This window comes from Haemorhous mexicanus, chromosome 2, assembly GCF_027477595.1.
Source record: "Haemorhous mexicanus isolate bHaeMex1 chromosome 2, bHaeMex1.pri, whole genome shotgun sequence".
Lineage (NCBI taxonomy): Eukaryota > Metazoa > Chordata > Aves > Passeriformes > Fringillidae > Haemorhous > Haemorhous mexicanus.
In genome coordinates this window covers 27343012-27458405 of record NC_082342.1, presented here as the reverse complement: position 1 = coordinate 27458405, position 115394 = coordinate 27343012, and the positions used below count along the sequence as shown (strand labels likewise).

General features: G+C 44.8%; 1 protein-coding gene across 1 annotated transcript; it reads right to left on the bottom strand.

Moving 5' to 3' along the window:
• Positions 1–17119: 17119 nt before the first annotated feature.
• GAP43 (growth associated protein 43) lies at positions 17120–75287 on the bottom strand. The gene is made up of 3 exons (XM_059838033.1): positions 75159–75287; positions 44691–45318; positions 17120–23084 (listed from the first exon to the last, which is right to left on the bottom strand). Exons 1-3 carry the CDS (start codon positions 75186–75188, stop codon positions 22996–22998), a joined length of 747 nt encoding a protein of 248 aa, XP_059694016.1. The 5' UTR covers positions 75189–75287; the 3' UTR covers positions 17120–22995.
• Between the last annotated feature and the right edge of the window lie 40107 nt (positions 75288–115394).

The window sequence follows — 115394 nt, the reverse complement described above, 5'->3', positions numbered from 1 at the left end:
CTGACCCCTTCGGTGCAGAGCCTGAGGAAGAAGAAAGCAGGCTGGCTGGAAATAGATGTGACATGAGGCTGCCAGGAGGAGATGCCATAGACAAAACTGCAGGGCACACCCCTGAAGTCAGCACTTGCCTTCAGCTTCTTGTTTGGTTTGGGGTTTTTTAACTAGTTAAATTGCATGATTTTATGTGTGTGCACAGATAGAGGTTGGGATCGAGGCTGCAGTCTCAGGAGGGGAAGAACAAGGAAGCTGATGGAAGGAATGAGCTGAGGCTGAGCTGCTTAGGCAAGCACAGGACAGGAGCACCAAAAGACAAAGCATGATGGAGGAAATGGTGGAGAGAGAGAAAGAGGGGGTGGTGGGGAAGGAGGCAGGAAATGCTGGCCAGAAAACAGCAGGATGCAGCACTGGAGAGGCCGGGTTTTATGACAAGGAGGGAGTGGGGAAGCAGGGGAATGGAGGGCACATGGGGCTTGGAATGAGAGCCACCAGGATAAGGGGAAGAGGGACAGGAGTCTCCTGCCATGGTCACAAGCGGGCATGAAAGGAATAGGTAAGAAGGGAGCCAGAGGACGAGGGCAGCAGAGTAGCCTGGGCAAGTTTACAAGCAAACACAGCCAAAGGGGTGAAGAAACCAAGAAGCAGAAAAAAACTGGTCAAAGGAGAAAGCAGCACCTGGGCAATTTAAATGTGAGGGTTGGACAACCCAGGACATCTACAGCCAAATTACTATAACGAGGATGTGTCATGTAAATGCCACCCAACTGTCATAGCCTGGCATCACTGTCCTTTTCCCAGTAGAATAATCTCTATTTCCTGGTAGCCCCCAAGGACACACCTAACTGTGCTACCGCACAGGGCAGCATGTGCCTGCAGCCAACACCAGGGCAGCAGCACAAGGCTACACATGGCCAGGCTCAGCCTGGGCTGCAGGAGAGCCTGGCTGCAGCTCTGAAAGAGCTCAGTCACTAGTGCTAGAGTGTGAAAAACCAGGGCTTCTTATTTCTGAGTCTACTCTGCCCACACCTGGGTGTTGCCTTCACTGCCTCTGCATCTCCACTGTCCTTCACTGCCTTCCACTGTCTCTCCTGTTGCCTATTTACAGTCCATTGGGGCAGAGACTTGAGACCTGCATACAAAGTAGGGATATATTCTGTGAAAAGAATTACAGCTAATTTTGTTTCTGGAAAATAACACATAGAACAATGTAAGCCTTATTTTCAGTAGAGTACAGGCTTTTCTTAAATTGTGTGAAATTAAATAGAACCAGAGCTGTCAGAAGCTCAGCACAAACAGTGGGCTAAACAGAGGTACATCCCTGAGCACGAGGTGCAAGCAGGATGGTGAACGTGAATGTGAGTAGCATTTACCACACCTTTGCTATTTGAGACTGAAGAGAAGCAATGGGTTATGAACCCTCCACCATCACCATCACTCCCTTCCATGGTGCTGGGAGAGCCAGGAAGAGCAGCATGGAGGATCACAGCCAAGCTGGTGGGGAGAATGCCAGGGCAGGGGGTACCACCGTGCTCTATGGACATTAAGGTCAGTACTGAGCTTTATTGGCTGGTCACTGAGGTGGAAACAGGCCAGGTTTGTGGTGCTGTACATGAATGACAACAGCAGTACCAGGTCTTCACCTCCATGTGTGTGCCCTGAACACACCTGGACAAGCTTTCTTTGCCTTTTGACCTCCAGCACCTTAAAGCTGAGGCTAAAAAGACAAGATAAACCCTGGCAAGAACAATTCCTCTTTTCATTAACATTTTAAATGGTTATTTTTAATGGTACATTTAACTAACACTAAGTTATCCATGGGAAGAGAATTTGGCTGTTAACACTGGCATCTGCTTAACAAACAAGTTTTGCATTTGGTGAGGCGTGAGCATAACACCAATAGTACTCCTTGCTAACAGCAGACTCATTAACATTAGTTCCTGCTTTTACCACCATGAAGAGCTTTTTGTATCTGTAAGAGCAATTATTAGATGTACCCTCTTCTCCCTGCAAAATGTACACAGGAAATTATCAGCAGTGATGCAGACCTACCAGTAAATGAGGATCCCAAATCTTAGCACTTACCATTACTCAAAATTTCCAGAAGAGTAGGAAAAGTGATAAGATGTTCTGGGGACTGTAGTCTTCATCTTTCCTTATGGAGGAACTTGAACTATGTTCAAGCACTGCTAAATTGCACTTGGAAATTAGTTAAGGGTTATGGTACTCAAAGGCTATGGGAAAATGTGTGTCCATAAAAGTATCTTGCAATTCAGCCAAGACTGGCATTGACAGAATGGGCAAAGAGCTGGATTTATAAAGATAAGCTGCAATGGGTAAAACACCAGTACTTAAGGTGCAGCCTCACCAGTGCCAAGTACAGAGGGACAATCCCTGCCCTGGTCCTGCTGGCCAGACTATTGCTGACAGAGGCCAGGATGCCATTGGCCTTCATGGCCATAGGGGAACAAGCTGGCTCATGTTCAGCCACTGACAACCAGCACACCCAGGTCCTTCTCTGCAGGACAGCTTTCCAGCCACTCTTCCCCCAGGCCAGTTTCACTGCATGGGGTTGCTCTGACTCAAGGGCAGGACTCAGAACTTTGCCTCACAGAATCTCATGCTGTTGGTTTCAGCCCATCAATCCAGCCTGACCAGAATCCCTCTGCAGAGCTTCCTCCTCTCCAGCAGACCCACTTTGTGTCATCTGCAAACTGACTGAGAGCAAGCTGAGCTCTCACCCAAGAGCTGGAAATTGCATTGATTTCCAGAGAAATATCTGTACCTAACACCTTTTTATTGGTCTGTTTTCTGTCTAATGAACTCTGTCCACACATGGCAGGTGTGGTATCTGTAAAAACTTGAGAACACATTGGAGACTATGAGCTCTACACAATGTTTTCTGATGTTTAATACTTTCAGAGTATATGCTTTGTAGAACAGTTACTGCTTCCTCTTCAAAAGTGCCACCTTTCCAGTTCACTTTAAAAATGGTGCATTGACCAGGAAACTAGAGGAATGAATGTTTGAACCATTATCACAAAAAGGAAAGTTAATTGAAATGCTTAATAGAGTTGTCACGCATTCCAATAACCTTGATGATAAATCTGATTTTAGGTCTTTTATAATATTACAAATTATTACAAATGCTGACCAGGAATAATGTTACTCTGCTAGTAGAAAGCTACTCCAAAATTTTTTACAGGGCTGGAGGGCAGCAAGGCTTGGATTAGAAATCCCACTTCAGCACTGATCTGCTGCTGACCCATTTTGGATTCTGATGTTTTTATCCAGGTCTGTGCCCAGGATTCTAGTGTTGCAGTCTCCTGATATCTGAGTTGACAGGATGCAGTACTAGCAGTGGGAGTCACTGGTAGAAGTGGATGATCTCACTTTCTTCTGCCAGCTCAGCACATGAATTTGAGTTTTCCATCTCTTGGAGCCCAACCTCCTAGGCTGTTTCCTTAGCTTGCAACCCAGTCTTCCCAGATGGAGAAATCACTCCCGGATTTGAGCCTCTCAAGGATACCACATAGACAGAGGGTCAGTGAGTATGCACAAGGCACTTGACACAAGTGCAGGAATCCAGCAAAGCTTCAGTGCCTCATGGTGCACCTGGCTCCCAGTCCTGGCCCTGTATTCTTGTAGGGAATATATTCTCTGGATGTGGCACAAGTTGTGGGAAACAGGCACTGAGCAGTCAGGCACAGAGCACATGTGAGCCTCTGGCAAGCTTGAGCTAAGACTATGCATCCTCTTTGAAATGTGGTTTTGGAAGCCTGCTCAAATGAAGGCTGCCTTGCTTGCCTGTGGGTCCATCACCCATTGTATTGCCTGAGAACTTCCAGCCATGTAAAACCTCTCCCAGATGTCTCACTGGCCGCTGACTTTAGCAGTTTGCATAACAGAGCCTAGACAAGCCCCTTCCCAGCAGCACCTGTGCTTGTGTGTTGGTCATCAGTCTAGTGAAGGGAGGGATGGGCTCTCCACATCTTTCCATGGACGATATTTTACTCAGCCTGAAATTCCTCCCACCACAGAGCCTCGCACACCTTCCGCACAGCCTCCTGCCTCTGCTCAAAGCTCTTCCCCGTGGCACAGCAGGGAAGATGTGCAGAAGTTCATTGCTGGAGGCAGCTGCTGGTGACAGCCCCTGTTGCACGCTGGTCCCTCTCACTGTGTGGCGGAGCAGGAGCGCTGCCGCATTCCCACCCACAGGGTGCAGCGGGAATGAGCACAGGGCCCCGCTCTTGAACAATCTGCTCTCGCTGCTGGTGGTGCGGGGCTCTTCTGCAAGGCTTTTCTGGGGCAGCTGTTGGCACATCAGAGCTGCTGACGATGCATTAGGGCGAGCTCCCACGCTGCAGGATGGGGCTGCAGCTGCCACAGCCCTGGTACCCAGCACAAGGCGCAGAGTGAGCTCTCTTAGGGGGGCAGATCGTGCACCAGAGCCCAGCCAGGCCTTTCACTGCCAAGTGATCTGGCAGTGAGCAGGCTCTGCAAGCATGGTCTGGGGCTGCTGTCTGCTTGAGAATGATATAGTGGGGCACCTCCCTAGGGAGATGCACATCTTGGAGTGCTTGAGGACCAGAGGGCTGTGCAAAAGACATGAGGATTTGTGCTGCTGGCTGCAGAGACGGATCCCCAGAGTGGGCTGAGGTGAGCACTCTCTGTGAGCCTGCAGCTGGAAGCCAGCTCCTGACTCCAAGCAAACCTCAATCAGCTTAAGGGCAAAGACCTCAAGGAGCTCAGAGGACATTTTCAATGCTGTCCAAACTCTTCTTCTTCTACTTGTCACCCCCATTACTAATTGAAATGGAAATATAGGAAGATATCAAACATCTCTTGCAAGGGGCTGTAACACTTGCAGATAAGAATTTGAAAGTGCTCCAAAGCACCTCCCTAGCCCCTGCCCCAGACAACTACCCCAGGAGCAATGCGTCCTTGGGAACAGGAGGGATGGGGCATCCAGAGGCAACTAGACCAGACTAACAGCATCTGATTGCCACTGAGTGATAGCTGAGTTAACAAACCAGGAGCTATTAAGGAGAATGACTGAAGAAAGGGGGGAAAAAGGCACTGGAGGCACTTTGTGCCTCTAATGATGGCTTTGATGTGGCAAATGAGGGAAAATTAGCACCAGACAGACAAATGGAAACTCATTTCAAGAGGCATAGAATGAGACAAAATTGCAAAGAGAAGCTCAGAAGATTGATTCCATAGCAATGAAACTTTATCTCCCAAGGAGTCCCGTGTTCTCACTCACTCCCTTGCTCACTGTCTGTACTCTGGAAGCTCTCCCTTCATGCCCTTTTAGTGATCCCCCTTGCTCTTGTATAAATACCAGAGCTGCAAAAACAGTTATTCAGAACAGGAGTGTGAATTTGCTTTGATGCTATCCTCCCTCCCACATTTTAAATTTGTGTTTGCAGCAGTTTTTACTGCATTGAAGGTGAACAGGAGCAGGGACTCATCACTACTCTGGTAGCCAAAATCAAAAAGTGTTCAGCTTTGCACAGCAGCTTGAGAGACTGGGATGGTCTGATCACAGCTAAGGTCGGGGAGGTTTGGCTTGGGACACCAGGAGAATGGCTGTGTGAGGTGGTTTTTGCTTGTATACCAGAGGGAAGAGGCCCCTTCCTCAGTCGGTTGAGCAATTTAAATAAATGAATTGCTGAGCTCTGTTCATCTCCAAAGCACTGGCAATGCCATTGCATTCTTTTGCTTTGTGTCTGTGACCTGTGGTTTTTGGTAGTCTTGTATCCTCCTTCCCGAAGAGACAAAAGCTTGTCAAGGATGGGAAGATGTGCATGTCATGAGGAGGGAGACCATGCACTGCTCCGTGCCTCCTTCTGCATCTGGTACCGACTCCAGGGTCACCTGTGAACAAGGAACAAGGCTTGACAGCCAGGCCAGGGTCTTGTCTTCAGTCAAAGCAACACAGTAATTTAGGGAGTGGGAAGTCTACAGCCTGGGACTCTCACTGTGGCAGCAGTTTCTGTCCAGTGCCTACAAACAGTAGAGATTCATACCAGAGGTAGTCTCAAACCTGCCTAAAGTCCTTATTGACACCTTCTGAGCTTACTGTGCCAGACTTGATTCATTGCCCTGGATTAAGCCTCACTTTGAAAGTTTGGCAGCAGCTTGGAGTGAGAGGTTACTCAATGATGAATCAGGCACAAATGTTTGGGGGGTTTTTTGCCTTATATGCATGTTACCAATGTCTGTGGATCACTCCAAGAGGAAGAGCACAGGGACATTATTTGTGCTCACCATCATCCCTGTCATGTGAAAAGGTCTCTGTCATTACTGTGCAATTTTGATTCTCAGCACAGACACCTTCTTTAAGGACCAGGCACCCATGTGGTGAAAGTCAGCACTGGCACACCAATGCCAGTGAGTCTGCTGGGCTGGCTGGTGAGCTCCTCTCCTGTGGCAGAGTTCTTAGACATAGAGCCCATCAAACAGAAGGGATTCACCCGTGTTACATAATGATGGGCCTCTGCGTTTGATACGTGCCACACAGGCAAAGGACAGGAGTGACACTGCGCTGGAAACTTGAAGTCCCTCTGTTCTAAAATGGCAATCTTACCTCAGAAACTTAATTTGCAGGACAGCCCTAAATAGCTGAGCTGCCCATTGTTGGGCAGCCCTTGAGAAAGGCTGTCTGGGCTGCCACTGCTCTGTGCACACCCTGTGTTTGCAGTGGCACGCTGGTGCTGGGCTCGCTGGTCCCTCTGATGCTGGTTGCACATCTACATCCCTCCAATGCCACCAAATGACCATGGGCAAACCCATCAGAGGCTTGGGCCGTGGCTGAGTCTCAGCCAGTGACTGGACAGTACCAGACTGCTCAAGTAATTTCCTTTTAATGAGTAAATTACCTAAATCAAAACCAGCCTCCAGATACTTTGCAAATAAAGACTAAAGAAGTGTTTGTCAGGTGCTCAGTCCCCTTCTTCCCTGCTCTTGTCCTCTGGCTTCTCTGTTTTCTAAATCTCCTTTCCACCTTTATCGGCATGAGGTGTGGTTATTTTCCTTGCTGGGTTAGTGTTTGTCTCTTCTCTTTCTGTTTCTCATGCATGAGTTTGTCGAGCAAGCACAAGCCATTTGACCCACATTGATTACTTATGAAAGTGGGAACCTTTTATCTCGGCTGCTTAGTAACTTAACGCTGGTGTAGAGAGAGGCTGCCTGCAAGCAGCTGCATGTCTTGCAGGAGCTGGGAGACAGGGAAGGAAGCTGAGGTGTTTCAGTATCTGATAGGAAGGGCATGGATAAGGGAGACAAATAGGGCTGAACCCACTCTGAAGGGTGATTTATCTATAATGCCACCAGAAAGTAGGGGTAAAATGACACCTTTGGGATTTGATAGTGCTTTGCATTCACCTTGCAGAGTTCCTAAGAAAATATCAGTAAAAAATGAGGCCAATTATTCTAATCTCCAAAAAGAAGGGATGAAATTTTCAGGAATGAGTGCAAAGAGAACATGGCACCTCTGCTTTTTGTATCCGAAGATGCCTCGCTGTTGCCTGGGTGCCAGCTGTACAGTCTGACTTCTGTGAGTGAGGGCAGAGCCAAAAAGAACAACAGATTTCCAGTTCAAGCCAGGCTTTAGTGGGAGAGGTGTTGCAACCCTCTGGTGAGGCTGCATACTGTGATTTCTGCAAAACCAGTCAAGTCACGCACTTGTAATGGGTCACTGGGATGTGGTCAGGTGGAAACAGAAAATGTGCTTGCCTCCTCAGCCCCTGCCCTTTCCTAGAGCAGCTTTTTGTGCTCTCTCTCTTTTTGTTACCTATCTGCTCACAGTGCACTCCACTAGTCTGGAAGGTGGGGAAGATATACATCTAGCCAAATGTTCACAAAGACATTTGCAGAGGGTCCCCCATATGAAATGCGCTGTTGGAAAGATCCATTCTCAGGATCCAGCATACAAATACAAGGCTGGCAGCCTGGAAAGGTGTTGTCCCGTTTCTGTATGCATAAGTGTTCAGGAAGGCAAATTCATTGTGTGTTGGAAACTGCTCTGGAGCCAAACAAATAGATCAACACCAAAGGACAGGAGCTGAACTGTTTTATGAATGGAGATGCTATTAGAGTGCACTGCAAACAGGATAATGGAATATCAGCTGAAATTTCATTTTACTCTTACTACTAAGTCAAAATCCTGCACAGAGTTTAATATAGTTCTCCTAAAAATTTCCTGTCACTTCTGCTCTTCCCTTCATCCAGCAACAGCTGAACATGTCAGATTCCAATCTGTCCCATGGCTTATGAAAAAAATGTTGTATGGAAAAAATATTTTATGGGAACATAAATTTAAATGCTGCTCCAGCATCAGTGCCTTTCAGAGAGAGCCTGTTACAGGAGCTGCCTTTGAGGTGACCAGCCAGAACAGAGTATGGGTAACGTGAGGAAAGGAGGAGGACACCCCGCCCCCTTCTTTATCTGCCTGTTGTCAGGATGTGCCAGGATATTCTCTGGTGGGATGAAAATGGGACAAGGGCAGGGCATATCTGGGAGGCATCCTCAGTCAGCCAAGTGAGTACACACATGCACCACGGGTCCTGAGCTTCATTTAGCAAAGCACAGGTCCCAAGGATCCCTGCCATCCCTCATGGCTCTCCCCAAGCAGAGCAGCAGGCATAGCTGTTGAGGGAGGCTGATGTCTCTGTGGCAGGGACACAGTGAGCTCTCAGAGCCTGCTGTGAGAGAAGGAGGCTCAGCTCTTGGGGTCCCTCTCAACAGAGCCAATACCCGAGTGCAGGCACCATGAGCGGGTTCTGCTTTTCATCCAGCCGCAGAGCGAGGCTTTCCGTGAGGCTGGCTGAACAAAAGGCAAATCGAATTTTCCCCTCCAGCAGTCTCAGTGGCAGCAGGAAGCAGGGCTGAGCTGATCTGAGCAGTGCAGGGATGCTTTGCTGAGGCTGTCGTGCAGCCTGCAGGGCTCTCTGGCTGCCCCATCTCCAAAACCTGCTGCTGCCCCGACTCCCCTATCCCCCCGCAGGGAGCAAGGCGTGCACTCCATGTCGCTGATTCAGCAGTGCTTTGCCTTCCCTCTGTCAAGGCCGCCTAAAATCCTCATTTTCCTTTCCTATTAGACCAGCTAGTGTGTCCCCAGGTGGCAAAGGCCACCCTGTGCAGGTGTCCGTGTCACTGTACTGCCGGTTGAATGGCAGCGGCATTTAAACCTGGAAATTAACAGGAGGGTAAGGGGTGACTGGCTGTGCCTGTGTGCCTTGCCAAGGCTCTGGGCACAGCTCAGCTGACACAGAGCAGCTACTGACGAGAAGCTGAGTGAGATCAAAAGGTGTTTCTAGTTTAAAATTTGATCTTACGAGCTGGCTGGGGATGAACGTAAAGAAAGTCCTACCCTACATGTGCAGAATTTTCTGTGACAAGTGTATTCCGAGCCGCAAGGACAGGATGCGCTATTTAGGGAAAGGCAGAGGCAGGCAGCACATCATGCGGGAACGTGCTATCCCCAGGCATTCCACTTAGCGAGCGCTCACCTACAGACACGCCCCCTAGAGAAACCTCTTCCCTGGTGGGTGTTTTGCTTACACAGGCATTCCCCAGAGATCGTCCCTGGAGACAGTTTTAGCCTGAGAGGAGAGCTGTCTTCATGGCATGTATTTTTAACAAGGCTTAAAGGTATGTGTTATTCCCATCCCCTTCCCTGCAGAATAAATGCTTTGGGGAAGAGCAGTCAGTGATCTGATCTGCCCAAAATCCTGAGAGATTAGCTCAGTTGTGTGTTCTGTCACAGCCTCTTCCCACGCCCCCGGACAAGTGGCAGAGCCCTGCTGCCCAACCAGGAGGAAGGTGCCAGGAAATGTCTGGAGGGTCTAAGCCTTCACAGCCCTCTGTTGTCATAATTATCCTTCCTACAGTGCTCCAGGGGTCGTGCAGATAACACTGATAAGAGTACTGACAGCTCCCGGGTGCAGGGTGATAGGAATGCTGTGATGCCGAGGCTGGCCGACTTCTGAAGTCTGGGGACATCACCAGCGACGTGAGACAGTCCTTAGGTCTTGGCAATACTAACACCAAACTTGAACAGCTAGAGCTGGCCAGTGGGCTCCCAAATGCTGCTGGAGCATCTTATTTACTTGTGATGGCAACCAACAGCCAAGTGCCTGTGTCAGCAAAGGCCTAACATACACAGGGTCTTGAATAGATAATGAATTGGGATGGGGAAGAGTGGGCAAAACTGTTAAAATTTCCCTTTATGAACAGAGAAGAAAAGCCACATCTCCTTGTGTAAACATGTCTCGGTGGAGAATTGAACCTGTGTTTGTGAACTCCCCCCTTGCTTCAGATCAAAATGCTGGTTTGATGATGCCTCTCTGACACCAGGATTTGTATTTTAAATGGAAATTTCTTGCCATGTGATGACAAGCACAGTAGAGACAGAAAAAGGTTCCCTGGTAGTGGGGTCTGTGGTCCCCAAGCTCCACAAAAAGGCAGTAAATTATTAAGGTCACATTGAAGTGTGACCTTAATAGCCCTAAATGCTTCCAGTGTGTATAACAAAGTGATAGGATCATCATGTGGGTTTTGCTAGTGCAGTGCCCCAGGGAAGGAAATGAAGTCAGCTACAGTTGTCTGAAGAGTCCAAACCTTGTCAGACTCACAGATGGTAGCGACAGAGTGATGAGGGGAAGCCTGAATCTTTCTTCTGCCTGTGCTTAGCACCTCTGTGAAATCACCTGAGAGGTTACATGAGGGATTGTTTGCTGATAGAAAGTTCTCTGACTAAAAGCAAAGACGTGACCATGATCTTTTTAGTTGCCCATAGCCTCAGTCCAGGAGATTCTTCAGAAAAGTTTTGAAGAGCCATGAATGGTGCTCTTTCTTACAGGAAGTGCACTTTGCTGACTCAGAAAGTGCTTTCTTTTCTTACCTCAGAAGTGTGTTTTCTGACTGCCTCACCTAAGCCCAGAAGTCCTTCATTTCTTTAGAAAGTGCCTATCTGCTGAGTACCCAGATGTGCCAGGCTGCAACCCAGGGATGGCAAAACATCATAGTTCCACAGTTTTTGGTACTTGATTCTTGATTTTTGTCTTTTCTACAGAGAGAGTTAATAGACTAGGGACCTGGCATGTTTAAATCTCTGATCTGGCCTGGTTACAGCTGGGATCATTCACATCTCCATCCTGCCTGGAGAGACTGCTGGAAAAAATCAGAGGTAGCCAAGTCACCCTGAGACACTCTCAGTGTCTGCTTATGGCCTGCTGCTGCTTTACAAATGTCTCTCTTCTGTCTTGGAAACAAATAAGTAACCAGACAACCCAGCAGCTCAGTGAGGGCCTGAGCTCTTGATCAGGAGCCGTGTGCAGCAGTGGAGGAGAAGCATGCAGCCTCATTCATGGAGATGCTGCGTGGAGCTGCCCTGGAAGAGCCTGTGGGCGTTCGCTGAATGCTTCGTAATTAAGCTGATTCTGGGCATGCTGATTATAATTTCAGGGAGATGTGGAACATCCTGCAAATTCTTGCATAAACATCTGATTCCCAGGATACACGCAAGCAGGCGTCTGTATGGGTGCATGGGAGGGAAGGGGAAGCAGCCTGCCTAATAAGTGTTTTGAGAGCAAGAATAAATAGGTGCTGTTGCATCTGTGACATTGTTTTGGTTTTTAATCCAGCAGGGAGGAACCACAGGAAATAGTACATTTATAATGTTGCCTTCTGTCTCTGTCAGCCAGAGTGAACAACTCATTAGGATGCAGATTTTGCTCTTTTTGTTCATCAAAGCAATAATGCAGAGAGAAGCCAAGTGAACTTGGAAGCCCATTGCTGAGCACCTCTTGTACCTTTTGAAGGGATAGCCCAGGTAGAGGACCATTCTCTTTTCCTAGAGCACTATCCAGGTTCTACTGTTGTTCATGGAGTCCTTGATAATTTTCTTAGGACTTTAAACTGCATGGTTTAGGACTGCGACTGCTGCAAAAAAAGTTTGACTTTGGAGCAAAGTTGTGAGAGTTGCACCTGTCCCCACCCCCAAAATCATAGAATTATAGAATGTTTTGGGATGGAAGGCACCTTAAAGATCATCTAGTTCCAACCCCTCCTGCCATGAGCAGGGACACCTTTCTCTAGAATCCTAGAGTTACTAGGTTGTAGATTTCGGTGGGAGTATATCTGTTAGACTATTAGAGCCCTGGTTTAGTACCTAACAGGTCTGGAAAATGCTCTGAGATCCCACCTGCCCTGATCTTTTGGGACATTTCATACACCATAAAGAGTGCATTTGCACTATTTATTACACCCTTTTTCCAAACTTCCCAGCAGGATCCTTGCTGTGCCAAGTACTACAGACTGCATGGGGCATTCATAATCCAGCTTCTGTGCTTCTGTGCTGTCTCATGGAAGCTCTGGACTTTCCCTGTATCCTAGCACAGCATTAGTGCTGAGGTGAGGAGGGAACTAATTTCCTCCAGGCATTTTTGTCAGCCTGTGCCATTCTTACAGAGCTCTTGGCCTTGCACATTATGAAGACGGGCAGGGAGACAGACGTGGGTGTATCTGTGTGACAGGGGTGGGGGCAGCAGCTCCAGACAGCGCTCTGCTTAATTGGTTTCCTTCCTTTCCTACTGTATTAATCACCTCCCTGTGCATGCTGCCCAGGGCTCATTTCCAGTCATTTTGCAGGCCTAGTGAGAGGGCCATGGAGCGGCCCAGGAGTTTATTGCTTCTCAGCAGTCCCTGGGCAGAGGCACAGGTCCCTTTTTCCGTCTCCCTGGCTCCAGAGCAGCCTACTTTCCACCCAGTCCCTCTTCGATGCTCGTTAATGGAGGAGGAGGTGAGCATGAAATGGACTGCTAAAACCTATGAATATTTCAGAGGAAAAAGTCAAGGGACTCCATTAAATCCAGTTCAGTTTCTGCAAATGGAGCTGGGGGGTGGGTGTGCTGCTTAATGAGAAACTCCAGTGCCGTGTGACCGCATGATGCTTCCCAAAGCCTCCCTTTTGCAGCGTCCCCACAGAGTCACCCAACACTGCTGCCATCCTCTCCTTTCCCAGACAAGTCAAACATCTCTGCTGTCAGCTGTGTCTCCTGCTGCCTCAGCCTGCCCCTACATACCCCCCCAATATTTACCATAAAGTTGTCCTCAGATGTACCTCTTCCCCCATCACACTCATAGCATGAAGCACCCCCCTGAGCTGCCCAGCATCCCAATGTCCTACAGCAGCCCACCAGCTATCAGCACACTGCTTACCTTCCCAGCATTTCCAGCATCCTTCCCAGCTCACCTGCTATCTTCCCCCAGCCCTTTCCCAAGTCCCCATCCTCATCACAGCCTCCTCCAGACAGCTGCTGCCCCCACAGCAGCAAACAGCGAGAGCGGCGGCAGCTTTCAGAGCAACAGACAGAGCCTGACAGCCCCATATGTTTCAACAGAGACAGTTCCTCCCTCTAATGGGCCCAGAGGAGCGCGGCTTTCAAAGGATTCAGCGTGGAAGTGACAGGCTGGAAAGTCTTATTAATGGCCTGTGCGCCAGCAAGGGGCTGCAAGCAGCGCGTGCCAGCAGCCCAGAGGCCACGGCCAGGCAGAGCCAGCCCTCCCCAGCCACCAGCACCCTGCCACAGCCTGTGCTCTGGGGCGAGCAGAACCCTTCCCTGGGCTGGTGATGGGCCTTTGGCTATTTTCTAGAGATCAGTCGGCATGTGAGGTCTTCCCAGACCATGCGCCCTGCATTGCACCCTGTTCTCCCAGCCCTGTGCCAAACCTGCCCTGTGGACTGTCTGGCCCCAGGCTTGGCTGAACTGCATGGAGAAGAGCCTGGGGGAGACAACCCATAGCTGTAGGTCTTCTTTCTCTTTGCTACTGAGAAGCAGTGGGGTCAAGGAAGCCAAAGTGACAGCATGCAGGAACTGCTCGCCCTTTTGCTGGACGCTGGCATTCAAACAGGAATTGTCTTTGGTCTTTAGGTGACTTCTAAAGAAGGTGACCTGCAATCACTCACAGAGCTGCCCCTCAGAGATATCTTCTCCAGGAACACTGGTCTTCCACATCCAAAAGCTCAAGGTGTCTCTGCTGTTAGACATCAGCACTCCCTTAGGCCACCAGGACATGTGGCAGTTTCTTAGCTTTCACTCTGTTTCTCCTAAATCACTCAGGTCTGCCTCAGAAGGAAAGAGACCTGAGAAGGAAACATTCAGGACCTGGGCAAACACAAGGAAGGAGCCTCTGCATCACAGCACACACAGTGAAATCATCTCCTCACTTGAACAATGAGCTGCTGCACAGACAGGTGTTGAATGAGGCTTCATTGAAATTTAAGCCACTGACTGTAGAAAGATAAATGACCAAGGGTGGAGACACCAAGTCTAGAGGGGGGAAATGGAATCTTCTCCATTAGACCTCACCTCTAGTGAGAGAACCTGTTTTTCCCTCTCCGGCTCAGAGTCCTAAGGATGGCCAAAAACCCTTCAGAAGATGACTGTCTCAAGGCAAGAAAAGCATAATTATGGGCTCAGCAGAGAGAGGCCTCACCAGCGGTTTTCAGTTCACCCCAATCAACTCCTCCTTGTTATGCAGCCACCGATGACCTGTACCACCCTTCCTCTCTCTCGCCACAGATAATGAAGCTTCTCTCTCCCTTGGTTTAGCATCCACCCATTGCTCCTAAAATGCTAATTACATTTTACTCATAAATTGCTTAATCAACTTCCATAATTAAATTAAGCAGTGCCTTTCTTGCTATATGCAGCTTGTAGTTTGTGCTGTGGGCTGATGCATTTGCAGAGACTCAAGTACCCCAGTCTGTCTTGTACAAGCTACTGTCTCTCTGCAAACCCTGCCTGTCAGCCACAGTGGTGCTCCTCTGAGACAAATGGGCTTTCACTTCCTTGCTTCTCCTATTATTAATGTTCACAGTTTCATGCCAAGCTAGAGGAAAAGTATTTCCTCTTTAATATATATAGAAGTGGGTTTAGATGGAGAAAAGTAATTTCATTTTTAATAAACAGAAGTGATCTTAGGTACAGAAGTGCATCATTTCCTTTTGCTTTTCCTGCTCATCTTCAACAAGGGAGTAGCCCTGTTCAGACTTGATGCTAGCTCTGTATACTGGTTAAAAAGGACAAAGTGTTGCAGATTGGGAGACTGTAAATGTCCATTACAGAGGGCCTCATATACCCTGCTGGGTAAAGGAAAGCAGGCTTAGAAATCTGAGTGATTCTATGAGAAACAATGGTCTTTTGCCTGGGACCTCATTGGAGCAATAAAGGTGGCAAGTGTGCTGTGAAGCTGTTGGCATTGTCAAAAACCAGGAAAACCTGAAGTTCCTGTGGCAGTTTCCCCGAGGAAAGGAGGTCTTCCCCAGCCCAGAGTGGGCTAAGCCAGGGGAACACCAAAGGAATGGGAAACACTTTGCTCACTCAGAAACTGGGGGAAGTTTGCTGCTGTGGTCCATGGATGTGGCAAGATATCCAAAGGGAGTTCACCTGGGCAACTGGAGGAGGTTGAACACCCAAGGTGAGTCATGGGTCCCTTTTCTAGAATTCAGGCAGAAAGTTTATTTCTTCTTGCTGTGGCATGACTGTGACTCTGGAAATCATGCAGGGCAAACTTTGTATGCCTTGTCAGAAAGTCTCAGGTGGAAATTTATATGGGGCTGAGCTTCAGCTGACACACAGGCCCTGGGCCAACTGTTCAGCTCCTGCGCTCTCCCTCTGCTGTGCCACAGATAAAAAAGTGCAAGGCAGCCTTGCTACGTCAAGACAACCCTCTACTTGGAGAGAGGTCGTTGAGTGTCCTTTTAGAGGTGTTTTGTCCCACAGAAACAAAGCCAATCTGCCAGGGCTGATCCCTGCAATCTAGTGATGCGGCTAATTGAAACCACTTGATTTGCAATGCTTAATATTTGTTTGTACACAAGATGTAGTCCACGCCTTTTTTGGAGAAGCTGTGAGGCAACTGATGATTACATACAAGAATACAGACATCTAATTGTGTCATTTGTTAATTGGCACTTTGTCCAGAATCCATGTGAGGTGCTGAGGTCTGCTCTGTTTCCCAGGCAGCTCCTTGGAGCCACATCAGGAATTTTCTGGGCCCTTGCTAAGCCAGCTGCTGTATTTCATAGATGAGTTGCAAGTGATTTCTAAACAGTGGTTGTAAAGCTTCCTGGGATGAATAGATGTGACAAAAATGCTTGATTTCAGCTCTGCTCTTGAGCTGCTGTCAGATACAGCTCAGGATTAAGTCAGAAACCTAGCACAGCCCAGGCGGCAATTCCTACTCTGTTCTTATATCATTGCATTTGGCCCAAACTTGATACTGAAAGAAATAATTGGTGGGCTTCTTGGCTGCTGAAATATATATTTCTGTCTCAAAAACTTCTGGTGTTTCCCAGTGAGCTACTGAAGATTTAAATCCAATGAGGAATTTGATATCTTTAGATACACTTGCACAAAGTTGCCTAACTTCTTTCCATTGAGGGTGGCAGAGCACTGGAACAGCTGCCCAGGGAGGCTGTGGCTTTCCCTCTCTGAGGATGTTCTGGCTTCTGTGCCACCTGCTCTAGGTGACCCTGGCTTGGTAAAGGGGTTGGACTGGATGATCCCCCAGAGGTCCAACCATTACTGGTTGGTAACCCTCATTCCCATTTCTACATCCAAGCGGATTCCCTGACTCAGAAGATCCCAGGCCCAGATATTGCCATGGATATTTTACAGCTTTGTGGTGCCCAAGCACAGCGTTTCTCAGTTCAGCCTTTTCCAGGCAGTTTCCAGGCAATGCCCAGACAGCCACAAACCTTTCTTGGGTCAGAGTGTCCATGGGGATGTCTGTGTCAAATTATATAAAAACCCAGGACTTTTGCACAGGCGACCACATCATCCATCAGGCCACTTAGATATTCTACCTCAAGGGATATTAAGCACAATAAAAGCATCCTGGCCTGTATGGCCTTTTACTTCACCATTTCAATGTAACATAGCTTTTTACCCAGACAGAATAAGTAGAAAGCATTTTTTTCCACAGTAGTAGGACTTGACTGAGAGGGTCAAGGGAGAATGAAATGAGATTTTTCTTTTGTAAAAAAATCAAAGTCCTACACAAGGGAGAAATTTCTGTTCCAGGAGCAAATAATTGCACACAACTACACAAATCTATAAGTGAGAGACTTTATTTGAACCAATTTTTCAAATACAGACATCTGTATTATTCTCACTTCTCGGGAATGTTTTCTGCTCATTTTTGAAGCTTGCAACCTTAGGACAATATTCAGGACATATGTGTACATTAGATCTCTGCAGATGGACACATTCATAATGCACAAGTACAATGAGTGAGAGACTCTTTCCAGATCCTCACACAAGAGCATCGGAAATGGGCCGCTCTAATTGTCAAGTTCTGCTCTTTTTAGCTTCCAGACATGTCACAGTTCTTGATATTCTCTAGGCTGTAGCCACCTTCTTCAGGCCCTGATTTATTACTGTGTTACTTCAGCTGTATGCCAGTGGAGCTCCTCAAAATAGGGCTTAGGTGATGCACAGGGATTTGTTTTATTCATTGGGAACAGGCATGAGCAGAAAAACCAAGCTATTAGGTGAACAGTTCACCTGGGATTTTCTTTTGTAAGATTAGTCTAGGTCTCAGGCTAGAATTTCTGTTTTTTTAAAAGTGACCAGTGGTTCTGGGTGTGTAATACATGAATCTTGATGTTCAGAGCATACAGGGGACCTGTGGCTTGGACCCCAGTGAGGTGTCTCTCAAGTTGGGCACTCCAGATGTGAGCCACTGGGGTCACTAGCCTGTTCTGCAAATCTCAACCTTCACCTCTTCTTCCAAGTATTGCTCAACAGAAGAATGTAGTAATAAAGCATTGTAGGTAAGAATGCAGGCTCGCACGTGACCTGAGATCAACACCCTGAAAAATGGATAGAGGGTAGCGCTTTCAGGACCACCTAAATGACTCATGATCTTCAGTTCCATTTTGGGAAATGACTGGAGAATTTCAGGCCTGAGACCCCAAAATGTGCTGCAGAGAGGAGTTTGGACATCATTCAGCATCTGGGCCTTAGGAACTTGCAGTCTCTTTGAAAGCCAGTGAAATGTGTGCTCTCAAGTGCCCATGTCACTTAGGTTATTCTGAAAACTGTACCCTATATACATATAGGTAGATAAGGGGCAGACTTTCACAGGCACAAGTGGCAGTTAAACATGTAACTCCCATTGATTTTTTTCCCCCTCGGGGACCTGGAAAATCCCCCCCCCGAGGAGTTGAATCCTCCTCTCGCATTATTTTCACACCAGATTAACACCACTGGTTCCAGTGGAGCGACTCCTGAGTTACCCCAGTGTGAGCGAGAGGAGAACCAGTCCTGAGGTGCTCTAAATATCCAGTGAAAGTGCTAATGTGGCAATGCAGAAAAGCAGGGAATCTGAGCACAGGCCTGGAAGAGGATCCCCAACGTCACCTGTGGTGCCGCTGAGCTGCAGGTGACCGCCAAGCAGACTTCTTAGTCAAGAGGAACCACAGAAACATTCATTCAAACCCTTCCCTCGACCTCTGCAAACCACAGCCACTCCATTTCCTTCCTAAGACACCTATGACAAACAGCAGACCTTCAGTATTAAAACTCACAAGTGCTAGTTTGCTGTATGGAGACCACAGGGAAAAAAAAAAAAACTCCCGTGGGGAGTTTGGTAAGAATTCCCTCTTCCTTTTTTTCTTCTTTTCTTTTTTTCCAAACTCCTCTCCATCAGTCATGGCTCTTTCTTTAATCTAGAGTAACATGTTTCCCAAGCAATGCTGTTTATGTGGTCACCACGGGTGAGTTCCTTCTGGCTAAAGCCTCTCATGGGGCTTCAGTTGGGTTTAGGATTGAAAAACACTGGGTCTGAAGGGATCTCAGCAGGATGCCCTTCCCCTCCCTTTGGAATGTGGCTCATGGAAAAGCTCCTAGGCTGATGCAACTATTGCAAGGGTTGTGGGATTTCACCTGCCATCAGTGCAGACAGTCAGAATGGCACAAGCATTGCAAAGCGGACCAAATTCATGCTCACAATCTGCTGCATTGGTGGGGAGTTTATGTTGGAATTTTTTTCACTTTTTCAAAGCTTAGTCTAATGAAGTGTACTACTGAAATGTAAAGAGCTGGCCTACAGCTGGTAGGAGCATTCAGGATGGCTGTGGGTCACTAGCGTATCTTACGACAGGGACAGGGAAAAAGCCCCTGTAGGACTCTGAATTTCCACAGCACTGCATGGTGAGGTCAGGCACCACATTCCCAGTGTGAGTCACTCTGACATGCCCTGCCCTTTTCTTACGCAAAATAACAACAGGCACCTCTAGGCAAACCTATATCCTCCTCAGGGAGAGAGAATTAGATACATACTCCCTGGGGAATTCCTGTAGGTTGTTACAGCAGGAGTAGTAGAAAAGCTTCAACTACTCCGCTGATGACTCTTTGCCCCACTCTTTACTTCTGCGACCTCCTGCCTCTTCTGCTTTCAGCTCACTTGATGTCTTGCTAGAAAAATCATTCCTCAAATACCCTTGTTCTTTTTCCGGTTTCCGTCCCATGCTGCATCCTTTATAGTGTTTCCTTTTAGCCTTTGAAAATCTAGCTGAAGAGGCAACTCAAGGAAATCCAAATGCTTTTCTCTGCTCTCTTCCTGTACCCTGAAGACAGCCCAGCTTCCTATACAAATCTTGTGCATTACACATTAAACCACTGCCTGCTCAAGGCAGGGTTTGTCTCTGTGCTCTCTCTCACGCTCTCTTTGCCCTGACTCTGGCAGGATCAGGACACGGTACTACAATAAAGATAGGGAGTGCTTGGTTACAGACGGTAATTTTAAACTGGAACCAAGAGAGAGGAATTAGTATTTAAATTATTTAGGTTTGCAGTTGGTAACCACATATCCCGTTCTCTTTGTGGTGGGGGGAAAAAAACCAAAACACAAAACCCAACCCTTTGTTCTCTAAGCAACATGGCAAAGTGTGTTCTTACAAATGGTGACAAACCACGCGCGATGCCCCAACCATCAACCAAAGGGGAGGCAACATGCGAAATACAAAGGCAAAACGTCCCTGGGGAGAGAAAGTTGTTTCATTTTTTGAGGAGGGAGGAAGGCCTGTGCCCAGGAAGACATGAGAAGTGGTTTTCTTTTCCTTGTAAAATTAAAAATAGTAATAGCAAAGTGGAGGCAAGGTGAAAACTTTGGGGTCTGAAATCAGAAGAGCGGGGAAGCCATATGGTCTTTACAGAAACAGGCAAGACAGAAAACCTTTTAAAATGGTCATGACAGGAGATAAGGCCAAACAAAAAACATGGCCCTTCCTTCCTGCCTCCTCCCAAACACCTCTCCCACAAATCCTGAGAGCTGAACCTTAGTTCTCTCAACTTGGTGCTAGAGACACGGGGTGCCTGCAGTGTCTGTGCTGGGCTGGGCCCCTTGTGTGCTACGAACAGCAAACATACTGTACACCTCTCCTCCCTACACCTCAGCCCCGTGTCCTCAGAGCTCTCCCTCCCAAACACCACCCACACCCCGCTGCTGCCGTGGCAGGCACGGGCGGGGTGGTGAGACCTGACATACGGTCCAAGCAATGCCTGATGTCTGCGCTACATTTGCTGAATTGAGGTCAGGCTGGAAGGTGTCTCAGGGTTTACCACCCATCATGACATGGGAATATTAGCATATATATCATTTATGAAGTATGACACAATATCTATCTGTCAGTCAGCCCATCTTTCTACCTATTTAGTCTGTCTAATCTACTTTAGCTATCTACGTTTCACTATCTCTATCAGTCTTCTATTGCTCCATATTATCTAATTTCTTCCTGTCTCTCTCTCATCTTTTGCACTCTAATCTTTCTTTCTCTAGCTATACTCCCCTCTCTCTCCCTATCATCCATCTATCCACTCAAAAATCTTTTCCCCCCTCATCTCTCTAATCCCTGCTTTTAAAAATCTTTGTCCAATCTATCTCCCACTCTCTCTTTCCCTCTCTTTAGAAAATCCCTCCCTGTCTCTCTCTCTCTCTCTTATTTCTACAGAACGCCAGGAAGCACATGGAAATGAATCCTGACATGTTTTGATGGCACTTCCAGTGATCAGTCTATGTTCAAAGTGATTATTTCTGAGGAGACACTGTTCATCTTTTCTCCCTATTTCCAACAAAGAGATGGAGGAGAACAAAGGAGTAGGACAAGGAGTGCCAGCCAGCCCTCCGAAGGCCATGGGGCTGCCACTCCAAGAAACATCAGCCACCAAAGGACGTTTGAGCTGTCAGAAATCCCATCTTTTGGTCTTCCTGCTGTGAGGACAATTTAATCCTGGTCCTGCAGCATCACAGACTTATGCTGCAGGGTGCTCTGGCTGTCATTGCCAATGAGGCCAGGAAACCATGCAGGAGCTGCTGGGAAAGCACATTAAAAAAATCAGGGCAGTGAAAGAGCAGTAATTAGCTTTTATGAAAGCCCAGATATTACTAAATGTATTTTAACTGTTTGCTCTCACAGCTCATAAAGACAGCAGCAGACCCAGATGGCTGCACAAGCTCGGGTTTTGTTGTCTGTCAGTCTTCCCCTGACAGGCTGGGTGGCACCAGGGAACAGTCCCACAACCTGTGGGAAGCAGTGGAGGAGATTTAGGAGGTGGGGCTCTGCCCACAGCCATAAATGACAGCTGAAAGCCTTGGCCCTCATTAGAGCTGAGTGAAACACCCTGGGTTCAGCAGGAGCAGGAATGAGGTATTTCTCAAAGTGCCCTAGACCACCAGGCCTTGTCCTGCCCGTGTGCCTATTTATTCAGTAAATATTGAATAATAATTGGCCCAATTTACTTTGCCAAACAGAACACATTTTGGGGGGGGGGGGTCACGCTATGCTACTCAGGGACTTCAACCCCAGCCCAGTGGGATGAGCATCATCCTACTGTGGTGAGAAGTTCACATCCTAGGGTCCTATTCCCTCACAGCCCTTGGCACAGCCCTTGGCAGGGGTTAGACCTTGGGCATAGATCAAAGCTGGTCCCTCTACAGGCTCATACCTCAAAGGTCACCACAGTTCTCCAAATCAGGGCCTAGAGGTCTCCTAGAGGGTTGCTTTCAATGATCTATTCTAAAACTGATCTTGCTAATTTCATTATTTATGTTAGTCAGTGCTAACATCTCGCTCAAAATCCAAGCCTGCTCCCCTTAAAATCCCCTCAGTCGTGCCAAGGAGAGCAGTCAGTCACTGACTTGTGGCCAAGGAGCACAGCTGGACCACGCAAGAAGTGGCCCACCAAAGACCAGAGGCCAGCAGGATGTACGGCAGCATAGAAATGCGACACGGTGGTATTAATGATAATTATTCTCATTTATTATAATTATTGTTCAGTTTGAAAAAGGAGCCTGGAGCCAAGCATTATGCTAATTGGCACATTTTCTAGTTGTTATTTTAGTTCTGAAAACAAATTGGGGTTTAGCATTCTTTTTTGTTCATTTGTTTGTTGTGTTTGGTCTTTTGTTTGTTTTTTCTTTCGTTCATTCCATCACATTGAAAAAGGAAGAAAAGAACCTTTTTTTCCCCCCTCTTTTGTTTTAACTCACTCAGTAAGTCTGGACTCCTCAGATGAACGTAACATTGCACACACACACACTTGGAGAAGAGACAGAGGAGAGAGAGAGAGAGAGAGCGCTCGCAGTGGGCAGACAGACACACGCACGCGCCAGGTCAAAGAACTCTGATACAGTGCAAGAATTTTCCCAAAATGATTGGATCATCATTACCAAAAACTTGCCATAACAACACCAAGAAACAAAGAAATGTTTAAGCCACACTGTTTGACTGGGATTTTTCCTGCTTTTTTTTTTCTTTAAATGTTTGCCACACAGAGAGAAAAAGGGTTTAAGTGGTAATGGGAGAGGGACAGACACAGGCTCACAGATGTGAGCAGGAAGGGGGAAAATCGAGATTGGGGTGGGAAGGAAGGATAGAGGATAGGGGGAGGGAGGGAGGGGCAATGGGGAGTCATTTCTTAATGTTCAGGCATTTTCTTGGTCCGCCTTGCTCTCTTCTTCTTTCACCTCTTCCTGCTGGGCACTTTCAGTAGGTTTGGTTTCTTCTACAGCATCTAGTGGGAAAAGAGATGGTCCAGCGTTAGTCAGCCATGATCTAGAGCATCCTGCATGTGCACACAGCCTGATGGACTGCATGGCTTCAGGCTTCTCTCTCTTCAAAGTCACCCAGGTCTCAAAGTCCCTGGAATTTCTGCAGCATGAAAAGAACATGCCAAGGTTCAGCCCAGCAGGCAGATATGTAGCTCTCACAAAACACCTTCAGCCAGAAAGCATGTGCCACTGGAAGGAGCTGCCTTGCTCACTGCTGATGCGCCAGACAACTACTGTTCATTTCATTGGGGGCACTAATTAGACTCCTGGCTTATCAGCTAGATCACACACCCTTTTTCAGAACCCACTGACTGTACCAACTACTGTTGAATCACTGTCCCACAATTACAATATGGATACTCCCAGATGAGACTTAAAGAGAGTCACAAAGAACAAACTATATACACACTTGAAGCTTGCAAGACCCAGAGGGAAAAATTTTATACCCTGTAACTCAGACTTCTCTCACACTGAACAGAGATCTAGAGAAATGTCTGTAGCCTTCAAGAATGGGAGCCTTCATCCAGAGGTTGCCACATCTCTCCATTTTTTTAGTCTCTCCTTTCAAAAGCAACACTGCCCTGGGGGGAAGCACTGAGTGTAACTGGGAGCTGGCTCTGCCTGTCAGTCACACCCCTTGTTCTGGCACACCATTGACAGGAGAGGTTAAAACTGCTGCTAGGAGCTGTCCCCCAATGAACTAGACAGATGATCAGAACCCAGAAGAAGGCAGAGGCAGCCAGTAGGAACAAGGCAAATGAAAGGAATGCCCCTCAAGCCAGAGCAATCCCACTCCTGGGTGCATCTAGCCCATGCCTCCTTTATTGCAGCAGGACAGATTTAATTTTCTCAGTGTTTCTACTGCCCAGCTCTCACCAGGGTACACTAATATGTTCCCAGCCTCTTTCAGAAACAGTGCATGTACTGTGTGGATTGCTTTTTATAGGACAAGGTGGTGGTGGACCCAGGGCTGCAGAGCTGTAAGATAGAATAATGCACAGGGGTCTTAGTGCACTGTAGTGACTGGTCTGCTCCATTGCCATCTCTCCCTTTTCCTCACTGGCTCCCAGTCCCACACATACACAGCCCATGGAGAGGTCAAGCAAGCAGGATTCTAGACTTGGAATAAAGAACAGGGAAAAGAAACACTTGGGATACAAAGAACAGGGGAAGAAACAAGCACTGAAGGAGGACGGGGTGATGTGGGACATACCACATGTCATTGGTATGACACATACTGTACCCATCTCATTCAGAGAGCACTGTGGGTTCCCTGCACAGTTCCTGGCATTTCTGATGGGCTGTCAAACTACATTGTACCAGTAAATAAAATGAGCCAGGCACTGCTCCCCAGCCCCAAGGCCGACTGGCACCACACAGCTTATGTCCATGTGGCTAAACTCTCTTCTTCTCCAGAACAAGGTAGCTGTGTCTGGGACCTGTCCGATGCAAAGCTACTTGGGGTACACAAAAATCACACCAGGGCCTGTGCTGTCAGCCTAACAATAAGCATGCTTAGTTGCCAGTGTTTAATTTGTGAGGATTAGCATCCTCATACCCATGCTTCAGGAGAATGCTAACTGGGATGTGAAACTTTCCTTACTGACACCACTCACACATTTTGGCCTGGTCCATTTGATGCCATCAGATGGCAGGCTTGTATTTGCTTCCAATACTGGCAGTAGGTGCTACATTCCTACTTCCCTCTTCCCCTCAGCTCTTTTAGCCTAGGTTTTAAACATGTTCCTAAGCAGCACTTCCTTATGAATCACCTTTAAGTTGTGTGCAACTTTCCATTCTGAATCATCTTCATTAAAGGCTCTGCTTCTGGACCTTCAAATACTTTTTATCTTAGTAAATTCTGACTGCTGATTTTCCAGGAGGAAACATTTCTGTGGGAACATCCCCATGGCCTAAGCCTCTGCATCTGCAAACCCCATGTCAGCAAAAATGTCTGTGGACTTTTCTTCCCTTGATACAGAACAGCTAAGCACGATGCTATTCAAGGACTCCTTCTATATCTGGTTCAGCTACCACCACAGACCAGAGACAAAACAGAGTACTGATTAAAATAGGATCATAACAAGTATCATTGGGAGGAAAGCTTGGCCTACTTTTTTAATTTTCCTGAATTACTTGATCACTGGGAGGGAGGAGAGTCCCTTTAATGCTGCTCTTCAAGGCATTCATAGCAGGAAACATTGAATTACAAAGCTGAGAGTAGGAGCCCTGTGTGCAACCATCTACCCCTAAATTTGAGTGAAAGACTATTGTCACTCAGCAGCAAAGTCTGATTTCTTACATGGCTCTGACAGATTCTAGTAAGGCAGAATTTCTGGGGCTTTCTCACATAATGTAAGATGAGTGAAAGACCAACAAAGAGACATAACATGGCTTCAGGAGCCCAAGTCTGACACTGCTTTTCATTGTGTTTAAAACTTTTTGTGTCTTCCTACCAAAAAACATGCACAGGTTTTGGCCAGCAGTCTCACAGCCCCCTCAGGACAGCACAACAGACAGGCACATAACACAGCAAGCACAGGGATGGACAAGTGGGAGTTCTGCACATCTGCTGTGCTACCAAGTCACACAGATGCCCTATTAATCAGCAGCTGAAAGCGGGGTCCAGCTTCTACAGTGGTGGGCTCTTGACAGCACTCCAAGAAATATGGACAGGAAATCTGCTCACACTCAAGTTGGAGGAGCTGGCAGTGATGTTGGTTATCTCCCAGTGTTCCTATGCTGTCCTTGCTCTTAGGATAAGCAGGCAAGTCAAAACACAATTTTCTGCCATGTTCTCTTCCGTGTTAGCTCACCACAGTGGCAAATCTAATTTCCAGGGAGTACCCATGGCGCCTAGAGATCCCTGGCTGGCAGAGGAACTGCACAGAGGTGCCTCACTGTCCCCATTAATGTTCTCTGGGGAGCAGATAGTGGCAGGCTGATGACTCTCTGCTGAAGAAGGCCAGAGACTGTGCTGATTTCTGCCATGGATGAAATAGACTGGACTAACAAAGATCATGGAGCAGCAGGAACAATTTAAGGTCACTTCATCACGTATTCAAGTCAACAGAGAGGGATCATACAACTCAAATGCTGGACTGTGCATATTCCAAGTAAAAACAAGAACTCAAGCTTTTTGAATAAGAATTATCACACAAAATTCAGTGAATCATGCTCCGTCTTTTCTCTTGCATGATATTGAAGCTTTAAGGGGAAAGACTCTGTGTCCTGCTAAGCTATGTCTTATTTCCTAGCAGCTTTACCAGCTCTTCATCGATCTTTGGGATGAGGGAAAAGAAGCAACTTGGTGTTATTATGTAGTAATGAACTTTAGCAAGAAGCAATATCATGAAAGAAAAAAGAATTCAGCACAAAAAGACCCCCAAAAAAGTCGAGCAGTGGCGCTGCTAAGCCGCAGCAGTAAAAAGAAGAGTATTCTCCCTGCTCAATGGGGGCAATGCACCACAACCCCAGTGACATCAGGGCCAGTCAGCAGCAGCTTCTGATTCACGAGGAAAGGTGAGGCATTTTATCTGACTCACCAGTTTGTTTGATGCAGGCTATTTCTGCAGTATGTTTTCTGGGCTTTCTCCAGCCTTGTTTTCAGTGTCCCAGCAAAGAAGGGCAGGGTATCTCCAGGGAGATTAGCAGATAACTGTCCTGGGGATTCCATACATCAGAGAGGATATCTCTTACACTGCTTTTTACCAATACAAGTCTTGATTTTCCATTTTTTGAACTCTGGGATATTGTACCTTTGGGTTTGCAGAGGACAAACACCATTATACGGTCAGAACTGCACAGTTTGGGCATTTTTCATTCACTTTGTACTTTGTTGCAAAGGTGACAAAAAATTGGTTGAGAATTCAGGCCATCCCCTGCTTGAGGAACAAAAGCATTTCATACTGGGTAGCCAAACTTCCACGTGTCTAAAGCTGCCTCCCTTCTGAACATGCCAGCACTGTGAGATCTCCTCCTGCCTGCACAATCAGAACCCTCTGTGTCCACTTGCAAGGGACAGAACAAGCACGAAGCAATGAGTTCTTTCTTCAGGTGGGCCTGGACTGGGGCAGCATCAATGTGCATGTGGTGACATCAGGAAATGAGAAAGCTGAAGTCAGAGTGGATGGACATCTCACCTAATTCCAGATATCTACAGAGAGATATCTGCAGCTGGTCTTCTCATCCTCTCCTTCCTTCATAATTAGTGGAAATAAATTGGACATTTCTAAGACTCTTTAACCTGTCTTATTTGGATGCCTACTTCCGGACAAGTTGCAGCCTGGGAATATCGACACCTGCAGCAAGCCAAGGTGGAGACATTCACATTTGTTCCAGAGCACTCCAGCTACAAAGCAAAAAGAGGCATCCAAACTCACAAAATGAGAGAGTGGAAGAGGAGGGGAGAGGAAGCTGTAATATAAAGCAAAAAAAAACCCAGACTTGAGGGGGTGCCAAAACCAAATTCAGTCCTGAAGGGAAAAGCAAGAATGGCTATGTCAGAAAGCTAAGAAAATTTACCTCAAACTAAGAACAAAACCAACCTAGTTTGTGCTTGCAATGACCATCCTTACAATTCTTTTAATGCACACTGTGGGAGCTCAGCACATCACTCCTGATGTCCAGAGCTACCGAGAGAACCCTTGGGGGGCTCGGGAGCCCTGGAATGTTGCCAAAAGCACTTGGTGGCTTGATTTTGATCCATCTAGAGATGTGCCACCGATGTATGAGGAAATGGAACCTGCAAGAACCACTCGGGTGTAAATGGTGAAGGGAAGATATCATTATAGGGTGAATCACAAATTTTGGGGTTTTGGTACAGGGGGGTTGTAGAGACAAGATGGAGGAATCAGGGTGTGCCACCAGGCTTTTCCTTCTTCTTCCTGTCTTCCATCTTCTGGGGTGGTGTTGGCACTTGTGGATTGGTCTGGGATGAAGGTGTACTTAGTGACAAAGATGATAGGTATTGGGGACAAAAGGTAAATATGATATACGTAGTTTTTGTTATAAAAGATGCGGCCGCCTTAGGGGTGGGCAGAGTGCCTTTGGCTGCCGTGCTGGTCAGATCCTTCAGGCAGAGAAAGGACTTTTTAGATAAGAGATAATAAACAAAACTGAAGACCGAAAAACCTAGCGTCCAGTCTCATCCTTTGAAGTCCAGCGTGCAAGAACCATCCTAAGCGTGTCTGGGGGCAGAGACAGACAGCCTACCCCAGAGCACACCAGTCCTCACTTACATTCTTTGTGGTTACTCCAGCCCTGTGGTCCCACCCTTCTAGCTCTAAGATTTTGGTCTGCTTTTTTATTTCAATCTTTGCTGCAGTCCAGATCATTTTATAGCATAGGATAATTCTGCCAAAGAGATAGGCATCTGTGAGCTGAGCTGCCACTGTTCTCACTTCTATTTAGCACTCTGGACAGTGCAGTCAAGTTGAGAAACCTTTTGGGCAGCCTTGGACAAACCTTAAGCCATTACTGCAGAATTGTTTAAAGGTAGAGCTGCATGGTGGGAGAGGCTGATGTGTGTTTCCCAGCTAAAGGGCCTGTGTTAAAGAGAGGCTTTATACTTACAGCTCCAACTGGCGCCAGCTGGGAAACATCATGGAGGAGTAACAACACGGCAGTGAGATATAAAGCCTCGCTGCAACAGGGTCTTAAAGAGCTCCTGCTCCTCAGCACTCCATTTATTTCCTGGAAAGGGTGAGAGTCGTGTCTGCGAGCCCTGCTGGGGGAGCAAACGCCTGGAACATGTGCAGCTCTGGCTGCTGTGGGGCTGAGGCAGGCACGCAAGCAGCAGTCCTGCTGGATGGTGGTGCTTCCAGCTGCCTTTGCCGACGTGTGCTCTAATGGCTGAGCATGCAGGCTTGCCTCCAAGTCTCTCCACTGCCCTACATTAGTGAAATTAGGTTGAGTGGATTTCCGGGTAAAACGCTGTCTCTTGGGACCTGCCCAGCTCCCATCTGACTTGCCAAGATTAATTAAATCAGAGCAGACATCAGCTTATGACCACAGCAGCAGCAACCTCTCTGATGATCATTTCTTTTATGACTGGTGGCTTGGGTTTTGTTTTCCTTTCTGTTTCTATTCCACTGCAGATCTTTAAATTACCACAGCCAATGCCAAGAGACGAGAAATTGCACAACACTCGGAGATTCTGATACAGATGCAGAGATTTTGCTTTTGCTGCTTTCTCAGTGCTTGCATAATTATTGCTGATATTGATTGTGCAGCTAGAACTCTCCTGTGCATTTACACTGAAGAACTGCCCAAATCTTCTCAGAGGCTGCTCTCTCTAGCATTTGTCATGCTTCCTCCTTTCTCTGTCCTTTGCCAGTACAGCTTGGGCAGAGATGGAACTGAAAACCTTTTCCTCATCCAGTCGTCACTCTGCTCCCAAATATTAGTCTGGGCTTTCCTGTCCTGTTATAAGCAGATCTCACATGAACCACAGATGACTCTACTTAATTTTTTTTTTTTTTTTTTTTTTTTAATGATAAGGAGCACTGGAAAGCCTCATTTAAAATCCCTGCCCTGAGCATCTCCTAGTTTTAATGACATTTGGATCCAGATTTGGATCCAGGCTTCACAGCTTGATTCATCTGTCCCAATCCATCTGTCCTTCTAGACAGCCAGAAGTCTATTCCAGGCAGACGATGGTAGATCTGAGACTGCTGAAACAAGGTTCAGAGCTGTTGCTTACACAGTTATCTTTCTGATCCATGTTAGCCCATTGCAGTCAGCCCTATTATGCATCATATGCAGAGCTAAAATCCTTCACCCTCCTGACTTGCTGCTTCTGAAAAATGGTAGACTTGTGCTGCCCCAGCTAAACACTGAGAAATGAAGGAATTGGGTATTTCACAGAAGTGGCTGTGTCTGGTGCAGGGCACTGACTTCTATGATTTCTCCCAAATCCCTGGTGAATCCCTCACTCAGTAGAGACAGACCCATGGTATGGATTCCTGCAAGTCCTGGGGGTCCTGGTGAGCACATGGCACCTGGAAGATCTGCAAACCCTTGGCACACCCTACAACAAGGTGGTGGGGAGGAATGTCCCCAGTGCAAGTAGCAGGCAAGAGATCCAGGGAAGTCACCCAATAATCACTGGAAAGCAGCAAGCAAGTCGGCCTGTTAAGGTTGAAACAAAAATGCTAATATGGCCCCAATACATGGTAGCTTGGGCTACCTACTCCTGTACCACCTCATCTTTTTCCAGAACCATATAAGAATTGTTCAGTTGCCCAAGCAGTGAGGAAAAAAACCAAAAAACTACAACTTCTGCAAGTCCCATAGCTGGTAACTTTGGTCCAAGCCTGGACATCTGCCTCTTTTTCTGATCCTGCTAAATCCTCAGAGGACAGCCAGACACAGTTCTGTTGCCCCAGCTGCCTTTGCACTTTGACAGGGTGAAGAGCCAGTGGCTTAGGGATTTCCACTCCTTCTCATCCCACCCCATGCCTTTCTTCCTCCAGCACCACCATGGAAATCCAAGCCTGCACTGACTTCCATGTGTGCAGTTGATGGAAAGGGAGGGAATGGTGGGAGAGCTGCTCAGGGTGTGCAGCAGTGGGGAGGGGGTGTCGAGGGGAGTCAGGCTCACAGCTCCATTGCAAAGCATCTTTCACAGTGTCTAGACACCAGCTGCCAGGTTGCCGAGGAAACTCCCCAACTTCGGCTGAGGGAAGGGAGCATTGAGGTCTCCAGAGAAATGGGAGTGATGGAGGAAGAGGGTGGGGAGAGAAAAGGGAGGATGTTCCTTGTGAATGTGAAGTGTTAACCCTGTTAGAGCTACATTTGCAAAAACTCTTCCATCCTGGAGAATGGGAAAGAAGCAGCTCTCTTTCTTTCTTCCTTCCACTGCTGTTTCTTCTCCACATCCATGCATGCAGCCAGACATGGAAGCTGAGAAAAACAACATGCCTACTGATGACTGTTCATTTATTGCTACCTATCATCAGCACTTTTGTCCCAAACTCCCTTCCTACTGTACCCAAAACTGGGTGATTTCAATTCAGCTACAACTGGAAGAAGCCCTACCAGAGTGCTTAGGTTTTCAGACAGCAAGATCTCCTTTAGCAAGGCCAGTCCCTTGGCCACTGTCACACTACAAGCAAAGGCAGTTGCAGAGGGGACAGAGTGCTCCCACCTGGCAGCAGTGTCATCTGTCAGAGTGCTTCTGTGGGGATGCTCTGTCACTCCAGAAAGTGGTGGGCAGGTGGGAAACTGCATAGTACAGTGGCCAGAGGCAAGGTAAAAGAGCTCTTCCAAGATGAGAGTGCCTTAGAGGCAGATATTTTATACTGGCATTGAGTGGCCTCCTACCAAACAGCATCAAAGGTGCTGTGACCTCAGAGGTGTTGTAACCTCAACAGACCAAAGTTCCACGGTTTTCACAGCCAGTGAGCTTGAAGGGGAGAAATGGGAAGTGACTTGTGCAGGGTGTCCCCAGCCATCAGCTGGGATCAGAGTTGATCTGGTGAACAATCAGGTGCACAGCTGTCCTGATGAACCAGAAGGGCAGGTTCACCAGGAACCTGCCCTCCAAGAGAGGTTCCAAGCTACCAGCCCCTCTATCTCCTGCATTCATTACTTTACCTGAGGAAAACCTTAGAAAAAATTACCCAGAAGTTATTCTTTACTCTTCTTCTCCCCTGCCCCTGTTGATTTCACATAGAGCCTGCAGACCAGAAAGGGTACTCTTTAATTATTTAAATACCTTATGATTCAAAGAGCTTGAATATAGGAGTTTTAAGTTCCTTCCAGCTGTGGAATGTCACAGTTGACAGCTGTTCTAGGCACATGTATTGGAAAACAGTATGTCCTCATCTAATGCAACAGCATTTTTTTGTGTCACCAATCTTTTCTCCCTTGCTGGTTTAAGTTCTGGAGGATGGTTTAGAAAGAGAGGCCATGTGAGGGGACAGAGGAACAAGGCCTTTCTAAGACACATCCATTTATTCTTTAGCTTCTTTAGAGCAACTGTCCTATGAGATTATAGGGGAGAAATCAGAAGAAAGATAAGAAGAAATGAAAATACCCTGAATAGATATAGGCCAACTGAACTTTATTAAAATGACTGATAGATTGTTCTACAGCCAGGACATTCCTAGCTAAGTAATTAATTCAGGGAATGAAGCTTACAGCCCTTTGGGGATGGAGGCTTGAATTTGGAGAGGCCAAGAGGGTGCACAGAGAATAGCACAGCAAGTGACAGAAGTCTGACAGACAGATCAGGTCCTCAGAGGTCTGCCCATCTCACAGCTCTGCTGAGAAGCCTGGCAATGGTGGTTGGATCAGTAAGGGGATAAAAACGAACCTGAAACTGTGGCAGACTGCTGGCATTCATGCACTGCTGATCCTGAAATAAAGAGGGTTAAGAAGAGGAAGGAAACGTGCGGAGCGTTGGAGCCTTTGGGTTCTCCATCTACAGCTCGCCCCTCCTCACACAGGACTGACTGTGAAGCTCTTCTCCCCCCCTTCCCCAGCATAACTGGCTAGGGAAAAGAAACTAAAGGAGGAAATCTTCTGTAATTGCAGCAAAATGGTCTAGAAATTCCTTCAGTGCATCTAGAATTAATGTGCCTCTCCTCCCCTCATACTCCTCCCCCTTCAGCTGTCGGTGGCAGGAAAACAAATTGCTGCAGCCCTTACTACAAACCATGCTCCTGCCTCCCTTCCCCCAGCCCAAAAGACATGTGCCATTCATAAGCTGCCTGACTGCTAGTCTCCATTATTAAAGCCTAGAAGACTGATAAATTGGGGATTCATGGAGCCTGCAAGCCTCCAACAACCACATTGCCATGGAAACCAGAGGCAGCCCCCATCTCCAGCAGAAATGATATTGATCTAGCTGAAGGCAGGGAATTACACTCAACGGGAGGATATAAAATGTGTTTTTTTCCCTTTGCCATCCTCTCATTTTGAGTTTAAATGAAGGAGAAATTTCATTTAGGGATCATTAGTTTGTTTCCGTCCATCATCCCATACCAAGGCTCTGCAAATTGGATTCTAAAATTATTAAATGCCTGTTGTCAGGCTTTCTACAGACATCTTCTTGATAACTGTCCTCAGCAGCTGCAACATCAACACCACCAGCTCTATGCATCAAAGAAATTATTAGTATTTCTCAAAAACACGGCTGGTGCACACCCATAGAATCCCAATGTGCTTTGTGCAGGATAATACACAAGCACTGCTCTCCAGAAGGCAGTTTAGGCTTCACGCTGTACCCAGGGAAACTCCTGGGAGCCTTTGCTTTTCATTTCATCAGGAGGAGGCTTGAGAGCCCAGACACAGGCATTTTGAACTACAAACACGTGTGGGAAAACCCCATTTTGAGACGTCACAGTGGCATTTGTGGTGCAAAGCGATTCTCCCCTCTTCTTGAAATCCCTTGTCTAGGACTGCTTAACAACTGCTTTCCTGAGGATGGAAAGATCAGGAGTCACAGAGACTCTCCTGCAAAACTGGGTAGGCAGCTGGCACTTTCCCCAGATTATATAAAGGCCAGATCCTCCTGGTTTGACTTAAGGTGAGGGGTTGGGCTGTGCAGTCATCCCTTCTGCCCCAAGAAATCTCTGTGACCACAGGTGTGTAATGGTTGCCCAGTAAGTGGTCAGCTCCACAGAAAAGGAGGTGGAGGGCAGCCCTGAGCCTGGCACTGGCCATTTTCAAAGAGCCAAGCTGTATAGCAGGAAGGAAGGAAGGAGCTGTCTGGAAAACCTCTCATGAGTGCTCTTATTGCCTGCACCAATCTTCTCTGTGAAGGTGGCAGCAGTTTGCACCAGTAATTCTGATCTTAATTCAAATTTGGCAAGCTCTGTTTTATTTTATTTTTTGACCAGTTCTGAGAGCCCTTTTTCCCTGTTGGAGAGGGACTATTGAGTCTCTGAACTCTCTGAGTGCTGCGCCAAGTGAACCAATGCAGCTGTCCCACAGTAGCCATCTCAGTTTAATTGGCTTTTCACAATAACGATTCCATCAGGCAGATAATGAATTTGGCTGTGACATGAGCGCACTCGGTGGGACAGCTGCAAATGCTGGGGAGACCACCTAGGGGCACAGCCAGGCAGCCCCATACCCTGTGCACAGCCAGCTGTGCCATAGCCAAGATGCACCACCTCTCTGGAGCAGCAGGAATGTCTGGATTCTCAACAGCTCATCAGTACTGTCCACTACGGTGGAAAAAAGAACCCTTACAGGGAGCTAAGACAGCCCTTTGCTGAGCTAGTCTGCAATGTCAAGGCTTCTTTTCCTCATCAAAGGACATTTTCCTTGGTCCTGACTCAGCTGCGGGACCAAGCAGTAGCTGCTCCTTCACCATCTCGTGTGCAGCCGAAGCCCAGCTCTGCACAGGTCTATGGAAGCTGCCAGTTACCACAGCTTCCACATGCAGAGTGCACGTTTTTGGCCATGGTGGAACAGCCCATAATTTTGGCTTGAGGACCGTAATTTTGACAACAGTGGTCACAAGGAGAGGGCCGGATATGAGGCACGAACTCATCAGGCCTGAGCTGCTCTGACATTGCTCTGAAACTGCACAGAGGCAGAGGAAGTGGCACCCCACCATTTTGTGCTCTTGTTGTCTCCTCCTGCTGATTTTATTTGCTATAAAGGTCCTTGGCTCGGGTCTTGCCTGCTGGTCACAGAGCAATGTTGTGAGGTATTCATGTGAATGAACACGTCTCTCTTGCTCTCCCTCTCCTGCTGGAGCTGTTCCACTTCCATAAACCATTAAATATTTATTGAGCCAGAGGAAAACATTGACTCTGTAGACCAGTGGTGAGGGCACTCATCTGGAATAGGGGAGACCAAATGCCACTTCCTGGCTCCAGCAAATAATAAATAATTTATACAAAGTGGAATAGCTCCAGCAGTGGAATCAGGGCAAAATGTGTCAGCAGCCCAAAGGCTCGCTTGCAAAGCTCACTGGATTTCAGCTTCCTAGCATAAGGCTTCTGTCTCATTCAGGGAGGACTTGACCCTCACGTGCTAGTTACTCTAAGAGCAGTCAAAGATTTTCTTACTACTTCATTCTAAAAGTCCCATCATTCCTGGTAATGGTATATAATATGTTTGGGTTTGAATAATTAAAGGATCCTTTAATGAGAAAAGGATTATCACAGAAAAACTACAATCTATAAGGACTCAGAAGCCCTGCACAGTTGAGGTTTGAACTGTGATCAGGCTTATCTCTTCTGTTTGGCAGAATCATATCTATGTGTTTTACTAGAAATAAGGCCAAGAAGTAGTTGCATGCTACATCAGTTAGAAACATCTGGAATTTTCTTATTCTTCCCTGCTGTAAAAATCAGTGAGTCCATCCATCTTTCTCATAGTCATTTGGCTTCAGCAATGTAAAAGGTTTCTATCTTGAGGCACAAAAAACCATTTTCTTCCTCAATTTCTGTCTCTTTATTGAGTGCAGCGAACAGTGCTAGGTTAGTGTCTCTGGAGACCAGTCTGCTGCTTAGCAGCAGTGCTGTGCATTTCGTCCCTGTGCCTTCCTTGTGGGCCTCAGCTGTGTTTGGGAGAGGATGTGTCATGGACAAGAGGTCAAGCTTAGTCCAAACAGGCACCATGCTTGACCACACTGCTACGTCTCCCAAAGGCTTGGCAACAGTGCTGGGATGGCTTTGTGGAAACATATCTTCAGCCCCAAAGATAACCTCAAAGGCCGGTGCCAAACCTGTTTGCAGTGTTTGAACAGATTTGCAAGATCAAGGTGACACTCATGTCTCCTCAGTGTTTGGCAATAAAGAAGTTACCTCCTTTCACCACCTGCATCCATGGTGTACCAGTTGAATAATGGACTGTGAATGCAGACAAAGGGCCAGACAGAATTGCTGCTCCTATGAACTGTAGCAGCCCTCCCGAAGACGAACTCACAGCAGCCCTCTGATCAGATCCCATGAATGTGAGGGATTTCCATCTCTTCTGACAACTAGGGAAAGCAGAGGACCGATGTTGCAGGATTGCACTGAGTGCCTTCCAGAGAGACAAACATAGAGACCATTTGTGAGCAGATCTAAGATTAAGACAGACTCCTTCAACTCACAAATATTTCTGAAAGGGGGCAAACCCAATACCAGGGTTTGGTCTCCTGTTGACATATTCCAGCACCAATGACCGGAGGCTGAAATCACAGGTGAAATCCTAGCCTTGCATAAGCAGAATAGGTAACACAGGATATCTAAACTGGAATACATACTTTTTTTTTTTTTTTGCCCTAATCCCAGTGAGAGAACGGAGTCCCATATTAATTTGAAAACTAGACCGTGATGGACGTAGTCCAGACAAACTTGCATTCACACTCCCTGAAAGAGGCTTGTGTCATTTCCAAATCAACATGTGCCCCAAGCTTTTAAGAACATCAAAGACGTTTTTTCAAGTACTTGCCATCACCCCAACTTTAAATTACTTTTACTTTACTCCATCTTCCATCTCTTCAAGTGGTTTTCAAGTCTTTGAAACATTTTTCACAGCTGCAAAGACAGTTTTGTTGAAGTTAGTACCATGAGAAATGCTCCTGTATAATGGTCACAGCTCTCGTAACTGCTCACCTATCCCTTTCCCTGTACCTGCAATGCATTATCCGATATGGGTCTGTACCAGTGCACCCACTTCAGCATTGTGATTTGGATGCTCTTCCAAATGTCAGAGAGATTTTCTTCTTCATTAAGCCCTGAGGTTACAGGTAATGTCCAGTTATCATTACTAGCATTTCCAATTACTGTGTTTTGCTGAAGGAAGATGGAGAGGCTGAATAGTGTCTTTCACCTTCTGCTTTCTTTCATAATGAAAGGAGGACTCATTTGCTATTGCCTCAAGGTACAGCTGGGAAGTCTGTCATTCTTTGAACACTGGCTAATTGGGACCTTATGACCTTTATCTAAGACTTATTTGCATGAAGCTCTGAGTCTCACTTTTCTGGTCATTAGGGGAACAGCATTTTCCTTTACATCCCTGGACCCTGTCCAGCTTTCCATAGCTATTTTCCTGACTACACTACAGCCTAGCGAAGGGCAGGTGTCCAAAGTGGATTCCTGACTGCCAGGACTTCAGCTGAGATTTGCCACTCTGTTCCAATGTCCCATGCTGACACTGATGTACTTAAGGACACAGCAAGAAAAAAGAAACATTTCACCAATTCACATTTGGTGATTACATAACCAAGGCTCTTAAATGGTACAGGCCATTAGAGCTAAAGGATATGTAAAGGGAGCCTTTGGCAAGGAATACAGAAGTAGGAAATAAGTCACAGTTCTAATAACCTGCAAAACCAGACTGGACTCTTCTTCAAAGAACAGCAATACACACGATAGCGGTACTCTCTAGCATTTCTAAGTCCCACATACAGTATTTTTAATATCTTGCCTATTTTCTGCCTGAAAGATATCCAGAGAGGAAAGCTAGGAAATGAGGAAGCCATTCTTTACATCAAGCTTGCAGCATGAATGTAGTCTTGAGAAATATTGTGTCTAGAAACCTGTTCAAACTGAGCTTGTGTAAGATGGTCTTTCACAGGTCTATTGGAGGTCCAGAACTGGAGGTGGAAACTATCCCACAGAGCTGATGCCAGTGGCTTGACTTGTAAGCCTTCTGTCACTGCTTACATTTTCCTTGGTTCTCTTGGCCACTGCCCAGTCTCACAGATCATAATATGGCTAAATAAAATATTTCAGTAGTATCTTTACAAAAAGAGTCATTGCAGTCATCTGTGCTCATACAGTAGCTCTCTGCAAAAAGGAAAGAGACTGGTGTGTGCAAGGACTGGGATGAGGAACAAAACAAAAGAAATAATGCCCTTCTGGAAACGTGTAAAAAGTTACAGCTTTTTTTGGACTAATGTGAAGACTATCTGTCATTCCATCTCATAAAATAGATTTGCAGATTTGAAGGGAGTGCAGAGAAAAGCAACAGAGTTCCTAAAAAGCATGGGAATAATCTCATATAAAAAGCAGTTGAAAGCACTGCTTGTGTTTTCTTCAGGAAGGAGATGAACAGCAAGGGCTATGAGACTATGCCCTCTGTGCATAAATGCATATGGTATGATGCTATATACCATAATCAAAGGCATGAAGTAGGGCTATCACAAGCTCTTGCTGTTTCTGTGACATAGCACAAGTACAGAAAGATATTTAAGGCAATGGCAAATTTTTCACTGAACTTTATGGCCATTGTACAGCTGGTTGGAGTTGGGAAAGCTGTTGATACTTAATGAAATATTTTGTGTGCATACACACACAAATATATGCCACAGTTGTATTAGTATCAAAAGAGAGAATACATCATGCTCTACCTGTTAAACCAGATCTTAGACAGTAGAAGACAGGGATGAGTCCCAGCAGCAGAGAAGCAGTTTACCCTGGATCTGCCCATAGCAGTGCTTTGTGCTAGCCACAGAGAGCAGTACAATAAATGGATGTTAGCTCTGACCTAGATTGGCAATTTCTGTGTTCCTCTACAGGTTAAATGTATGGATCTTTGTGAGTGCAACTTCACCTTGCCAGAGTCCATGAAATTTCCACAGAGATTGGAAGTGATCACTGCACTGACATTGATAATCCAGTATTAATGCACCTATTAAATAGCTCTTGAGGAATGTCTAACTAATCTGACTGTGCTGACCTGGTGAACTTTACAAATCCTTTTCCTCTGCATGTGGCAGTCATCTGTACCACAGAGTCAGTCTTTCTAATTTTGAGTTTCAGCTCCCTGGAGCTGTAAATCCCAGCTGATATTCTGCAAATTCACATGTATCTGAAAAGCCCAGCCTTCTTGATCCTAGTGTAAAGAGATGACATTGGCAGTGGTGCAGAACATTTCTGGCATCTACAACAGCCATCAGTTAAATTTCATTGTCTATCTGTCCCGACTGTCCACAGGTCTGCTATTTGAGCCCTTCTCACCAGAAATTCTGTTTATAATTTATGACAGAAAGCCTTCTTCCCATGGAGTATTTTCTGAAGATGATCTGAATAAAGTGGGCCACTGTGGAAAACATTGTAATGAGAGTGATTTAGAGCAAAATCTAGGTGTAGTTTGACCACTGCTCTTGGCTGTAAAGAGCCGTGTGTTAGCATGAGTGACTACTGTACAACATGGCACACACTGTGACTCTGGCAGGCACTGCCCTAAACAATGTCACCTGTACATGTGGTTTGGAAAAGCAATAGCTGTAGTTGCCAACCAGAAGGGGTGAAAGATTGCTGTCACCTTTTCTATAATTTGCAGCCTTCACAAAATAAGCCAGTGACTCCACCAACCAGCCTTGAGTGTTCATGCAGCCCTTACCAAGATTTCAGAAGAAGTGGTACCTCTTAGGTACGAAGGAGTGGTTACCTGCTGTCCTCTAGGGGTCTTTTCCAGAGCTGGCTCACACCTTTTCATCAGTAAATATGATTAATGTCACCTATGATTTCATTAAAAAAGGTCAAGCACTGCTTTACCACTGGCCCACTAGTGCAGTTCCCACCTCTACAGGGCAAACTGCACCTCATTAGGAAACAGCAGACCTGAGGCATACATGGGACAAGAGACAGTATTGCACTGCAATAGAGGAGGAAATTCTGCACCTGTGTCAGGCTGTGTGTAAGAAAATTGTGACATTCCAACCTGCCCCTCACATGGATGTTTGCACCAATGCAAACCCAGCTATGAAATAGGCAATGTTTATACCCATGCAGAGAAAATGCAAAGAATAAAATTTCAGAGCAACTGGGGACTAGACACAGACTTCAGCATGTGTCAGGCAACCTAAACGTCATTCATATAGTCTTTACTTTGTTGCTGGAGTAGCACTACACACAAAAAAATGCTGCCATGGTTGCTTAGAGTTGTTTCCTCTGGGGCAGTCAAGGGAAGACTATTGTATTTGCATTGCTTTCCTTGGCTACCAGGTGTAGCAGCAGAGATAAGCTCCCTTGAAACAGGAATGGCTGTGAGGTTGTTGTGCCTCATGCCAGCTACTCGTGAGCCAAGGCTGAAATTCCAAGCCACACAGCTGCAATCCTCACACATAGTGCAGGTTGCACACTCTGGCTGGTACAAGACAATAGACAGTCACCCTTTCCAAATCTTTTTACAGCCAGGGCTCCCAAACTGCAGCAAGTATTGTCCTTCCATCAATATGGGGATTGAACTGAAAACAAAGAACTGATTCAACTGTGAACCATGAAAAAGGATCCACAGGGACTTGCTCCTTCTGAGGAAGTGAAGGGAAGATGGTGCCTCCCAGTGCTCCTTGCTTGCAGGATACAGGGCCCGGGGGAACTGCTAGCCTGCTTACATGCAAAGCACTTGTCACCTGGCTGATTTTTCATTTCAGCTGTGAAGCTGCTCCATTGTAAAGCTATTTCATGAAGGAGGAAAAGCATTCTTCATTTCCCAACAAAAGAAGATCCGTTTGTTTCCTTAGGCTCAATTTACTCTTTCCCATTTCTGGGCTTTGTATTCTTACCTGACAATCTGAGAGTGCTTTGATGTGAGAGCCAACCCAATTTGGAGGTGAGACTTGAAAACTTGTGAAAAGTACAAATCAAATCTAACACTGTGTGACATTCACCTCCTCTCCTCCCCGGGAGGACATCATAGCTCCTCTTTTTCCATAGTCTGCTATGCTGGATGCTGATCTCATTTCACAGCTGCACTACCAGACTCTTTCCAGTAACCTTCATGGAGATTCTCTGGATTTAAGCCAATGCAACCACCACTAGAACAAGTCTCACTTCCTCATCCATATGTAATGTATAAATTCCCCCCATCACTTTTGGATTTTGTCCTGTTGAGTAGGTTGGCATCTAAGGGAGCTTATCTAAGCATAATACCAACACCAAAGAGCTAAAAGCTCGATCATAAGAAGAAAACCTATAAATCTAAGTCTTGACAAGGATGCTCAGATGGCAAGACAACTTGTTGGCATTCCTGCAATCCACCAAAAGACAAGAAGAGGTTTGAGAGATCATCCTTCTTACATCAATCCTTCATTGCCACTGAACAAAGCCCACTGACTCATTTCACGCCTTACCCATGTTGGAATCCATCTCTTTTTCACTTTTACGTACACTAAGGATAGCTTAGGAACTGCCCTACTGTACAACTGGGAATGCCTGGAGTCCCCGACCAACCACCATTGGATATAGGACAGTTGTTTGAGCCGTTTTCTACGCCATTACCAAAAGACAGATAGAGCATGTAGAACTGAGTAACAAGGAGAGAGGTGAGGACTGTCAGGGGAACTACTGACTGGTACAAAAAAAACACTCCCCACTCCAGAAATATTAAGCATTAAAAACTGTGCACTTCTCCTTATCAGGTTAAGTTATTGCTTTTCCCACAACCTTTTTTTTTCTGCCCTGCCCTTAGATAAAGGCAAAAATCCCTCCTGGGTATGAATTAAATGCCCTCGCCTTTTGCTTGTGGTTGCACCAGGGAAGGTATCAACAGATAGCATGATACAGCCATTGTAATAAAATGATGAGAATCACCACCCCAAAGCAGCACGGTCGGCACGCCTCAGGGTAGTAGCAGCCAAGCATGCCATGGCAAGCAGCCAGCTGATGACACTGGCCAGGAGCCAATTCGATTTCTTTTTGGCAGCCTGACACTGCACACTTGTGTGCCAGTCTTCGATCGCAGAAACGATAAGAGGTGACCTTTGAAGGCCAAGGGGACAGATGAAGCTGAAAGAGGATCTGTCCCTGGGCTGGAGGAGCACTGAAGTGGCAGATGTCCCCTCTTTCATGAATGACCATCACAGTCACACTAGCAACCACCAATGCTGTGTTTGCTGAGGAAAGACTGGGAGAAAGGTTGAGACCTGGCAAAGGTGTTTAAGTCTATGGAAAGAGTAAGTAACAAGAGAGGCAGAGAGCTTTAAAGATATGAGAAACTAATAGGAGGAAGACAGTAAAAAGAAAACACAGGCTTTCTGTCAGGAAATATTTCCTGTCTGTGGGTACTTTTGTCCTGTGATGATACTCTTCAGAGGAATATTCTATATTGCAGAGCACAGCCTGGAATACTCAGAGGGATGTACAAAGAGAATTATTTAATTTTTTTTTGCATTTCTTTCTTGGATGACTCTGGGGTCACTTAGCCAGCTGTTCAGGTTTGTGACTGGAAGACTGGTATCATACTGGAATAGGAATTCAAGAAAAATCTATATTCATTAACATTTTAAAGAGGCTATCAGCTTGACTCTGGCCACACACCTACCATGTTTGCTTTCTGCAAACATTGCTAAGCTTTAGTGTTACTGCATGCATACTGAATAAGTATAAATGGATGCACATACTGGTCTTGAACATTCTATCACTGAAAACTCATTTTTAAATATATATTTGATTGTAGATTTTCCAGATTCCTCTGTTGGCTAGATGTTTACATAAGTGATAGTATCATGAGCAAATGCATATTAAATTGTGCATTTTAAATGGCCACTTCAAATGATGTGTCTATGAATGGCTGGCCACTTTAAATTATGTTAAAACCAACAAGAGCATGGGGAAGATATCTAAAAATTATTCAGAATATTGCATAGAAATAAACCATTTTTCCATGAGTGACAACTCAAAACGGGTAAAATAAATGAAAATTAAAATCAAATAGTTTGCTACTGTAAATGTCCTACCTCTATCCATTAGAGCAGATAATCTAAATAAAAATGTAATGTCAATTCAAAGCAGAATCATTATTGCTTAGGAATAGGGCATCCCAGGTATCAAATAACAGGGAATTAGCATTCATTATCCTCTGTACAGGGGACCCCAAAACATTAATTCACACTGCCCTGTTCTTGCCATTGATGTTTATACCTTTGCCCGAGTATAAAACCAACACAAGTACAGCATGCAACATAGCAACTTACATTTCACTAATCAGTAATCACAGTTATGTTGCCTCCTAACTCATCATAAAAAGTAAGAACAAATGGCTGGAGACTTGGACAACAAAAAGCAAACCTAGACAATTCAATTTCAAGAAACTTCTAAATAAACTTCTTACTTCTAGAAACTTCTAAATAAGCAGAAGTAAAACCAGCAACCTTTTGTAATTATGTACAATCAGTTCAGACTCACACTCTTGAAGGCTGTTCTCCTTGCCCATCCCTTAAATCACAAATGCCCTGCATTAGGTCCTTTCCCAGTATTTAATTTGTCCTTTTGGATATCCCTATCTGTCCACTTTTGTTGAGCAGGAATAGAGTTGCCTGAAGCTCCAGGTTAGCTATGAAGCTTGGAAGCCTAATTGGAGAGTGGGAGGTGCAATTTGTGGAAAAGCAGTGGGCCAAATGAAATTATGGAGAAACATCTGTAAGTACAAGACTGGGTGCTGAGGCTCTCTAGAATTTACATCAGGCTGTTTATGACCATCAAGGTGATATGCAACATCTTTCCCCAACAAACTAATGAATGCAGGCTGCCCTGTAAAACAGAGTAGTTCATGAATGTGGAGGCCAGTTTTGCTTGGCACTACTTCTTAAGTGAGTTTCACGCAGAGCCTACCTCCAAAGTTACCTTTTCTTTTTTTGTTTATGTTCTATTTCCTTGATAAAATAAGAAAGGTCAAGAAAAAGAGAGAAAAATATCCTCAGACCTTTGATGCATTTTCTACTCAGCTCAGTATCACAATTTATACTGAATTGTTCTTTATGGCTTGTAAGTGTTATAGGTTTGTCAAAAAATATCTGCTTTTGCCTCTCAAAACTCTTCACCCCTTCCCAGGAGAACTGGTTAAGCAGACTTGTACTTGGTCAACAGTGAGAAATTGAAAACACCTCCTAGAGTGACTTCTCCTCTCTAGAGGACTTCTTCACCTCCTAGAAGACTTCTTCCTCTCTTCTGCCCTCCCTTACTGAGCTGTCAGGGCTCTTAATCTTTCCTTTTCCTATCTGATTCTCTTGCTACCCCTGTCTGAATTAGCTGACATGTCTAAAAGCTTCATGCAAGCTTGCCTGGCATGGGGTATCCAAGTAGAAACCCTACAAGTATGGGTGTGGATGAAACTATAAGCACTGCTGATAATAAAATGTTCCTGACTAGGATGTGGTTATACTGAGAATCTCATCCATACACAAGCAAATTGACTCCATGACCATTCCACTGGCAAGGACTCCAGCAGTATGAGAGAGCTTTTGTCTTGTGAGATTTTCAGCTAAAGTTGGAAGCCTCCAATGACCTGGCCAAGTTGCCCCACTGGAGCTGTCTGTGCTAGTGTGACTGAAAAGGTTCATCACTATCTTTATCATACGCAGAGCTTGGGGAGCTCTCCCTCCATGCCCCCCAGCTGGCAGACACTCTCCTGCCACTGTGGAAAAAAGGGCTGATAGAACCTCCATCTTGAGAAACAGGAACCTCATCAGGAGCTGCAGTATTTCCAAAAGCTGATTGGAAGCAAGAAAGAGGGTGTTAAGTAAGAAATTAATCTCCCCCACCCCAAAACACTAGCAAGGGGATTCCCTTGTTAACTCTTAATCTAGTCCCCATACCAGCTCATGCTCCCAGGAGACAGAAGGATGCATCCATTTCTGGAGAGGCCCGTTCCCTAGTGAGGCTCCCACTCACCTGTCTTCTCTTCGGTTTGGCTGCTCTCCACTGTCTCCATTTGGGGTTGCGCTGTTGCCTTGGCAGTAGCATCCTCTGCGGCAGGGGTGGTGGTGGCAGTGGTGTCAGCAGCAGGCACGTCGGCTTGTTTAGGCTCCTCTTTGTCTTGGGCTTCGTCAGCCTTCAAGGACGGCGAGTTATCAGTGGAAGCTTTAGTGGCACTTTCCCTTTCGTGGGCAGTGGCAGCAGCGGTCTTTTCCTCTGAGGAGGCAGCGGGAGTGGCAGCCTGTGGGGCTGGCTGCTCTGAGCCCGTCTCGGCGGCTCCATCTCCTTTTTTCTCCTCCGAAGGCGCGCTGCTGTCTTGGCTGCCCTCCTCCTGCTGGGCACTGTCAGCAGCGGCTGCTTCTGTGGCAGCAGGAGCCTCGCTTTCTTTGTTCTCGGCCGCTCCGCCAGCAGGGCCTTCCTCCTTCTTGTCGGCGGCATCAGTCTCAGATGCTGGGGCATCTCCCTTCTTCTCCCCCTTGAGCTTTTTCCTTGTTATGTGTCCGCGGAAGCTGGCCTGGATTTTGGTGGCTGCCTTATGAGCTTTATCTTCTGGTTTGATGCCATCTTGCTCGATCTTTTGGTCTCCGTCCTCATTTTTTTCAACCTTTGAAGAAGAACAAGGGAGGAGGGCAGAGGAGAAAAGAGGGAGATAAGTTATGATTTCTTCAGGTGTAGCAGATACTCTAATTTTATTGAGAATATCACACTTTCTTCTCCAGCTAACCAGTGAAAGTTTCAAAACAGCCTTTCCATTTGGTATGGGTTTGAAGCCAGGTGGCCCTAATTTCATCCTAAGGCTGGACAGACATAGGTCTCCAGCCAAACCTCCAGCCAGAGGTTTGTAATAGAAATTTAAAGCACCTCATCATTTCTGTCAGCAATGCTGAGACCATCTTGGCTGTGTGGAAAGGCTTTCACCAGCTGGCTTGTCTCTATTCCCGTGATTTATTTTCCCATTCATTTTGAAATGTACAAATTTTTTTCCCCTACTCATTTTCAAAACACTCTCCTGAGGGAGATTTTCACAGTCCTTCCAAATCCACCTCTGCTTTCAAGTCGGTGTTTCTTTTTAATGACACCTTGTTTCGCAGGTGTGTGACTCTAATGACACCAAGCGCTTTGTCGTTTATAGCTTTTTGGCTCGGGATTTCCAGCAGAGAATAGGATTGCTGTGCACCCCACTGCAGTTCTGTGCTGTCAGACACACACAGATATTCACAGGATGTACTCCTCACAAACGCCCTGCCTGCAAGCGCTCCAAGCACTTTGCCTTTCCTCTCCACTCATGGTTTCACTGAAGGATTAATAGGCAGATTATTATCACTCTTTCCAATTTCTGCTGACTATTATTATTTCTCTATCGGGGGGGAAATTCAGCCTTATAACAAAGAACAGGCATTCCCTGTGTTTTTTAGACTTAAATTGTGCATTAAAGTCTTAAATGGGACCAAAACAGAGCCTGTGCCTCACGCTGGTCTGCTGCAGAGAGATAATGCTCGGCTTATAAACCTTCACTGAATCTACAGGACAGACCACTCTTCCCCCCAATAATTTAGCTGGCCTTGGGCAAGGAACAGCTCAGCAGCATATTGATGAAAGGACACTGTTCTATTAATAGTCCCATCGGGAAGCATTCAAAAGACCTACTTGGAAGCAGAGCCGCTGGCCTCTTTGCTGTCTGCACCTGGTTTCCATCACTGGCTCAGGTCACAAAACAAAGAAAACAAGCTGACTGGGAAAGACAGAGGCCTTTACTCCTGCATGGGAACTGGGAATTACTCCTTTGGCCATTGCAACTGGGATGTGCCATCTGGAGAAAGGCTCCAGACCAGAAGAAGGAGGGCACAACCTACAAACATGTTCAGTAAAAGAGTGGCAGGAAGAAGGGAGAAGAAGCCACTGCAATGTGCAAATGTGCCACTGGAAACATCATGACTGTGGAGAGGGGGAAAGAAGAGTGGCCACAGCAGCAGCAATTCCTGGGAAACAGACTGGAAGTGATAATTTCCACAGCACACGACAGGGCCAAGCACACGTGGGAGTGATGCTCAGCCAGGGAACCAATCTGGTGTCCACTGCCATGCCAGAGGTGGTACCAACTATGTCCCTCTGGGTCCCCAGTGAGCACAGATCACTCACCCTAGCATTGGTGCCCATCATTCCTTAAGTGGGTATGGTGGCCAAGGAATAAGCACCCCCAAATCATCAAGGAATAGAGCCACCCCACGCAGCTGTGCAGGGATGTGGATGGGTCTGTACACAGCAGGAAGTGAGATGGGAGGGGCACAGGATGCTTATGTAGGGGGTGAAAAAGGCTGTGAATGAATATGTAAATGAGAATAATACACAGAATTCTGTTCAAGGTGTTTTTCTGCTCCTGACCATGTCCAGGGACAAAATGGTTGTTGCACCAATCACAAGGGAGGGCATTATGTCTACACTTCCTCAAGTGCATTAAATGACACAGTGTGGAAATTGGGCTTTTCGTGTTGGTCTCAGCTTGTCATGGTTACATGCAAAGACAATACAGGCACCAGCAGGCTGAAACCTGCAACCAGCAGGTGATGGTTACATGCAAAGACAATACAGGCACCAGCAGGCTGCAACCATTCATGTGTCTTGCATAGATAGCTCAACACTGTTATTCAGCGTCTGGGTAAGCTTTTCAGCCTACTTCAGCACAAGGAGGTGGAACCAAATTGGTAGTATGTTTGAACTAGCCAGATAGTGCAGAGCTCCACACAGGCTCATCCATCCTGTTCCTAAGACAAGTTTTGCAGCTTGCAGTAAGTCCTGTGTTGCTGTGGCAACCTAACTGCTAATACCTGAACTAGCTGGTTTAAGGAGATCTTGGATATGCCAGCATTACACCGTAGCCACAGCAACGAGAAAACAGACTGGTACTCCTTCAGAGAACCGTAGGACATTTAAATTCTGTAGCTTTGACTCCTTCTCCCCAAAGACTGAGGCTAGTCTCAAACAGCAGCAAGACCAGGAGACTGGAAAGATGATTCAGACATAACTACGAGGCCTTAAGGATCCAGTCCCCACACCTGATTCCTGTGAAACTGTCAGTGAACATGACAGAATTGTTAATCCCTGGACAAACACAAAAACATTGACTGAAGGGAGATCTCTCTTGCCACTGGCCTTGTTGCTCTCCCATCCCACATACTCCCCACACCAACCAGGACAGCTATTACAGGTTGTGGACTGCTGCATGCCTGACTTTATGGCTCCGGAGGAGCTGCCCTGTTACCTAGGCTATGCAGCCCTGTAAAGGTTTATCTCCTTCCCCTGCTAGTCAGAGCCCAGGGCTCAGTGAGGCACAGGGGTGGCCCTGTATCCCTGTCAGCCCCTGGCCTGGCAGGGGATGGGAGAGCACTTCTCTCCAGGAAGGTCAGACCAAAACCTCCCACCTGCACCTACAGCATAGCAGAGCTAAAAGGCTCCTTTGCTATTCCAGTGACATCACTGTCCTCTTCTCCCAGTTGGGATGACATCCAATTGAGTCCTTGCCAGATCCCAAGTTGTGCAACTGCAAAATGTATTTCCAGTAGGGTGCTTTCAGCATAATTTCAGATACAAAAGGTAAGAAACATGAGACTGGGGAAGAGGAGGAATTCAAGATCCTGGATGAAAGAAATGTACTAATAGTTTGTCTTTGCCAACTGTGGCCCTCAGGAATCCTGTTTCTATTCAGTCCTTCCCCAGTAAAGCATCCTAGGCATTTGAAATCACTTTTTTTTCAGGCTACTGGCCTGCAGCTACTTCTGGGGTAGGACACGTAAAGTATGTGTGTCATGTTGTGTAACAATGGGTTGGGTGAGAAACAGATTGTTCAGGGGAAAACTTCTGTTCACACAAAAAAAAAAAAAAAAGCCCCAAGGGCTTTTCATCTGTGGATTATATGCACAGCAGATAAACCTTAATTAAGGAAGCGCACAAAAATAACCTATATACAGCAGAAGCTCCTGGAAAGCAATTTGTCTTCCTTGGAAAGCTAAAAGGGTGAGTCAGCCCTACCAGGATGCATTCAAAACCATCTCAGTGGAAAACAAGAAATCTGTCTGTCTTATCTATCTCCCAAGCATTCATGACATCTTGGCTGTAGTATTGTGGCTAGAATAAAGTGACTCCTATTACTAGTGTTTGCATGGAATCTAGAGCTCTGAGCCAGGAATCAGATCTGGTAGGGACAGGTTTCAGATATTACTATTCCATCACCTCCCTCCCCTTCATTTACACATCTATTTGTAAAGTAAACTCATACTAATACTTAATACTGACATATTCATGATATTGTTAGGGTACATGCAATGTACTGCCATTTTACACAGAGCAATTGTCCTCTGTTTAATTTAGTTTTAAATAAATCATAAAACCTGTAATGGCAAAATGGTATCACTAAGGCAGGTGGATGAAGAGCTAAACGGATCTATAAAAGGACATAGTTAAACATGTCCGTTTTTTTCATTTAGACCATCCTCACATACCTAATAAAGCCAGTGTGCAAAGCTCTGCCTTTATGAAACGCACATTTTTGTCTCTATCTACACAGCCCACAGCATCTTTCCAGTCCTAGAGGGATGATCCTCTCACCATCCCCATCTGCTTGTCTGCCACACCTCCAGGTTTCTAGAACATCCCTTCCCTTGCAGACTGTTCCTGCAAGTGAGAATTTCCTTGCTGTCACGTATGCGAGAGAATAGAGATAAGAAATCAATGTTAAATCACAGATAGGGCAGAGGTTAGTTCTCAGGTACCAGGAATGTAGAAATTTCCTGGAGTCATGACAAGAAGATTTCTAATCTCTAGCCACTTTTACACCTTCCATCTCCAAACTCACAGCTTATTGGGGTGGGGGGGGGGGGGGGGGGGGGGTGTCAAATTATGGTAAAGAATTAAGGAAGTATTACTGTAACCTCCAGACCCTTTTAAATTTCTCCTGTGCTGGCATTTCAGGAAAGGAGAAATGGAGAACCTAGGTGTTTTCTAGATGTTCCATATATGTTTGCAGCCACATATAGGCAAAGAAATGAGAGAACTGAGTGCTTTGGTCCTTGCTTGCTGTTAGTCCACTTGTCTTTCATGGTGTACCTCATTGCCTTTCCTTGGAAAAAATAATCACATTGTTTTGTGTTCTGAATGCTGGGGTGAAGAGGCCAAGAAAGAACTTACTGTTTCACTGAAAGGTGTATGAGTATTACACAGCTTCCTCTGCTTCCCTCTCTAGCTCTCCTTTTCCTGCTGTTTCCCTGCCCTCCAATATACAGCATGTATCAACCCCCTTAATGTGCATGCTATCATCAGGCTGCTATATGCTACAGCTATGCTATATGCTCAGCCATCACCCTGGTATCCTGCTCCTTTCTGTCCTTAGTTAGGAGCTCCTCTTCAACATGACTCCAAATCCAGAGCCCTTTGATACATGTGGCCATCTCCCAGTATTTTGAAAACGATGTGCTGGGAGTCCAGATTTAGGACTCACACACCTTTCACCAGAAAAGGCATCAACACTGGCCGAATTCTGGACATCCATAGGACCATTGACACTTATCAATAACACACTTCACCCATTTCACCCAAAGGAAATATGATACCTGATTATTATTGGGGAAAAAAAAAAAAAAAACAAGACAAACAACTGTGTTCTCCATGCAAAGGAGTAAGGGCCCAAAGTCATTATTTTCTCATGATCCTTGTGCTAAAGTACATGTGGAAACCTTTCTTTCAGTTATTTAGGTGAACTAGTGCTGAATCACCCAAGTTCCTGAGCTATTTGTAGGGTTAAGATGCATCTCAGCCCATGGTCTGTTCTTGACTAGAACACAAGGTATGTTCTTACTGATATTACTCAAAGCCACTTGGGCCTAGACTCACAAAGAAATTTAAGCATCCAACTCCCAGTGATTTTCCGGGATTGAATCACCTCAGTGTTTTTCATGAGCCTGGCTCCCCATGACCTGATTTGTTTCAGAGACGGCATTTAAGGAGCAGAATATATTAAAAAGAAAAGACCAGCTGTCTCCCCAGAAGGAGCGAAGCGTGGACACGTGAAAGAGAGAAAAGGCTTTCATGCTTTGGGAAGTGAAGAAGCAATTTAGCACACAGAACAGCTTTGTTAAACCCAGTTCAATGGTGTGAAGACACCTGGCTAGAGGATGGCACCTGTCAGCACAACCTTTCTTCAAGGCGAGGAAACAAACAGAGTTCCTTTATTCTCCCAGGATGACTATGGTGATGGTGGGTAAAACACCCTTGAGAAAGAAAAGGTTAATTCATCCCTCTGAAGGCCTGTGCAGGGTGATTCCCCAGGGTATACCTAGCTCTCCAGTTTCAAATTATCCAACAATGGGGTTTCCACCCTTTACTCTACAAGATCCTCCCATATGTAGGAAAATTCCCCTCTATTTTAAGGCACCTAGATTAAAACAAGATGACAAGCAGGCAGATGGATAGATGTTATTCACTTGTGTACAGTGGCTGAAAAGAGAGGTAGAAGACAACCTAAGCTAGACCTATTTAGATATTTCTAGTGAGCCTTAATAAATCCATACTCTCCTCACCTGTTTTGTGACTCTCCCTTCTTTTTGTCACCCTGTTTCTCTTAAGCTGGTGGTCAACCACAGTGTCCTCTACCACCCTGAAGCTCCAACAGCTCCAGCAGTTAAATGGAAAAAGGCACTCACTACTGCTTATGTTGACTTTGCAGGCCAGGTGAAAGAAAGTAGAGCCTTGCCCCTGAAGGGGACACAAAGTTGATGATGTTCAGGATGATGTTCATGTTTCTGGAGCAGAGAAGCTCACAGGGGAAAACACTTGCCTTGGGTCTGGTCTAGCCTCTATGGAGCACTTTGGTGGTTGTGGGACACAGGCTGCACTCACTCATCTTTCAATTTAAAGCACCCAGAGTCTCAGAGACAGGACTGGGTTGGAATTTGAGAAGGTGGTGCTTTTACAGTTCATGCCAAGGGTGTGTGTATACCCTGGGGTGTGGCCTAAGTGTATGAGGGCACTCCAGGGAACAAGGTCTGTGGGGACTGTGTCAAAGGTCTCGCGTGTTTGGCACAATCAACAACTGCGCTCTTGTTTGAGGTTGGATCCTGGTGCACACTGTAGTCAGTTGTGTCTGGTCTCCTTTTTGGAGGGAAACACTTGTGTCACTCCAGAAGGAACCAGTCAGCAGGCATTCAAATCAAGGGATCAAAGCCTAAAAAGGAAGCAGGAAGGTATCCAAGCTGACAGTGTAAATCTGCTACCAAAATAGTAGATTGAAAAAATTCAGCAGAAGGACCAAGTGGTAAATTTCCCTTGAACTGCAATTTGATTAGAAAAGTCTATTCAAAGAAGAGATTATTTTTGATGCAGATGTGCTTAGATAGAAATTCAAGTTTGCATATCACTGGACTAAAGAGAAATTTTACCTCTTTAAGCTCAAACTATGTGGTTTGCTTGCTTGGGTTTGGGGCAGTTTGGGCAAGGACTATTTTGAACTAGCACCTTCGGACTCTGAATCCATAGTCTGTGACCATGAGAAAGTAATGAAACCCAGAACTATCAATGTCTCTCCCTCCCTACCTTTTGTCTCCCAGTTTTTTTTTTTTTCCCTTTTTTTAGTTTTGGACTCCACAAATTTTTTTAGGGAATTGTTATATAGCCTCTGGTGGCTCAGAGTGCCTGCCCCTATGAGAGCTGGACACATTGGCTTCTGATCTAGCTGCATCCAGGGCACAGAGGCTAATTTCCTGCTCAGACTTGCTCCCCTGCTCCTTGGGCAGACAGCTTCTGAGATTCCCCAGAGTCCAGGCTTATGCAAGGTCTCCAGAATGACTTCCACAGGAAGAAGAAACGTATGTCCTGCTCCTACCCCATTTCCTCCAGGGCAACACAGGGCATCCCATCCTTCAGGCCTGTCGACAGCACTCAGCTTGGTGTTGTCCGCAAATATGCTGATGGTGCCCTTGATCCCACTGTCTCTGTCACTGAGGAAGACATTAAATAGCACTGGTCCCCAAACAGACCCCTAAAGGTCACCACTTGTCATCAGTGTCTACAGGGGCTTCAAGGTGTTGACCGCTACCCTCTGTAGGTAACAGTCCAACCAATTCCTCACCCACCAAAAGAGTCCTCCCATCAAATCAGTCTCTCCAGTTTAGAGGGAAGGATGTTGTTGGGGACCATGTTAAAGGGCTTGCAGAAGTCCAAATGGTGACATCCGTAGCCCTTCCCCTGCTCACTGGAGTAGTCACTCCATCACAGAAAACCACTAGGTTAGTCAGGTGGGACTTGCCTTTTGTGACACCACCACTGCTTTATACTCAGCACCTGCACAAAGAAGAAAAGGTGCTTCTTCTCCTGAAAAGCAGCTATAGCTGGAATAAAACCCTGTGGCTGCCACCTGTGCCTTCAGTCACACACAGCAATTAAGCTTCAGGAGGGACAAAGGTGTGTATCCCAGCTGAAATTACAGGGTGAGCTGAATAAAGCAGAAACAGGATTTTTGATTGGGATCTAGCAAGGCCAGTAAAGTAAGTACTGCTTTTCTTACTGTTCCATTAACCTATTGGTCAGACCTTTGCCTTTTGTTTTTCCAGTCTTGAAAGAGAGCCTAGCCCCAAGCATCATCTTTAGCCAACAGCTTCCCCATTCCCTGAGGAGCACATACAGTCTTTCAAATCATCAGAGTTGCTCTTAGCAAAACCCAAAAAAACAGAGTTGTAGGTCTATACAATTTGATAAACTGGCTTTAAAACAGCTCTGCCTGAGATATCCTCTCCCATAGCCTATTCAGCTTTAGTTCCAAATAGACCAATCCCACAACCACGCTGCAGAGCTGAACTCTGTGTGTATCATGATACTGTATCCCCAAAGCGCAGCAATCCATTGCAAAGGCTTTTACCTATGGGTATAGACTGTCTTCTCACTGGGGCAGCTGGCTTTTTGCCAGCTTCTGATGGATTCAACAGACCTCACCAGCACAGCCTCTCCTTAACTAGCCAGGAGTAGCCCTACTGGCTCTGCTTCTTCCTCCATGGGATTTCCCGACCCTGTTAACACCAGCCTAAGTTTCACTAGGACAGGATATCAGCCTAACTGCTGGAAAGCAGAGAATAAGGGTGTTGAGTCTGGATCTGATCTTCATGGAAGCTCAGTTTATTGATTTGTGTTGTGGATCTTCATGCCCATTGGGATATGACTGACACAGAGATTGCCCTTATGTATCCCCTGGCTTGCCCTGGCCTTTGTCTTCACCCACCTTTACTTCAGTGACACTGGTGTTGATATTTGCCCGACGGACCTTCCACAAGGTTTCTGATAGGACTGTCATAACAGCCTGTGTGTGAATTCACCACAAGCAGTGGGTAAGACATGGACCTGTCTTATGAATCTGAATTCTTCACAGCAACCCTAGGTCTTGGATGCCAGGGACCTTGCAGAAAACCTTATGTGAAATTATCGCTGGCCTACATTTACTGTTCATTTCTCATACGTGTTTAAAGTAGAAGCAGAGAAGGAGAGATATCCATATCTCCTCCCTGCTTAGGCACTACTACAGGTAAGAAAAGTAAGAGTTAGAACTACTTTTAAGATGCCAAATATAGGAGACAGGTCACTGGTCCCACTATGAGCTCTTATATATTGCTGACTCACAGAAAAGTGTGAGAAGACCCAGACCATATTTTTCTATTCTTCTATTCCAACTTATTAACTGATTAATGGTTGTACATTAATCTTATTTGAAGTCCAGTGCCAAAAGCAATGTCAGATGATGAAAGTGGAGTTTCATGTCATTGATTCCAGAGACATTTTGCCCGGGATAATTTTTACAAGATCCCTGTGGTCCGCTGCTCGAAACAACTTACAAATTGAGACATTGTTAAGTTCCAGAAGGACTCTGAACATAATTAAATTAGTATTTTTAGTGCTGCAAGAACCTCAAATGCATGGTGTGTAGCTCAGTAAAGCATTGTGCAATATTTAAGCCATGCTCTTATCTACTTCCTCCTGTCAGTGCAGGATGAGAACATGATGAAAGGGGGGCTTTTCAGGTCTGCCAGAACCTGAAAAGGTCTCCAGAGGGGATGTGTCACATACACAGCTTCTGTCACACAAGAAGAAGAATCTGGGCTTGACTGTCTGAGACCATTCCCACTTTGTGTAACTCCAGTGCTTCCCAAGGGCTGTAAAACTGAACAATCAGTCATGTGATTGCAGCTGTCACTCCTGAGTGGCACAGTCCCAAGGGCATAATGTTGTGCTACATTCCTCTCCTCTCTCCTCTCTTCAGGTGAGTTGTCTCCAGAGTACAGGCATCGTTTTGACTGGGAAGATCCTGAACACAAGACTCAGCAACCCCAGGGCTTAGTCACTTCTTCTAGACCCTGGCACTGAGCTATGGGAAATGCTCATGTGGCTTTGAGCCATTTTGTTTCCTCCTTTCCTCCTTTACTGTATTCAACCCTATTGAAAAGGAGGGAGGGGGAGGCAAGCCTGCAGTGCCTGCTGCAAAAACCCCTTTGTGGACCCTGCTATTTTAGTGCTGTAAGGACCCCTGGCCAAAGGGAACATGTTGAATAGATGTTCCAGGGAAAAAGCCCTTGGAAAAAGTCTTTGGATCCACCACTTATAAGGGCTAGTATATCACAGACACATTTAAATAGTCATCCAGATCTTCTAGTCTTCCTGCTGCAAGACAACTGGTATTTATTTCAATTTTTTCACTGCCTGGGCTTCCCATTTTAAAGTTGTTTTTAAAAAAGGGCTTCAATGAGTATTTAGTATCTGGTCAAAAGATCTCCTAGGTTTTTTTCATCCTTTAGTCAGGAAGCATGCCAGTAGCCTCAAAGAACTGCATATCATAATGTCTTTTCCCCAGGCACACAGTTCAGATGACTGCAACTGGTGCATCTGTAGCAGAACTGTACTCTACATCCAGAAACCCCTGGAGCCCAACCTGTGAGGGGCTCTACTCAGAGGCCCCCTGGCAGAGAAGCTGAGGAAAGGGGACCGTGATCAGGACTCCTAGGATGGCTGGGCAGGCAGAGTGCACAGAGATACTTCTATGTCTTTCTACTCTGATGCATGGGATATGGAAACAGAGTTTTCATCCTAAGAAGGACGTAAGGGTTTTTGGAATAGGAACCTTCTTCCTCCAAGAACCCATGCAAAGCCAGACAGACAGCACTGGGAAGCTTGCACTGTTGATTTAACACCAGAAAATGGACAGTGTTTCCTCTTATCTTAGTAAGGGCCAGTTCACACTGAGTGGCTTTGTCACACACTAAAGAGGACCGTGAAAATCATCATGGTCCTCTAGACCCTCCCTGTACAGTGCAGCATGGCTGATTTAGTTCATCCACCCTGCAGGAGTGGTTTTTACCAGTCTTTGGATATTTGCCCCAAAAAATGACTCCCTGGGTTCCTGTGGCAGTTTATTCCTCCAATGAACTAAAGAATTCCTCCCAGCATTTCAGCCGGCCCCTGCATCTTGTCCATGCCAACATTAGTTTTTTTCTGCTTTCTTAGTAACACTCCTTCATATATCAAGAGCTCTCAGTTGTCATACCAGCTTCTTTGTCAGATCACTCCTCCTAGCCCTCTTAAACCCTAGCCTTCATAAACCCTAACTAGAGATCTTACTTGATTACTGAATTTACATTTGTACTACTTAGAAATTACTAAAATGTCTCCCCAGCTTTAATGAATAATGAAACACTATACTTACAAAAATAGTAATTAGCAATATAGCTCAAAATAAATCAATGTGTGGATCAGACTCCCAAAGGCAGAAGGAAAAGCTGCAGCCATTAAAATAGGTGGAGCTGAAAATAGCTAAGCACTTGGGGATAAAGAAATGGAAAAAAAGCTTAAAGGAACTTACGAATGGCCGTGTCCTTTAGATAATTAGCAATCCACAAAGGCTGGATTGCCAACACTGTCCTGAGTCTGACATCTCCATTTCCTGTCAGTTCCCCTCAATTACTTTCCAGCACATTTAGGAGCTTTCTAAGGATGTGAAGAAGCCAGAGCAGCCAGGAAAAGTAAGAGGAAATAGAAGAATGTCAAACCCTCATCAGTGGTTGTCCAAGAGTTTCCATCAGGGTTCCTATCATTCTTCCTTGCAGATGAAGGAAGAGGTGCCCACTCCAAGAAAAAACAAATGCATAAGGATTTATACACTGACAACCATTATTATTTCCTCATCCTTGGGATGGATATCCCTTGTCAGAAAGGAAGCAATGAAACAAGCATGGGAAACAAGACAATGGGAGTGTGTTGAAAGGGCATACGGAGCACACTGGTTTACAGAGGAAAAACAATTCAGATACTATAGCAACCAGCTTATTTTCCCCAGCACCACCTAAATATAGTGTTATTTTTTGGTAGAAAGTCATGATTCTGCTTCTTAGGAAGTCACAGAATAAGGCTGGTTCTTGCCAGATCAATTTATTGACCCTTTAACAATAAAAATACCAAATTGTTCATAAGACACATCTTTGGAGTCAAGCAACTCGTAGGTCTGCTCAAACAACCCAGATTATGGCATGCAAATTTCTACATTACATGGCCAGGTCATGTCACTTCTTGTACTATACTTTTCATATTAACTAGTTCCTCTGTCAGGAAAATAGAAACAATGCAAAAATCATGCATATTCTTTCATAGTGAATGATTATCTATCTAAAATTTTAGCCCAAGAGTGTAGTGGTTTCTTTTCTTTTTTTTTTTTTTTCATTTCTTATTTTTCTTTTTTGGTAACTCTTTCTTTTCCCTCCTTCCCAGTCAGGGGGAGGAAATTACATGGTACAACTATCACCAACTGCATGTCACAAACATACACACATATATTAACACAGTGGAGTAAGTGAGCAAATTGCAACAAATACACTGCCTGAAGTCAGTCTGCATAATGAATTCATTAAATCCTACTGAAATTAAATCAGAAATTAATCCTAAATAGAGAATACTTTCAAACAGATTAAATTCAACAAGACTCATTTGATCCTTTCCAGAAAGAATGTATTATGAATGTACAAACACTTGCTGCACTCTCTCAAACCAGCCATTAAGTTTTCGGAATCTGCTTGATCCTTAGAATATCTGAGGATACTCATGTAGGATTGCACCTGCTGGGGCTTTCAGGTGACTAACATTTTGATTTCAGTTCAAAGCAGATAAAAAAAGTTTCTACATGTAATTTCTTTTGGTGGAAGAAGCAATTATTTTGAAGCCTGAAGAAAACAGAACGCATTCCCCCAAGATGCCTGCTTTACAGATTGTACTCTCACAGAACTTTACCACAAATTATTAACATTTTAGTATACGTTCCTATGCTTTAGCTCTAGCGGTTCCCTAAATATTTGATTAAAAGAAGAATTAAAGGGCCAGGTTTTAAGGAATGAATGGTGGAATCTTAACAAATGCCTCATTGCCTTAATCCTTTTGAAACCAGTGCAAATTAGGCACCAAGGCTCTCTGAAAATCCTGCTAGGCTCCTGCCTATATAAATCTTATTTGTTAGAGCAGTTCTGTAAATTACCTAATACCACCCTGCCACTGTTTGGAAAAAGGCTTGTAAATATCTGCTGTGAGACTGAAAAGTAAAACAAAGTAGCTTAAAGAAGACTTAAAGCGTTAGTAGGAAATCTGGATATTTGGAGTTTAGGAAACTCGGGGGTATAAAGGGATTACACTAAAATCTTGGTCCTAGTTTTTGCAGTTGGAAGTTGAAAGTTAAAATGCAGGAGGGAGAAGTTTGGCAGAGGAAAAGAGAGGATCTCAGGGTTAGGGCAGCTAACAGATGGCTGTCCTACACCTCTGCCCCACCTTTGCTCCTGATTCCTCTGTTATCCTGGCCCGTGCTTTTCATGGGGTCATTCCAAGTGACAAGTTCTGCATCTCTGAGTAGCTGACTTCAGACACCTTGAGTCTGATTTGGAGCAGTGCTGAGCACTCAGAGCTGCAGCTGACAGTAATGGGAGATGTTTTCAGATATGTGCAACTGAAAACAAAAACTATGAATAAAGGTCAGGCCCTCTCTTTCTGAAAATTTGGACATAAAACTAGGGCATCTTGCTGACCAAACTATTCCTGCCTCAGCTGTCGACCTGCAAAAATGGAGTAAAAATACTCAGTTCTCTCACATGGGTGTTGTAAAGATTTACTAAGTGATATCAGGGGTGTGCTCAGAATCACAAGACAGCTAAGGAGAAAATTAGTATTTCTGATTTCAGAGCAAGGTTTGAATACTATTAAGAAAGGTTTTGGGCGTCACACACTGACTTATTTGAGAATTTAAAATATTGAATAACTGCTCATTAAGAGAGCACTGTCCATTCTGTGACCTGAATGTGGTTAGAATCCCTGAAAAGAAAAATGTGTTCCTGTCATTAGAAATGTACTGAAATGCATTCACAAGAGAAGACCATACTGAGGTTGCACAGACAACTACATTCCCAGTGTTGGCTTGAGTTTTTTTATTTTTGCCTTAGCATCTTTAACTTCTAACATAGTTTCTCCATGGTCTTTATCACACATATATTAGCTCATAGTGCAGCTGAAGTCAAAATCTACTTCCACTCCCATTAATGTGGTATGACTTTTACCCAGATTTCACTTTCTAAAATGTAATTATCTAAGTAATGGGAGCTCAAACCTCTTGGCTTCATCAGCATCTTACAATGAACCCCAAAAAACCCAAAACAACTTCAAATGTCCAAGAGGTGTCAAGCACCTAACCAGAACCCTTAGGCAAGGTGTGGGATTTTTCAACAAGCAGCACCCAGGCAGAAACAAGAAATGGCCCCCCAGGGTGCCAGCATCCAGTGTGGGATGGGATGAGGCCGGGTGCCCAGCTGAGTCCCAGAGCTTGTAGGAAGCTGGTGGCCTCAGAAGCCCCTAGGGGCTTCATCCTCCATGGAGATGTGGATAAAAAAGCACTTGTAACATCAGCAGTGTGCTGGCAGTAATACAACATAACTCTGTAACCCCAAGCTGCACCAGGGGAGGTTCAGATTTGACAGGAGGAGGAATTTCTTTACAGAAAGGGATGCCATACATTGGAATGGGCTGTCCAGAGAGGTGGTGAAGTCACTTTCCCTGGAGGCAATCGAGAAGTGACTGGATGTGGCAGTCAGTGCCATGGTTTAGTTGACAACATACTGATCAGAAAAAGGTTGAACTCCACATCCTAAAGGTATTTTCCAACGTAAATGATTCTGTGATTCCATTGTGGGAGTTATACATCAATCACTCAGTATCTGCCTCTGGGTCCAAAGCCACAAGTTGTCCATCCTTGAATTAGGTGAAGCAGGATTATCAGTGGAAAGTGAAGGCTTTTTTTTAGCAAAAAATGAATTAATAGAAAGTACATCTTATCTGGAAATTTAATGAATGCACAATTACTGCATCAGGGGAAACCCCCTAAAGATTTAATCATTTAATATGTAAAAAAAGCTACTGAACAGAGAATTACTTTGTTCAAAGGATCAGCTATACCCTTGCCTAGGTTTTGTCAGCTCTGTAGCTACCTTGGAACATCAGAGCTGGAATAGCAGGGCTGCTGCAGGGCAGAAGCACAGGGCATTGATAGAAATGGAGCAAAGGAAAGGCAGAAATCCTGTTTAGCACTTTCCATGCTCTGTATAACTGAGCACTATTTCACTGACACTGACAGTAAAATGACCTCCTGTTTACACCACAGTACTTGAAGCTTGTGGTTTTTAATAAAACTGTGCCTATCTCCAATTCTGATTAACTTCTCCAGGCATTTCTGTGCTGCTCAGCTTTCACAAATGGATTTCCAAACAGCAGAACTGCTTTGTATGGTACCCCTCAGAGGTACTCAGCATCCACTGCTGTCTGCTGTACCTGACAGCAAGAGTTTGGAGGCAAGTATCTAAGAGTTGAAAAATTACAGGTTGGGGATATCAGCATTGATGATACCACTGCATGAAGCTAAGAGAAAATGAATCATATGTGAAAGATGGAACTGGGTGGATATAATGAGGCAGAGCAACAAGAAGCACTTTTTGCCCTCTTCAGGGACAGTTCAGAACCATGGAAGAGAAGCAAGCAAGCCCTGCCAGTGGGGCCACTTACTGCCCTTTGTGAGATGGGAAGGCTGACCTTAGCTTGGTAAGGCCCCTTCAGTTCCAGGGCAGGTGCTTACAAGTTACAGTATTATCTGCTGTGGTCAGTGCTTCTCCTTCTAGAAGGATAAGCCAGCAAAGTCCCATGATCACAGATACTCCGATAAATCTATCTCCTGATGTAGTCCAATGCCTTTTCTGCCACTTCCTCCATTTGTGTGCTGTAGCAGTGCACATTTCCACAAGCATTACAGCAAGGTTAGCCTAAAATCCCATCTGCATTGGGAATAGCAGGGACTATAAAATCCCCACCATCTCACAAAAGTTAACACAAGGTCTACATTTCCACTGCCTTCTCTGGGCCAAACCCTGCATCAGGTTTGGCCCAGAGAGATAGCCACATTTTCACCTGGCAGCATGGTCTATTTCTTCTCTGCACTGACAGCCTCTCTGCTTCCATTCTTAAGTGGCAGTGGGACAGTGTCCTTCCTCCAGACCTGTGAACAAGACCTTCTCTTTTGGCCACCCACACTGCCTCCATGAAATATCTCTTCTCACTCTGTCTTGACTGTCAGCTCTGCACCAGTGCTTTGGGCACCCCTTGGAGAAGTAACGTTCTTCAGGAGATAATTCATGGACACTGAGGCTTAGGAGGCAACACTACAGCTCAGTAGCAGCTAGCATATGTAGGCATGGTAGGAAAAAATCCCTGCCAATGCTGACCAGAAAATTGTGTCTCATCTTACAAACCAGAGATCTGAGAAAGGCAATACAAATATTCATGGTCTTCACAACAGCAACACCATATTCAGATTTGGAGAAGGCTCTCATCAATAAAAGTGTATGACAGTGTACCACCAACATTCTTGCCTCTTCTCAGGCTCCCTGTTAAGCACAGTTTGAAGGCTCTGATCCCTTTCTTAGGCACATCCTGGTGTGGAGCTTATGATCCAGACCCTGTTGTGAGCACAACCTCCCCACCTGGAGATCCTCCAGGGCAACAACCCAGAACTTAAAGCAAATAAATTATTTTTATTACTCAGTTTATTCCAGGTGAGAAGAAGGGAGTGGAAGAAGAGAGGAACAAACCTATCCTTTTTCTTGCTTTCTAGATTAATTCATTCAGAAGGGATGTGAATGCTAGTTTATAAGCTATTGGTTATATAAAGAGAAAATAGGTAGAATTACTGCAGCAGATTATTCCACTTTCTTCTGTGCCTTGGTTTCCTCACATGAAAATGCAGTAATAACAAGAGTGTTCCAGGACTGATTTTTTAAGGATTTTACCTCAAATATCAATGAAAAGCATAGCACTAGTTTCGCTGATAGCAGCTTTGGCCCATTTTTTTCCCAATTATTTTGCAACCTATCATTCACAGGCACAAGTCAAAAGTAATGGGTGAAAAGCCTGTCTTAAAACCATCTTTCTGGGCACATGTTAAAGGTGGAAGCAGAAAACGTAAATGGAGACTACCTCTGAAACCTCACTTTGACTTCCTCCTGCAGATGCTTTTTAATAGTCTTTATTGTATCTTTTTTTCCTTGAAAGTGTCCTTCACCTCAGCTACTACAAAGGAAAGAGCTCACAGAGTGGGTAACAATTCAGTATTTTCCTGTTATCCTAATTTCAAGCGCAGCAAAGTGCATTATTTGCCACACACCATTCAAACCCATCACTGAATTCAGAATACTGATTTCTTCATGGTCTTTTTCTGCGTTGCTATTTTGCCATAATATCTCACTGCTTCACGAGGCTTAATGGGTATTCTGCCAGGGAGATAGGTGGGGTTGTTATCTCTATTTTACAGACACTAAAATCAAACAAAAAGAGGCTAAGGTCAAAATAGCCAGAGCAATTTGAGTCCCCAATTCGTGATGCCTCAGATTAGTATTTCCCCAGCTCTGTGTGTGTTGACAGCAAACCTCTGTACAATACCAGCTCTGCACTTCTGCAAGTCAGACCCCAGGTGTCTCAAACTGAGAATCCAGAAAAGGAGAACACACCAATTAGTGGCCACCCATGGAAAACCTCATTTACGTGGCCTTTTCATATCACATAGGAACTTGTGACAAGAGGCAGGAAAAAGCCTAATTCTTCAGGGCAGCATTCAATTGCCAAAATACGAGACCATTCTTCTGTTTTTGAACAGCCCCCTGCCCAATTAAATATATAACCTTCATCACTGGCAGTAAATGAAGCAAGAGTCCTACAGAAATCAGCTTTGTTTATGGCAAAACTCAATCAGTCCCTAAGTGTATTCCATTCTTTGCACTGAATGAGACAGAGATCCTATTGAAAAAAAAGTACCACTGTTTGATCTTATAATTAAGAGCCACATTTTTATGTCTATTCATGAGAGAAGACAAATTAAAGATGGATAGGCAACCCTTTTAATTAATTTTCTGTATACTAAGTGTTTGACTTTGAAAACTAAATATATGCTTAATAAAGGTGTTTAATCTTTTCTTTTAAATGTAAACTAAAAAGGGAGAAAATAGGAAATTTCATCAGTGGAAATCATAACATTCTCCTCCTTTGTATTATAAAGGTGCAACTGTTACCTATTAAATGTTGCAAAATACTTTGCACTTTCAAAGCTTTATTCCTCGAATCTCATCAGACAAATAAATTTAAAAGCCACAGTGTCTATTTGAAGAAGAACCCTACCAAGAAAATTCTTGTCCAAACAGGAAAAGCCCAGCAAAGTTTGATGTAGATGAAAAGATTGTCTTTGACTATTGCAATTTATCTCATCTCCCAAAAGCTGGGTAATCCTGACTATAGGCAGGGTGTCTTGTTCCCCTTCTTGTGTTGTGAAAAGACTCAGGAATAAACAAAGGATATCTTCCTAAGGGTTATACAGATTTACCAGGAGATACTGGAAGATACCACAGATCAGCTTTATTTCCATGCAACAATAGCTCTATTGGCAGCAGAGGGGATTAAGCACTGAAGGTGACTTCTAGGAGGAGCAGAGCACTCTGGTTGGGAATTTCTGAGTGACTGTCATACAAATGCTTTGAGACAATTCATGTCAGGCAGGTAGAAGAAGCCATCAATTGATAAATCCCTTGTAGTAATTCTCCTGTGAAGATGATGAACAGGGCACCTTGGTGTGGAGTTCCAGCAGACATATGTGTTCGGGAGATGGATGTAGGAGCTAAGTCTAGGAAGAAGTTGAGATGTCTTGCTGAAACCACAGTCCACTAGAAAATATGGGTAGAATTGGGCACCTCAGTACCATAATGCACCAAGTGAATGCCTTTAGAACCTGGCTATAACAAATGCTGAAGACAGAGTGACATCTAAACAGTCTGGGTTTAGGCATCTTGCTCTACTTATTGGGGAGGTATCTTCTGGTTTGGATCCCAGCCCTGAACCCCTGTACTGAAAAGAAGAACTCTAGTTCCTCTCTGACAGCATGTAGTAAATAACTGTTTATTCAGTATCTCAGTGGACACACCAGCTTCCCTAAATTATGGAAGATGTTGATCCAATCTCTACTGTACCTGAAAAGGTCTCAAGTCTTACCTCTGTCCCACAAAAGACTGCTTTGAGCAAGCTGCTCCTAGCTTTTCCTGTGTAAGCTTCTTGGCTTTTTCCATGGAAGAATTAAATAATCATCAGGCCACAGACAGAGAGCATACAAAAGTAAAAATCACTTTATATCCTACTGGTTAAACACAGTCCTGCAAGAGGACAGACTGGGTCCAGGTGCTGCTTCAGTGAATATTTGATAATAATCATATTATGAAATAGTGTTGAAGGAGCACAAGAGACCATTTAGCCCAATCTCTAGTCCAGAGGTACTTCCTGCAGCTCTTTAGTGATTGAAGCTGCCATAGTTTACTCAGTATATCACAGTGCATCACAATCTTTTTGGACACCCCATTAAAGACCATTACTCCTATTTTTATACATCATGGGCAGTGGGAACAGATTACTCCTGTTTTCTTTCACTTGCCAGACTAGCATCTGGACCACTCTTGGCCTTATGTCTTTTAGATTAAACAACCCTAATTGTTTCAGTCTTTTCTCCTTGTACCTCACGCAATTTTCACTATCTCAGTCTACATCCTCCCACTGGACCACACTTCCTCAGAGCACAGTACAAAACTAAGGCAGGACATTTCAGCTGAGTCCTACGTGTGCACATCAGAGCTGAAGGCTTATGAGATGTGTCTGATGGCCTGTGCTCCCGCTTGCACAGCCTGGTAAGATGATGTTCCCCTTCTTGGCAATAGGACAATGTTCTAGCCTAACAGTGAACTTGTGGTCCTCTAGAGACCCTTCCTGAAGGACACCCTGCGGTCTCTCATGTAGAACGGGCTGCAATTTATTAATCATTCCCATGGAGAGCGCTTCATATTCACTCTGATGCCATTCAAACCAGGTCCCTGGTCCCACAAGCTTTTCTTGAATTAGCGGTTTCCCCCAGCTCACCACAGCTGGTTTATGCCATCTGCAGATTTTATAAAACACTTCCTCTAGACAGTTACCCAGGTTAAAATTATAATATAAAGTACAATGTTCGTTAATGAAAATATGAAGCACTAACAGGCCACAGCACAAGCTTGTGGCAACCTGCTCAATAGTTTTCCGTTTCAACAGGAAATCAGTGAGAACTGCTCATTGAATAAAATTATCTACACCAGTTCTGCAACCCTGCTTTAATGTTTTCCTTTGGAACATGTTTCTTTGGTTCATTTATGATAAAAGACTGTGAGATAATGTCAAAATCCTTACAAATGACAAGGTATGACAACTACTTCCTCTGTATCCACAAGGCTTGTTACAGAAGAAAGCTAAATTAGTTTGACATGATCTGTTCTTGACAGATTTGTTCTGGCTCCTAATAATCTCCTTTATTTGATTATTTCCACCATTTTTTTTCCTCCAGGAATGAAGTTAAACTGGGTAGTCTGCAATTTCTTGTCTTCTGCTTGTTTTCAGCCTTCTGACACCTCATCCAGGCCTCATGAGTCTTCAAAGCATTCAAAGATTATGGTTCAGAGACTGCTTCCCTCATCTTTGTATATAAGCTAGGATGACATGAAAGAACCATCTTACATTAGTACATCCTGATTTGTTCTGCCCTTTTCCTAGATCCTGATCTTCTTCCTTTGTGGCTCCTGTTACCTCAACTTGCAGCTGATCACATTACTGAAGATATGCAAAATGAGCATAAAATGCTTTGGCCTTATTGACAATGCTGGATGTAAACCTTCAATCACAGCTCTCCCCTCCTCTCCATGAGCACCATAAACAGAGAGAGTCAGGATGATATTATTTCACTCACTTGCTCTGGCTCAATTATTATTTTGTCTGTGTATTGAGTTGATCACGGGTTATAAAAGGATCATCCAGGCATTCCAATAAACAGTCTATGAATGTTATGGGGACTTTACAGTTGTAAGTATAATTGTGTGAGGGCTTTAGACACCTCCACACTTAGAAAGGAAGGAAGCTTCAAAGTTCTCAGCCTGTGATCTCTAAGAACATACTTCAGTTTAGAACAATCCTTTATTTCTCAATTCAGAACAATGGTAAAATACTGTGAGGCATTTCAGACTGCTCTTGACAGTCACACCCTGATGAAAAAGTAATTAAATTCTACAAGATAAGGCATTGTCTCATGGTATCTCTTCCTGATTTGTGAAATCATACCACTCAAAGCAAGAAGACAATGAATATAAATAAGAATTAACTGTAAGAGTTCCTAAGAGCCATATGGGTAATTTTTCACTAATTTGTCATCTTTTTTTTCTTCATCTTCTACAAAATCTTGTACACTAGCATCATAATGGAGGGTTCTTTTTGATGCTTATCCAGTTTTACCATATAATAGTGAGCTTCAAGCATTGTTTCACATGTTAACTTTGCTAACTTTTCTCTGGAACTTATCCAGCTTCTGTTAACTTCATGGAGATTTCAGCTGGCTTTAGTTCTTCTGTTATTTTGGAGGGTGATCTTTTCTTTTCTTGCTCCATTAGTCCTTTCCTTAGGGTTTCATCTCTTCTAGCTGGTATTCCGAGTGGAATTTAGGATACAAGGGAAAGGCCATTTGCCAGTGCTGTGCTTTAGGCAGGACTGGTTGCAATTTTAACAGTCAACATTAAGCATCAATTTTCTGTTGCAGTTGTCAGTCCTCAGAACTCTATGCAGGACTTGAAATTCTCTTGGGTTTTCCACAGGAAATGTAAATAGGAAGGGTTAAAACCACAGTGTTTCATCTTTTATCAGGCAAAGTCTCCATTCTGACAGAATCATCTCAGCCAGTGCAATCCAGGTTTTTGCAAACTGCCAGTCTGACTTATCCAACATAACAAGCTACGAATTAAAATGTTAACACTAGTTAACATGAGAAGTTACAGTTCTAAGGAACACAGTGAAGAGTCCCTGCAGGGGGCAAACTTTTTGTCCAGCTTCTAAAAGCCCCTCTGCCTCAGTTCCCCGTCATTCCAGTACTGCCTCCCAGGTTCACCACTCCTCTCAGGCACAGCCGAGCGGGTGATGCCCTCCTTGCATTTGCTCAGCAGTATCCATCAGTGGATTTCACTCTAAGATGAAACCAAAGGGCTGCAATTTTACTGTCAGCAAATCAGTAACTTACACCTGTTTCTTTATGTCTACCCTTCCAAAGCTAGATGACTTTTTGTTAAATTATTTATAAATCCACCACTGAATGCCTTACTCCTAAAGCTGTGGGCAGACAGAAGGTGAAATGACGAGGCGAACAATGGTCAGCTTAAAACCATTGTGGTTTACATCCTGCTGGTTTCAATCTAAATTAATATAAATGACTGGCCTCTTCTGCAAAAGAGCATAGCATAGTACCATTGTGCCCAACCTGCACACCTTGGAGTACTTAACATTGCAGATTTATAAGGTCATTGGATGCTGTTAATAAAATAAATGCATTAGACTCCAGTCAATAGACCGATGAACTGAATGCTAGTTGATAAGTCTTAACAGTTATAAGAAAATCAGAACTGTAAATTGTTCTGTACATAACCAATTATTAGCAATCATCCCAAATCATAAAAAACCTGAAGTTTCTGAAAGCACAGTAGCACTTCTAGGCAATTATGGGAAGAGTGGAATAAAACTAGCTTCAGAGTGGGGATCAGATCAAAACACACTCTCCTGCACCCCTGAATTTTAGGGGCATTCAAACCAAGTAAGTGAGATTCTTTTGGAGCCCTTTAGCTTTACTAATTACTAGCTCTTATAGAAAGGTGTATCCTCCAGAGAAAATGCCTAAATATTGTGAGATGTCACAGCTTCTATAAATAGAGACATACTGTGATTATGGCTGGAATTAATTTGAGAAACTTTGGTTGTAAGATGAGTAATGAACGGGACTGACATTTATTGGTCATATTTTAAGAGACTGTAAGTACATCCTGGCTTCCCTTTTGAGACATAAATGCCAACTGTCCCTGGTTGGCAGGTTCAGAACATCCTGTCTTGGGCCAACAAGACAGCTGTAGCACAGCCTGCCACCCAACAGTGGCATTAGAAGCCAAGGGACAAGCCTGGAACGAGCATGAACCATCAGGAAAGCAGGAATGCTGACACTAGTTTGTACTGCATGCATTGCTCCTGTTGCAGCCATACCCTTCCCAGCTGCTGCTGTGGCTGGGCAACCTTTTACCTTAACCAACAGGAAGGTGAGAAGTAAAGATGCATCACTTGCTGTCTCTGTCTAGGGATGCTCATTTGTGTCAGCTGCAACTCTGCCCAAGTGGAGAACTGGAGCAGACACAAAAGCAAGTGGAGGACAAAGAAGGAACCCAGTTCTCCTTCAAATACCAGTGCCAGGAAAGGTGAAGGGAGCCAGACCCTGGTGGTAGTGGCTAATGCTGCCAGCAGGAGTACTGCATGGTCAAGGGAGCAGGGGGAAGGAAAGGAGCAGAACAGATGGGAAGAGGAGACGGAATGAGTAACAGGCAGAGACAGCAGGAGCAGCGTAACTCCAAACACACAAATTCCTTTTGCTGTATTAAAAACAAATCACTATTTTCATTACACTATTCCTTCACCCCACACACATATTGTAGGCTGGATCACTGTGGTGGCTGGGGAGGAGCTACCACTCTGGTGAATAGAAAACTAAGTTGCAGCCCTGCTCTAAGGCTCTGGTCCATGGTAATAAAGCCTTGGTCTGAGAAGAAAATCAATGGTTTGTATTAAAGGAACTCAAGAGGCTAATAAACATCCCAGCACTGCAGGAGTGACTAAGGATGGATAAAGCAGAGATTTGCCTGTCTAAAGCATCTCTCACTTCAGGGCTTCTGAATCCCCTTATCCCCTTTTTTATTTTCTTTTTTTTTTTTTTTTCCCACTCTAATTGTTTAGTTGCCAAATTAAAGAAGCATCTTGCAGAGATGGCCATAACAGGCAGAGAATGCATGCTTAGATCAGTCAGAAAGCAGGTTAATAGCACAGTCAGAAAGAGAAACCAGCTCTCCCTAAACCAATTCCTCTATACTGCCCTGTGGTGCTCACAACCATGAAAAGCCATTGAGTTTTACACATGCACTCAGCAGGTGATAGAAAGAGCCCAAAGGAAATATAAACACCTTCTCCACTTGAGGCCATCAGAGCTCTGAGGTTACACGTCACCTCCTGGTGTGCTCAGGAGGATCTCAGAATTATAGATTAAATGAGTGTGGATGGATTCCTGACTTTGATTTTGGACTTCAGATGTTGAAAGGTGTTTCATCAGGGTACCTGCTCTGGTCCTCCCACAGCAAGATATTCCACCAGCAAACATTTGTACCCTCCACCATGCCTTTCTGGATGACCAGCCTCCTCTTATCAGCCCAACATTCCTCTATGTAGAGCTACTGGGCTACAGTTGTTTCTTTACAACACTGAAAACTGGGATTTCAAGACTTAGATGCAGACAGGTAAGGACTGCTGCCAAATGTACCCCTGAGACCTGTCAGACTCACAGCAAACAGGGGAATCACACAGTGACTTCCAAAGGGCATCAAAGCAGAGAACTGCCATTAAAAGGTTTCTCATCCTCAGGTGTCTTTAGAGCACTTTAGAGCATCAGAGCTTTTGTTCATTCTCAAATCCAAAAAGAGCCCTCCCAGTGTAAGGAGGAAGCCCAAAGCAACAAAGGAATCACAAGTAGTTTACGTTTAGGAAGAGGACAACGGGAGGGCTATACAGAAGGAAGGAAGCATGGGTCAGCAGTGCATGCACTGAGCAAATGGCAGTCAGCAATGCACCACCAGCCTTCCACAACCTTGCAGAGGCTTCAGCTTATAGAGCATGGTGCTAATAACACCACGTCTGTGGGTTTCATACCACATGGACCCTTCACTTAAAAGCTGGACTTAGTGATCTTTGTGGGTCCCTTCCAACTCAGAATATTCTGTGATTCTGGTGCTTTTGCTTCAAATTATCTCAGCCAAAAGCAGAAGCAACTGTCAGGCTATAGCTGCTGTTTTACCTGGTAATACACAAACCCCTCAGCAGATATCTGTCTGCTTGGTAGAGATTAGGCAGAACCCATTTCTGCCCCATGTCCTCTGCCATGGACAGCACAGGGAGCCCACAAGTCACTATGAGGAGCACATGCCTCACTGTACAAGCACAGCAAATCCAAGCAGGAATATACATCCTTCATTTGCATCATGCAAGACTATCAGCCTGCCTTCATCCTTCAAGAGCCAATGGGCCTCGTTTTCCTTCCCACTAGCACAAAAGGCATTGCAACTTGGCAGCTCCCAGCAGTGAGAAATTCCTGCTCTCTGGGAAATGGGAGAGGGAGATATAATGTCTGTGTGGGACGATCCTGGGATGGCATCATAGAATCCAAATCAGATAATATTCTGAGTTCAAAGGGATCCATAAGGATCATCAAGTCCAGCACTTAAGTGAATGTCCCACTCAGGTATTGATCCCACAGCCTTGGTGTTAATAGCACCATGCTCTAACCAATTGAGCTAATCTCAGGGTCCAGTACAGCTGGTGTGCAAGGAGAGTCGATTTGAGGTGAAAACTCTTTGCACTTTCTCTCCTAGTCTGCCAAAGCCACATGACTGAAGGAGAGGTCCCTCTCATCTCCATCCCCAAGCAATGCCCATCCTTTCAGCATAGCATGGACAGAGCCTGGAGCTACAGTTCATTTCCTTATCCAATGCAGGAGCAGCTCTGAGATCATTCAGACAGCCTCAGCGTTAGGCCAGGACAAGTCCTCAGATAATACATGTTGGTTCCTTGGGCTGCATGTGTGTCCCCAGCCTGGCATGGTCACACAGAAAAGATTCAGGGCAGCTCTCTAGGCAAGGATGCCTCTGCATACCAGTACTGCCTGACTGGTTTTTGCTGGGCCTTTGATTCAGGAGCAAGTGGCCAAAGACAATTTGGATCCACAGACTGATTTCTTTCCCAATAAGCACTAACGCTGTCCTTCTCCCACTGGAATCTCTGCCCGCAATTAGTTCCCTAGGAGGGGGCTTGGCTGTGCCATTAAGAACAGTTACATTATATGATCTAGGAGAAATCAATGTCTCTAACAGTCAGCAAAGGCAGTGGAGGAGAGGGTGATGGGAGGGCTGTTTCTCTGGAGACACCCTTCTCAGTAGAAATCCCAGGGGTATTGCCCCAGGAAAAGAAATAGTGAGGACAGCAATTAAACTTCCATGGAACAATTGTTTACTGGAAGAAGCACAGAAGCTGCTCAGTGTCTCTCAGAAAGGCAGAGGCAGTGGCTAGACTCTCCCTAGGTGCAGATGAAGTGCCACGGCCCCAAAGTCAGCAGTCTGTGGTGATTTACACCACAAATGGCACGAGGAGGGGAGTGGATAGACACCTTTCCTTTAAAATACCCTTTTTCACTGTCCACAGTGATGTTTAAAGGTAAGACCACGCCTTGCAAGTATTGAAGCACCTGGATCATGCAGTATACTTAAGTTACCTTAAATGAAGCCTGAGACATTTTAATACCCTGAAGCAAGAAAACCTTCACTCTGCAGGCATCTTCCTCTCTCTCTTTTTCTCCATTTCCTCCTTCTTGTACACCTCTGCAGTTCCTGGAATGACAAGCCACCCCACCGGCTGGCTGTAATTGCTGGAACTGTTCCCTAATGCTTTTCCCTTCTCCAATTGCATTAAACTGCATCTTTAGAGGTACAGCCCTGTTTATTTATGCTGCTCGTGTGGAAGGGGGAAAAAATGCAGACTGCCTCTTCTCCCCTCTCCCTCCTTTGATCTGATGGGTGTGGCAGGTTTAAACCTTTGCAGCCGCTGGCTCTCCGGCGCTGGGGTGAGGAGGAGAGGATGGAACAGGAGGGAAGCCATCATCTACGGCTGGTGATGAATGGGACTCATCTCACCCACAAGTGGGAAACCTGCTTGCGGGTTATTGTTTAATCACTCATGCAATCCAATAGTGAGCACATACCCCCATAATGTCCATCTGTTCTAGTATGCAGCGCATGCAACACTTGCATTTCTAGCCACCTATCTCACTGCCCAGCCCTGTGTGTTACTGACTGCATCTCTTGCTGGCAGGAAAGGTTGAGTTCAGGTTTTCAGACATAGCTCAACCTAGCTTTTCAGTTATGCTACCTCTCAGCTGATAATTTTGTGGGCTCAGATTCAGAGGTGCAGTCAACTGTAGGCAGAAATGACAACACTTAGATATCTACATCTCTCATGGGCAGGCACAGTCAGTCAGTCAGTCAGTCAAACACTTCACTCTTCACACTGGCATCACACCCACAAGAAAGAATAATCTGCAAGGTATGCATGTGAATATATTTGTCTCTGAGGGGTGGGAGGACAGACACACACAGGCACACCTAGACACAAATGTGAAGAGATTTCTTCCACGCCCAAGCCTGTAATTTCAACATTTTGGTCCTTAGCTGCCAAAAAGGCGGGACACCAGGGACTTCCCCTGAAAAATAATTTGAGGAGAGCTGCCTTTATTTTGGGAAGGAAACTCCTGCCAGTGCTGAAGAACCCATTCCATCCTTTTCTCTCAGTGAAAGGTCTGGGTGGGGACAGAGGAAGAGCACGCGCTGAAAACCGAGGTCTTTTTCTTCTCCCAATCAGAGCTTTCTCTTGTGTGTCATCAGCTTTCCCGAGCGAGCCGCTGTATTGCCAGTTTGGCAATTGTGGCGTGCATTCAGGTAAAGGAGCAGCAGCTGGGCTCCGAGCCCACCACTATCCCCGAATGCGCTCAGGCAGGCGCGGCGGGGCGGCGTGGCTGCGGGAGGCTCGGGGCAGCGTGCGGAGGGAGCGCACGGCGTGCCCGCGCGTGTCCCCGTAGTAGCGGGGAGCGCTCGCCGAGCGGGGCCGAGCGCCGCCCGGGCACGCGCAGAGACAGGGGTGTGTACCGCGCGGTGCGGCCGTGCGGGAGCGGGCACGGAGGGCGGTGTGCGAGCGAGGCACCTGCATGCCGCGCATTCCTGAGTGCCACGGAACACAAAAAGACACGAGTGAGCCCAGAGAGTTGTAAAGAACAGATACATCAGAAAATCATTCGGGAGCTTTAATGCGCGACCTGCGATGGTACGGGCAGAATGATCCCTATTCCCCCGTAGCTCTCATCTGACTCCAAAAGAACCCCAGAGCTCCTACTTTATTTTAAAATTTGCCGTGCTCCTCCGCCCACCGTTCTGTCACTTTGCCTCCCTGTCTGCCTTCCTTCTTCTCCTCTGTTCTTTTCATCCCGTATTTGCCATCAGAACGTGCCCTGCTGGCTGACTGCAACGTGTTCCCCCCTCCCCAGCCTTCACCCCCTCCTCCCAGATTTTAGTGAGCACATAATTAATTTCAGAGCATTTGAAAAACCTGCATGAGGAAAAAACACAGGATTACGCAGGGTCTCTTTCTATCCCAATCACCTGCCCCTCCCCATTATTCTACAAATTTCTTCTTCGTTTGCTAACACACATCTCCATTCAGAAACATACTTTAACCTTTTTTCAACACTGTACTGTTCACAGGAACTGTAGTTACTCACATCAGCGTGTGAACAGAATACTGCAGTGCTATGCTGTAAAAGATGCTGAAATTTACGCCTATAGAAAGAAAGTAAGCAGTATGGTGCTGTGCCTGAGTTGAGTTTTGTGCTCAGAACAAGGACCAAAGCTCCTTGTCGTTACCTTCAAATCCATAATTCTTGGAAGTTTCTAAAATGCCTTGCAAAGATATCTAGGGTCAGTTCCTGCCTCAAAGTTCCTACTGCATAAATCCAGCATCCTCCCAAGGAAGTCCAAGAGGTTCAGCCAAAAAGGCTTTCTTAATCAGAAGCAGGTTTGGGCTTACACACAAAATAAAAGAGGGAAGGGTGAGGGGGAAATGATCTAAGTAGCTTTTTTTTCTTAATTTCATTATCATTTTGGACACAACAATTTTAACACTGAAACGAGCCCCCACCCAAACCTTCTCATCATCTCAATTCCATTATAGCAAAAGCCAGGCGGTACCAGGATAGAAAATGAGTGGGTTTCCAACAGGTTCACACCGTGAGCTTCTCTTATCCCACCCGAGTTCAGAGCTAACAGAGGCGTGGTCCTCTGTCTCTTTCCCAGCTGGTGCACAGTTGTCTAACTGGTTGTACTATGAAGGGTATTGCAAAGAGGGTGACTCTCTCTCTCCTTAGGCTAATGCTTTTGTTATTATTTAATTGGATTTTTCACTGTAGCATAGGTTAAAAAAAAATTCCTTCAGGTTAATTCTTGCTCAGATTGTTGCAACACAAAAAATTAATACACCTGTCCTCCGCGCCGCCTCTCAGCACAGGCACATAAAGCATCTCCCATTCATCAGAAACAGGAGCAATTGAGAGCATTCTGACCAGGGATCAAGGCTCACTGGGCATCCGTTCCTTTTTGGCATAAGATGAAGAATTGCTTCCTTTATCTCCAAGGTAGAGCCAGATCTCATCACGTTTCCTGCCAGCCGCAACACTCCCCTCCACTTCCCCCCCACCCCGCCCCATCCACACCCTCAGAACCACAGACAGAAAACCCTAGGCAATATAACTGCCCCTATTAAAGAAAAAAAAAAAAAAAAAGAATAGAGGGGGGATTCTGGTAGCTCCCCCAAATGTGAATGCAGGCCACCCCCCTTCCCCACATCACCAGCCCCGGAAAGGCAAAACAGTCACGTTGCAGGGTGTGAAAAGAACCTTCAGTTGCAAGATGCTAAAGAATTGCAAAATAGACGTCTGCCGAAAGCAGCTGAAATTTCCTCCCCCCTTACCCCAACCCCTACCCCAGCCCCTCACACACTCAGGCAGACACACACCCCACGGACATCCAGCAGCCTGGGAGGCTTCTCAACAAAAAGAAATATAAAAATCTTAAGCTCTACCTGTTTTGTTCTTCTCATACAGCACAGCATGATCGTATTGTCCCCTTCCTTCCTTCTTCTTCCTTCCTTCTCCTCTCTCCTTTTCCTCTTCTCTCTCTTATCTCTCCCCCCCACCCTCTCCACTCCCTCCCTCCCTCCCTCCCTCTCTCTCTCCCTCTCTCTCTCGCTCACACACACATACACACACGAGCACACGCGCGCACACACACACCAGGGCAGTTAGCAGCAACTGGAAGGTCCACAGCTACTGCTCATCACACACGCTGCCTCTCCCTGCCTCCCTCCCTACCCTTCCCAGAATTGTTCGCCAGCTCTCCCTGACTCGTCACCTCCCCACCCCACCCCCACCCCGGCAGCCACCCCCACCCCCCCAAGTCCCTCGCCAGCCTCATGAATAATTAAAATCTTCAATCTGGACCCAATTACCCAACGACTTTCCCACTGTACAGAGGCGACAGGGGAGAGGGGACACTGCGGGCTGCGCAGGGGTGGGGTGGGCTGGGGTGTGTCTGGGAGGCACCGGGCGAGCAGAGCCGGGAGGCTGGGGAGCCCCGAGCCCTACTCCCACCGCAGCAGCAGAAGCCCCCTGGCCACGGCCAGGAGTGGGATTTATGAGTGAAGAAAGCACAAATCTTTGCTTTGGTGGGGTGGGGTGTGGTGGGGTGGGCACGGAGGGGAGAAGAGGGAATGCTGGTACTGCGACGGCAGGCAGTATATGCCGTGCACAGGTGATGTACCGTAGGTGGGAGCTGCGAGCTAAACGGGAACTGGTAAATATGTTAAAATGGCTGTTAAAAATCCCTCTCCCCAACACACTCGCAAACATATATGCACATGCTGCCTTCTCCCTGTGTGCAGGCATAAACCCTGAATAGTGATGTCCTGCACCACTGAATGGGACAACTTTCTCCCTTGCTCCCTTGTTCCCTCACTCCATCCCACAGACCTTCCACAGGCTCAGAAAACGATACTCCTGCAATATATTTTTTTTCCCCCAAACAGAATAGCTTCCAAACCCACAGAAATCATCCCATTTCCTTCTGTATAGATCTCAATTAATTTCTATGCCAAAGTAATTTCTACACCTATTGATCTCTGCCTGCAAATTGTTGCGAACTATTGCAAGGCAGATGTGCGTGTTCACACACGGAGGCACCCTCCATGCACGTGTGGCAGGAGTGCATGGGTCTGCATGCACAGGAGATCATGGCAATGCAGGAGCCCCAGCAAACATTAATGCGCACATGCACTCGCTCCCAAGCACATCTGGAAAGTTATAGCGCCGTGTTTTCTCAGAATATACATGAGCTGGATAGCTCTAGCTGTCACTGGGAAAAAAATATCCCATATAACAGTTAAAGGGTGACAATAACATGTTAACATAATTAACATGTTAGGCATGTTAAATTTTTTTTTTTAATTTCTGGATTAATTAGTATTTCATCAACCAAAATTCAAATTTTGCTTATTTCACTTACTTAGTCTGGGAGGCACAGTCAGATGCTGTTCTCTATTTAGCACTAATGTCACTACATCAGCTCCTCTGCCACACCATGGAGTTACTTCTAATTTATTTTTAATATAAAACTGCCTGCAAAAGAGAAGAAAATTGTCTTAGGTTATTACTAAGGTCTTTGCTCTTTAATTACATCTAAATACATTATTAATACAAATATTCATGCATGTGTGCATGCTTATACAAATAAATGCAAACGTATATAGATATAGTTTCTGGAATACCCCTCAGTACAGACTCCTACATAATCATATCCTGTTGCTATGATATCATTGCAGTTCCCAGTACACCATTTATTTTAAGAAAAGCAAATAGCATTTCAAAGAAAATCTAGCTAGCTATCTACATCTGTATGCAATTTAGGAAAGTGTATTTTGGGGTCAAGAAGGTATCAGCATTAGTCCTGGGTTACAGACTAGAAAAGGAAAATAATGATATGATAATGACATTCAGAGAAGATACTAAACTGGGAAGAGTTGCAAGTACCAGCTGACATAGAAGTAGACCGAAAGATTAAGTAACAAAAATCAGATTCAGCTTCAGAAAATGCATGCAGAGAAAAAGAAGGCAAACTGTGCAATCATAAAAGAAGAGAGGTAAGAAGTGGAGTAGTAGAAAGCAGTGGACATCCCATTTGAGGAAGAGATTTCCGTGACGTATGTCACTGTTGACTATGCCAAGGCACTGAGGAGCAGTGCAATGGCATTTTGAATTACACCTGTGGGACTTAGGAGCCTCTGCCTTGGCCTCTGGAATTGCTGGGGGCTCATCTCGATGAAGAGAGGGTGTCATGAGCTTGTGAGCACTTGCCAACCCACATGGCTGTTCCCCGTGCCCTTGGGAGATGGGAATCCCCTGGTCAAACGTGTCTGAGAGCTTCAGCTGGGTCTTCCTTTGGTGACAATGAAGCAAAATGGGAACTTTGAGGGTGTGACTCAGACCTTCCTAAAGCAGGAGCCTAAACTAGGTCAGACAAATCACGCTTCAGAAGTGTTTTAGAAGCTTCATCTTCTTCCCACTGACAAGGCCTTTTTAGGGAACCTCCCTGTGCTAGGGAGCCCTGACGAGGAAAGCCTTCCCAGCCCCCACCTTTCTCAGACATCCACCTCGAGGGGGAGCAGGCTGGCAGCAGAACTGTGCTAGAGCAGTCAGGGAGGGTCAGGCCATTTTCCTATGCTCACCCAGGGCAGTTGCTCACCCCCATCAGTCACAGCCAAAGGTAGAGCCAGCTCTCTTCATGCCCAGCCCCACGAGCACCGTACGCTCCAGTTTATCACAAGTAACTTTTGGCATACAGACAAAACCTCCTTAATGTGTTCACCAAACACACAGATTTAGTGGTAAGTAGCCAGTCCTCTGTAGGCTCACACTCACATCCATGTTTCCTCTGAAGTAATCTCATTACAGAGAAGAGCCATACATTGAAACCCGAATTTTCAGGGCATGCCAGTTCCTAACACCACTGTCTTTCAAATCAGGACCCCTTAAGCAGATTTAAAAGTTGGACCTGAAATTCTTCACCAAATTATATGGTTCTGATGGTGATGTCCCAGCATCCCTTGCCCTGCCATTTTGGCTGTTTTCGCTTCAAACTGTAAAGTAAATTATCTCATAATATAGCAGAAAGAAAGGACAAGTCCACAGCAATGAAAAGACCAAAAAGAATGAGAGGGAAATAAAGGCACAAATTTCAGCCAGGGAGTTAATGAAAATCAGAAGCAAAAATTAAGGGAAGAAGCACAGGTGAATCTCCATCTCTTAAGTGCCCAATTGAAGATGGGATGCTTTCATCCAAATGACACCTTTGTCTCTTCAGGGCACTGCCAGCTCTGGCTCATTCAGCACTCCTTCGGAGTCGCAGGATAACACTGCATCACGCAGTGTAGATGTGCCCTGAAAGGCCCCTTTGACCTTGGCTTTTGAATCTACACAACGAAAAGGAAGAGGAGTTCCAAAGAATAACATGAATGGGGGACCAGGGAAGTCAGCTAGAAGAAGGGCGTGAACAACGACCAGAGATTTTAAAAGCTTCATCTGTGAGACTTCACTGAATGACAGCTGAGGAAATGGAGAAGTGTGATATTTTCAGAAGCTACAAGCCTCTAGCAGGGAATCATTTGGAGTGATATATAGTCCTCTGTTTGGTGTACGCTGCATATTGCTTCACCATGACGGGGGAGTGTGGTTCATATAAAGTAATTATTATGTTGACTCCTTTATTTCAAAGTCATATCTTTAATTTAAAAGGGTAAAGATCATTTCAAAGTAACAAGACATATTAGTGGGTATTACAAAATAAGGTGGGTGGAGTAAGAGACACAAAACTGTGCTTTTCAAGCCTGTTCAGTTCTGCTGCAAGGTTACCCCAGCAGCTTGAGGTCCCTATAGATTGAAAGAAAAAGTACGTTCAGTCCAGCCGCTAATTTCAGTTCAATAGCAAGACATCAGATTCAGTTTCATTTTGAAGAAGCACACAGTTCTGACCTGATCCTGGGACTGTAATCAGGTTAATTTCCTGGACAAACAAAACTAAATGAAACCAAGAAGAAAACAGTTTGCCTATAAGAGCTGTCCCAGTGGTAACCATACTAAACTGAAGAGGCGTCTCTTTGAAGAAGTACTGTGAAAGTCCCGTTACTAGGGATATTTAAAGCTTTAGTAAAAACAGCTCTGAAGTGAGCGACTTGCTTTCATTGGGAGATAGACTGGGTTTTCTCTCTATTCATATGTTCCACAAATAGTGGTAGCCTTGCCTTTTGTTAGCCAACTTTCATGCTGGCAGGAAAAAAGCCAATTTTAAAAAGATTTTTTGGTATCCTCATTTAAATAGGCATTCCTGAAAATCCCACTGTGGGACCACTTGTAATTTCAGTCTCCTCAGTAGCTTTGCAGCTCTGGTATCATTTGGCCTCACTTTCAGTCATCTATGTCTTAGTAACAAAAAAACAGTGCAGGGCAACACTACAACCAAACTCCTTTTCTAAATGATTTAGACATAGTCATGAATCTCCTTGGAGGAGTATCTATTTTTCAGTGTAAGGATCACTTATGTCAATTTACCCTGGATTTCACTTAATCCTGAATTATTAATACTAGAAAAGGAGAGCCTAGTTTATTTTGACCTAAGACTGAAATAAGAGGCTTTAAAGCCATGATTTTCAAAGCCACAACACCACTTACTCTTCAGAGAAGGCTTCAGAAAATGCCAGTCCAGGAATGCTCTGATTCATTCAGTGTCTTTAATGAATGCTGGGTTACTTATCCTGGACGATACTGAGGTCATGTGACATTAGCACCTGTTGCCATCAAGCTAGTCACAGGGATGTGCACAATTTTTCCTTTATTCCCTGTGATTTCCATTTTTCTTCCTATGCCTGCACAGCTGGGCTCACAGCACTGAAGACACCTAACTTTACAATATCACACATAATAAGAAATTGCCTCAATAATTTCCCTGTTTTCAGCATTTTAGAAAAAAAAATGTTTTCTGTAAGTTGTGTGGTATATACAAACTCGAATACCTGGGTAAAAGCAAGGGGAGAATAATTTTAACTTGCACAAAGAATGATCTGAACAACCCCTGGGTCAATGTTAATTATTATTGAGCTTCAGAATCATCAAAAATTCAAACATTAAAGTTAAATCCCAGCACAGCTTAGTGCTGAAACTGTAACTCTTCAATAAAATGAAATCGCATCTGCTCGTCTGTCAAAAAGAAAAATGTCATCACAGAAAGCAGTTAAGCTATCAGCTATTTTTCTCAGTATAGTTGTAGTTTGCCATGGGGGAATGTGATACTTTACAAGCCAAACCAAATGTGAGACAGGATGACCCAGGAAGTCCCTTTCTTCTTCTCCAGGGACCCTTCAATATGTGCTGTTGTACACAGTCCCTCCTGCTGTAGCACAAGCTTAGAAAAGCAAGCCTTGAACGAGAATCAGTGTCAACCAGGAGCTCAGCATGGGCCAACTTACCCTGCTTCTCAGGCTGGCCCCACCCTTCACTCCAAGTCCTGCTGTGCCATGACAAGTTGCTCACACCTCACAGTGCCAGGGGGGATGGCTGTGCTGTTCCGTGCTGCGGAGTGTGGTGGAGCTGAGGTGGGGACAAACGCTGAGGTCTGAGTCCCACACACTGACTGCACACGTGATCGGAGAAGGAAAGTCCACCCTCAGGTCTGTTTTACTCCCCTCCTGGCTTCCTCTGGTGATATTTTGCCATTCCCCTGGCACTGCAGTGCTGAAGAGGAGAGCTGCCCAGTGATAGCAGTATGATGACATGACGGTACTGTGGCATGAGGCACAATTTTCTGAGCCTTCTTTGCACCACCTGGTCCTGCTCTGCTCGTGCTCACAATGTCCCTCCTTGATGCCAGACTGGGGACCATGACCTGGATGCTTCAGCACTGGGAGGAAGAAAGGGGCGGAGACACGTTCATCCTGCTTCTGTGCTGTCCCCTCAGCTGACCAGACTCCTTTGTCTCTCCAGCCTAAGAGCTGACTTGAGCTGAAGCAGCCTGCATGAGGGAAGGTACATGGGGTACCCTGGACACAGACAGGAAATGAATAAGAGGGAAAACAACTTAAGACCTTCCTATGGCCTTAACTGGCACTTCAATGTCAGTTGTGGAGTGAAGTTTCCAGAGATGAAGGACACCCAACAGGCCAAATCTGCCTTTCAGGAAAGGGATTAAAAATATCTAACCACAGTCATGCTTCACTCACAGGCACATGGTGACCAGGCCACACATTGATCAGGATCGATGACAGAAGATAGAAGCAAACCTCAAAACACTGACTGTTAATGGATGTAGGAAGTATTTGTATTGGAGAAGTTGAAGTGAGCTGACAGGACCCTTTCACTTACCCACAGCTGTACATGGGGGAGTTGGAACAGCAAAGATCTACCAAAAAATAAAAGAGCAGGAAATCTGTAAACATTCACTTGCCTTTAAGGACCTAAAAAGGCTGTCTCTTTGCCTTGACTTCATTTGCTTTAGCCACAAGATACCCACTGAGAGGAAAGAGGAAAGTCCAGATCCCCCAGTCTGCCACGTAGACATGGTAGGCAGAGGATTGTTCCCTTGCAGTAGGATCCTCAACACAAAACTCACTGCATCTGATTGAAGTGGAAGAGCTCCCCAGTCCAAAATGCAGAGCACAGGGCTTGGACAGAGAATGGGTCATAGTTCAGTCTCACTACAGCTGAAATTTTGTTGCAATTAAAAGAGTTCTACATTATCAGATCCACACCATACCAACCTTAAGAGTGCCCTGGTACAGCAATTATTATTTCTTTTCCAAGACCTCACTGTTAGCCAAAGGAATTCACCCCAGAGGGCAGGAAACACAGATGGAATTTTATTAAGAGTCCAGGTCTTTGCAGGCGGGAGTCCAATTCTGCTGCCCCACGCATGGAAACTGCATTACAGCAAGGGCCCTATTTTAGCTCAGCTCTGCGGGATACCAGGGTATGTATCTGGACTGGGATTTTCTGGAGGTTTAGGAGTTGCTCCAAGCATAATGGTGAATTTTCTGTGTAAATCTGAGGGATTAGCTCCCTCCCAAAGCAATTCTGGTGGCAAGGAGAAAACAAAACTTTCTGGAGAGGGGCACCCTAATTTCTCAAAGCAGTCCTACTCAGTACCTGACATAACTGTTCTATACAACAAAGTGCCATATCCTCTGCATGCCTGGCACTGTGACATGCTAGAGAGGCATGGGACATGCTGCCAGTCTTCGTTCCCACCTGCTGCACTCCTTTCTTTGCACTACAATCTGCATTCACAATTCACTCAGCTTGTCCCTGGTGTAGCTGCCACCCAGAGCTGTCAGCCCCCTCTGTCCAGTAGCTGAGGCACAACCTGACACAAGTAGAGGCCAGAGAGGGTTTCTGAGCCTGCAGAAGGCAGCAGGAAGCAGCAAAGGAGGTGATGAGAACCCACAGTCAAGCACAGAGAGACCTTTATGCGTGCTCTGGTAATGACATAGCAGATGCAGGGCTCAGTGGAGGGGAAAAGGTCTCCTTCAGCTCGAGGGAGAAAGGAGGAAAAAGGCATTAGTTTACCACCTACATCAGAGAGGACAAGCATGCTGACCTAGATGGTCTTCTCATTTGTGTTCATCTCAGTGGGGTCAAGTTTAAACTTATTTTAATAACATATGCTATAAAATTTGAAGGGTAATACTTCCATGTTGCCCTAATTTATTCAGCTAGAGAGGAGGAAAAAGAAGTTCATTCTCTGTTTGTTATGAAAGCTAAGCTCAAATATGAACAATGTTCCATAGTAAATGATGGAGAGTTTGACAATCTTATCTGTATCATATCATCATATATTGAAAGGTTCTATTGTTAAGAATACCTACAAGAGAATACAATTTTATCTGCTTCGGGAAGTGTAATTCTGAGCTTTCTCATTTTAGAGCTCTTTTCAAGTCAGGGATCTGTGTTAGGTCTTATAAAGTTAGAAAAGCGAATTATATATGTCCAACTTTCTTAAAATTAGTCACAATTCAAAAATAACCAACTGCCATTGCCTGGGCTTCATCAAAAGCAGCATGGCCAGGAGGGCAAGGAAGGGGATTCTGCCCCTCTACTCAGCTCTGTGAGATGCTGCCTGCAGTACTGCACCTAGCTCTGAGGTCCTCAGCACAGGAGGGACAGTGACCTGTTGGAATGAGCCCAGAGAGGGTCACCAAGATGGTTGGAGGGATGGAACACCTCTCTTATAAGGCAGGCTGACAGAGTTGGGATTGTTCAGCCAGGAGAAGAGAAGGCTTCATGGTGACATAATTGTGGCCTTCCAGTACCAGAAGGGAGCCTGCAAGAAAGACGAAGGGACTTTTAACAAGGGCATGCAATGACAGGACAAGTGGGAATGGCTTCAAACTGAGAGTAGGTTTATTTTGGGTACTAGGAAGAAATTCTTTAATGTGTGGGTGATAAGGCACTGGAAGACATTGGCCTAAGAACTGGTGGATGCCCCATCTCTGGAAGCACCAGGTTGGATGGGGCTTGGAGCAACCTGGTCTAGTAGGTGTCTCTGCCCATGTCAAGGATTTGGAACTAAATGATCTTTAAGATCCCTTCCAATCCAAACCATTCTATGATTCTGTTCAAGAACAGCACTGAGTTCTGCCTAAAACTTTTTATGTCGTTAATTTCCTTCTTAAGGCCAAAAGCTTAAAAGCAAAATAAACCAGAGAAAACAAACCACTCAGTCCTCAGGCAACATGAAACACAAAAATGTAACAACCTGACAGTGTCAGATAATCTCCATGTTGCACATGACACAGGCCCAGCCCTTCCCTGCTTACCTGTCAGCCATTAACAAGGAATGTTAAAATGTTAAAATGGCAGCATGTCCATTTTCATTCTTGTATTAAGCTCAGTAGCTACCAAGCCATGGCTTGAGGCATGGTGATACCCTCAAGATCTTCCAGCATTTCCTATAACAGCCCAACAGGGAGAGGAAAGCTGCTGAAACACAGAGCTCATTTAGTATTGTTGCTTGGAAGCCAGTGAAGGTTATTAATTCTTAGATCTTTGGCAAAACCTGCCTCCTTTGTATGTTTAGTCATCCAAGAAGTCAAAATGGCCTCCCAAAGGATGCTGAGCTACTCTGTCTGACTTAATTTTGATCATACTGTGCCCACTGAAAATGGGACTTTGCTGGATCTCCCTTTTTATCATTTTGTCAAACTCCTGCAGGCCCTTATTAGATCTTCTTCACATGCAGTACAACCTCACTGGCCCAAAATTTCTCGTTATTTCCCAGGACATCAACAGATCTGTCTGCATAAGTACACAGGTGTCACACCCCAGGAAAACTAAAGGATGATTTTGTACTTCAAAAAATTATGTCATGCTCAGCATTAAAGCCCTACTCCTCTACACACAACAAATTTAGGAAGCATTTGTTTTATCTTCATTGACTTAAAACTGATCTTAAATCCTATTTTACTGTCACTTCCTTCAACATTCTACTGTACAATACTTTCTGAATTTCTTGTAGCAGTGAGATAAGCTACATATCAAAGTTGTTTGTGCTGGACATGTAATTTTACCGAATATTGAGAATTTCACCACAGTTTCTACAATGACATTATTATAAGGCCTAAGAGATGGTAAATCTGTTTACCCTCTCCTGAAATGCTATTAAGTGGACAGAAATTCTACTTGGTAGTCACACTCTGCTTTTCAACCCTCAAAAATAAAGTTCATTAATGATACTAAAGATTTTAAATTCTTTCATTATATCCAATGAAATAATGCATTTCTGTAAAATCTATCCAAGCATTCCAATCATAAACCCATGGGGGTTTTGTTTGCTTTGTTTTATTGTGGGTTTTTTTGCTTGCTTTGGTTTGAGTCTTTTTGTTTGTTTGTTTTGATTCATTGGAAATTTTTGGATCTGCTGTTGATTCTGTCTTTCTAAGATCCTTCTTTTTTCTTCTGAGGAGGTAAATCTATAGAAGTATCAAAGTTAGAAGTCCTCAGACTGTCCAAAATATGCCTTGATAAATATTAGTTTATAAGTGGATTTAAAACTTGGATGCAGAGCCAGTTACTTTCAGTTTTTCAAATTTCTTTGCAACATCTGAATGAACCCAATTCAGTTACGCTGTCGCTGACTTCGGTCACACTTTGTTCTCTCCTCAGTCACCCCAGTCAAGGACCTAATAGACTCTGCTGCTTTCTACTGGTCCTGGTGTTCAATTGCTCTTAAGCAAAGCTTAAAGTAAATCAACATTATCGTCTGAAAAAATAGGCATTTTCACAGACTTGATGAAACAATTCTTTAACAGGAACATGCATAAAGCAGAGCAACAACAACCTTTTCTCAATCAATTCACATTTATGCCCTGGCAACAGCACTATCTATTTTTCTAAGGCTTAGCCCAGAGTTCATATTATTTGAAAGCCATATACTTTCATTGTAGTGTTTATAAAGCACTCACGCCTTTCTTTTACAATTTCAAATAGTTCCATATCTGTTTTTCACAGCAGCAATGTATTTACTGCTCCTAACATGCTTTGGGACCTTGATAAATTTACTTCAGTTTCTCAATTACCACATTCCTAAAGGAGAAAACAAAATCCTCACTGATCTTTAAGTCCCTTTGAAATACATCATAGTTCATCTTTGTTATTAGTCTGCCAAACGTATCCACAGTTAAGGTAATTAACATTACTGCATGTGATGAAGACATTTTTGAAATATCTCAAATCTGATTCTTTTGAAGTCATATGTGGAAAAATTCTCTAACCCCATGGTACACAGTACCACCAGTCTAGCCCATGTTCTTAATATTTCCACTCCAATGTACTTTTCATAAACTCTCCCTGACACAGCCATCTCCTTGAACCTGTATGGGTCCCTCATTTGACTCCTATGACCCTGAATAACTTCTTTTGGGCTATCCATAAGGGAAGAAACAGAACTTGCAATGGCTCTTTCAGACATTCTCTACCTCAGAAACTATCAGAGCTGAGAACTCTTACAGGCTGGAAGAGTGTCTGGGAGAAGCATCTTTGCTGTTTCTTTTATTGCTTCTCTCTGTCCCTAGTTTTGGCTTCTGAATAAAGTGAACTAGACAGACCTCTGGACTACTCAAAGATGGTAATTCTCAAGATGCTAAAGAGAGTGAGTAATATTTGATTTTCCCTGCCTCTCCTTCACTAATTTCAATCTTTCTCTGCCATCTACCCAGAGATGATATTTATGAAACTCTTGGAGTGTGAGCTATCTTTGTGACTGCTGCCTTGTTGTCAGACATGGGTGGGATGAGATAGTGAGCTGAAGTTTCCTCATGACAGGGACAGACTGACATTCTGAGTCAGCAGAATCACCAGTATGTTGGGTAGGTTTCTTTGCTAATGTAGGGCACTTTTAATATAAGTTACTCCACAGATGGGTTTACAAATCAATGAACAGCATTTCAGACCCACCAGAGGCTACTCCCACAGCAGCCGTCTGCAAACATATTCCTTCTGCAATTTCTGGACTTCCCAGCTGTTACTGGGCAGCAATATTTAACCCAAAGCAAGAACTGCTCTGAGCTGCAGCACTGTTATGGCTCAAAACACCCATCTAGGCTTTCCTGCTCAGCAGGAAGCAGTCACACAGCCATGCAAGTAAATTACAGGCTTATCATTCCTCATTCAAGCATCAGCACAGTCATTCAGCAGAATCCCCATGTCCCTACAGCAAGACCATAGAAATATAGTGGTTAAAACTGCACAGTGCATTTGTGCTTCACCTTTTTTATTGCCCCTGTTCTGTCACTTTGCTTCATGGTTATTCAACAGGTGCCCTCTGAATAAGGAGCTTGTGGCACAGAGATGACTGGCAGACAAGGCAGTAGAAAAGAGCAGTCTAGGAAGCAGTTGTGCTTATTATAAAGGGCAGCTAACTGAATCATCAGTGCCCTCTCCAGCAAACGACACCATATAAATGTTATTTTGAAAATAGCCTTGTGCTATAAGGAGGATTAGTTGGCATGCTTGGAGTGTGAATACCTAATGTCCTCTCTCCCTAAAGGAAAAAAAGATTGTGGGTATTTTTGCCCTCCAACTTCATGGTGCATGGCTTCAACTCAATTTATGATGTGTGCCCCAAAGCCATTTTTTCAGTCAATTCTAGTTTAAAAGAATTAGCAGGATTTTCATTCTCCAGCGTTAGACTGGTAGTCTGACTCTCACGCAAAGCTGGAGGAAGAAGGTAAAAAAATAGGATGGCAATCCAGCATAAGATACTGCAATAGGAAGAGATAGGAACCAGGGTTGCTTCCTTCTGAAGGTCTTGCAAGGAAAAACAGCAGATCTGCCAGGTTACAGATTGCTGTGTGAGCATGCAGTGAGGTTAGAAGAGCATATGGCAGGAGCGGCTGCCTGGCTGAAGTGCACCTATTGCCAGCCCTGTCATTCAGGGCCGTGGAGACAAGATAAAGCTTTATTTTAGTGCCCTGACAGCTGACAGGAACTTGTCACATTGCAGAAGCTGCTGAATCTCAAGTCAGGGGAAGAAGGGGAAGAGAAATCAAAAGCAACCTCATTCTTGGCGCATACTTGTCTAATCTCTGAGGGACAAGAGATAGGGTGATGTCTCTCCTGTATTCTGTGCACACAGTCTCTAGCACTGAGGGGTGGTAACAAGTGCAAGAAGGACACAGCAGAAAAAGAAGAAGAATCTGGACTTTATTTCACGTTATACCCTCCTTTCAAAAGACATGGGGAATCTCTTGCTGTTTGGTACTGCTCTGAGATTTCCCTGAAACTACTCAAAATGGAGAAGAATCTGAGCTGGCAGGATCTTCCTTGCAGTGTTCCTGGTAAGTGTAGAGTTCATTTCCACAGATCCAGAGAAGGGAGATGGGGAGGAAGAACAGGGTTTTTACTTTAGGGAAAAACCTGATTCTTCCTGCAAAAATCAGTAACAGTTATTGGGCTGGAAACCTAAACACTGCAGTATTTTATTTAAAATTTTCTGCAGACATTTTCTGCTAGTGCATTTAGGAAAAAAAGAGACCAAATAAAAAAGGAAGTCTCATAGGACAGTTCCACTGAGGTTTTTGAGCTCATCTTTCTCTCTATTCAGTTTTAGCCACATGATTTAGACACAGTCTAATACTGAGTATTCCAACAACAGCTTCCACTACCTTTACTGTTTATTCAAGGTAATTCATCACATAATAGGTTTTAGGCTGTGGGCACTGCTGTAACATTTCCATTCCTAGCAAACATGCAGCCAAACATGCAGCCTTTTTCCCCACCAAACTTAGTGGAAATGTCTCCATTACGGTGTTCTGCATCTTATCAGATAACACCTGAGGGCTGCTGGTTCCTGGAGGCAGGAGACCTCCTTTAGACAACACTAGATACAATGCTGGTGTGAGGCAGATGTGTCAGCTTCTCTCATCTGTTAACACAACTGCAAATAAAAAGACAAATCTGACCTGGATTTCAGTGGCTGTCGGGACTAAATGCTAGATACATATCCAATGATCAAGGCATTTTAGTCAGATTTATGTACCTCTCTTGGAACATAATGTCCTTAAAAACAGAATCTGGATTCGCTTCTAATTGACATGCTGTGTCAATGACACATCTTCTTAATGTGCTGTTGGTGCCTGGTTGTTCCTCATGTTTTCTCTGGCTCCACACAATAAAACACCTTTAGAACAAGAACACGTCTTGGAAGCTGAATAAACTAAGTCTGTGCTTGAAACATTTCAGAAGTGTAGGAAAGAAGGCAAAGGAACTCTCAGCATGGCTGGAAAAGAAGATTATCTTGCCTTGGCTGGATTCACTTTGGTTTTCCTCTCCAGCTTCTTTCCATCATTTGCTGCACCAATGTATCCCTGAGGATGCTGACCCCAGAACAATATGCTGCAAAGATGATTACAGTCTAAAAAGGAAAAGAAAACCCTGTCACTATGGTTGTTATGGGTTTTAGCTTTTCACACTTAATCCTTTAATTGGTCTTTCTGGCAAGAAGAATTCAATACTTGGCTTTATTGCTGCATGGATGAGCCCTGTTGCAAATCCCATTGGGATAAAGTTACAGTCATTTGGCAGTAAGAAGATCCATAGCAACCTCTGAAATGCCTACCCAGAGGGTTCCTTGTTGACATCACAGTCTCTGTGTGATGTCATAAAGGCTCCTAGAAAATGGAACAAGACGAAAAAAGAAGAAGGACCTCTGGATATTTGATGAAATTGAGGCTAGCCCTTATTCCACTACTGTTCGTAACAAGAGTTGTGTCAAAGGAGAATTTGGGTCTTGGCTTTCAGCCAGAACATTGATGAAGACAAAATGCAGAATAAGAAGGTTGAAGAAGCTGTAAGCACAGTAAAAAACATTTGTAAAGGTGTTGAGTGTGCTGGACAAGAGAGGGAAAGAACATTATAGTGAGCCATTTGGGCAGACCCAGATAAAAGCTAAGCCATCTGAACAACAGACTCTTTGGATGAGACAGTTTTGTCTTATGGAAGTATACAAGTAAGTTACCTTGGAACCTTCCTACTAAACATCTCAGTGAAATTTAATCTCCTGTGTCCCAGGCCAAGAGCGACAGCAGCTTCCATGCATTCCAAATGAGCAGCCCTTGGGGTATGAAAGAGTGAAACAACATCACTTAGAAAAAAATAAAATGTGGGAGCTCTGATTCACAGTCCTATTCATTAATGACTGGTAACTTTCTTTCCCAAGAGAATGACAAGGATTAAAATCATTGCAATGGGTACAATCCATGACAGGAGTGTAACATCTTCTGAGTTAAGTTCCTGAATAGAAACCTAAAGACTTGCCCCTAACAGCCCTCTTCAAGTCAGTCAATTTGTGCTGATGTAACTAATGAGACGTCTGGACCCATCGTCATGAAAAGAGAGCAGATTAACACCTATGAAGCTAAAAATAAAAGCGTCACCTCTGAGGTTGGGCCCATGGTGCTTATTACAAGGGGTGGGGAAGGATTGGCAGAGCTGTGCGTCCATCGTGGATGTCACCATGGCACACCCACGCCAACATCTCCACGGAGACATAGCACATTTCTAGCTCCTGCATCACCAACTTGTTGCCAAGGAAACAAGAGGATGCAAAAAAAAAAAAAAAAAAAAAAAAAAAAAGAAGAAAAAAAATCTCAATGACATTCAATTTTGAGACAGTCAAGAAACCCCTGAAAGGGATTCTAAAGTGCCTGAGAAAGAAATGGAAATTGGGCTTCTAATTACAGATTCTCAACCAACTCCTTTTTATTCCCTGGTTATTCTGTCTACTCACGTCACTGTCTTCTTGCCATTCTCTGTCTACAGAGGTACTAATGCCAGACACCAGTGAAAAGAGAATCAGAAAGAGCTTTCCTGGAGTGAAGGAGAGGAGGGAGGGAGAGCAGGGGAGAAGGTTACTCAGTACAAGCAATAGTGGAGATTCCATAACTCAGAGGAAGGTGATGGACAGAAGCTGCAGAAAGGGAAATGTGTGGAAGAAAGGCAGAATAGGAGAGAAGGTTTCTGTGAGAACGGAATATGTGCAGTTGGCAGGTGTGGGTGTACACATGTATATCTACACCAAATGCATGTGTATTTTTATACATACAGCTGAGAAGGTACATGTGCATACAAAGGTGCACTGAAATCCACATTGTTTAAATAAAAACCTTAGCTGTGCACCCCCCAAAAATCAAGTTGACATAGAAATCAAGCAACTAAAAAAGAAAGAGTGTCTTTTCATTTTGTTTCTTTTAATCCATTGTAGCACTACATTTACAAGCTTTTTCCACAACGAAAAAAGCTACAAATCTATACCTCTTTTTAAATGACAGCCAGAACTTTCATGCAACCACCTGACTCTAGGAGTTGTGGCTTTGCAAAAAAGGAGAAAATGTAAGAAGAATCACAAGAAGGTGCTGACAGGTGGCAAGCCTGGCAGTGCACATAAACACATGAGCACACAAGAGAACCAGCAGTGTATGACAATATGAAGGGGAGGATGTGTTGGGATGTGCAGAGACACACGGCTACCAAGATAAGACATGCAGGTATTGTTGAGGATAGCAGAGCCACACTCCTCGACCATTGAAACCTGCATGGTCTTGAGTTAGACAGCCTAGATCTCTTGGGGAATGAGCACAGAGAGGGTTAACTGTTTGAGTAGATGTCATCTGCATATCATCTTACTTGAGCATGAGAGATTGGAAAAGTTTCATCATGGGATAGCACAACGTGGTGCAGATGTTTAATGGCTGCAGGAAGGCTTCAATTTGGGTTGGTGCTGAAACAGATGAAAGAGCTCTGTCTTCACGTACTTCTCTTCAGTATTCAGTCTCACCCTTCTTCATTTCTTGAGCCTGTCATCAAATTTGCTGCCAGAAGTGAGATTGCTATAGACCAAGAAGGAAATTGGAGACAGAAGTTAACCACTGCTGAATTCCAACAAGGGTCCAACAGAATGACACGGAGGAATCTCATTTAATAACACGGAGTTTCTGGATTTATGGCTGTTGATAGAAAAAGGCTGCTAGCAGTAAGGTTTGGACTCCATCCAAGGGAGACAAGAACCATTGCCGACCAAAAACACAAATATCCCTTTGTCCCCCCTACCACCTTCTTCCTCCCTCTTGTACAGATCTTTGTGGACTGAAAGGTGTCTACACACTTCAAGGCAGATCTTCTTCCCCTTGTTAGAAGAAGAAGAAGCAAAGGATGACAAGTGCTTCTCTAAAAACCTGTGTGGTGACAGTCCTGGCAGTCCAACAGCTTTTTTTAAGGTTGCCATGAATGGAAGTGATGGGCACATGAATCACAACTGTGGAGAACACCAGCCTATGTGCAGATGCTGCATTCAGATTAGCAGAAACAAGTCCTGACCACTCAGCTCTCCCCTTCTTACTGTGTGAGGTACTTTGGAGTATCCAGTCCCCTTGTGAATTGTGAGCAGGAGAGGACGCAGAGACCTCCTCTTACATGTAGGCACTCAGTATAAAACCACGGCAACACAAGAGCCTGAATCACCTAAATGGCGAAACCAAGGTCAGATTAAAACATTTTAAGCATTTATCCACTTGCACTTCATTCCTGAGTAAGGTGAAAACAGCTAAAGTGCCTAACTGCAGGACACAGAAAGTGGGCTCAGCTTTGTGTATTCCAATTCAACAGTGCCTCACAGACTCAGCCCATGTCCATGGAAGCGGAACACTGTGTGGCCACATCCAAAGGGTCCATATGCCCCCAGCAGAGCTGTACAGACAGAGGGTGTCTGGTGCTGAGAACTGGCCATAACGCAGATATAGGGAAGCAGAGGCATTGCTGTCAAGATGCAGGCTAAGTCCAAGTGAAGGGGAAGACAGTAGAAGTCCATTTCCTCTTTTCAGCAGATCTTAATTTCTCCATCATATGTCTCAGCCATACTTTACTTCTGGCATATCCAAAATGTTACCTCTTCTCAACTAAGATAAATACGCCATTCACATGACTACCTTTTGTATTAAAAAGAAAAGAAAAAAAAAAAAGAAAGAATACTTTTATCAGGGAGTTTAGAGTCACAAATTACTTGTGAAAAAGTATATAATGCATTCTATATAAAAATGTAGGTATATATCACAACTCCCAGTTCCTGAATCACCACTACATGTTCATGTTTCCTGGAAGGAAAGATTTTTTTTTGAGTACTTACTGTTTTGGATGAATTTATCATGAAATACCCAACAAGTGACATTAAACTTTGCTTTGGGCAAAATGCAAGTTCTGATAATTTTGGCTTTTTCTGTTTACTCCAAGTGCTGTTCATTAATGAAATGAACATTTATTCCAACTGACTTTTTTCAGGCATAATTTTATAATTCATATTTCCCTAGATACAGTTTTGCCTCTTCAACAAATACTTTACTAGGAACTACTAAGTTTGCTTTGAGTGAAAAAGTACAAGATGCCCTAGGAAATTCATAATTTTGGAAAAATATTTCTAAAACTCTGACAGTAGTATCCTTAGTAAACAAAATTGCAACAGAGTTATGCAGTATGACTTTCCTAAATGTTTAATGCGCAATACAGGCTCTCTTACTCGCATACATTCTCTAACATACTGCATGCCTACAATGCAAATGCACCATCATCTCTCCCTCTAAACACACACAGACCTTCTCTTTAGCATAAGGACAGCTACACACACACCTGCACAATGAAATCTTTCTGACACAGAGGCCCTGAAACACAATTTTATCTCTCTCTTATACACACTGTCATTCCTTTTTTCTAACACAATGTAATCTCCCTCTTGCTCTTTCTTTCATACTCATAGACACAAAACCAGACACATACGGTGTAATCTTATCTCTTTGAGATTCAACTACAGTATCTACACTATTTTCAAAATTGCATAAACACTTTTTGCCTGACATTTCCATTTGTAGACTGCATCATTCACAACTACACAACTGATTGTAGAGATGGGAGGATGTGGAAGGAAGTCCTTGATCATGTAAATGCCTGTCTCTTAGGTAAAGAGGCCTTTTCTGGCAAGATATTATTTTACAAGCCAGGAGACATTATAAGCAATGCTTTCAGTTTGGATGCAGCATTAGTTACACAGTGCTTCTTGTTATATTACACCACCAACAAATAGTAGGAGACTTAAACAGTTTGATAAAAAAATCTGCTAGATCTGCTAGAAAAAAGATTTTTCCTGTACTGCTATCATTGTCAAACACTTCATTGATACGTTCCACAATACGTGCTGCAAGCAAATTACAATATGCAGTTACACCGATATTTCCTGTAACATATAATATGCTGTAGGCCCTGAGATTTCAAAAGAAAAAAAGAAGTATGTATAGAGGAGGTTCCACCTCCACTTAAGCTATTATTTCTACAACAAAAGTCTGTTCTTAAATCATTTGTATTAGCAGGATTGTTCTAATGGGAATATTAAAATTAATGTCTGCCTCTGTGAGCTTGTCTACACAATGGAGATTGCCAACAGTGAGAATTAGAGGATGTAACACAGAGCATTTCTCTTGCATGCCATTGATTCAGACCCAGAGTAATTGGCTGGCAATTTTGGGGGGACCTCTGCAAAATTAAATTTCATACCCTCATTTGATTTCTCCAGATTACCTCATACAGAACTAAATATTAAAATGAAAATGGTAATGAAGGATGTGGGGTTGATCAGTGATATTATAGAGCAGGTAAACAGGAATTTTTTCACAGGATTTTGTTGGACTGAAAGGGTTTTTATTGCCTCCACTGAGGAGGCTTTAAAGAAAAACTGCAGAGGAAAGAGTTATTTTAAAAAAATACCAGAAAACCAGCCTCAGAGTATTGTCTTACCTCTAAATAAGAACCTTAAATAAACACAACTAGGCTCCCTAACAGAGAGTAACTTGCTATAATTCCTGGAAAAATGTTATTCCTTCATAATGAAAAGAATTTTGCCTAAGAATTTAGACCAAAGCATCAATATGACTTTAAGAAAATTTCCTTGGAGAAAGGAGAAAGGAAATACTTTTGTGGAGACAAACTCAGAAAAAACCTGATCCACTGAAAGACTGGAAAAGCAAAAGCAGGTGTCCTACTACCAGAGGGAACCAAAAGAAAGGTTTTCCTTTAATGGCCAACAATACTGTTTTGATTAACCATACACTGTTTTGAGAACATTGTCTTACTGCCGGTATCAGCACAAGGTCACACAGCTCCAAACAAAAAGACTGCTGAGCCAAGACCAGCTGGGATCACAGGCAACTGGAGTGGTGGGATGTAGGCAAAGAATAGGATAGACACAGGATCCCATTTTAGGAGTGTCTCAGAGGGTTTGAGAATGGGAAGTGTGGTACCCCTGGCTATGACAGCTATAGATAGAACAGGTGTATTGCATGCAGCACTGAAGAAGTCATGGGAAACTCCCATGCCCTGCAGTGTTTTGTCCCTTTTTTAAGTTTTAATCCCATTAGAAGTGTGAAGCAGTGGTTTTCTGACACTGCCAACCAGCATTCAGCTACCACAAAATACTAAGCCAAAGCACATGACCACTTCTGACAATACAGAAATTGACCACCCTAATCTACTGCTGGAAGCTCATATCACCACAGACCTTGCAAAATCCATGCAGTGAAAGTCAATGTCCCATTCTTCCTCTCCACAGAACTGAGAGAGGAGGATTAGATCCACTACAAACTTCTCCCACACACCAGATACCCCCATGTGCCTTTTCCCCTCTTGCTCCTGGAACAGATGCCAAATGTTCACAACTCCATCTGTAACCCCATTCACAGCACTGGTACGCTGTGTTGCACTAGAGGATGGAAGAGCATTTCGCAAGCAGGACCCAATGTCACTCTTCGCCTGAGGATGCATCACTCAGCCCCTTTCTACAGTGAGAAACCCAGCACAGTTGCATGTAGGAACTGCAGACTGAATACAGCACATAAGTTTCCTGACTCCTTTCCTGATAGCTGTGACAGCCACCTGGTAATCTTCTGCATGGACAATATTCCCTAGAACACAGATTGGGTTACTAGTTCAGCTGCCCCCAGGAACTCCAGACTTCTTCCTCCTTCCTGACAATTTCTTTTTGATATCAAATACCGCGACATTAAGGATCCTGATGATTTTGAATGCTATTTAGATGTCTAACCTTGAGAAAATTTTGTAGGCCTCATGCTACCCCATGAGGGCTGCTGACTTTAAAACCTTCCTTGCTGGTTGTGTGCAGGATCTGTGGCTGCTGTAGAGGGGATGAGATGACCCTCTCAGGTTTCTCCCGCTAGAGGGAATCCTGGGCAGGTGGTCCAACTCCCAGGGGAGCTGTATCCTCGATTCACCTCACGCGCACACAATCCCAGGTAGCTCAAAAAGGTCCAACCAGATGAAGAAGGAGGACTCCGCACACTCTGCGAAGGGTCCAACCGGGTTTATTCAAGGAGCAGTAGAGGATCTTAGGCAGGGTGGGTAGGAGAGAAGCAGGGATACAACCGGGCTGAAGGAGAGCAGGAGGCAAGAAGCACAGAGCTGGGCAGGAACAGGGTTTATAACATTGTAGCAAGCAGGAGGGGCTAGGGTACAAAGAACCAATGGGACAGGGGACCAGGGGAGGAGCAGGAGTGGGGTGATTGGGGGTGTACAAACGAAGTGAGGGGAACAGGGTGGCACCAACATACCAATGGCCAATGGGGAAGGGGGAACCGCAGAACTTTCTAGCTCTTTAGGAGGGAGCCATAGTTGACCGACATCTACAGGGGAGTGCCCTCCCAAGGCATCTCCACCCCACTATCCCTAGGGTCTCCTCCCACAGTTGTGAAACAGATTCGCTTCTTAGAATCACCTTTGATGCACTCTCTGAGAACCTGTAGGAAAATGTCACCTGTGGGTTAGTCAGCTCATTTGGAAAACTGTCTGCTCAGCATCTACACCATCTGTCATGGTGTCTTTCCATTGATTTGTTGTAAGAAACAAACCTGGGTTTTGGTGTCTTCCTGAACAAATATGTTTCCACGGGTCACTTGGTCAGTGGTGGTTACTCTGTCACAGGCATCTCCACCTCAGTCACCTCTGCACCTTGTTGTTGCTCCTCCAAGCTTGAGCAGTGGCCCGGCTGTCAAACTTTCTAGGTAAAGCTCAGTGTGGACTCCTGCAGCTCTTCCGTTTCTACTTCTAATGAGATTGACCCATGGAGGCTGCTCCATTGAGGATTCAGGAGAAAACCACTATTCAAGCTGACTGAGACACAACACAAAGCTTCTTTCTCTCTATCTCTGTCTTCCATAGTTTCCTCTTCCTTTCTTACTGTGTAATCAACCTAGTTATCTACCTTTCTGTCACAATAGTAGCTGAGTAGTTCTTCAATATTTCACAAATAGAAAAAAAAAAACAGCATAATCTTTTCTTCTTTTCCTTCCCAGGCTGTAGGAGGAATTGTTCAATTTGTTTTTTGGGTAGCATGATTTGTTTGCTTGTTTATAGGCATGCATGCAAGTGGGTGTTTTTTAGATGTGTGTGCAGAGCTCACTGGGGGAGGGTGAGGCTGAAGAGCCAAGGTGTGTATTTATTACTGAGAGTGGCAAGATGCACAACCTTCCACAGCTGATGCGTTATGGACCTCCACAACACAGCACAGCCCCTATCAGCACTCTGTCTCCTGCTTTTAGCTCAGACACACCAGCAAATCTGGAAAATGGTCTGGAAGGGAGATATTTAGTGAGGAAAGAAAGAGGAAATAGCAGCATTATTATTATTTCAGTCTCAGCTACTTCAATATTGCCTCTGTCCTAGATAAACAAGAGATCTCCTGCTATTGATTGAACATCTAAACATGAGGCAAATGCTGTGGAGAGGATCTTTTCTTAGGCCAGCTATTATGGACAGGTAGGAAATGATACACAAGTTTCTCTTTGGGATTGACATGGCAGTGGAGTGAAACACTGTGCAGATCTTTGAAGAAACTTTGACATTTCTAGTGCTACAAGACATGACAGCAGAAATTTCCTGGACAGTGTACTTCTCAAAAATTATTTTTACCAAACTTCTCTAAAAAATATTTGTGCCATAAAGTACAAATACCCAAAAATATTTTGCTTTCATCGATGACAGATATTGCACTGGCTCCTAACAACCACATTTACTGGAACAGCTTTCATCCTTTTAACAGCTCTTCCTTTCCCCATGTACCATATGTTTTGTGCATATCCTACAAACAGAGTCAGAGGCAATACCAAGGGTCTCCTGCCATTTTTAAAGCTAAGTATTACTCAAGGGATAAAATAGCATTGAACATCATGTCAAGAGTTTCACAGGGAAAGGAAATAGCAGAAGAATGTATTTAAGTGGGACAATATATTTCCAGCATTGGATTCCTCGGAACAATGTTACCTCTATCCAGATTGCATGGCCATTTGGGGACTTCACGTAATGCTGGGATAACTGTTTGCAGATTTTAAAGTAAACAGTATGAAAGAAAAAAAAAGTATCTTTGTTGACTCCAGGGCAGTCTCTGTCTAAGTTTGTCCAACTGAATACCAGTCTTTCAGAGATTTGCAACAAATTTATCTGTCGCGTTGGTAGCAGTAGAGTAGTAGAGTGTGTGTAAAGCCCTCCCTCACACATATGCGTACAGGGAGCTGGGACAGAGGGGAAATGTGTGAGTGAAATGCTGGGTACTGGAAGAATGTTTTGTTCCTCCAGTGCTTATTTTGCAAAAGTCTAGAAAAAAGAAGAAAGACACTAGAATTGCTGACCCAGCTGGATTTGCAATGTAGGTGACTGTGATACAAAAACACTTTCTTTGAAAAACAACAGCTGATGAGGAATTGGTTGGATAAACCCATCCAGAGGGTAGTGGTAAACTACTAACACAAGCACAATGTCCAGATGGAGACCAGTGACAAGTGGTGTCTCTCAAGGGTCTGCACAGAGACCAGTACTGTATAATGTCTTCAATACATTTAGGGGATCAAGGACACCCTAGGCAAGTTTGCAGATGATAGCAAGCTCAGTGGTGTGGTTGACATTCCTGAAAGATGGAATGCCATCCAGAGGACCTGGACTAGCTTGAGAAGTGGGCCCATGTGAACCTCAGGAGGTTCAACAAAGGTACATACACCATCCGCACGTGTGTCACGGCAATACAGATTATCAATACAGATTGGGGAATTAAGGGATTGAGAGCATCTCTGCCGAGAAGGTGGTAGTGGTGAATCAGAGGCTGGACCTGAGAGAGCACTGTGTGCTTTTAGCCCAGAGAGCCAAGAACATCCTGGGCTGCTTCAAAAGCAGCATGACCAGCAAATCAAGGGAGGGGATTCTACTCCCCTGGTCTGCTCTCATGAGACCCCACCTGGACCACTGTATCCAGGCATGGTGTCCACAGCATAGGAAAAACATGGACCTGATGGAGCAGATCCAGAGGATGGTAACAAAAACAATCCAAGGACTGACACACTTCTCCTATGAGGAAAGACTGAGAGAGTTGGGGCTGGTCAGTCTAGAGAAGAGATGGCTGAAAGAAGACCTTAATGAGGCTTCTCAATGCCACAAGAGGACTTAGAAGAAAATGGGGACAGACTTTTTAGTAGGGCTTGTTGTGACAGGACAAGGGGTAGTGGGTTTAAAATACAAGATGGTAGACTAGATACAACTGTGAGGGTGGTGAAATAGTGGAACAGGTTGCCCAGAAAGGTGGTAGATACCTTGTCCCTGGAAATATTCAAGGTTCAGGGTGAGTTCAAGGTGAACTCATATTCAAGTTCAGGGTGAACTGGGTTCTGAATAGATTGATCTAGTTGAAGACGTCCCTACTCATTGCACAAGATGACCTTTAAAGGTCCCTTCCAACATAAACTATTCTATAATTATATGATATTATAATTGAGGGAGTCCTGAATTCAGAAAGCAGAAGGGAAGAAAACAGGCACTTTATCTAAAGTACAGTTACAACGAACTATCCTGAACAGTCATTATAGCAGCTCAGCATTGGGATGTCAATAGAAGCCATTGCACCTCCTTGTCAGACTGGTTTAAAACACATACCATTCAAAACAAACAAACAAACAAACAAAACCTAATGAAACAAACCAACCAAAAAAAAACCCCACATATGGAAGAATCCATATATATTCTTTTTATTTTCTCTCTGGGTTTTGAATCCTCAGATTTCTTCTGGTCCACTTTTTCAGTATTGCCTGCAACTGTGAAGATGAAAAGCACACATTTACAAAAATAAGATCTTTTATTATCATGTATTTACATGAATCCAGTGTCTGGGGATTTTAAGAAACACCTGAATATAGAGTGGTGACCCTGCTGTTTCCAGCACAGGTCTGTTACAGGCTTTGTGTTAACATGTCAGTACACTTCCCTTTCCATATGCCATGACCTTTCCATAAAGTTACGGATTTGTGAAACTGCTGAGCTACTGCTCTGCAATGTGTATGCAACACTTGATCTGAAACCATGAAAAGTTTTCTTCTACAAAGTAGACCAGAAGTGGCAGACAGTATTTATTTCAAATGCAGACATTTATGCCAGCACGGAAGGGAATATAACCCAAATTTCATATGCCAGGGGGTCTCCACTAGCCTTTTCCAAGGAAAGTAACACTCCCTTGGGAGAAGCCTCCCTCCCTCACTTTCTCTTTCTTCCTTTGTTCTGCTTCACCGAGAGAAAAGGCTGCACCTTTCACCAGACAGACTCAAGCCTGCAAATCCCTTGGCAGACAGCAGACAAATTTCTGTTAGCTGATTCTTATGTGACCAATTCACATAGTACAAACAAATGATGATGCAAATGCTAAAGATGGCAAGACATTACAGTGTAAACAAAAGCTCTTACAGGATCCTGACAGCTCCACCACTTAGATTACCGCACACTGAAAGGAGGAGTGAGATCAGAGTGACTCTGTCCCATCACACTTGGACTCACAGTTAAGGTGGTTCATGCATACGTGAGAGCATCTCCTCTGAGTACCCAGTGCTTGCACAGAGACCAAAATGCTCGGAAAACTTAAGGCTCTGCAGTCCTGACAGCATTACCAATAGTCACATGGACATTCGAGCATCCTGCAGCAGAAGCAAACATTACACCATGAGGCAGTGGGTGTCTGTCCAGCTCCCTGCACATTCTCCAGGGCAGGCAGGAAATCAGAAGCCAGACTATCACTAGCTCAGTGGAGTAGTGCACACACCCCCCACTCCCCTTCTCCTCCCCAGGCAGCAAGCAAAGAAGGGTGAGTGCTAGGAAAAAGGCAGGCTGGCTCCCCGATGTGAGAATCCTGCTCATAAAACTCAATTAAGTGGATTACAGATGAGCTCATTCCCAGCGGTGGGTCACATTCCATTAGAGGCAGGCTCGATGCCAGGCGGACTCAGCGCTGCTCGGATGGCAGCAAGATCCACCCCACCACTTACCGTCTCTGCCTCTGACCTCACCATACCTTGCAGGATTTCTTGCCCTGTGCCCCACACTCCATGGCAGGCTCATTGCTCATCCCTGCTCATCCTCTTAGTGAGGTAATCAGGACCAGTGTTAGGTCATGGAGAAATATGGGGATGACCAAGCTCTCTGAAACACCGTGGTCTAGGGCACCATGTGGAAAAGGAAAAGCATAGGGAGAAAGAGGCAAAGTGGAGCAAGAGGAAGACAAGCAGAAAGAGAGATCCCCTGGAAAACAATGGCAGAGTTCAGGAAAGGATGGAAACAGTCAGCCCCATAAACTGGATTAGTGGTATTTTACATGAAAGTGAGAAGAATCAGAGCTCTCAGCTCGCTAATCCCAAAGGCTTTTCCACAGCATAGGTATAAGATTACAGCATCGTCTGCTACACACCACCTACAGCCATTGCACTCAGCACTCAAAAATATGTGTGTGCTTGTATGTGGGCAACAAAGAGTGTGTCTAGGGTATATTTGTGTGGGGGAATGACTGTGTTTGGAAGAGAAAATGGGAGGGAGAAGGAAAGGTGAATGAATTTGTGAAGGGTGAGTGTGTGTGGGCATGAAGGCAGGAAAAAGCTGGATGAATGACTGTGTGGGTGGGTAATACATGGGCCAGAGTAAGTCAAATGTTATAAGCACCTGCAGGCATTTTGCCAGATTTGAGACCTATTTTGACTTGCTTTATACATCCCACTTTGCTTTTCACTGTTTGCAAACGTTCCTGGCAGCTCAGCTTAATTTGTACAAATAGCAACCGACCAAGAGTGAGCCAAATCTGTTGTGAAATAGGTTGAAGAAGACACAGGTTTTTGTGCAGATCCAAGCAGCAGGGGCTTTGTACCATCTGGAACCTGTGTACCACGTCCCAGGAAAAGGCCTACAAGGGAGATCAATCTAGTTACCTCCCCACCATTTGCCATTCCACGTGAGGAAGGAATACTTCAGACTAGTTGCAAAGTGAGACATGCTGTCTGGACAATGATCCTCACAGGGCATGGGACCCATACAGCGCGGGCATCTGCCATCCTGGCATAGGACACCTCAGTATCCACAGCCTCAGAGAGATCTTTCTCCTTTAGCTCAGAAGGACTGAAAGGAAGACAGCAGCCTTATGTTTCATTCCCCTGTGTGAGGCAAGTGAACTCAGTTTGGCAGTGTGAGGCAGCAGGTTTAAAATTTGTTTTACCACCAGTTTACCAGACAGTGTTGGACAACTTCACTTGCCTTCTCTGTGTATCTGTTTCCTAAGACAAAAAACTATCAGTAATGAAACAGATATGAGATCTCTTGTTGGAAAGTACTATGTAAGACTCACATGATATTATTCTCCTACACTAGCTGAGGGTGATTGTCAAATTTCCTTTGCATTCATTGACAGCAGTACTCAAACCATAAGCCCTGAAGAAGTCCAAGCCTGCACTGCAGGAGATCTAACTCTAGTCTCTTCAGTTCTGCTGCTCCTTTCAGCAAATCATGACCCAGGTTCTGGCTGTCTGTCTCAGGACCTCCAGCATAAAGTACATAGAGCCCATCCTGAGGGGCAAGGGATCTCACAGTCCCTTTGGCACAACCCAGATTGTTCTTGCTGCTCTGTCCTTGGCAATTCCACTACCTGGCTTGTATATTGAGTGTGTTAAGAGTCCAGAATAGCTAGGATGCAAAAGGACTGTGGCCACACCATTTCCTTCCCCATAATGGTGCTAAAAGAATTTAGGGTCATATACCACAACCAAGCAATCTGATCCCCTGTCTTTTATTATGCTTTCCCCTTCTCTTCTGTCTGGCTTTTCTTTATCAGCATTTCTCTTTCTTCTACCCTGCCCCAGAGGTTTGCTCTGGCAAGTACTGCATGCACTGTGCCAAGCTGCTTTACTCTGACTTACTGATGGTCCCTGGAATGGCTGACAGTACACTGCTATATCCTTCTGTCTGTGTGCATGAATTAGCAAGCCCTTTGCTTTTCACCTTCAGCGGAAACAGAGTGACCTATCATTATGCAATTAGCCCCCACTCTCTTTAACTAGAGAGAAGGCAATATATTGCCTCTCCAGGGAACCCAAGAGAGAATGAGAGAAAAAAACAGAGATGCTATCAAGGTGCCAGAGCATTAGGTAGAAAAAACCTTTTTCACCCTAACAGTATATCAGGTGCTGCCTCAAAAACTGTTATTGAACTACAGCCAGAAATAGTGTGATCCTAGCCTGTGCATTTTTTCCCCTTCTGGTACTCTTTGCTTCTTGAGCATATTTCATTCAATGAAATGATTTAAGGCCCTGCCTTCAAGGAGGATCCTTTGTGAAATACCACGGCTCTGCCTTCTAAACCTTCCAGCTGAATGGGAATAACTGCTGTGGTTGCCACGTCACAGGCTACACAAAAATGATGCTTGAGTTTAATTATACTGAGTGGTTGAGGCCACTGTCTCACTGCTATGGGATACATTCCTTTGAAAAGCAGCCAGGTAATTTTGCTGTGGCTGCCTTTCCCTCAGTGTCCTGGGAAGGGGAAGGGAGGAAAGGTGACAGGGAGCAGGGCTTTCTGCCAGGTTTAGCTACAGCAAACATACCTGAGCTGGGTGATCTCAAAGGATGTGGTTACACCAAGCAGAGATCCCCCAAGGCAGTGCCAGAGGTGGCTGGTGTATTCTGAGGAGTGTAGGCAAAATTCAGTTTTGATGTGGAGATTTCCACTGCACTATTCCTGTGCAGGATGAGGAAAAAGAAAGGCAAGGGATTGGGAAAAAAGGCAGAAGGGAACTGGAATTGTATCTCTCAAGATTCTAGAAGTAAGGAAATAAAAGCAAAAAGGATGTTTCTGAGAGACCATTAGCCTCAGCCATAAATGTTGTTGTACCCAACTCAGCCCTTTTATAAGGGGTGTTGCCAAGCCAGCTTTGGCAGAGCTGACAGCAGGGTTGGTGGTGCTTCAGTATCACACACAGCTACTGCCTACTTTTCCTGGAGCTGGTCATGGGCAGTTGTGCCCCAAATAACTACAGAGCTGGAAACAATATAACCACATGTGCTTGGAGACCCAGGAAACTCTGCTTAGAAATGGGGGAGATTAACCTCAATCTCACCCTATGCTAATATGGCTAATTTTCTTCTGAGGATCATGCCTCTGCCTGGATACGCACATATACCTCAGCTCATCTGGGGCATGCTCAAGTGCCCACAGCACAGCACTGCCTTAGCCAGCTGGACACACTGTGAGGATCTCATACAGGAGTGGTGTTTTTCACCTCTCTAATGGGCATTTTCTTCTGAAGTGCAAGCAGTCACAGACTCAAAAGTCCCTCTCATCTGCAACAAAATTCTCCCCAAACGATTCAGGAATTTGTTACTACTTCCATCAGCCAAACTTCATTCTCCATGATCCTAAGGATACCCAGCTATGGATGAATCCACTCCCTCCCTCCCTCCCTCCCTCCCTTCCTCCCTTCCTCCCTTCCTTCCTTCCTTCCTTCCTTCCTTCCTTCCTTCCTTCCTTCCTTCCGCCACTTCCGCCACTTCCGCCACTTCCGCCACTTCCTTCCGCCACTTCCTTCCGCCACTTCCTTCCTTCCGCCACTTCCTTCCTTCCTTCCGCCACTTCCTTCCGCCACTTCCTTCCGCCACTTCCTTCCGCCACTTCCTTCCGCCACTTCCTTCCGCCACTTCCTTCTGCCACTTCCGCCACTTCCTTCCGCCACTTCCTTCCGCCACTTCCTTCTGCCACTTCCGCCACTTCCTTCCGCCACTTCCTTCCGCCACTTCCTTCCTTCTTTCCGCCACTTTCTTCCTTCCTTCTGCCACTTCCTTCCTTCCGCCACTTCCTTCCTTCCTTCCACCACTTCCTTCCGCCACTTCCTTCTGCCACTTCCTTCCTCCTTTTTTTTTTTTCTTTTCTGGAGTTTTTTTGGTTTTTTTATTTCCCTCCTTCTGGTTGAAAGCCTTTGCAATCCCACATATCAGAACTAGCAAATAACAAGAAAAGTCTCTTAGATCGTGTTTAGGAGCTATCCTCTTCTTAGAGAGAGATGCAGTAATAGAGAATTTTACCAGAGGGTCAGGGGAGTTTGCTGATAACCTTCTTGAGAGCCACCAATGATGAGGGCTTTTAAAGACTTTTCTTTTTGGAATGGATATTTAGGACTTCCTAAATATAAAAGGGCCAAAGGACCAAAGGACCAAATATAAAGGACCAAAGTTGGCATGGAGCAGTAAAAACTTTTTAACAAATTATGGTATGCTGGTGGGAAAACTTAAAAAAAACACAAAAAAAACCCACAAAGAAATAAAAAAACCCCACCCCAAATCCCCAACCAACCAACCAACCAACCAACCAATCAACCAGTAAAAACCCCACCAAAAAAAACCAAAACAACAAAACCCTTACAAACAAAATCCTAACAACCAAAACAAACAAACAAAAAACCAAACAAAAACCCAAACAAACAAACAAAAAAACCCCCAAATTCCAAAACACCAGGAAAGATCTTGGTATGCCTGAAGATGGACAGCAAGGAGTGCTATTTGAATGCATCACAAACAAATGAAAAAAACACTAACCTCCAACCAATAAAGTTTCAACAGATACTTTTGGCTTAAAATTCAACAGATTTATGTTAAACTGATATGTAAATATACACTGGATGCATTTATAACTACCTAAAACATAAATTTTAATATTTTGTGGTCCTGAAGACCCTTAGCTAAAGCTTGGTCAGTCCCAGTCCCAATGACACCAACACATCTTAATCTTCAGATAAAACTGAGTTTACTATTCAAAGTACCAGACAGACTATAGCTTTGCCACCTCCATCCTCGTGCCCTGGTGCACTCTGGGCTGTTGGGAACATTTTTGTGCAGTTCTTTTAGGAAGACACAGCCTGCAGTGGACACCAGCACACATTCCTGGCATCCTTCTTGTATACATATAGTCACTGGCTTGGCATCAGGTTGATTCCAACCAATTTGCATCATAGGCATATATACAGATTGAACACAGATTGTGATCCCTGGCTTCAAAAGGTGAAGCCATCTGCACTTAACCACTGGTCTGGTACAGCAAAACTCTGGGACTGTTGCTTTCCTCTCCCAGGAAGATGCGGTATTGCTTGGTCACCATGGTGACAAGCACTTTTCAGTAGGTAACCACCACCCTGAACTATGCAACTCTCTCCGTGCGCAGCCCAGGCCCGTGTACTCACACACGGGCAGTTTCCTTTGCCTCTGCAGCCCTGCTCGGGCTTTGCCTGCCACTCCAAGCTCCGCCACCACCTTCCCGCACCCTGTATTCCAACACTGGAGCGTGACCACGGGCACCATCGGCGCTCCCACCAGAGGATGCGGCTGGGTCAAACTACTAAATATTTAACGCGAACAATGGCTGGTGCCTTCCCTAAGCCTGCTGCGGGAGATCTCCGTGGAGGATGGTTATGTTGAGCAGTCGCCCGGCCAGGCGTCCACAGATGGGACAGCCGAGCACAGCAGTCCCCCCACGCGCTCTTCATCATCCCCTTCCTCCCCTGCACACCCTGTCACTGCCCTGCATTACTGGCTGCGTCCCGACGAACTGTGCCAGCCGGAGCCGCCCCAGCGCCCCGGGCTCCCTGCACCGGCCGCGGAGCCCGCGGGGAAACCTCCGCCCCCAAGCGAAGGGTTAAGGCCGCGCCCCTCGGCGCTATGGCTCCCCCCGCCCGTCCCCGCAGACACGTCCCCTCCGCCAGGGCTCCCCCCGCACGTCCCCGCAGACATGTCCCCTCCGCCAGGGCTCCCCCCGCCGTCTCCATGGAAACCGCCCCCGAGCAGCTGCCGGCTGCGCCCCGGCCGCTGCGGCCTCGCCGGGGAAGGCGACGGCAGAGGCAGCCGCGACCCGGCCCCGGGAGCCCTTTTACTTCCTCGGTCCGGCCGCTGCAGAGAGGAGCAGTGGCTGGGACATGGCCTGAAAACGCCCCAGTGGCCACGAAGGCCAGCGGCATCCTGGCCTGGATCAGCAATAGCGTGGCTGGCAGCGGGACCCGGGCAGTGATTCAGTCCCTCCGTACTGGTGATGCCGCACCTCGAGTCCTGTGTCCACTTCTGGGCCCCTCACCACAGGAAGGACAGTGAGGTGCTGGAGCCTGTCCAGAGAAGGGCAACAGAGCTGGTGAAGGAGCTCCTTAACCCTCAAGTCCTGTGAGGAATGGGTGAGGGAGCTGGGGTTGTTTAGCTTCTAGAAAAGCTGCTCAGGGCGCCCTTATCACTCTCCACAACCCTCTGAAAGAAGGCTGTAGACTGGTAGGGGTTGGCCTGTTCTCCCAGGCAACCAGTGATAGAAGAGGAAATGGCCTCAAGTCACACTGGAGGAGGTCTAGATTGAATATTAGGAAAAATTTTGAACGTATGGACAAACATTGGAACTGTGAGCACTGGAACTGCTGAGGGAAATGGTTGAGCAACCACCCCTGGCAGTGTTCAAAAAATGTTTGGATGTTTGGGAACATGGTTTAATGTGGAATATGGTGATACTGGGTTAATGGTTAAACTTTATTATCGTGAAGGTCTTTTTGAACACCAAGAATTCTGTGATTTTTAAATAGAGGTGTAGGTGAGATGTTTGCTGGCCCTGAAGTGGGATATGGAGCTGACCTCAGGGCTTTGTTCTCCTCTCTGTTAGCCTCCAAGAAGATTTTCGGATGACAAACTCCCTAGGAATGTTACACATTGCTACCATAGCCTCTGCAACAAACGCTTGTCAATAATTGCCAACACTTGTGGCTCTTTGGCCCCCCTACTGAGGTTTATGTTCTGGTGAAAGCTTCCCTTCTCTGGAGAAATGAAACAGGCTTGTGCTCAGGTGACAAAATTGTCCTTCATCCACTGAAAAAAGGAAAATGTTTTATACATATTTGTTGTTTGGTTTTTTTTTTTTTTTTTAATATGAGATGTCATTGACCTACCCTGAGATACAGACCTAAATATGGAAGTTGCTTTCACTTGAGGTTGTAACGCATCCTCTCTGTGGCAAAAGTTGTCACTAGCCCACCCAAGCCTCTTTGCTCTGAAGATCCTTTTGAACTGTTCCCATGTGTGCCACACAGGCAATTTTGTTCACAGCTCCCTGGGGAAGAGTTGCACTGTGCAGCATGAGTAGGGAAAGGCTCCAGAAGCCCTTGTAAAATGCACAGGTGACAGCAGATCCTGTGGGAACAGGTCAGGCTTTGCTTTCATCTGTGTGCCAATGTGGAGAGTTGGCGTTGTGCTGGAAACATATGCCAAAGGATGTCCTAAAAGTAGGTTGAAAACAGGAAACTCATCTGTGTTCACTAACTGTCCATGGTGAAACCTGTTCTTTTTTTCACCTTATCTCAAATGCACTGTAGTGATTAGCAGAACATTATCTCCAGTTTCAGCTCTGAGAGATTACACCTATTCTGCCTATAAGGTCAAAGCAGGGCCCCAGTTTCAAATTTGACGCTCTTTTCTATTGCTCTTTTCTTCTAGCTCCAAAACTATCTTCTGCCTTCAACTTTCCCAAATCTCATCCTAATCTCATGTCCCTCATTATGTGGCTGCTGAAATCTTTCTGCCCAATTTCTTTGTAATAGTTCAGAGTGTCCTTAACCAGCAATTATACATCAGAGATCAAAAGGAGCCTTTCTCCATACCAATAAGATGCTTCTGAGACTAAAATTTTGGCTGTGTTCATAAGGCTACTTTATTGTCTCTGCACTTCTAAATCAAACTGATGCCCATTGCCCCCCAGCTTTCCTTCCTCATGTTTTCCCTCTAATGATCTCTTTCTCTTACCCCATCTCCTCCATAGTCTGAACAGTTTGTAGTGTAGGGTCTCCTTCTTTGATATTGTCCTCGCAAACCCTCACACTGATGGGTCACTCCCTGACGTGAAACAGCACAGACATAGCTGCTGTTCACCCAAGGAATGTCTCTCCCTGACTGCTGTTGGCTAATTAGAAGATCTGATGTGTTCTAATAGCTTGGATCTTAAATGCAAACCCCCTCAGCTGCAAAATGCGGGGTGGATTGCTGGCAGCTCTCAAATTTCTGCTCCTCTTCTATTTTCTTATTACACTAAGTAAATATAACCCTTTCTTCTTCTTTCCTAGAACAACCTATTTAGCAGACATTCAAATATATAAGTAGTGAAGGTGATAGAAATGCACACTAATGGAGAACTGAGGCTATAATTTGAGTACACATAGAGCCTAGGCTAATCAATCCTTTTTATGGAAGGGTAGGTGAATTCTCCAGCTCCACAGTCCAGAGAAAAGGTATGGATCAGGGGGAGACGAGTGCTAAGGGTTACATTACATTCTTAAGTCTGCCAGGCATAAATATTGCAACTGAGGTATAGGTAGCTATTATTTGATTTTGTGTTATCACATGGCTAGACAAGACATCCATGTTTTTATGACTCTTGCAGCTGACCACAGTCATGAAATCGCTGTGGCCAGAAGAATCACCAGCTGACTGTGCAGCAGGCACCAAGAAGCCACCAAGCTGTATAGCAGGGAGATATGGAACTAGCTATGCCAATGTCTGCCTCAAGATATGAGAACTCAGGTCTAAAATTGCCAGAACCTATGATGGAACTTCATTACTCAGCTGATCAACAGGTAGAAGAGAGAAAAATAGCATGAAAAGAAGGGTGAGGAATTAGATTTCTATAAGCTATATGTGTGATAAAGCCAGGTTCTGTCTGGAGTACAAAAACCAACAGGATGAAGATAGTACTGGCAGAGAAAAAATATCAGCCAATTTGAGGTCTGGAATAAGAAAATGTGAATGAAAGTAGGTCTTTTCTCCAGATCAGCATGTGCAGGTGTGTATGCTAGACCAGCTTAGTTTCTGACACACGTAAGTGCCTACATTTGTACTTCTCAGGGTCTTTATCTGGCACTGTTAATTCCAAATTAATGGAAAACAGGGCTCAAATGGATACTAGTTCACAGACACAGCTGTCATCTACCTTTCCTGCCACAAGACTGGATCAGATACCAAGAAATGACCACTATTATTTCCTTCATTGCAAATTGAGTGAAGTAGTGAGATACTAATCAAGCCATCCTACAGTCTGGGTGAGGGGACCAACACCTAAGAGATGTTTTAAACATGCAACGATAAACCATCTTCAAGGACTTGTAGCATTGCCTGTTTTCAGTCTTAGTTTACCTTCAGCATAACGTGGGGAAAAGAAGCAAAAGGGAAGGTTTTAGCTCTCTGTTTCCTCTTCAAAGAGCTTAGCTGTGTTAGCCTGTCACTTGTGACTTAGGAATCTTTCTTCTTTTTACATAAAGGTTGGATTTGCCATTAAAAAAACCCCATTTTTTTCTTTGTTCAGACTACATCTGAAGAAATAAGGTCAGGAAAAGCAACACCTTAATGAAGCCACTTACAATAATGTTTGCTTGCATATATCTATCCTAAATGGTAGGAAAGTATGAAAGCCTCCTTCTATTGCTACTCTTGGTGGGGTAAGCAGGGAGGACAGGTGTGGGACCTTCTAGAGGCATGAAGATGACTTCTTGGCATGGTTCAGAAGCAGCTGGAACGGAAGTCAGCTTAAACTGTCTTTAATAAAAGCTATGCACAGCAAGCACAGTCTCAGCCATAAGCAGCTTTACACTGCAATCATACCACAGAGACCAGAAACACCACATACTACAGAGACCAAGTCTCACTTTCAGTAGTGATTCACAGGGGCAAATGAGGACAAAATTAATGTAAGTAGGGAAGAAAAACTGTCATTGCTGTGGGAACCATTTCACTTCATGGCATTTAAGTTTAAGCTAAATTCCAAACAATGAATCAATGCAGTTTTGTGTTATTCTACTCTTGCAGCCAGCCCAGAGTGGGCCATGGTGACAAATACATTCCAGGCTATCTTCATGAAGCAGAAGCCCCTACTGTTTCAGCCAAAATGCCTGTAGTGACACTATATGCTTTATGTGGTTCAGCTAGGACTGGAAAACCTGATCTCATAAACTTTGTCAGCATGAATTATATCTTTATTATATTAAATGGCATCTTGGCGTTGGCCCACATACCACATCACAGCTCAGCAAACACATATACAGGCCCCTCTGCCAGAGCGTGCAGGCATGGGGGCAAAGCTGTGGTTGTTGTGAGGCCTCCCATCTCTGTGCCTGTCCAATTTGGTCATGATTGACATCTCAGCTGAGATGTTTCATCAGTGTAAGTTCCCCCTCCCCTCCTCATTCTTAAGCTTTCAGAAGGTAGGCGCTTGGTCCTGTGTCTGTTCAGAGGAAGCACCACGACCTACATGTCTGCCCCTGACCTTTAGCCTGATCAATAAAACTACAAATTGGTCTTTTCTTATCCTCGACACTTTAGTCATAAAATCCGTATTGAGATGGAATGAAACACTGAACTTTATGTCTAGCATCATGAACATGTTTCGTAGCAGGGGAGAGACTGGCAATATTTCAGCCATCAAATATACAGCCCTCTTTCACTCACTGTGCAGCAATCCTGTGTGTGATATTTGAAACCTGTAGAATGTCATTTTTGGTTCTATATTCACACATTTTCCCAAATATTCCAAAACAGCTAGAACCTCTAGTGTGCTTTAACAAAACTTTTTTACTACCATGTAGGCTTTCCACCTTTTGGTGATGTTCAAGAGAAAAAAGGGAAGTCGTCTCATTTCTCTCAGAGAGGAACAGAGATCCTTTTGGGAGAGAAAACAAAGCCCAGTAAGAGTGTAATGCTACATGGGTGCACAGTTTTTGCCGGCATTTCTCTTGCCTGATGTTTTGTCCCTGCAGGGGACTGCCTGTAGTGGGGCAAGGAACATGAGAGGACATGGGAGGGCACAACCCAAAACTCTCATATTCTTAAGACTGGCACAGTGTTGGCAGACCTAAGCTTGCTTTTGCCCTTGTGCAATAAGCAGTACTTGGGTCTGAAAAAGCATGTAATGGGTGGGGGGTTTTATACCAACAGCCTTTATCATCAAATCAGAAGGGATTTAATATGGCTCTAAATGTGCTTGTGTTACTTTACATACATTGCAGAGCAATTCAGAGGGAGGAAGGAGGTTGTACTGCACAGTTTTGTGCACAGCTTGGAAAATCTATTCCATCGTTACAGTGAAATAGCTGTTGGAGCCACATGCTTTCTTCATGCTGGCAAGAGTGTTGTGTATTTAGCATGCTCAGCTGCTAGTGGGGTTGTAAACCATGCTTTTTACTCAGCTGCACTGCCATGGGATGGCTTGAATAACCTCCTGTGTCCCATCAGGGCTTTTTACTGGTGAAATGAAACATGACTGTGAATCCGAGGAAAGAAGAAAATCCTAACAGACTCTTCTAATTCCTTTTGGATAGCCAGGCCATTCATTTTGCTGTGAAGGCTTGCCATCATGTATATCTGTTTTAAATCAAAGGCGACTCCAACGAAGGGGAGAGGGAATGATGTATCTGACTCCATCATCCGAAGGCTAATGAATTACTTTATTACACTATACTACGTACATTGTATTTAAACTGAATCTGCCATGCACTCACTCTTGCTCACAACTGCACAGAACTGCACTCATCTCCGATTCTCTCATGACAGTCACACACACACACACACTTCTTGGCCCTGATAGGCCAAGGGAACAAAACATCCTCACTTTGGGTAAACAATCTCCATATTGCATTCTACTTTAGCACAACACAGGCACAACAAGCGAGATAAGAATTGTGTTTTCCTTCTTCTCTGCTTGTCTCACAGTTTCTGTCTGTTCAGAGGGCGTGTGAATACCAAATATATCCATCCACAATACCCAGAAAGCCAGATCCAGTCAATAAGGTGGACCAGAAGTCTTTGGATTCTTGAAAGCCCAAGAGGAGTGGTATGAAAATAACAACATCTCCTCTGTGGCTCTCAGGCTGCTGTGTGCTACCTAACACTGCTGAGTCTGTGAACACAATTTCCTCTGCCACAGCTTGCAGGAAAGCCCAGAAACACTGTGTTGGAATCACACAGCACGTGTTCAAGGCAGGTAGGTGGCAGGTTCAAAGAGGAGCAAAGAAGCAGCTCCTCTATGTGATGCACAGTTAAGCTCTGGAGTACCTTTTCTCAGGATTTAATGGGTGCTGAAACTTCATGTGAGTTTCAGAACTAATCTAGTACAATCCTGGAAGAAGCAAACATCAGAAGCTCCCTGATGTAGCTCTGCTGCTTTATTGTAGAGGGAGTTCTTAAGCCATAACTTGCTGGAGACTGGAAGAATATACAGGGCAGAAGTTGCCATATGCTAGCCCTGTTCTCTGCTCTCAGCAAGGTACCGCTGTTGGCCAACTATCAGAGAAAGGACTCTTGCTACACAGAATGTATGCCTCTGCTGTTAGTGATTTTACATAATCATAGATAATGCAGGATGTGACTAGAAGACTGAGTCTTCTAGGTTTATGTGCTTTCACACAGACAAACCCCACCTTCAGGAAATAGAGGCTTTTCCTAAAGAGACTTTTAGTGACATCATCTTTTAATGACACAGGATCCTTATATCTCATTCCAGAGATGGGACTTCCCTCTTCACTCATTTTAAATTTATATAATTTGCTGGATGATCTTTGTCGAACCAGAGATCAGGTCTTTATTATAATGTATACTGCAGTACCTTTTAAAAAAAAAACCAGAAGTATTCTACAGAAGAACTAGTTGCCAAAAAAACAAGATAAACAGAACAAGAGGCACAGCAGAACAGAGAGGGAGCCCAAGTTGAGGAAAAGTTGGTCCCATCGGAATTGCTAAAAAAGCAGTTCACATCTCTCATCTCCCAAATGATGCCACACAAACCTCATATCATGCCAACTAGTCCAGTCCCAGGCTCATTTTAAGCCCTACCTCAGAACGCTATTTTTTTTCTATTTTTCTTAAAAGTGCTTCCTGATTTTTATAGCTGAGTACCCTTTCCTCTGGTTAAAAGCAGTGCTGTCTGAAATAGGACAACAGCTCAGCTTTTGGTGGTGGTTATTGCTCTGCATTACTGTGACCATTTTCTTCCCTTTTGCAATGCCATTAAGGACTGAAGGAAGTGAATAGTCAGAGGATAATACACCATTAGGTGTATAATACACCCTAGCTGCATAATACATTTCAAATACACCTATATTCACCTTCCAGTTTCATCTGTAGTCCATTCTCTGTAAGAGGATACCAGCACTGATACAGCTGAGGCTTGCCCAGACACAAATTCTGTTGGAAGCAGTGACTTGAGTAGACCACCATGATTTTAGCAGAACCAGGATTTCACATTCCAACTTCCCAATATGTTGTCTCATGTCATATTTGAGCATGGAACTTGAGTAACACCATATGACATAAAATACACTGCATACCAACAGATTTGTGTTGGACTTGATCTAGTCATTCTGACTTCTTTATTCGTATGGTTGAGCTGTGCAAGGAATAAATATCTCTGGTACCAGATTTAGAAAGAGTGTATTTTATTGCAGACAAGAAGATACTATCTGCTCTGGTGGCAGTACGGGGGACTGATGGCAGTTTACAAAATGCAGAAACTCTGTGTGTATGTGTTAATCTCTGATAGGCTTATCGCTGTACTAAACTGCTTCTATAAATCGTAGGCTTAATGCTGCTTTCAGGTACGCCAACACACCCAGTAACTCCTGGAGAATTTTAAGTTATATAAATTACAGCAAAATTTGATCCCTTGTAGTGTCAGTCGTTTTTTAACACTCATCTTTTCAATGGGTGGAACACATAAACACTCGAGATTGTCACTTACCTCACCAAATTCAGCCTGGCAGGAAGGCAGCTGAAGATATCAACTGAGTATAGCTAGGAGGGGCAGATTCCATAAACCCATTATATGGGGTGATTTATGTGGCATTCATTGTGACTGGGCTTGAGGTGTATATTTGCCTTGTTTATACAGTATATGGCTGGTCAACTCATAATGCATGTTGTACTCAGATCTATGGATAAAATATGAAGTTCACAGAGGAAAAATAAGAACAGAATTTACATTTCATTCATTTTTTGTGTCTGCTGTTTCTGCATTCTCAAAAATCAAAATGCATTTGTTGTATCCTAATCTACATCAAGCTGTCCTGAAGGAACATTCATTATTCTTTTATTGTCAGCAAAACACATTGAAACAAGGATATTAAACATCTGGCAAACATACATTTATGTGGCCCAAATGGCATATTCAAGTTCTAAGAATGTAAGAAATTCTTTTAAACAAAAGTAGTTTTCCCTCTGACTTGGGAGAGAAGGTATAAAATATAAGCTTGTATATATAAAGCAATGTTCTCTACCTGAGACAATGTGTAG

What these genes read in the sequence shown, in the direction of transcription:
- GAP43 (XM_059838033.1), bottom strand. Translation starts at nt 75,188, where the DNA reads ATGCTGTGCTGTATGAGAAGAACAAAACAG. An exon ending in GTATGAGAAGAACAAAACAG is followed by an intron (nt 45,319 to 75,158) that starts GTAGAGCTTAAG and finishes TCTTCTTCAAAG; the next exon opens with GTTGAAAAAAATGAGGACGG. An exon ending in CCAAACCGAAGAGAAGACAG is followed by an intron (nt 23,085 to 44,690) that starts GTGAGTGGGAGC and finishes TTTTCCCACTAG; the next exon opens with ATGCTGTAGAAGAAACCAAA.